Source organism: Lepidochelys kempii, chromosome 10 (assembly GCF_965140265.1).
Source record: "Lepidochelys kempii isolate rLepKem1 chromosome 10, rLepKem1.hap2, whole genome shotgun sequence".
Taxonomy (NCBI): domain Eukaryota; kingdom Metazoa; phylum Chordata; order Testudines; family Cheloniidae; genus Lepidochelys; species Lepidochelys kempii.
In genome coordinates this window covers 67,252,913-67,397,091 of record NC_133265.1, presented here as the reverse complement: position 1 = coordinate 67,397,091, position 144,179 = coordinate 67,252,913, and the positions used below count along the sequence as shown (strand labels likewise).

General features: G+C 41.3%; 1 protein-coding gene across 1 annotated transcript; it reads left to right on the top strand.

The window, feature by feature from the left end:
- The first annotated feature begins 31,026 nt into the window (after positions 1–31,026).
- On the top strand, positions 31,027–131,350 carry BNC1 (basonuclin zinc finger protein 1). Its single transcript, XM_073361478.1, has 5 exons — positions 31,027–31,136; positions 123,640–123,742; positions 123,899–124,134; positions 125,360–127,284; positions 129,851–131,350. The coding sequence occupies exons 1-5, from the start codon at positions 31,128–31,130 to the stop codon at positions 130,533–130,535; spliced, it is 2,958 nt and encodes a 985-aa protein (XP_073217579.1). The 5' UTR covers positions 31,027–31,127; the 3' UTR covers positions 130,536–131,350.
- Positions 131,351–144,179: the final 12,829 nt, after the last annotated feature.

Below are 144,179 nucleotides of genomic sequence, written 5' to 3'. Positions count from 1 at the left end.
TGAAGTCAGTGGAAGCTTTGAGTGAGCAAAGAATGAAGGATCGGGCTTTTGATTTAGAATGCAGTACTTAATTACATAGATATTTCCCATATTCTAAAAAATCTACTCTTTCAGAAATGAAGGGCTGCATTTAATACAGGCGAGGCTGTTGGGTGTGTGGTGTTGCTGTTGTTGAGTTGTGGGTTTGTTTGCTGTTGTTCTCACAACATATGTCTGAGAGATTCTGGGCCTGAACGTGTAAGCCTTCTATGTGTAGTATTCCCATTGAGCTATTGGCTGGAGTTCTGCCCAAGAAGGGTGTTCAGGGCTGAGCCCTTTAACTAAAAAAATACTTCAACTCTTTAAGAATATGCAACTCTCACTTTTAAAAAAAAATGCAGTCTCGGCTGTTTGCACTGTAGTGTTAGGAGTGTTTGGAATACAGGAGAAGGCTGATGTCTTGATGTGTGAGTATCCGGCAGTAGTGCTTCAGGTAGAAGTTCAGAAAAATGCACAAGGAGAACACAAAGTGAAACTACTTAATTTTTTTTAAACATCAGGGTCACAGATTTTAAAAAGGGGACAGGAATGATATTAGAATTAAAATGACCAGAATATATGTACTGCAGCTGTATTTTAATTTGTACATTGTACACATGCACATCTAAATTTGTTTTTATATTGCGACAGGCAGTTACACAATAACTCTTCTGTTATATTTCCAAACTAGTTAATTACAGTTATCCCACTTAAGATGTCAAAATGTGAGCGTTGTGTGGATTGCTCTTTGTTTCTTTTATAAGTAATTATTATTATAATTTTTTCCTCAATCACACAGGAAGTATGTGTGAATGAAGGAACTGTCATTCTGGATCTGACCCTTTACTCCAGTATCTTGCCTCTCACAGTGGCCAGTATCAGCTGAAGGTCTATGAATCAAACCTACTGATTTTCGTTTGTGAAATCCTCATGAACTAAAACTGGCAGATTTCACAGAGCCTTAGAGAAATGCTTATCCTCTTTTGCAGACTCAAGAGCGTGGGATGGTTTAGAGAAGTACCTCATTGTTTGGGTCCTTAGCCAAATGGACCCAAACCATTCATGATTTGCTTATTGATACTTCTCATTTTGTATGATTGTCCATGATATCTAGTTGGAAGAAAGAATAACTACTAAAGTCTGCCCACACACTAACTGCTAAGACTACTCGGACTGACTGCTAATGCTCATTACTCACTTACATGACAGCGCTGCCCTATGCATTGCAGTGAAAGAAAACCTTCCACATTATTTGTTTCTTGTTATGCAGGAACAAAAAATAAAATGACTGGGGGCCTGTAAATAAAATAATTATAAAAATTTAAATAATATTCCACGCTTTTTCTCTTCCTCCATAACCTCATACATTCCTTTCAAACATGAAATAACTTTTGAAAGAGGGATGGCTGTGGTGAAAATCAATACTTTTCCTCTAGCTGGGCCTACTTCAGAGAAAAGTCAGATCCTGCCCAGGCTCTGTGCTTGAATCTAAAAAGTCTAGGTTTCATTCCCTGTGGTAGCTATCATCACTATACAGCTACTTCATACCGTATATATTGACTTTGCTAAACTGTGGTTGTTCTCTGGTGCATGGATCAGTATTCTGGACTGAGCATCCAAGTGTGGAAACAGGAAAAGTCTGACATGTTATTAGATGCATCCTTACTCATGCTCTTTGTACAATTTCCTGCGTATCCCTGGATAGAAAATCAATGGTTACGTATGAAGTATCAGTAGTTACCTATTGGAAAATAGAGAGATGCTTCCCCCACTCTTGAAAGATGCTGGGATTTCTTATGTTCTCAGCAATGGTGATAAAAATGTAGTTGTAATATAGTAAGTCTTAGGGCTGCTATGCCAACCTGATAGTGGGAAGCACCAAGTTTGTAGTGAAGGGCTAAACACATTAAGAAAATCCTCTGCCATAACTCTAGCATACAATTTTGCCTTTGAGCAGAGCAGAACCTACTGGTATTACAGGGCAAGTCATAAAAAGAATGAAGTGTTTCAACTGAAGCAGACAAACAAGTACCTATAAGAAACAAAATAGGAAAGAGGAAAGAATTAAGGACAGAAAAGGAGCTTTAATACCAAAGCCATTGATAAGTCTCTTGGACCCTACCCTATACCAAATGCTTGGGGCCACTCCAGACTAAGACCTTATAGTACATTTAATTGTTATTAATTATTGTGGTAGAAGCTTGACGTCCTGATCAGAATTAGAGCCCCATTGTGCCGGGCACTATCTAAACACAGAATAAAGACGTGGTTCCTGCTCCAAAGAGCTTGCACTCTAAATATCAGTCAGACAAAAAAAGCAGCTCGCAACCAATTATAGTTGGTTATTTTTCCTATAGTTCTTTAGAAACCAGTCTATATTCTTATCCTCTAGAGATTATCACATATCAGCAATGAGCTCATATGTTTTTAAAGGGGCTAGCAGTTGCCGCTCTGAAAAGAGCAAGAGCCACTCTTCACTGCTTTTCAAATGTGGAAAACAAAGCAGAATAGACGCACACGTTGGCCTGCACTGTTTTTGGTTGAGGAACCATATCTTACTAAAAATGATAGGCCTGATTCTGCCCTTGGTTATGCCCCTGCGCCAACCCACTGATAACATTTAGATTGCAGATTAATATAAAGTGACACACAGATTAAGCATTTTCACAGCTCAGAGAGCGGCGAGCTCACCAAAGAACACCTAGATAGTCTAAGTTTAACTAGTAATATCTTGCAGCTGCTAAATGTGCTTACAACATAGAGTATATATATTACCTATCATGCAGGTGGCAGTCATATCCTATCACTATTGTAAAACAGTTTATTAGGCATACACAGTGTGACAAGGAAATGGAAGACAGCCAGGAATCTGATCTTACCTGGTGCTTTGTGCTGCTGCTTCACGGTCTCTTAACATGCTCTGAAGTCCTTTGCTTTGTATTTGCTTCAGGCCTACAGCGTCAAAGTGTATCAGTTCTTCTACAAAGCCACACAGCATCAGTATGACATGTGAAACTAGCCAGTTCTACAGCACTTTACCCTTCAAATGCTTTCATGATATTGAGCCTTACAAGAAAAATATCAACCAGGCCTGATCCTTAAGCCTTTCACAACTGAACCAACCCATGTCTGTCCCAGATATGTAATAGCAAACGTAGGGTTGGGTGAACCAATTTGGAAAAATTCCTGACCCAGCATGTGTCCGTTCTAAAAACCTTCTGAACCCTTTTTAAAAGCTTCGGTTCAGGGAGGGCTTTTTATTTCCCTTTGTTGCCCCTTGGCTACTTCCTGGTTGTCATCCCACCTCCTGGTGGTGTAGTTAAACCACCATTCAAAATCCTAGCCAAGCCCATTAGTTTGGGCAGTCCCTATCATGCGGTCACTAACCCCTACTAGGGCTCTAATCCACTGAGGGATTTAAGTATGTATCTTACATGAGGCATGTGAGTCATCCCACAAAAGTCAATGGGATAACTCATAGGCTTAAAGTTAGGCAAGTGCTTTAGTACCTTTCTGAACTTGGGTCCAGGCTTCTGTGCACTAGGAACCTGCATTACAGGGGACGGATTAAAACAAAAGGAGGCCAGAGCTGTTTGAAAGTGTAGCTCCCTCCTCAACATATTTGCTTAGTTTTGCCATCTCACTTTCTGTTCTCTTCCTCTCTCTTCTTCTCCAGCAACATTCCATCACCTTACAACTCCATCTTGCCTTGTCCCCACTTTGGTTCTCCACCTCTTTACCTTCCCTTTCACTGAGTTTTTGCTCAGACTCCACGCGGCATGAGGGATTTACTTGGTAGCTACAACTCTACTTAGTAGAGTATGTTGAGTAGGGTTTTTTTGTATAATGTAACATTCCAGCTAGTACATATGCATTCCACTGTCTGCCCAGAAGGAAACAGACTTGCCTGTTTGTAACTGTCTTGTCCCCTGCGGCTGGTACAATATAAGACTTGCCACTATTAATTGCTGACACAAGTGCCTTTTTTGACTTAAGTGGTAGCAGCCTGTGTTTTGAAGATGTCAGTCATGAGTTACATAGTCTTTTCCAGGCAGTACACATATGTTTTAGCTCAGGACTGCAGTGTCTGTGTCTGAAGCCCTGGACCGTTACACCAAGAGAGAGACCACCAGCTTATTTGACATAGGCCACCAAACAGCCATTAACTGGTAATGGCTCTCAGTCACTACTGACCTGGGTCAAATTCGTACTCATGACAGAAGTAAAGGGCTCCATATCTCACTACTAATACTCTGAGTCACCGAGTCCTACAGTTTTGTGCTCTCATAATGAAACAAATATTCATGTGGTTTAAATAAAATGTTGCAAGTCGTTAGTAAATAATAGGGAACTAAACCTGTTGGCATTTTAGCAAAATATATGACTTAGCAATCTCATGTTGAAAGCTGGTTAGTGCATACACAATTTTTTCAGTCAAAATTTCATAATGAGTTTTTAGCACATAGACTTTGTTCTCACACAGGGCAACTGAATAATCTATGGATATAAGTCTCTAAGTATTGGTATGCTAAAGAAGCAGTTACAGTCCGTTGCGTAAATAATAGGAATTTTAAGAAGTCCCTAAATACTTATTTATCTGATAGACCTTAACTTTTCTGGAGTCATTATGGTCTGTTGAATTCATACTAAGCCTCATAAAAGTCTCCGAAGTACATTTTAACACATGAATAGGCATTTGAAGGAGTTCCTAAATTCACATGCTATGAGCTGAAAAGCTTTCAAAAAATTAAATTACTTAAAATCCCAAATCATTAATAACATTTATTTGTAAACATAAAAATGGAAAATAATTATGTTTTAAAACCAAATAATTTCCTCCTTTCTGGTACCTGAGTCTTAACTGTGCCTTCCGTTCTGTGTCTGAAACATTGGGGTGCAAATAACTATTGCACACTTTAAGCCATTTAGACATGGAAGGCTCAATCCTGCAAGTGCTGAGCAGTCTGGCCCCAATCCAGCAAAGCACTTAAGCACATGCTTGACTTCAGAGGGACTGCTCATTAAAGATAACCATGTGTTTAAGCTCTTCCATGGATCTGGGCCACAGCGTTCAGCATCTTGCAGGATGAAGGCCCCAAGAGTCTGATTTGTGGGTGCATTTAGGTCCTCTGAGGTCTAAATTTTTCCAGCAGATAACTGTGGGTGCAAACTAGACAATGCATTCACAATCATGTGTGCCCACCAACTGCAAGTGCAAAAAGGGAGGGCAAGTTTAGCAAATCTGTCTCTCATTGTTTTTCCTGGCACAACTGATGGCAACAAAGTCCTAAACCAGATCATTTTCCTGTATTCCTGTCACTGCTATATAGCACCATAATGCAGTCTTAATACAAACAAGAAACCCATCCAAGTCAGGGGAATTTATAATCCTGTAAATTGCTGTGTGTCCTCAACCACTGCTGAAACATGGAACCATAAACTCAGACCTAGGCAGGTAAGTGAAGGGGAAACTAATTTTCAGTATTTTGTTTTAGACTAGAAATATGTTTGTAATGTTGAGTTTGCAGATAGCACATATTCTGTGACTGATTTGGGCCCTTATGGGTGTTTTATTTATTTATAGGAACTTTTCAGTCCGCCTTTCACATGAAAACGTTCCCCTAAATACTGTGGTCTAGATTCATTGTACTGCCTGGGGCAAGTGGGGATGGCCTAATGGCACTAAGGGTCACTGCAATTATATATCTGCAGCTGGCCTGTGCCAGCTGACCCAGGCTTGTGGACTCGGGCTAAGGAGCTGTTTAATTGCAGTGTAGACGTTCATGCTCATCTGCAGCCCAAGCTCTGCGACCCTCCCACCTCTCAGGGCCCTAGAGCAGGGGTGGGCAAACTTTTTGGCCCGAGGGTCACATCTGGGTGGGGAAATTGCATGCAGGGCCATGAATGTAGGGCTGAGGCAGGGGGTTGGGGGGTGGGAAGGAGTGCGGGGTATGGGAGGGGGTGCAGTGTACAAGAAGGGGCTCATGGCAAGGGGTTGGGGGGCAGGTGGCATGCAGGGGGAAGGAGGGGGCTCAGGGCAGGGGGTTGGGGTGCAGGAGGGGGTGTGGAGTGCAGCAGGGGGCTCAGGGCAGGGAATTGGGGTGCAGGGTGCAGGAGCGGTTCGGGGTGTGGGCTCCGGCCTGGCACTGCTTACCTTGAGCAGCTCCGGGGTGGCAGCAGCACGCAGCAGGGCTAAGGCAGGCTCCCTACCTGTCCTGGCCCCGCGCCACTCCCGGAAGCAGCCAGCATCACGTCCCTGCGGCCCCTGGGGGTGGGGGGAGAGGGAGCAGAGGGCTCTGTGGTACAGCCCTCACCTGTAGGTACCTCCCCTGAAGCTCCCATTGGCTGCAGTTCCCCATTCCTGGCCAATGGGAGCTGCGGGGGGTGGTGCCTGCAGGCAAGGGCAGCGTGTGGAGCCCTCTGTATCTCCCCTCTCCCCCAGGGGCCGCAGGGACGTGGTGCTGGCCACTTCTGGGAGTGGTACAGGGCCAGGGTAGGCACAGAGCCTGCCTTAGCCCCGCTGCGCCACAGGGCTGGCAATCCTGCAGGCCAGATCCAAAGCCCTGATGGGCCAAATTCGGCCCGCGGGCCATAGTTTGTCCACCCCGTCTTAGAGCCTGGGTGCCAGCCTGAGTCTGAAGGCCTACACCACAATTAAGCAACCTCTTAGCTGAGCTCTGTGAGCTCATATCAGCTGGTACAAGCCAGCTGCAGGTTTTTAATTGCAGTGGAGATATACCCAGAGGTCGCGTTGCAGCTCCACCGTCCCAGCACAAGATAGCAGCACAGGCACCCCCAAGTGCTCAAAATACACGAGTCAGGCTCCCCAAAGTCCCAAGGTTGTTTTAAAAAATCATGGATTTTTCTTTTAATTATAATTTTGGTTCTTTTTATTTGCCTTCTGGTTTCTGGGCCTTGATGGTACACTTGGGTCACATTTTCAAGTTTTTCTCTGCAATCATGAAGGTTAGAAACTTTTTATTTGGAAATGAAAGCTTAAATTCTCACCTACTCACAGGATTTCAGAAGCTGGGGCTTTGGAAAAACACCAAATATAATGAGACTTGCTATGAAACCATGAGAGTTGGAAATAACGTGATGGAGCAGCCTCAGGGCTGTTTAGTCTTGTAGCACCAGCCTATGGCCCCAAGGGGCCCTTCTGCCTGGCAGCTGGGAATCAGGTAGGCCACGGAGTTCCTTGGCCACACACTCTTTTGCCCAGCCACACCTCTTACACTGCAGCTAGAAGGTAGGGGATACAGAAGTCATTTCCTCAGCCCTGCACCACTTGGAGATGCTCCTACATCCAATGAATCCCTAGGTAGCCCATTAAACTGGCTTTCAGTCTGCTCTTTGCTGTGGAAGCAGACTTAATGAGCTTTCAATACAGGACCAAATTCATCTCCACATTCTCAGTAGCAATAATGAGCAAAACTTCTTGAATCTTAAAAATAAAAGCACGCGCTCCAAATGTCACTCAAAGCCCCACAGAAACTAATGTAAGTGCAGTGTCGCTCCCATTGCCGCTCAGCTCCAACAAAGCTTTTCTTTTCTAAGTCGTCAGCAGGACTGGCATGCCAGCTCTAAATGTCTCTTTCTGCAACATAGCACTCCAGATGCAGCACTTGTAGCACTGATCCCAGGATTTGGTTACTCTAAGGGTTTGAAGTGTAATACAAACAAACCCTGCTGTTGATACAGAAAGAGATTTCTAGGTTGGTGGCCTCCTATTTACGGTAAAGCAAACCAGATCCTGACACACACTGGTAACCATTTTGCATTTAAATCCAGCACATTATTCCTACCAAAGTGTGGGAGTTTTGGATCATCTTGAGAGTTTTGATTTGGTATATTCAATAGAGAGGACCATGCTATGAAGTCTGGATCTATATCTACCTTGTTAGAGAGTTCTTCGCAACTGTATAATCTAAGCAGAAGAAATGGATGCTCCTTGCTTGCCCCAGAGGCATTTTGCAATTCCAGTGTGTGCACCCTCATTTCTTCTATTTTCCTAGAGATTATCTCCAGTTTTTTCAATCAATGACTGATAGTCAAAGTATCCTAAGATAACATCAAGGCCTGAAATTCTTTTTCAGCAAGAGAAAAAAGCAGACACACTCATTGAACAATGAACTGCAAAAGGCTAAAGACCCACAGGCAAAGGAATGAATATGTGTACAGTCATTATACAAATTAAACAAACAAGCCAGTATGGACACCTAACTGGAACGTGGCTGATACTGTAATACAGATTACACTGATTTTTATAAATTTCAGTATGATAGCATGAGACTTTAATAACTCTGTTCATAACCAATCTAATTAATTACTAGTTTGAATCTTTTAAGCTAATAGCATTCTACCATTTCTGTTATAAACTGAAGCTCTTTTGTGATACTATGACAGACACGGTACAACCATGCAACAGCCAAAAAATATCAAATATTATATATTAATGAATTTAAAAGACAAATGTAGCAATTTGGGATTTATTGATGAATTCTTCCCTTCACTCAGTTTTTTAGGTGATATGAATAGTCATTTCATTAATTTTACTATCTCTAGTAAACACTGAAACAAAATTTGACTAGAGAAAATCTGAGCTATATTCAAAATAGTCGTGCATCAAAGCCACTGGACTCTAAGTAAACAGGCTATCGTTATATATTCTGAGAGTGATTGTGTTGGAGGTGTCAAGCAAACAACTCTGTTACCAGACAGATCCCATGGACATGACCATAGAACCAGCCTGTTTGGACTAAAAACCCAATAAATAAAGGAACTAGGATCAGGAAGAGAAATACCTCAGTATTGACCTCAGCCCCATTGAAGTAAATGAAGCTGCTTGCATTTTTAGCTGCTCATCAACGTAAGTGGTTCACAATCTAGATTTAAGTAATCTGCATCTTCTCAAGCTTTTTGGGATAAGGCTTTTCTTCAGTTATGGCTGTTCTTTTGATCCAAGAGATATTTAAGTAATAAAGGTTTTAAAAAAATTTTTTTTAATTAAAGGCTGTAAAGAGCCATTAAGATTATAGGCACAGTAGAATTCTCACCAGAAATCAGGTAACTTTACAGTATGGCTTCACTACAGCTAGTAAAAATTATGTACAATTAGCTCCAAACTTAATTTGTATTGAAGGAGATAAAAACATTGTTTACTTAGCCCTCTCGGTAGAAAAAATCCACAAGGGCATTGTAGTTCAGTGGGAAATGCTGTACTGTATATTGACTTTCAGACCCAAAAAATAAACTAAAGTAATAAGGACGAAGTGATGTAACTCACATATTGACTGGTAACTCCTATATTGGTGAAATAGTGCATCAAATACGAGTTACATAAGGAAATTCACAGCTGGACTCTTTCTTTGAATTGATTTACATAGCTGAATTAATTCAAGCTTGGAGTGTTACATTAGTGTATTGATACTGAAGAGAAGTTTAATGGGTACTTTCAAACTGTGGTTCAAAGAATGTATAGGATGCCAAAATAATGGCTGAAGATGAACCAAATTCATCCTTGGTTTAACTCCACTGATTGCGACAGATTTACAGCAGAGATTTATTTAACCCATTTTGTCCACATAGGTTTACTACTTTCCTGTTCACATAAGACTTCTGGATTTATAATAAATTAAGCTATTTGCTTTTTCTACTTGAAGGGTATACATCTATTAATTTGATCATAAACGGACAATGCTTCACACAACTGGTCCTGGTTCAACAATGAGTTAAGTGGAACAACTAACTCCAGTTATGGCAAATTTGGAATAATTCTGCTTCGTTTAGACACCAGGGGTGAAATCTTGGCACTACTGAAGAAAATTCTCATATAAATCCAGGATTTCACCCCAGATGCCAACATCAGCCTAGAAAAACAAAGGGTGCATAAGGCCAGTATTCTGCTTCTGCACCCAGAGTTTGTGCCATGATGCAAAACAGTGAAAGAGGTGTGGTGTGGGAGTGTGGTCATGAGTGGGTTTTCTTGTGCCCAATCCTGAAGCAGCATTATGTGCAGCATTTAGGAAACTATCCGATCCCTCAGAGTCTGTTTATTGGGTATCAGTGCACTATGAAAACATTGCTGCATTTTTCACTTGTTCACCTAGTCAAAGTGGAAATTTACATACTGACTTGGAGCCCTCAGGTTTGGACACAAAGAAGCTTTGCTAATAACATTAAAGTAAGCTTCTTGTGACCATTTCCATGATAAATGTCTCCTGTTCTATTGTGTATGTTGGGAAGGGATGGTGAAGAGGAGACCATGCTGTGATTGTTGTGATGCCTAAAGCCTCTGTTATTGTTTTGTTTTTTAAAAGAAGACAACCAGACCACAAAGTATACTCATCCTCTTTGATTTCTAGGGAAAGAAATGTATCCGTCTTTCAAAGTCGAGCTATACTGATTTACTAGTCAAGGATGGTGAGAGTGGAGATCGCTAAGAAGAGTTTCTTTACTGCAGCCTGTTTACAGTATAATATAGAAAGACAATATGCTATGATGCCGGTTACCGTGATAAATTCTGTCTTAGCTGCACCCTTGTCCACCCCATTAAAAACAGGGTGGTTGCATGTATCCAAGGGCAGAATTTGGCCCCAAAGTGTTTTGCACGTTCCCACTAGTCTTCACTGTTACTGAATACCATGTACACTGGTGATACAAGTTAACTGCTAAATTATATAGGTACCTGAGGTCACTGTTCATAACCTACCAGAGTAAGTTAATTGATTAACACTGGTGACACGGCATGATATTTGTGATATCCTATAGAAACCATGCAAGTCAAGTCTTGTCTAGCAATGTGCAACATGAGTTATACAGCATTTAGTTTATTTTAATAAACAAAACTAACCAACCTGCAGTGGTCATGGTCATGCAGAGAGAATTCCATTTAATATTCTCAACTGTTACAATATTCTGTACTTGGCATGTTATGCTTTGCGTATTCTCATCTTGACCTCAAGTGGCTCGTTTTCACAGCCTGCTGAACAATGCCGAAGAAAAATGTGCTACTTAAGATCACAAGTGTGAATGTACATTTTCAGTTCTCATCTTTTATTTCCATAATTATACAAAACTTTTATATCATATTTTCCCTTATGATAGGAAAAATGTAGAGTAGATTGTCTGATGTGCCCATTGCTCATTGGGGGCACACAGGGTGGGGCATGTTGGGAGCTACAAAGCAGCTGATACTGCTCTCACACAGGTTTTACTCTGGTGTAACTCCACTGACTTCAGCAGAGTTACTCCTGATTTACAGTGGGGTGGGTGAGATCAGAATTGAGCCCCATATCTTTCCAACACAGGCATGTGATGCAAAAGCCTTTCTTTGTGTTTATAGCAGTAAGAATAATCTAGGAAAGTAATCGACTTGAAAAATAGCTTTTGTAATGTATGCTTCACAATGTAGCAGACCCAACAGAACATTTGAGTAGACACCAGGGGCGCTTGACTTATGAAACCTTTTTTAAAATGTTATTGTTGTGTTCTCTCTGAAGCCAGGGAAATTTGTGACCATGCAAATAGTATAGTATGTGATAAGACAGAATACAAGCCTTGATCCTGATCCCTCAATCCTTATTCATGTGCATATTCTCATTGACCTCAGTGAGACTACTTACATGAGTAAGGAGTATTTGCATAAGGGTTACAGCATTGAGCCGTTAACCAGGAACAAGAGAAGAGCCTCAGTTCTCAGCTGTGCCCAGTAAGTACTGGGGTCAGCTGAGGGGGGAACCGAACCCAAGGACTCCCAGGGGCCATTTCATCCCTTGGCATAAATCAAAGCACCCTCAGGACTGCTCTAAATTATGTCTATCTGGCTATGGGCCCCAAGTTGCTGGTGCACCAGCTGGGGATCCCCAGAACACAGTGTGATCTATCCATACCCACTCATTGTACTGGCATACTCCTCTACTGGGGCAGTGAAAGGATTGTGTAGGAGGGTACCATAGTTTTTATTCAAGAGGAATCCCCAGGTGGGAAGATCTGCCAGGTTTATGGCCTCTTTAAGCCACCAGAGTGGCACATGAGCCAGAGCAGGTCTCAGGATTGAGTCCAAGAACAATCTATCTACCCATGTACCTGTGTATTTATACTGTGCTCATCACCATGATATCTTGTTCTAATGTGTTTCATGCTTATTTATTTTATTATGACATCAGCATTTCTTGGGGAACTTTCAGTGAATTTACAATTAACCAGTGTGCATTAAAGCTTGAATTCACATATTGTAGGCATATGCCAGTAGTAATGAGGGGGCGCTCTTCAGTTCCTACCCATCAGTGTGAAACGAAGATCACTACCCCAGCTGGTATCTTGCTGTAGCCACCCATACAGCAAATTCTGCTTCTTTTTCTTCCGCAGTATATTAAATTATGTCTAGTGTATCTCCCTGGAACAGATCAAAACTGGTAAAAGAAATACCTTGTAACATTTTCTTTAATGAAAAACTGTGCTCTAAATAGTCTCTACACAGAGACTTTGCCTCTGTATTGAATTCAAGAAAGAGACATCACACCGAAGCTTAAACACTGGAACCTGTCACTTAGGAACGGATTCTGCAATGTGTAGAATGACTCCCATTAGGGTTGGAGGATGTGCTTAGCACATTGGCAGGATTGGCCCCTTCCTAACATATTGTTTACTTGGGGCAGAAGATACATTATGTAATGTTCAACTAAGGAACGAAAAAAAGAAAAAAGATTAAATCTACATGCCCTACATTATCCTGTTTGGCAGTGAATATGACATCATAATGAGGAGTGTAGTGGCATATTGTTTATTGTTTTGTTTTTTAAAAGAAGAGAACCAGATCACAAAGTATACTCATCCTCTTTGATTTCTAGGGAAAGAAATTTATCTGTCTTTCAAAGTCGAGCTATACTGATTTACTAGTCAAGGATGGTGAGGATGGAGATCGCTAAGAAGAGTTTCTTTACTGCAGCCTGTTTACAGTATAATATAGAAAGACAATATGCTATGATGCCAGTTATCGTGACAAATTCTGTCTTAGCTGCACCCTTGTCCACCCCATTAAAAACTGGGTGGTTCCTAACCCTGACCAGTCCTTATTTGTGTAATAAGGGGCTGCTATGCTGGGGTTTATTGCTTAAATAAAGCCTACAACTATCTTGTATTTTGTACTTGTTTTCATAAAGAGTCCATTAGAAACAACCATCCTTGGGTTGCTTCTTTTCCATATAGTGTAGATTAGTTTTATGAAAACTACAATCATTTTTGCAATAGCACGAAAATAGATGATTTATGTCAATCTATACATTCCCAGCAGCAAGACACTTTGTCACAGAGCCATTAAAGCATTTGCATTCCCAGGGACAAATTCCTGTTCCCTAACAGATTTATCATTTGTTTAAGACTTCTGAAATCATGCAAAATTTATAAAATGGTTGTTAGGTCTTTCTCCAAATGACACTTAAAACCAACATGCAGCATTGCAAAAATGTCCCAGTTCACTTTTAGAATCAGATCTAGGGTTAATCTCAAGATTTTACCAATTGTATGTCTTAAATCCACTCATTCCATCTGACCTGCAAGTACACATCTGCTGCATGTTAGCCTGAGCCTGCCATCTGACAGTGGCACTCATTTGAATCCTCATCATTTTGATTAAAGACTTGGTTTTGTTAGGATGTCATACACAGTATATCAAAGGAGATCAGTAACCAGTCTGAAAGTCAGATGACAAAGAAAACAATCAGCACATGCACAGTTAAGCATAGTTTCATGAAGAGAAGGCTTAATGTAATGAGTCATCATTTGGAAAAAGTGTCCGTAAGTGGTCTCAGCACTCCAACTGCACGGTGGGCACTTTAGATTTTGGAAATAATTATAGCGTATAGAGATATAAGAGATGTGTTGTCTTAGGCTCTGCCCCAGTTTAAGTACAAATTGGTCATCTCAGATAATCAAATAGTATAAACATCCAGTCTGAATGCTCAGGACAGGCAGGACATAGTATATTTCAAAACATTTGGCAATAATTTATCTAAAAAGTATTGTGATTTGTCCAGCTGTTCATGGATCTAGATTAGGAAACTCGTTTTCCTTTAATCAATGGATAATGAGGAGCATTTGTTTCTGACTTGTAAGATTATCTGAAGTACTAACTCTCCCTTCCTTTAGTAAAAATATGCATCCCCACCCCTCAAACACATACATTGAAAAAAACAACAGCAAATTCCTTGTTGGCTTCTACTCTTCTGATTCATTTCTCTTTTCAGCATCTTAACCCATTAAGTTTTCTATTTTGTGTATATTAGTTCTAATTTGTGTGCATATGTGTGTATGGAAGGAGCATTAATCACAGCAATGGCAGGAAAATGAAAGAGAACTTCTAAGCCTGTTGAAACAGCAATGCCGTTCCAGTAAATTCAAGGTCTGCCAGGATTAACATTTGGCTGATCTGAGCCACCTGTTCCGCAAGTGAACACACAGAGATGGAGTACTATTCCTGAGGAAGAGAACATGGATTAGCCTGGGGAAAGGAGATAGCCAGACCTCTGTGTAGAAGTAAAAATGGTCTGGGTTATAGGTCTGCTGCAGATCACATCAAAATAAACTGCAGTGTCCATTTTTCACTGTTGCTATTCAGATGGTTACATCTCAACCTGTCTTTGTGGCATGATTATTTAGGAGGTAATAACCATTTGTATAGGATCTTCATGTATCTTCTGAGGAAACACTCTGGTTGATGCTTGAGATTTTCAGGGCTGATTAGGAAATTTAGTTAATTTAAAAATTAGTGTGTGACTAAATTCCCTGCACCGCTTCTAAAATTGCAACCAGTGCTCAAATGGTCCCTTACTCCTTTGAACAGTACTGTTTTCAGGCTGATCCTGCAAACTCTTAGCTATGTGAGTAATCCTTAATCATCTAAGTAGTCCTGTTGCAGGATCCTATTCTTCCACGGTATATAAATGGCCACGTCTCTCTTAAAACTTAGGGAGATCTGTAAAGAGTTGCAGGGAAGCAAAAAATGGTGGACTACCTATGATCAAAAACATGTTCATTACAGAACATCTCTGAAGAAAGAAAACAGTAGAACTGCAGGGTAAATTATGATTGCGCCAGGACAGTTACCTGCACCACTATGTTAAACTCATTTGGAAGGATAAAGAAAAGTTTCTTATACACTTACAAAGATATTACATTAACATTGCTATTTAATAGGAAATTATAATCTTGTACATTTGGCTGATGTATTTCCCAGGTTTTCTTTTAAAATAATTTGTGTTGTTTTATTATAGTTTGAGGATATCCTGTGTTGTATCTTCGACACTGGTATTTGCACAGAAATTTCCATGGTATTTTAGTATTTATGCATGATTTTCAGCAGAAAGGTATCATCTGGCCCTGTAAGTCCAGTGCCAACTATTATGGAGCAAGGATAACAAGTGGTATTTTCAAAAGTGATTATGTTACTTAGAAGCACAAGTTCTCATTGATTTTCAATGAAACTCGTGCTTCTAAGTCACTTAGGTGCTTTTGAGAATTTCACCTAGCAACTTTTAAACAAACTCAGGTTTTCTTCATCAAATCATCTTGATGATTTCACATATCACTCTGATTATGCTGTGAATTCAGCCAATTACCTCCTCATTAGTCATGGAACTAACGTAATCACTGTTGAAAATACCACTTGTTATCCTTGCTCTGTAATAGTTGGAAACATTTATCTTTCACCATGGACTTTAAGAAACTGAATCACTACATGTATTCATTCTCTTTTTGGTTCTCTTTGTAGGGATGCTTTTCTCTTTCTAGCTGTTAGATTCTAACTTGTTTACCACATTTCAAAAGTCCTGCAAGGTGGGACAGTCCCATAACCAAGGCTTCAGCCTGAGCCCAAACATTTACATTGTAATTAAAGAGCCCCACAGCCCAAGCCCCATGAACCCAAGTCAGCTAGCATGGCCCAGTTGCGGGTTTTTAACTGCAGTGTAGACATATCTTAAGAGGCTTTCTTCCTTCAAATTGAAATGCGCCTCCTGTTGGTTGGTTAGGAAATTAGCTCTTTCAGCGGCGTGCCTTTGCTAGTGGTGTCTCGTCCTCCATTACTTTCTTGGTCTCCACCGTCCTCACAGTCGGACCCACGTCACTCCCAGACTGCAGCGTCCCCTTCTGGACACAGCCCTCTCCCCCGTTCCGAGGGACCAGCAGCTTCTGGTTCTATGACTCGCCTCAGTGGTTCACTGCAGTCCTCAGTCTAGCCCCTTCCTCCCAGGGCAAACTGCAGTCTGGCTTAGCCACTCTCATCACTGGCTCCTCTCTGCCCTGCAGCTTTCTTATAGGGCCCAGCTCCTCCCTGCCCTGCAGCTTTCTTATAGGGCCCAGCCTGGTCCTGATAGGCTGCTTTCAAGCCTCCACTTAATTGGCTCCCTCTTTTCCCCCCACTTGTCCATGGTGTAAGATAAGTGTTTACAGGTTTATTAGTATCCTAGGTTAAATAAGTTTCACTACATCAATGGGTAAAATGTGTAAATAAAAGCTGGTTTTCAGAAAGGGCATGGATGCACAGACCAGGTCTTCACTCTACGAAGCATAATAGAACAGTACTTAGAATGGCAACAACAACTCTACATAAACTTCATAGACTTTGAGAAGGCTTTTGATAGCATTCACAGGACCAGCCTATGGAGCATTCTGCAGGCATATGGAATTCCTTTCCATATAATCAATGTCATCAAAAGCTTCTATTTCAACTTTATGTGCAGTATTGATCACAGTGAGCTCAGTTTTGAAGTCAAAACAGGAGTACATCAGGGGTGTCATGTCTGCAATCCTCTTCAATGTTGCCATCGACTGAGTAATGTGGCGTACAACAAGACATGTCCAGAGGCATTAAATGGACACTCTTCTCATCCCTTAAAGACCTGGACTTCGCAGATGATCTCACACTCCTATCGCATCCCAACACCATATACAAGAAAAAAACAACTCGACTCAATGCATTCAACCAGCAAACTGGACTGAAAATCAACCACAATAAGACAGATATCATGGCCTTTAATATTGCCTCACCATCACCAGTACAGATAGAAGATTATGTTCTCACCAATGTAGAAACATTCACATACTTGGGCAGCACCATCAGCCAGGAAGGTGGAACAAGCCAGGACATCCGTAACAAAATCAATAAAGCCAGGAACACCTTCAGGTGTTTAAATACAGTCTGGAAATCATCAAAATACAACACCAGAACCAAACTCAAGATTTATCAGAGCTGAGTACTTTCAACACTACGTTATAGTGCAGAATGCTGGGGAATGAGAGAGTCTGACATGTCCAGACTGTCTTCATTCCATACAACCTGCCTCTGAAAAATCCTCCGTATCTTTCAGCCCAGAAAAATCTCAAACCTAGATCTATTGACACAGTGCAGCCAAGAGGATCTGAGCACCATCGTTGCCAGGAGGCACTGGAGATGGATCGGTCGTGTGCTTCCGATGTAAACTGATTCCATCCCCAGAGTAGCAGTAAGATGGACACCTGAAGGCAAAGGAAAACAAGGCCACCCGAAAACAACATGGCAAAGAGCTGTGGAAGCTGAGCTGAAAAACCTGGGGCCCAGCTGGAGAACCACTGAACGACTTGCCAGAAACAGACAGGAGTGGAGGCACTTTGTCACTGCCCTGAACACCAGAAGCATAATAGGAACATGATGATGGTGAAATGTGTAGTGAAACGAATTAAAAAATGCATATTACTATCACTCATTTACATCATTCAGAGCAACCTCTAAAGGGAAAGCTCTGTAAAGACTTCCACCTATCTGCTTTTTCCTCTAAATATGAATTTATCAGCCACACTCACTAAACCAGCACATCTGCATTGCGACATGCTTAGCCAGGGGGATCTCTGCTGCAAATTGCATGCATGCAACTGACCTTGATGTCAACAATAATTATTTGTGTAGCACATGCCTTCCGGAAGGCTCCCAAAGCACTTGGTAAATTGGCCCTATCTTTCCTTCATTGGGCATCCTAAACAACCATTTAGACAACACTGAGACAAACCCCTACAGTTACAAAGAAGGCCACGTACCATTATCCTATGGGCACACTCAGAGTCTACGTGCATTTGTTGTTTGGATATCTTTGCATGCACAGTTGCTGAGCTCATGGACGCAAATTAGATATTTGTCTTACATATGCTTGTTCACAAACATTTGCAGGTGCAAATGGCCAGTTTGCATCCATAATTACATTGATTGCACATGCACAGATAGGTACACAAATATATAATAGATGTAAAAATGCAAGTGAACCCTATATATCACTTAATGAAAACCAGCCCCTTCATGTCCACCTGCAGACTACTGTTGTACTGGTGTCAACTGAAAAATCTAACACCCACCCACCCACCCCCGAGCATTCAGAGGAGAGTTCGATTTATTTCCTTGAAAGGATGATGGAGCAAGTCAACCCCATAACAATTTAAACCTGTGGTTTCTGGCTGTCTTTGGAGGTCTAGGCATGAAAGAAGGAAAGAATCTGCAATACAGAGTCTCAATGCAGATAACAGATTTGACCTGAAAGTAAAACTTTGTCCTATGCATTTCCAATTTATTTTCCAGAGGTCACTGCCAGCTACATTTAGTCTGAATTTCTGATTTCTGCGTTTTCATTACTTGAAATTGTCTTTTCTCCTTGAGTAGAAATTTGTGGAATGTTTTGGGAAGACGGCATCCCACAAAAACCCATTTTATACTTATCACTAAAAAGGCACCTTCCTTCTGACAATCTCAAAGCTCTTTACAAACCCAAAATAACTAAGCTCCACAACTTTGTGAGATAGGTATATCTGTCCATAGGTTGCAGTCCCCTGTTTTCACTTGCCATATCTATTTTATGTCTCACTCAGTGGGAAACCAAAACTCCTTCAGTAACAAGTTTAACAGAAACCTTGTTAAAACAGAGCCACTCAGAAGCATGTGCTAAGTCATTCCTGCTAGGTTAGCTATTAAAATTACATGAATGAAGTAGAAAAATACAGTCACTAGCAAAAATACTTTTTAAAAGTGTGTGTGTATTGGAGTGTGGTCTGAGATGAGCTGCATGTGTTAGAATATGTAAGGACTACTTTTATTCATTTGACTCATTCTCATCCATACAAACAGTCCATTTACTTCAATGTACTATTCGTCCAAATAAGGATTACTCATAAGAGTAAAAGTTTCATGATTGGGCACTAAGTACTAAACCAAATAATTCCAGTGTTCGGAAATGCCATGGGAATATCTTAGATTTCCATCAAGTTAAGTCTTGCATAGATAGTAATGCTCCTTTTTTCCTAATGTGACTATGGTCACTCCCTTCTCTGACTGTTGTTTGGGTGTAATTATAAGGTGCCTGCAGAAATCCCATTAAATATCTTTAGTTTTTGTTTGTAAATTATCTGGTTTGTATGGGTTATATAGTGATTTATGTGTTCAAAAGTCACAGCAAAATTCCATATCAAGAACTATGTCATCTTAGAACATCTTAGAACATTTTAAAATGAATCACAATACTGTAACTGCCATTTCAGTCTTTGAAATTGAACATTTAGGGTTTTTACTTTTTCCAGCTCAGTAGAATCTGTCTTTCAAATATTACCAAGGACACATGAACATTGCCTAAGAGGTGGCAGTTTGCCCGCAAAGCAGTCAGTGGGCAATTTATTTATTAAGGGTGCAAGAGATACAATATGCAACTGCACATCTTGCCCAGACCTAAAACCAAAAATATAGCTAAGGCCCTGAAGTTCTCATTCTCACTCTGGCCCTAGTTCTGAGTTGTATTTGGTGTACTGCAACTTTGTGGCCAAAACTGATGCACAGAGAGACAGGAGAAGGAACAAGACATTTTCCTAAAAAGAGTTTGAGTGTGCGAGGATCTGAATTGCTGAGGATGCTGCAGAGAACAAATGAAAGAGAACAACAAGCGAGGGACACGCTTTTCCTTATGAAAGAGGAGGTGAAAATGAAGTAGTGGGGTAAAAGTATGTGAAATTTCTTCACTTAGGTGGACTTGCTGAGGATTTATACTAATCGTCCTGTCTTAGCAATCTCTTCTGTTTCCTTATAACATTGTGAATGTATCTTATTTCTGCATATACCTTATGTTTGGAAGGGGAAGACGAGTACTGACTGCAAGGTAATATAGACCCCAAAACATTCAAACTGTGCCTCAGCCTGTGGCTGAGGTTCGGTTGATAGTTTGAATGCAGATTCAACTATAACCAAGATAGGGAATGGCATTAATCTTAACACAGTACACGGCATGCACTTTATACAGCATCTTGCCGTTCACAGCAGCGCAGAGTCTCCCTTTAGATCTTTTTCTACTATACTGCAGTAGTGTCAAGAGTCTCCAGTTGGGATGGGTGCCCTGCCAAGCAAGGTGCTGTACACATAAGAAGCCATGGTCCCTTGCCCTGAGTTTTTTACAGTCTGAGCTCTTGTAAATCTTCTCTTTTCTTATTTCGATTTTAAACTCTTCCGGGAAGGGAACATATCTATATGTGAACATTTACTTCATATTATCAGAATTGGGCCCAGTGACTAACAAAACTTTTAATACTGTCAGCTGACTATGGCTCTTAAGCACCTGTGTAGTCAATGAGACTATTCCCATGCTTAAATGTATGCATGTGCTTAAGCGCTTTTCTGGATCAGGGCCTAAGATTTTAGAAATTCCCCTAAAAGCTTGAATTAACAGATGTATTTGAACAAATCATCCATCACCTGCATAACAGAATACTGGATATAAACTATGGGTGACACATTATCGGTTCTATTTGTAACATGAAATAGAATTGGGAAAGGGTGTGTTTTTGCACGGAATCCCTCTCTATTACCTCTTCTTTGCAGTGATGATCAATGACACAGGATGTGATTAGAGGTGTCAGGAGTTCCTACATTCTGCACTTCTGGCAAGGTTTTAAACCTGGGCAGACTGAAAGCCACAGAATCCTCCACAAAAAGACCTTATAAGATTACTTTTGCCAATGACAGTGCTCTTGTTGCACACATTCCATTAGAACTCTAGTTATCATTGAAAAATCTGCTGAGGTAGCTAAAATCTATAGACTTTTACCATTAATCTGAAGACAACTGAGGCAGTGTAGCAACCCACCTCTTGGAAAATGCATCACACTGAGTATAGCAATCAGTAGTAATGAACTCTACGAGGCAACGAATTTCACCTCCCTGGGAGGACTTTTGTCAAAAACTGACTTAACCGATTAAAAATTGTTACTTGAATTTTAAAAAGGCAGGGTTTGAGTATGGCACATTGGAATGCCAGGTCTCCATCTCCTTTATACTAGTTTTAAACTAATGTAACTTCACTGACTTCTGTGAATTTATTCCTGATTAATATAGTTTTAACTGAGAAGGTCCACTGAGTCTGGAACCAGCATGGTATCACCCAAAGGACGAAAGACAAACTTTGCCATGCTCCACTGATTTCCAATTTGCTCTACAGCTGGAAAGCATGGAAATGGCAGAGCTGGCACATCAAAGCACTGGAAAAAACTTAATCAACGGCACCTTTGAGCTATTATGCATATCAAGTGGCAAGATAAAATCATTAATAAAAAAGTTCTGGAAAGAGGTTGCACAAACAGCATTGAAGCAATCTTATAAAAGCACAACTTTACTGGACTGGACATGTCCTTTGCATAGATGACAAAAGGCTCCCAAAGAAAAATATTCTGGAAACTCTTAATGTGTAAAAGATCAAGGGACTGATAGAAGCAGGAATACAAAGATACCCTGGAAAAAAGAACCTCACCCACTATGACACAGATAGCAACATGTGTGAAGCTGCAGTGGCAAACAAATCATTTTGGTGAGCCAAAATAAAATCTGGTGTAGAACACTTGGAAGCAAGACAAGTCAACAAAAAACGAGGGTAAATGGCAAGCAGGGAGAGTGCACAGGAGTTGCAGATGCAAGCAACAAAAATGAACTCTTATTCCTGCCCTACTTGTGGAAACTGAGGAGTCTTTTAGCAATCTGCGATTCCAGAAATGCTTCTGCTTAATCTGTTGTCTTCAGCATGAAAGACAACTGCTGATGTTGACAATTCCACCTCTGAGACTAACTGCCAACACTTAGCATTAACCACTGTCTGCTAAAATTCTCTGAGCTGTGCAGATTCCTCCTGATATCATCCGGTGCCTAAAATTAGATGTAAACTAAAAGAGCTATTTAAAAAATTAGTTTAAAAAAGCATTTAAAAAATCCAAAGGGAAGCTCCTTTCAAATTTCTAAAATGGAATTAGCAATGACAGATTGTTTTTACAAAAATAACTCTCTAAAAGTTGTTATGAACACCTCACGTTTCCGAATGATCAGTGTGTGTAACGGAAGTGGCTGATTTTTACATTTTGTCCTTTTCCCTAGTAGACCCAGTTCCACTTGTACACGTTACTCCATATATGAGTCTTACTTGCATAGGAGACATGAAAAAGGACATTAAGTTCACTTCCCTTCTGTGAACATGTTGCCATGTCAACAAGTAGTACTGTATGGCTTAATTATTGATTGACTCATGTTCCTTTAGGACATAGCACAAGCATTAACAGCACACTGAACAGCTTTGCTAGCTTAGATACTTATGCCCACGTAAAAGGTGTGGCACTCCTAACCTAAGGACAAATGCACCCTATATTAAAGTCTTCCTAGAAGACCCTAACGCAGTCAGCTTGCACAGAGAATAAGTTTCACTGTTTGGATTAAATCTCTGGGTCTGATTCTTCCCTCACTCCAGTGTAACTCCATTGACTTATTCCTGATTTACACGAATGTAAATGAATGATGAATCAGGCCCTCTCTTCTCTGGAGCACCAACTACAGTAATCCACTGTGTCTTCATCTGCTTTATAGTTGCCCCAATGTCAGCTACAACAGTGCTTGTTTGGGTGCTTCATCTGATATGTAACAAATCCCCGGTTTGCAGAAAACAGACACAATAAATACACAAATCGCAGTCACACACATAACTGAGATTAGAACCTTTGTACTTCAGCTCCAAAACATTGGGCTCTACTACTTGAGTTAAAGAAAAACTCCTTTGGCCGCTGCTTGTATCAGCTCACTAGCCTTTCTGTGATGCAGCCCTAGAGAACACCTCACATACTCATTCACATATTTCAGAGTAACAGCCATGTTAATCTGTATCCGTAAAAAGAAAAGGAGGACTTGTGGCACCTTAGAGACTAACCAATTTATTAGAGCACAAGCTTTCGTGAGCTACAGCTCACTTCATTCACATATGTGTGCACACGCAAAGCCAGTAATTTACAGATGGGCAAGTAGCAGAGCAGCAACTATCAATGATGTTGAATAAAGCACTGTCAGATAGCTGGCACAGCTGTCAGTAATAGGGGGGAAGACAAGCGTAATAGCAGAGAGGGTGGCAACTCTTCTGAACACAACAGACCTGAATCAGATCTAATAACATTGCAAATCAGGAATACCTCCACTGAAGTCACCTGAATGACATGAGTGTAAGAAGAGTCAGGTCCAACATCAGTAGTATAATCAGGCAGGGTTCATGGATGGGATACTTAAGGACAGGACAAGAGCAGGGTTAGATCAAAGGCATTGGCTTCAATTTTCAAAAGAAGTCACTTACACTGTCTCCAGTAAAAGACACTTAGGCATGCAAAATATGAGCCTAAACCATCCATTTGTGCATACAAATGCATGATTTATACACTTTATTTAAGCAGCCACTTTGAAAACTGGATCCCCAGTTTAGATTGTAAGCATAGTATGCTAGGAATTAGGCACAAGTAGGGAGAACAAAATTCTTGGAATATGTGTGCTGTCATGTTCACATCTTGCATAGTTTTATATTTCAGACCCAAGTTGTAAACATAGCAGTTCCCACACTTGCTCACTTTGTCAGTGCTGTTCTATCATTTGCATATCATGGGACAAAATAAGTAATGTGCACAGTTGGGTTCTTTTATTGTACAATGGTTACATAAACAGGCATGAAATTTAAGACAAGGCTTCAGGTTATAACTTAGTCATATATGATTCAAGCTAGATTTAATTAGGAATGTTGTATCATTTTTTGTAACATTGTTAACCCCACAGAGAGCTAACTACTGTACATATTTTAATGTGCTCTCACAGGTCACCCAATGTATTCAAAAGACTTTGCTGCAGCTGCATATTGGGGTGACGCTGCAAGATATCCTTTTACAATAAACCCCAGGTCTCTTTCCTGGTTAAAATGTTTCAAAATATCAGTGTGGAAATACATTTGACATCTGTCGAATTGGGGATATTTCCCTTTCAGTGCATGGCTCTGCCGGGGTGCTGGAACAATTTTTATTGGGGGGGTGCTGATGATGGAAACATGCATTTGGTGTTTGTTATTACTATTTCAAGCCAGGGGGTTCAGCAGCACCTCCAACCCCTCTAGTTCCAGCACCACTGGGCTGCTTTGTTGTTCCTCAGAATTTTCTGTTGTTCCCTATGAAATGTCATCCGCAAACTGTAACATCTGTGATTCAGAGAAGGGATGGTTTTGTGACTAAGGCACTGGACTGAGACTCAGGAAAGCTGGTTCAATTTCTGGCTCTGACCATTTTTCTGTGCAACTTTGGACAAGACACTTACTCTCTGCGCCTCAGAAACTCCTTTGTAAATGAGAGAAATAATACTTCCTTTCGCCTACTTGTGGTCTGTATTGTCTATTTAGATGCTAATCTCTTTGGAGTGTGGACAGTCTCTTAGGGTATTCCTGCACTTGGAGCTGGGGGGTAACTCCCAGCTCACACGGACATGCTCGTGCTCGCTCTCATCTAGAGCACTAAAAATAGTAGTGTAGCAAGGGTAGCATGGGCAGTGGAGAACGGTGGCCTAAGCTAGCCGTGCTGATTACAAGCCCACCTAAACCCTATGGGTATGGAGCTGGCATGGTTAGCCCATGCTGCTGCTTGCCACGGCCCGTGCTACCCCAGGTACACTACAATTTTTAGCATGCAAACTTGGTAAGAGCTAGTGCAAGTACGTCTATGCAAGCTGGTAATCACACCCCTAGTGAATACTGCAGATGTAGCCTAAGTATGTGAACGTACAATGCCTAGGACTCTGGGGCCACAATCTCATTTGGGGCTTCTAGGCACCACGAAGAAATAATCGTACCATTTCAGGTTCAATACTGTACCTCCATCCAGATAATTTAATTAAATAAGTTAACTCAGCATAGATATGTGTGGGGGCCTCACATATATATTTTTTCTAGCATATAAAAATTTTCATTTTCAGCTATCAATTGTTCTTGCCTTATAGCTACTTTTCAATTTAATGAGCCAAATGTTCTCCTGCTCCTTGACCCTCTTCTCCTTAAACATTAATCTCCTGTGTAAAACATTGTCAAATAGCTTCTGAAAATCTAACAATATAATGTCCACTGTATACCCTCTCTTGGCAGTGTTATCTTCAAAGAATTCCAAAAGGGTAGTGAAGCGTGACTTTCTCCTCCTAAAGTATGTTGTCTATCCTTAATCAGGCTGAAGGATGCCTTTACTAGGTACTCCTCCTCTTAATCTGTTAAAGTACTTTCTAATATCTTCCCTACATCTGAAATTAAGCTAACTGGTCTGTAATTCCAGATGCTAAGCGCTTTATTAAACAAGGTTCACAGTGAAAGAAAATAATGACTCAGAAGAACATATAATTTGTGAGGGTTTCACAGTTATGCTGCCATTGTGGCTGTAGCAGGGGCAGAAAAGTCCTGGTTTGCATAAGAAAAGATTAGATGAGTCAATATTTCACAGTGACTCAGACTTTCTGTTTGTTTTTAAACATTAGAATTATATTGACCATTGGCCAACCTTCAGGAATCCCTCCCAAACTGAGGCCAGATTCTGCTGGGCCCTTATGTGGGTGGGCAGAGAGGTGACCTTAAGAAGTCTTATTGCACCTTTTGCATAGCCTGCTGAAGGCACAATTCCAGATTTTTCTCTCCCTACTCCCACAGGAACATAGATCTCCGGGGGGGAAGGGAGGGAGACATACAGATCCCCTCCACACCATCCAGGCCACCCATGTGTGGGGTAGCATGCTCTACTCCATAAATAGAAGAGTAGAGGGAGCACAGAATGCCTCCTGGTGCTCCCTCTGGGACAGTGCAACTGGGCTCTGCCCACAACACAGGGCTATATCTACAAGACACAATCAAACCTTCAGTAAGTTTTGGCTAAAAACAACAATAGTGTTTTCCCTGTTTTCTACCCCTTTGCTATATGATTTGACCTGACAACCTACCTATGTGAACACCCATAGCTACCTTACAAGCTTTTTGTAACAAACCAAGAGTTTGAACACATAGGACCTGATTCTGCCACCACCACTCACATTCCAGGTCTCTCAGAATGAAGAACCACTCAGCCTGAGTAAGGGTGGCAGAGTCAAGCCTTTAGCTAGACTGGCATGAGTAACCATAAATTGAGTTGAGGGTCATCACAACCTTGCAAGTTTAGACCCATAATAAAGGTACAAGAAGAAACAAGAGTCAGAAGTGAAGCTGCACCATATCATTTTCAGAAGTATGATTAGACTGTTTGTCCTTCTGTGAATGGACATGTATCTTACTCATTTGCTGGCGGCAGGGTAAGCTAAAATACCAAAAGCAGAATATGTGGTCATGTGTGAGTTAAGTCACCATGGCACTGGATAAATTGCTTTTTATGCCCAAATGCCATTATCCTTTAAGCCATTTTTGATTCTAAGGAATTTACACACTGCTTTATGTTAAAACTTTACACACAAATTCTTTTACTGAAGACTCATGCAGTGGACTCTTTTATGATGATAGCAGGGGCTCAATAATTATATTCATCTGGTATGATCATCTGATCATTTCACAGTGCTTAGATCAGAAGCGATCACTTTTGTTCCAAGCTGCTTTACTCCAAATAGTTTTGAATATAAGTGATTTAGTAAATTTGTTTAAGAAGTACTCCAGGTAATATTTATTATGAAGTATTAAAAGTTATTATTATAGGACAAGGTTGGCTCTGGATTCCTTACACAGCTGCTACTGAATATGCAGTGTTTGTAAAACCTTTATAGCAATGTGTTTTTCTAACAAAATAACATGGCATCCCAAACAAATTATGGGCCAGATGTTGCTACCCACTACAGACCCTGTGTGATGCTGTGTCCACCTATTATTCAATGAAATTCTGACTGCTTACAGCAAGTCTGAATTTAGCAAGGTGAGATGGGGGAACCAAGAGGTATCCTTCAGAGATCTCAGAATGCCTCCCTGGGCTCTTGGGTTTGCATATTCCCTGGCGGGGGGAGGAGGGGGAATGGAGCTCAGTATTTCTCCAGGCAATTGGTTGGCTCTGTTGGCTAGTGCACTGGGTGGGGAGGAACAGAACCCTGGCCGCCTTCTCTCTACCCATTTTAGGGTGTCATGCTCCTCTGGAGGAGTAGCAAGAGACATCCTTCAAGCTTCCCCGAGTGCAGGGATTGCAACTGTGCCTAGCTCATACACAGGCTGCACAAGTGTGGGAAGGCTCAGCCCCTCCACTCACACATGCCTGCACAAAGCAGAATCCCAGCCTCCATTTGCAAATGGTGTTCAGGATGCACACATGCTCCCAAATCTTTCCACTTTGTTCCAGAACTCAGAAACCAGCATTCTAGGAAGCAAATGGAAAGGGGGAAAGAATGATGGACAAAATGAGCATATCAAACCATTTCATTTTGCTTTGGACTTCCCTTTTGTGGAAGATCTCACACAGCTGGTCATGGTCACGGTCACGAACTTAAACTCACTGCACTGAAAAGTGTTCAAGAGGCTGGCCTGGTAGACTGGAGTTAGTCCTGCAAGCTGCCAAGAAGGAGATCCTGATTCAGTTTCAAGTGCTTTGACCAAATTCAATGGGAACTGCACACTTCTATGAAGGAGCTGAATTCAACGGCTTCTCTCTAGTACTCTTTGATCTACCAGTCTAACAGTGCTTTCAGCCCTTCACTTTCATAAGCATCAATTCACCTTACAAAAGAAAATAAAAGGGTTTTAAATTCCTGTTTACAAAATTGTAGCAATACTCAAATTCTTAAAACTGCCATTCATATATTTATCCAATTCAGAATCATTATTTGTCTGTGTATTTAGATTTTTTCAAATCATTAGTATTTAGTGACTTTTAAAAATACATAGGTACTACAAGAACTTTGTTCTTTTATATAGAATAAAATTAAACTGATTACAAATTTTCCACTACCCTTGTAAATCCTTAAATGCACTATATTTGTACAAGACTTAATTTTCTAGACTTTCAAAGCAGAAGAAATTTCATGGCTTAGCTCATCCCAGTGTCCTGCTGATACTATCACAAATGTCAATTAAAAATTTGTCCTATCAAATGTCTTTGTGGTGGTGTTTAATTTCAAAATTCTTATTAAAGAAAGATATAATTAGTAATAATTCAGATTACGGTACTAAATTGCGGTGATATTTTTTACCAAAAAAGTTGCACCTCTTGTTCAATCATTATTACAATATACTGTATTTTTTTAAAACTTTGAGTATTAAGTATTCTTAACATATTCATTTTTTTTCTAAAATATATTCATTGTAGTAGCTCTGATAGAAATATGCAGCAAATACAAAAGGCACAAACTGAAAAGGTCTAATAGCTAAAGAAATTGCAGTGATATTTTTAAAGCAACAGCCATATATTACTCTGAGATTACCTGCTTTTAGTTTATTGCTTAATTTTTAGTTAATTAATTAGCTGAATATTTGTTTGTGTGTGATTAATACTCTGATGTTGCAGATACTCCCTCATGTGATTACCTTTACATACTTGAATATTCCCATCAGGAAGTCAATGGGATTACAATATGAATAAAGAAAAGGAGGACTTGTGGCACCTTAGAGACTAACCAATTTATTAGAGCATAAGCTTTCGTGAGCTACAGCTCACTTCCTCAGATGCATGCATCTGAGGAAGTGAGCTGTAGCTCACGAAAGCTTATGCTCTAATAAATTGGTTAGTCTCTAAGGTGCCACAAGTCCTCCTTTTCTTTTTGCGAATACAGACTAACACGGCTGCTACTCTGAAACCTGTCAATATGAATAAAGTTATTCATGTGTAAACGTTTTCAGTTTTGGACCTAGCAAGAGTACTTAATCATATTTGTCAGCTGCTGTGTAAAATATCATCTCTGTGATGTACAATATACCTGTTCCATATAAATTACAAAACATTTATGTTATAACTGTGTATTACTGAAATGGTAGTGCTGCACCTGTACAAGATTACCTCCCAAAATAGTACATTAGAATCTCGACACTCTCTTTACTAGTTATTACTTCCAGAAAGAGTTAATAGATTTTTTTCCATGTTCCCGCACACACAGTATGTAGGGTATCCTCAAAGAATAGGTAATATCCATGCTGTATTTATATTAATTTTGTCATGGATGTTTGTTGAAAGTTCCACTCTTAGACTCCTGTATTTCCACATATGTATGTCTGTTTGGGAAAAAAATATATAAATCATTCAGCAGTTTACATTTCAATCTGTGAGCACACCGGACTAAATCCTGGGCCCCTTGGGTAAGTGTAGAAGACCCAAAGATGAAGGGAAAACTCTGTGGGCCAGATTCTCCTCTCACTTACACTAGTTTTATAGTGGTGTAATTCCATTGATTTGAATGGAATTCCTCCTGATTTATATTGGTAAGATTCATAGACTTTAAGGCCTGAAGGGACCATCATGATAATCTAATTTGACCTCTTGCACATTGTAGGCCACAGAACCTCACCCACCCATTACTGTAATAGACCCACAATCTCTTGCTGAGTTATTGAAGTTCTCAAAGCATAATATAGAGACTTCAAGTGCCAGGAAATCCACCATTTACTCTAGTTTAAATCAGCAAGTGACCCATGCTGCAGAGGAAGCAAAACCAAACCAAACCAAAAATAATAAACCAAAAAACCTCCATGACCTCTATCAATCTGACCTGGGTGAATATTCCTTCCTGACCTCAAACATGGCAATCAGTTAGACTCTGAGAGTGTCAGCAAGGCCCACCAGCCACACTCTTTGGAAAGAATTCACTGTAGTAACTCAGAGTTCTCCCCATCTAGTGTCCCACCTCCGGCTGCTGGGGATATTTGCTACTAACATTGACAGATGGCCCCCGGAACAGAATTAGGCTCTGTGCTTCAGCTGGAAACTTCTAACGAGATACAGAGGACACAGTAACTGCATAGGTGGATAGATGGGTCTCTAAACCGTATCTTATAAAATGGGCATTGGGGGTCTGATCCTGAGAGGTGCAGTCTCCATAACTAGGGATAAGGAGACTATGCCACCGTCTAAGAGCCCAGCAGAAAGCCCAGCTCCTTAGCAGAGTTGAGGGCCATGCTGAAGAACTTTGTGGGCTGCCTGGAGATTAAATTGTAAAAATCCTTCAGGCCAGGAGCAGCACCCAACTTTCCAAACGTGGACACTACAGTTGGGTGCCCCAGCGGCCACTTGCCTTCGCCTTTTGGCTCAAGTGGCCCAGCACCAGCGGGTCCTTGGCACCCCCTGTGTGAGGACAGCTGAGGAGGAAGCTAGCAGTTGGGGCCAGAGCAGTTTAGTGCAGGGAGAGCCCCGGCCTGCTCCCTAAGAGAGCGGGGCTGCTAAACAGTCGTCGTTCTCCTGGAGCACACCCAGCTAACCCTTCCTGCCCCAGCGGGAGGATGTCTCACGCTCACCCCCAGTTCGGGACCCTCCCCGCCCGGGAGGGGCACTTGGCCGGGGTAGGGCTGAAACCCGCGCTCCAACCTCGTGTGAGCCTGGCGCTTAGTTGCCCCCCCCCCTCCCCTCCCGGGAAGGTTGGAGGCGGCAGCCCCCACGCAGCGCTCCCAGGTGTGGCTGGGCAGGTTCGCCCCCGCGCCGGGGGACATGCGGGGCAGGTGACAATCAGCATGTGTGTCCCCCACCCCCCCTCCTTCCCGCTGAGCAGGCAGGGCCATTAAACGGCGGGGCCGCTCAGCCGCCCTCCCCTCCCGCAACGACGGGGGGTGGCTGCTGGACTCCGAGCCGGGGCGCTGGAGATGGAGGCGGTAAGTACTTTCCAGACCGGCTCAGGCAGGCGGCTCTCGCAGCAGCAGCCCCAGCGCTCCGGCTGCGGGACCAGCTGGGTGACTCCGCAGGTGATGCAGAGATGCGTGCAGCGGAGCCGGGGAGGGCTGGGGTCCAGCCCCATTGCTCACAGAGCTAGGCAGGGGAAAGTGTAAAGTGCCTCCCTCCCCCTGGCCTGCAGCCCGGGGCAGGCTGAGGGCGGCCCCTGGCTGTGGGGCAGGGTGACCAGACAGCAAGTGTGAAAAACCAGGACAGGGCGTGGGGGGTAATAGGCACCTATATAAGACAAAGCCCCACATATCAGGACAGTCCCTAAAAAAAATCGGGGCATCTGGTCACCCTAGCTGGGGGCCACGGGGTGTCATGGGGACTGGAGGGGTTTGCCAGCCGCTTCTGCACCAGCGCCACCACTATGAGCCCCCTTCAGCGCAGACGCGCAGGGGGCTGCGGCGAGCCCGCGGAAGCGCCGCCCGGCTCCGCCCCAGCGGTGTCTGATTGCAGCGTGCTGCGGAGGCAGAGCCAGGTGGGGAGCCGAGCCCGCTGCGTGACCGGGTCCCAGCTGCCCCCTCGTGGGACATGCTGCCCCGCCGGGGAGTCCTGGGGAGAGGACTCCGGGGGGCCGCCCAGAGACACTGCAGTGTGCTCCGGCGAGGCTAGGACCCTGCCAGGAACTTTCTGCAGAGCCCCGCGGGGAAGCCTGGACGGGTGGGTGTCCCAGGCTCAGCTGCCCTCCAGTGAGGGGGGCGGCAGAGTCCAATGAGGAAGTTTCAGGGAGCAGGAGGTGAACAGCACAGGGGGGGGGGCAGTCACAGCGCTCAGCTGCTCCCCAGGGCGCAGGGGGCACAAGCAAAAACACAACACTTGAGGCTGCAGTTAAAGCCTTTGGCTTCTGCTGCTGTTGCTGCGACCGGCCTCCGGAGGACTCCCTCTTGGCGACTCGGTGTTTTAAACTTTTGTCCGATAGGCAAGCGTGGTGCAGCAGATCGCTCTCTGAGCAAATGGCACTTCCATGATTCTTGAATAGCTTGCATTTATCGATGGTAGGAAAGAATGAAAACTAAGGGGAAAATATCTAAACAAGCTGCAAAGGTACTGGGGGGATGCCGACTACAAAGGTCTCCTCTTGGAGCTTCTCCAAACCACTGTGTGTGGGGTGGGCTGTGTCCCCTCCCCCTCTGATACAAACAAAGGGGATGGGGAGGAATCTGTCAGTGAGATCTCTGGTGTGCTGACCACTTCAGGGACCATGGTCCCATACTGCTCTGAGAGGCCACATTTGTGTTGTCTGGCAAAGGCAATACGCTTTATTTAGACTGTGGAACTGTGTTCTCTGTCCCAGAATCATCTTGCGCTAGGGTTGTGAGGAAGAGGGGCACATATGGATGTAGCTCCTTAAAGAATTCACAGGCAGACTGGGGGAATATTACCCTTGGACAATGCAGATATTAGAGGGGCAGATTCCAACCCCAGGGCCCTCACAGAGTAGTTTGCTGGAATCTTTTTGACCTCAGGATCATTGAATTTTCTACTCTTACCCTCTTTGGTATTTATTGCAAGAGGGCATGATTTGGCCTCTGATGTTTAGACACACATGATGTGGTTAGATAATGGCTAATTGTTAACAGATGCAGAACACTCAGAAACAGACAAATGGAGTTTTTCTAGTGCACAAATTGAGAAGAGTTTAAAAATCCTTACAATGCTTTAAAATTTCAACAGTAATTGCTATAGATTTGCCAAAAGTAATAATCCACAGTGATCCTCCACATCATTTTAGTGACTGGCTGCTAGTCCAGCTATATCCTCAGGTTAGCCTTGAAAACTCAAATTCTAAGAAGTCATTGTCACAGCAAAGGTCTACGTGTTATGAGTTTAATTACTGTATTAAAACATTCCACCTCGCCTTGCTGGGAGTGTCCCCTGCAATTACAGGGAGTCTGGCACCAAGATGAGCTCTCACTTGCTAACAGACTTTCTGATTATATTTATTACTCAGAGATGAATATGACCTTTTCATGTACAAAAGTCTACAAACCAAAAACATGAAAGGCCTCTCTAAAGCAAGTGGATGTAGACATGGAAATGTGCTTTTATCCTTTTTGCTTTATATCCTAATGTATTTTCTCCTTGAAACCTTGCTATAACTCTTCTAACAGCCAAATCAGCACGTGTTAGGCTTCAAAAAGACTGAGAAGCTTATCTGTGGAATGGGATGTCCTAATTTCAGAATTTCATTTGATGTTGGCATCTGTTGATCACTTCTCCGATTGCTGTGTAACAGCTTTGAAGGGCAGTTTTGAATTATGCAAAGTTTTTTGTTTCATTTATTTATTAACTTCCATCCTCTGGATCTTTTATTGTATTTTCAAGGTATTTTCATAACACTCTGGGTTTATATTTGTTATCACTATTTTTGTGTTTTTCCCTCTCTTTTTTAAAATTGCTGTCATAAAACCGTTTTTTTTTTAATAACTCTAATTGGAGATGTCAAAACCAAAAAATCCACATGTGCTTGAGTTTTAGGAATGCTACTTTAATTCTCCAATCAGACTGAGACAGGACCAAGGTGTAGTAGAGGGTTGCAGGATTAGGGCCACATTCTGATCTTGAATCATTGGGTCTAAATTCAGAGAAAATAATTTTAAATCAATGAAGTTAGTCTGGATTTAGGCCTGTGTAGCCAAGATCAGGATCTGGCTCTACAGAGCAAACATAGCAAACCACAGGAGGATGGCCACAAAATATCATTGTTCAGAGTCAAAACCCCAAAAGATTGCTTCTTTGGCGGTCTGCAGAGAATCAGACTCTTAGACAAGTACCTGAAACGGGGGAAGAAGGCCAGGGTTTAACTATGTACAATGTAAGTCACTTGCAGTTTCCTGTGAAGGCTAAACATCCACGCTCTCGTCATGGCTGATGGGTGCTTGGAAATTTGCTACCATGTTTCTATAAAGCATACAAAAAATCCTGTGTTAAAAGAACATTAAGACTATGAAGCTAAGCACTCAAAAGTTAGGAAATGCCAGAATGCCTGTGCTGCCTTCATCCAGCCCCATTGTGCATGTAGATTATGATACAGTCTTTAATTACCTAATCATATATTAGTTTTTTCCAGAGGGCCCAGCTTCATTCAGTGCACATAATGGATAGCGTTCACTGAATGGGGAAACCATTTAATATTTATTTTTATCCTCATTCAGTGTGGCCTCATGCCTTATTTACTGCACACTATTTAAACTCTCACTAAATACAGTATTATTCATTTTCTCATTGGCTTTTCTAAAACACTCATCATAGTATCTGAATGCTTTGCAAACATGAATGAATTTAGCCTTGCAACTAGGGTTGCCAACTTTCTACTCTCACAAAACTGAACACCCTTGTCCCGCCCCTCGTCCGATGCCCAGCCCATGACCTGCCCCTTCACGCCATTTCCCACCCCCATCACTTGCTCTCCCAACCCTCACTCAACTTGCTCATTTTCACGTGGCTCTGGCTGTGGGCTCTGGGGTGGGGCCAGAAATGAGGAGTTCAGAGTGCGGGAGGGGGCTCCAGGCTGAGGCAGTGGGTTGGGATGCGAGAGGGGGTGAGGGGTTTGGGGTACAGCAGGGGGGGATCTGGGCTGTGGGGTGGAGCCAAGGGGTTTGGAGTATGGGAGGGGGCTATGGGCTGAGGCAGGGGGTTGGAGGAGGTACTGGTTCTGGGCTGGGGGTGTGGGTTCCAGGGTGGGGCCAGAAATGAGGGGTTCAGGGTGCAGGAGGGGGCTCTGGGCTAGGGCAAGGGGTGTGAGGGCTCTGGATGAGGGTGCAGACTCTGGGGTGAGGCTGGGGATGAGGGGTTCAGGATGTGGGAGGGGGCTTCAGGCTGGGGCAGGGGTTTGGGATGCAGGGTAGGGTGTGGGCTCCAGCTGGGGTACGGGCTCTGATGTGGGGATGAGGGATTTGGGGTGCAGGAGGGTGCTCCAGTCTGGATGGAGCACAGTCTGGGACTCCAGTTTGGAGTGTGGGAGGGGGCTCTGGGTTGGCGCAGGGGGTGCGAGGATGTGTGAGGGCTCTGGCTGGGGCTGCAGACTCTGGGGTGGGGCTGGGGGTGAGGGTTTTGGGGTGCAGTGGAGTGAGCCAGCGCTTGTGGTTCCAGCCCTGTGGGGCGGGCATCAAGACTCAGGGCTTCTGCCCCCTGCAACAAGGTGAGCTGGCACGGAGGGGAGAGGGCCCCGTGGGCCAGATGAAATGAACTACGGGGCCAGATCCGGTTCATGGGCTGTAGGTTCCCCACCCCTGCCCTAGGCATAGGAGCTGGAGGGGGGACAAATATGCCGGCTACTTCCTGGAAGCTGCACAGTGCGGAGGCTAGGAGGGAACCTGCCAGCCCCCCTGCGCTGCCAACCAGACAGTCAACGGCCCACCGGGATCCTTTTTCGACCGGATGTTCCAGTTGAAAACCAGATACCTGGTCACCCTACTTGCAACCCCCCTATGAGGTATAATGGTATTGTCTCTGTTTTACATCTAAGAGTCTGATAGGATTATGGCTGAAAAATTGAGATGGGCCTGACTTTTTCACAGTACTTAGCATATTTATGGCTCTTTGTACGTTCACACAGCTCTTACTGACCAGTTGACCGAGTGCTCAGCAGTTCTGCAAATCAGTTCCCAGGTGTCTCAAGTTAGGCACTGAGAAAACAAGGAAGCCACAGGGGACACCTGTGAAAAGATTTATTTAGTGATTTACCCAGCATTACACAGATGCTTTTTGGGAGAGGCAAGGATAGAATCCAAATCTCCAGAGTGATATTCAGTTGCCTTAAGCACAAGGCCATCTTTTCTCTTCCCTTGCCTCATTCACTGTACATCTCCTAGTTTCTGCAACAAATGAGGCAAGATCATACAGGCCATAACTTCACCCAGCACTGTCCATCCTGTGCACTGAATGAAGCAGGGGTCCTATGGAGAAAAAAAACAAAAAGTGTGACCATGTAATCAAAGACTATCATAATACAGGTATAAAAGGAGGCCTAATTAAGGTTGCACAGACAACCTTCATTCTGGCATTTCTTAACTTTGGAGTGCTCAGTGTTGCAACTTTAATTTTGTTTAACATAATGTTAATGTTCTTTCCTAAAGTGTTTTTTAACCAAAATGAAAAACCATCTTGACCACCCACAGCTGGGTCATCAGCGAGGTTGGAAACTTAGTTTAGAACCTTATACAGTACAGACCTGTAACTTGGGGTTAGTGGTGGCAGTAGCTGACTATAATCCTATGTATAGATCAGCTATTTGAGGGGGATTAGACATGCATTTTCCTATTCAGTTTCACAGCTATTTGGTAGCAGCAGAGAAGTGTTGGTAATCAGGAAGACTGGGTTCTACCTATGGGTTTCTCTCCCCACCCCACTTCTATTTCCCCCACCTACATATACAGATATATATATATATATATATACAGCCTATCCCTGTCCTCCTCTGCTCCTTTCTCCCTTGACCTGCACCCCCTTCAGTCTGCTGCTATCCTCACCTCTCTACATTCAAGCAAGTCAAGATGCTTCCTCCTTTTCCTTCACGCTGCTTGGATACCAACAGGGGGAGTATTGAGAGCATAGGAGAGAGAGTCTCCCTGCTCTCAGTTCAGTACATGGTGCTAAACTTTCACAGTTGCATGAAATTGGGAGGGGCAGAGAGTCAGACAATTATTTTACAACAGTAGACACTGAGATTTGGAAAATTAAAGCTTTATAACCATTAAAACACAAATTGTCAACATCACATGTCAAAATATACAAAGCAAATATCCTTAAATCAACTAATCATATCGGTTTTTACTATTATTTGGTAGTCCATTTGTAACCAGCCAAATTCAAAGTCTAAATCACTGGATTTTGTCTCTAAATTCTCAGGCAGCATTTTTCTTACTTTGCTTATTTGTAAATTTCAGTTATTATGGGAGGAAATATTTTTGTCTCCAGTTTGTGTGTGTGGACAACGAAATCAACATTTACTGATTAACATTTAATCCTTCCAAGCCTACCTGTAATCCAGGGATTTTGCACATCTGTAGCACCTTCTGCCTAAGAGTGCTCTATAAACAGTGGTGAATTGACCTTTGCAACACCCCTGTGATGTAGGGAAGTATTAGTTGTCTTTATCCATAAAATAGGAGATAAGTCACACGAGGTTGAGGGTCTGATTTTTTTTTCAGTTACTAAGCACTGGCAACTCCAATGGGAGCTATAAGTGTTCTGTGCTTCTGAACAGCATGCCCTTATGAGTGACTTGCGTAACACCACACACAGGTGTTAGAGCCTGGAGCAGAACCTACAGCTCCTAAATGCAACTCCTGTGCCTTAGCCACATGATCTTCCCTGATAGCTAGTGTCTGGGATTTTTAAAATTACATCTGTTATCCTATTTTTCTCTCTCTGGGTCTCAAGTCCCAGGAGCATATGTGACTGTCCTGCACAGGAGAAAACTCATGGAATTTCAGACCTGCCTAGCTGAATCTACCCTTTGTATTTTGAATAACTTTATAGGTGGATATTTACATCCTGGAGCATGTAGCTGCAAAAGAAAGTAATGCGATTACATAAATATCTATGAAGTGCATTAGCATAACTCATGTTTTCCTGTGCGCCTTGTCTTATGTAGAATTTAACCTTCAAATACTGTTATGTCAATATTTTCAAAATACAAACTAATGAATACATACATTTATAAAAAAGGTTTACACTTTAGGAACAGCTTGTTTAGCAGACACTAAAAGAGTTTAATTTTCTGGCACATTCCTTATTGCTTCACATCACCAAGGCCAGGTCTTATACCATGACTGGAACCAAATGTTACTTCCTAATGAAAAGTAATGCATGATGCATGAAGTGTCAGGCAATTCATCAGGAACAAGGAGGAGATGGCCCTAAGGCGCAAACAGTGTGCTCTTTAGAATATTATAGCTACTTAACCCTTTAGCATGAAATGGAAGATGTGTAAAGAGACAACTTTTTAAAATACATTTGCCTCTCAAAAATATCAACTTAATGCAGAACATGCAATGAAATACAGCTTCTGCAACTTAAAATGTACAATAGCCAGTCAGATGTTAAAAGTTAGTCCTGAATCCACCAGTGTTAGTGTGTGTTGGAGTGGTAGGGGTGGGGGTGGTTTAAACAATTGTAATGAATCTCAGCTGAAGTTTTCTTCTTTTTGTAGATGAAATTATATTTAGTGTTTTAGCACAGTCAACGGCATGTTACTGAGATTAAAAATAGTTACAGGAAATATTAAACTTAATTTTTGTGACCAACGTTAATTTTTGAGTCCAACACTAATGATTGCCATGTTGCTGAAAGCAAAACTATTTACACTAAAAGTTTTGAAAGAGTTCTCTCTCTCTCAGTATAACTTCAGTCACAAATGGCAGAAAATTGAAATGGGATAATTTATAATCATTTAAAGGGATACTGTCAGCTTGAAATCTAGTCAATCTAAGAAGTGAATAAGAAGCAGTTCCATGAAGTATGTTGCTCATGAGTTCCCTTTCCAATATTGCTGTTTGTACCACATTTTCCTTTGAATTATATTTTTCTCTCTATTGCTGTAAAAAAGAACCACACAAACTGGGGAGACTAACAAATGAAATGCAGGAGAGACAGTGAAATGAACTAGACAAAGTGCTGTCAAATGCACAAAGTAAGCTAAATGAAACAGAGGGACCACTTTTTTTTCTGATACTTAAGTCATTGTAGGTGTTACCTGTATCTGTAGTCACATTTATCTACAATACTAAGTGAAGCAATTTCAGAGGACATTTGATTTTTTTTTTAAAGTTGACTCTGCCCTTTTAAGTCAAACAACACACATTAATGTTTATGGTTTCTTGGTTACTGTTTACCTCGTGAATAGCTGCTGTACAATTTAAGATGCAGAATTTATATTTTGTTGGATATTTTGCATTAAGATGCTATTTCAGAAGGAAAATGCTTTTTTTAAAAAGCTCATTCTTTACACAACCTCCATTTCATTCCAGAGTTAAGTAGCAGTCCCAGGCCCTCATTCAACAAAGAACTTAAGCATGTGCATAACTTTAAGCCAATGGGGCTATTCACATGATTAAAGTTATGCATATGCTTAAGAACCTTGGGGCCTGATCCAAAGCCCAGAGAAGTCAATGTGAGTGCTTTCATTGACTTCAAAGGGCACTGGATCAAAAACCTTATGAAGTGGGGCCCTAAAGAGCTCACTGTTTGGCTTAAGGCCAATTAATGGAAGTTCTGTGTGCACAATGAATGCGGAATTGGATCCCAAATGTAATAATCCTAACGTATTACTCTGGTTTTTTTTATTGTCTTATAGTTGAGTAAACTACATAAACTATGTTTTGGTAATCAAGTCAGACCATGGAATGTAAAAGATGTAACAAACACCCAAGCCTTTGCATTTGTCTAAGGAAAACTTATTCAGGTATTTCATATATTTACATAAAGTTTAAATGACTTAGATTTAATTGTTCATTATCATTATTAGCCCATACCTATTCTTTCAGTTAGCTTAGTTGTGCTGAATTAACTTGTGTCAAAACAGTTATTCTTATTTTTTTTTAAAAACTACTCTGCTTAGTAAGAATTCAGCATAAGAACGCTACTTCTTCCTGAAGGGGTTAATACCATAAAACAAAGACATCTGGCAGAAGCTGTGGGTGTTGGCTGTGGCAGATCCAGGTCCGTACCAGTCTCTACAAGGGAGCTGTCATGCTTGTTGATTTATCCTTCCCTAATGTCACGGAGTATGGGATGTTGAAACTGTGGCTAGAATGTGAAATACTAAATCATAATCGTCATTTTTTGTGTGTGTCTGGGGAGGCTCATTTTTGGCCTCTGCTCACAACTTGTAAGAATTGGAGGCAATTCCACATATTTACAAAATCTGGTATATAGCACAAAAAGGCTACGGTATTTTGGCTTTCAAAACTGCATATATTAGTGCACAACAGAGAATGATGGCAACAATTTAAATCAAGGCATACACTGATGAGATATTACAATAGACAATATGGAAATACATGGAAAGTACTTGTAAATGCCATATTAAATGAAATGTATTCTGTGGTGTTGCAGTGGAAACCACATATAACTCTCACAATTTCTACACAGTAAATTAATTTTCCTCCTTCAACACAGTTTGGCTAATTAATTAAGCTTAGCTATAAGCATATTATGTTCGTTGCTCAACATCTTCTTGAAAGCATAACAGGTTTTCATGTAAAATTTATGTGAACCTAAGTTTCTGCATTGTAGATAGCAGAAAATATGCTATGCTAGCTTGCATTAAACTTTGCCTATAAGCCTTAATTTTTGCCCCATTTTCTGTCACTGTGAGGCATACCATAAATGGCTGGTTATGCTACTGAGCAGAAAATGAGTGTCATGATTTTTCATCAATAGATCCATATAATAAGAAACTATCGAGCAAGGTAAACTTAACAATTCATGTTCTTCTGACAGAGTAGATTAAATGACATTTTTTCTTATACTCAATGAATTGTTTTATTTTTTGGTTTCCCAATATCTTTAGCTACTTCTCAGGACTAAAATAGTAAAGAAGGCATAGCCCTGGACTAGCAAAAGTTTAATGCAAAAGATAATATTTATGTTCTATTCCTACCTAATACACAGTTGCAGCATAATTAGTTTCCTTCTGCTGCTTTCTTAAATCATGATGGTGATTGTGCACTCACAATGGTAGAATGAATGTACAGTGATAGAAACTTATAATGCTTACAGAGGTCAATATTATGTGTAACAGCTGCATCTTTCTTCTATGTCATCATACATAAGTTTTACACATTGGGCTGTGTTCTCTCCTGCATGCATTACTTTCATAAGTCTTAATAGATGCCTTGCATGTTAACCAGATGAACATATGCACTTAACTGTAACATTTGGAATCCAATGTCTAAAACGTTGCTTGTTTTATGAATATTTTCCAAGTTAAGAAGTAAATAATGTTTTTCACTTCTGCCAGAATAAATCCAAATTTACACCGGTATAACTGAGATCAGAGTCTGACCTGGAATGAGCAAGTTCCAAATAAGCGGTCTGCTTGAATGTATTCAAATATAAATTAAAGGTCAAACTCTACATCAGTACAAATCAAAGGTACTTGCATTTAAGTTAAGGGTTATTCTATGTTTGGACCAGTGTAACCGGAAGCAGAAATTGGACCTAAGCAACCAATCCTACTTCACTTAACTCTATAATAAAACTGCTATTGATGTCAACAAGAGCAACAACGGGCTCTAAATCCTTATTTAGGAAAAAATGTAAAATGATTTTTCTAAATATGACTCTTTGAGATTCCAAATGCTGTGTGTTCACTTATTCCCATATCGAATTTGCTCAGTTCACAAATAAAATTTGTATCCCCATACTTAGTAGACCCACAAACTCAACATGAGCTCTGACAGCCAAACTGGGTTCTTTCCATTTCATGCATCTGTATGAATCAAAGATTCTGCTGGCCAATTTATACCCTTAGCTATACCTGTGCAACCTGTTGTCCTTAGTGATAATCCTTTTCCACATTTAGAGTGAATGGGATTGCATAGCCATTACTGAGAATATAATCTGAAGACAACAGAATTGCACAGGCATAGCTGTGGCTACATTTTAAGGTAGAACTGCCCTTTAAAACATGGCTGACTGTCTTGTTTCATGAGATACTGTACATTCTTCTTTCATATGACAACTTAAAAAGCAACACAAAAGGTTAATGTTCCAGTTTGCCATCCACTCTATGGCTTCCAGTGACATAGAATGAATCACTCACAGCTAACCCTCTGGAGAAGAATCTTAGAGGGCAGAGGTTTACTCGATATTCCATGGTTTGGCTATCTTCTTTACACTCACATATCTGGCTGTCCTTCATTTTCTATTTGTGTAATAGGTCATTGCAACACCCTTGTGAAGTTCTGTTGCAATTTGCTGTGATCCAGATCTTAAGTGGCATGGTGAAGATGGGTGGTTGGTCTGTGGGATCCGTGATCTTGATCCCTCTGTTTTTCCATAGTTTCCACTTCTTATCTTTTGACTACTGTCTTAAAATTGTCAGAGCTTTGGCCACTAGCCAGATGGGTTTCCTGGACTTATGGCAGCATCTGGGGCTGACTAAGGGGTTGGAGATCTTCATAGACTGACAAGTCTGGGTTCATTATCATGCAGTCGTATTCACATATTATTGCTGCTCCTCTTTGGAGGGACAGTGTTAAGATATGTACAAGGATAGGGAGCCAGATTTTCGGTATTGACCTCAGCACTCCTGAGACGGTTCTCATAGCAGTGTTTAACTGCCTGTTGACAAGTTGACATAGGTATGAGTTTGTTTCTCTTTTGATGTTTGCCCTCAAAAGGCTATTTTGCTTGAAATCCTTGCTTTTTAGACTGTGGAGCCATCTATCTGTATTCAGCCGCCACGTTGTGGCATTGGTCATGCCAAAGAATGTAACAACTAGAACCATGTGGATATTGCCATCTTCCTCCCCTCTGAATTGAGGACCACATTTTAATTCTACTTTAGGCAAGGTCAAATAGTTAAGAATCAGCAACTTTCCTAATACTTTTTTTCTTGTGAACCCAATCTTTGTTACAAGTTTCATTCTGAAGATCAACAATGGAATGTTAAGTATGGAAACAAAGAATTTCTCACCGGGAGGTCCTGATTCTTCTCTGCCTTCCACCTTCAATCATCACTGATGCTTACTCATGAGGAAGGAGAAAGTAAAATGCTACTGTTTGATTTGGAAGCATTTTACATCCGCTCTACGGATGTTGGTGACAACACAAGCTGCAAGGCAGTGAAGAATCAGGCACCACATGTTTATTCAGTGTGTTGTCTTTCTGATGCTTACTGCTTTCAAGTCTGAATCACAGCGTCCAGATTACTAGCTATTCATTTGAATTTTGTTGTTATATTACCTGGGATCATAGTATCTACCCAATCTAATCTTTGTCTCTCCAGGTTCTTGTACTGTGCCCATAGTAGTGGTATCTGAGTAGATACAGTAAAATTGTTTCTAGCAACGATGTTTAGATCCCACAGAATGTCATTTAAGCAACACCTAAATAGTAAGAAGAGAATGTACAGTGTTGTGGACATTCTCTCTCAAAGCCATGTAAGCCAGGACAAGTCAGGACATTTGGAAGTAGCCTAAAGCCAAGGGATATGGCTTGGCTGTATGAGCCCAAAAGTGGAGCTACAGAAATTTAGGAAGTTAATGAAGTGTAAAGTGTATAAGCTCTCACAGTGATGTGCCAATAGATAACGTCAGCATAGCCTCTCTGTCTTGGCATGGCTTATCTTTCATAAACACAAAGCCAAGCCAGACACACTAACTTCCCCACCTCTGTTATTCTGTTGCCTCCCCATGTACATACAGGAAAATGGGTTTGGAAGGCATGTACAAGAAGGGTTCTCTTTTGCTTATTCTGGTGCCTTCTCAGTTCTGTATGTGACTTGAAATGCCACACATTACTGTTCTTCTGAATTGTGTTGATCAGGCTATGTCCCTTTTTAATATCCAAAGAGTGTTTCCCCTGTAAGTATTGTATGGGCACCTAACAATCCGATTGTGCCCTTCTGCATCACACCTGCCTGCAAAAATGAGATCAGCTTCTCTTGCATTTAAAGAAGGTAGAAGTTTTTATTTGGGAGATATGCTGAACCAAGCTCTAAAAGTTATTATCAAGCAGAAGGTTCATTCTTCTCTTTGCTCTAGAAAGCCTGGGGATGGAGGGATGGTCATGATTTTTAAGGCCAGATATCTATAGTAAGGGGTCTAGGCACTCATCTAGAATCAGAGGTGTTTGTGGTCGACATTTTACAAATCATTTCTTTCATCCTCCATTTGGTAGAGGTAGAACCACAGAAAGTGCCCCTACCTCAGATATCTTACTATGTGAGGGCATTAGTCTGCTCCATTGAAATTAATGAATGCAGGATCAAGTCATTACTTTAAGAGGAGACACAGCAGCTGAGTGAAACAAACAAAGGAAAGGAGCAAGGGTCCGGTAATAGTAATACACACATTTGTGCAGACTGCTACTTGCCCTGCTTTCAGGGACAAAGTTTTAATTTGTTAATGGAGACAAATAAGTAGATCAGAAGCACTATTTTACTATCTGGGAATGGTAATGTTAGAATTATTCAGAGCTCAAGACTTGTGTTTGCTATTCTTAGTACAGGAGCATGAATGATTTCCTTCATAGTCAGTCTTTCTATTTCCATTGAATCTGATTTTTCAGAGAGTTACAGCCTAGGTTGACTAACGAAAAAAAGGGACAGATTCTGGGACATGAGGGACACAAGTGTAAACTGGATGCCATTAGACCTATTATGTATTTATATCATAAATAAGATCATCATCTAACCCAAAGTGTAAAATTTCATAAACTCAATTATATCAGAATAAAATTTCATAAAAAGAAATGTATGTTCGTGAATAGAAAATCAACTAGCAAAGAGATCTGTAAAGTATGGTTTCTGAGTTATATCTCCATTGAGATTCTTCATTAATTTCTAATAAATTTTGATATTTGTTTGTACATTCAGAAAATAGCTTTTTTGAATGTAAAATTTATTCAGCTTTTGAAGATGGTTTCTGTCCAAAGTTCTTTATATGTAGACTTCAAACCTGAATTTTAAAAATATTTGGAGGAAAGTGCACCACTTCAAGATTTCAGTGTAAATTGCATTTTTTCAGCACTAAAATAGTTTGTTAAAAAGTTATGTCAAAAAGAGTGATGTTTGGGAGCAAATTTTCCCACTGCCTTCACTGGATCTCAGTTATTGTGGGTGCAAATAACCATGGGTCAAATTTAGTATATACAGTTATTTGTTCCCAGACTTTGGTTCACTTAGGCTACTAAATCTCTGTGCCTGGAAATGAGGGGCTTAAGCATTTAAGAGGTCTAAATTGAAGGTTCAAATAATTACACTATTATTTGCACCAAGTAAAATGGAGGCCAGTGCAGAAAATCTATATCTTTTAAGGATCTAGGGCATGGTGATGGGGATGGAGAATGCACCTGGGGGTAAGAAGAGACATGGTTTAAATGGCAAAAATTGCCCTTGTCCTAAATCTTGTCCACATGCAGTTTTGCACATGGAGTATCTGGTTTATTTGTATATGACAAAATGATCAAACCCTGGTAGAATATCACTCTGGGTCTGATCCAAAACCCATTCCAGTCAATGGGATTCTTTCTGTGATTCTTGAAGGCTTTGGATCAAACCTTCTCATAAAAGTTTTTATCACAAATTAAGTCTGTTTAACTTTATTTGCTGTGTTGAGCCTTTAAAAAGAGATGAACTGTCTGAGTCACATGATTATTTTTCAATGCCTGAAGTCTTTTCTTTTATAATAATGCTGAAGACAAGTTGTTTTTGTTGTTGTTGTTGATTAGATTAAATCTGTGGGGAAAATACACAGGGAAATGTGATACATAGCCGACTTCAAGTCTTGACATGATTGTCAACCTCTGTACAATTAAAGGTAACACCACTGAGATTTAAATTTGACCTGTCAGTTGGTTGCCACATTGTGCTAATTTTAAAAAAATCTCTGTCCCCTCCTCAGGCTAATTACTACTAATGCTCTGTAGTTTGATGTGAAATTAAGTTTGGGGTAAGATATAAAATTTGATACTTTAACTTAATTAGCTATACTTTTCTTAATAAGAGTGACACAGTTCCTGTTATAGTCCAACATACTTGGGTGAATTAGTACTTTTTAATCACAAAATACAGGCTTTGGGGAACCCCAGTGATCCAACACATTCTTGACTGTTGTGATAAGGGTTAGATTGTGAACCCCTTACTCACACTGGTGAGCATTTACTCCCTGCAGTAGTCCCATTAAAGTTCAAGGGAACTGTTTCTGTGAGTAATTGCTCAGCAGTCTGTCCCTAAAGAACCACTGCTACCTTTTGCAAGAGTAAGGGATATTGGCTTCAGTTCTCTGGCCAAATTCTGCTCAAGCAATTACATTCTGTCTACCTACATCTCGCTGTAGTTTAAGTTGATTATTACCTTCTTTGCTCTCTGCCCTCAGCTGTTGTGTAGGGGTGCTGTCAGCTGTTAAATAGATATCACTCTCCATCCAAACTTCAGTTGCATTTCACTGAAGAGTGAAGTGATTTCTATAGATCTCTTTCCTCACTTACCTTGCAGGGGTGCTGCAGCTTAATTAATTGGCTGCAAAGGATTTCAGGTCAGAGGAGAGGTATTAGAGGTACAAAGAGTTATTTACTTATAAATGAATAGATGCTTAAATTATTCAAACAGTCTGACTAATATACAGGGCTTGTATATTATCGTATAACAAATGCACTGTACTGATGAAACCACCTAGTCTTTCCCTCCATTTTCAATTTACAGCAATAATAATTCTCAGGAAAAGCCTTTGCGGAGTTTAAGAACCAGCTAGGGTAAACGGACCTCAAACTGTCCTCCTAACTAGTCATTTGTTTTCAGGGAAGGACTTGGGCTTTGATCGTTATTCCTAAAATGGCCAAGTGCAGCCTGATCTCAAATGCCAGTAAAAGCTGGACAATACACAACTACATTCTTTTCTTTTTGAACGGCACCATACACTAGATCCACTCTTTGTGTGTGTGGTTACAGTGGGTCAGATTCTGCACTCCGAATTACACCAGTATAAATGAATGAAGATCTGACCAAGTATCTTTGTATGTCTCAACTCATTATCTAGTTTGGGTGCATCTTAAAACGTGAAAAGGTGGATCAGGCATCTTTGCTTTAGCAAATCAGTAAGAAAAAATTTACTTCTAGATGTGGGGGCTGCTTTAAATTATGCCATCTGCTGTGATCTCACAGAAACCACTGTGCCAACCAGATATCAGGCAAAATGCCAGGAACTCCACCCCGGAATGCTTTCTACACAGCTGGATGCGGAAAAGAGCAGGTAGTACAGAGCTGGCTATATGCCGTCCCCGCGTCCCTCTCTGATGCGGAAAGTTGCAGAGTAGGGCTGAAAATCCGTTTATGATCCCTATAAAAAGGGTTTTGGACTATTTTTGTCAGTTTGTTTCATGATAATATTTCTATTTAACAATTTATTGCATTTTTAAAATGTAAAGTAAGACTAAAGAGTGGTCACTTTGGCTGGGCTATCACCAGCAGGAGAGTGAATTTGTGTGTGGGGGGGTGGAGGGTGAGAAAACCTGGATTTGTGCTGGAAATGGCCCACCTGATGATCACTTTAGATAAGCTATTACCAGCAGGACAGTGGGGTGGGAGGAGGTATTGTTTCATATTCTCTGTGTATATATAAAGTCTGCTGCAGTTTCCACAGTATGCATCCGATGAAGTGAGCTGTAGCTCACGAAAGCTCATGCTCAAATAAATTGGTTAGTCTCTAAGGTGCCACAAGTACTCCTTTTCTTTTTACATTTCTAAGTGTAATCATTTATTTGATTGTATTGCCTTTGAAAACATGTTTACAATGAGTGCATATAGAATGTGTCAAAACACAGTACTAATTGCAGATACACATTAATACCCCTCAGGCTTGTAGCTTAACATTATCATCAATTCTGTATTCAAAATCAAAATCAAATTTGGTACTTGATCTGCACTTCTAGGTGCACAACATACAGAAGCAATACGTGGCAAGAGGAGGAAATGACTGCTGTGTTCTCCTGCTTGCTGTCACCAGCAGCATTATCCCTAATTCCGTTAAGAGTGAGCACCATGCAGAGGGTGGGAGGGGGAGACACAAATCCTGCAGATCCCTGAGGCTGCCTCCTTATCAAACACACTGAACAAGGACTAAGGGGGTGGGTGTGAACCTTCTGGCCACCCCTGAAAGCACCAGAGGGAAGTTACCAATCAATCAGGCCTCGCTGTGAGAAAATAGGAAGTAGTAGGAGCCAAAAACTGCTGTAGATAAGGGGCCATATGTAACATATTCCTATATAGTATGATGGGCACATATAAAGCCTCTCCTCTAGTACAGTCTTTTTACTGATGTCCGTATTTTTACTTCCCAAGTGGTCTATGGCTGCAAATCTGATTTGTATCTGCAAATCAAGATGTAAGCTGATAGTCTCTTATTTGCAATAACAAGGTTTTTTATACATGTCCGATTGGGGCATATTATGATTAACTTCAATGGGCAGGATCAGGCCCTACAGTTTAATTAAGGCTCATTACTATCAAGTCCCTGCATTGCCATATAAACAAGTTGTTTACAAGATAATGCTGACTATAATTTTATGAGTTTTCTACCAATCTTTGTTCCTTTTGTGTTGTGTGAAACCCATGACGCTCAGAAACAGCTAGGCCCACAGCCAGGTAGATTTCTAACTAATTTAGCAAGTAAGGACAGGTTTTTTGACTTCCCCAACCCTATAGCAACCACAGTCCCAACTCTCCCATTTATTGGAGCACCTTTAGTGCTACATATTTCTAATTATCCTGCAGTTTGGTTTCAGTCTCCTCTACCAGGAAAATTCTGCCTTTGGGTTCTGTCAGCAGTTTACACAATAAGATGTGCTAGATATGGAGTATCTTTTTGAAGTGTACTACCAGTATTGCCCTCAATAGATTTTTATTGTACTTCTCTATCACCATTTATCACTCATCATCCTGAGTTGAGATGCATCCTTCCCACTTCCAAACCTCACTTCCTCTGTATAGCTGGTACACTCAATAACCCAGTGCTTAACCATCTCTGCTGCCTTTGTTGGAATGTCAGCTGCTCAGTAAGTACGTCAAGGTGCCCTTTTGAAATTCATTCCAGAAGCAACATCTTTGAGGCATGAACAATCAGTATCCTCCTTCTTTACCTCACTCCATCGTTCCCAACCTTGCAGTTATATTCTTTTCATTTTAATTTGCATATCCTGCCTGGAAATCTGTTTGAGAATTTCCGCCTGCTTCCTGTACTACAGGAAAGTTGCCTATATGTGTCTCAGAACCAGTGCCAGCATTTTCTTCTTGCTTCCTAGCAACTTCCAGAGTGGCATAAACATGTGTGCTGGAATGTGAACTTCAGTGTGTGCCAATGCCACAGGAATGAGGAACTGCGTGTACGGCATTAATGGGTCCACTTCAGAGTGAACAGACATCCACATCACCAAAGCACAAGCATGCTTGGAAATTTCGGTAGAGATTTTCTCTGGGTAACTTGTGGATTTGGTTCTCCTGTACTAGCAATCTTGCCCTCCTAGACTGCCAACCCTAACTTTTATTGCTTTGGTGGGCTCTGTCCACCAATTCTAGTGATCAGACAGACTTGCACTTGTAAAAAGGAGTAAATTCAAAAGTTTTGCACTTTAACACAAAAAACAACCAACAAAAATCACACATTTTCTACAGCTGAATTTCTCCATAGTTTTGTGGCAAGAAATCAACAAGCAGCCTTCTCTGCACTGAAGATTTAGAACTATAAAACATTTTTAAATGTTTCATTTCTAGAAGCACAAAACTCAGAGTCTAACATAAGAAATGGCCCATTCATTTTCTTTTAAAATCTTGGGTATATGTTTGTTCCCTAGCTGAGAACTTCTATAAGACATTTCAGACTGCGACAAGTTTTTTTTTTATAAACACTGAACAATAGGACTTATGATTGAAGTGACAGCACACCTTTAATTGTAACACCACTGGCCTACCCCTGTATTCAAAAGCACATTTGCTGCAGTTTTTAAGACTAAAAGGTTGATATCTAAAAGTTGATATCTCCTGTGCTAAGCAGTGACTTTTATGCTTTCTGATGGTTTCTCAATTTAAAATGTTTTCCTATTCAAATGTGTAAAGAATAACCCTAGCCCTAAAGAATATTATTTGAGTAGGATGAGCTATCTTCTCAGCTGGAGTAGGTCAGCATAATATGGACTTCAGTGCAGCTATGTTGATTTGCATAAAGCATGATGACTTTAAGGAGCAGCTAGAGTTTGCAGTGCACAGGAAACTGGGGTTCTCCAAAAGATAAATTATGTTGATTTCTGTAACTTATTTGATTGAGTGCCACATAAGTGAACAATATTGAGTGTGGCTGAAATTCACAAATCCCACTTAATCCCTATTTTGAGTGCTTAGCTGGGCCTTTAAGAACTGCCTAGGCCTTGTACTGTCCCTCAGCATATGCGTGTGCAGAGGGCCAGTTCAGCTTACATGAACTATCCTAATGGGCAAAGCAAGGCAGCTCCCATAACGACATTTGATTGTCAGGCAAAGGTCCATTCTCTCTAAGGTAAAGTATCTAGTCCTGGGAAACTGAAATTGGTGACTTGAGAATTTGAGACCCTGATCCTGCATTGGGATCCACTAAATATTGTACTCTATCTGTTTCATAATACTCTGTGTGAGAGCACCCAGTAGCATGGAAACTGCCAACAGCTGAGAGCAATTACTGCCATGCCTCTCTGAGACAGTTCTCAGGCCGGAATGTGGCTAGCTGGTCGGAATGTGGCTAGCTGGTCAGAATGTGGCTAGTTGGGGGACAGTAGTGCATTGTAGATTTACTCCCAAGCTTGCTGCATACTAACTTTGTGTCTAGATAAGCCCTCTCAATGTGGGTTAAGATAATTTGGAATAAGGCATTCTTATTTGAGAATAAGAAGTCCACACAGGAAGTTATTCTGGAATAACTATTCCAGAATAACTCCCAATGTAGACAAGCCCTTAGCTACCTGAAATTTTCTCTCATGGTGTAACATCTTTCTGAGATTGACAACAGCCACAAAACCTAACAAGCAAAACACAAAATACCTAGAATTGGCTCAGGTGTAACCTGATGATCAAAGATTGTTACCATTGATGGCTGTTTGGTGAGCTATGTGAAATGGGCTGACTTTCTCAGTACAGTTCTCTGAGGTCATGCTCGTAACACAGAACACAACATACTGTTGGCAGTCTGAGAAGAAAAACCAAGGATTGAACGGGCATGGAAACTGAACAATAGTGCTGCCCTCACAAAGGTTTCTTCTCATCAAGATCGAGATCCGCAAGTATGGGGAGAAACTTGTATTGCGTATACTATTGTCTGTGCTGTATCTGGTATGTGGATTGATAGCTATCTTGCCTCTAAAGGGATGTCAATCTGGCACACTTCACAAGCATTATGACAGGTTTCAGAGTAACAGCCATGTTAGTGGCCACAAGTACTCCTTTTCTTTTTTCACAAGCATTAAATTCCCTTTAAAATGTAAATAGATGAGTCTGAAATAATAACATGTCTGGCACTAGAGTCATGCTGACATGTGTTTGGAGTACTTCTACTGGATAACTGTTAATTTATTATTATGCTGCTTAATGTTCCTTGGTAGCTATTGGTCTACTGTCAGTTCTATCCCCCAGAATTAATAGTACCATACTGCCCATGTGGTCACTGTGCAAGCTGTTTAAAATCACTTGTTTTTGCAGAAGACTGTAATGTCTCATCTCCCTTTAAGAGTAGGTTTAAAAAAAAAGTAAATATATCCATAAACATTTCAGTCTGCATCATTTCTAGGAGCAGTACTCAGTGGTGTTCTCTGATTCTTGGACTATCTTTTGGTAACCGTGTAACATCATGAGTAATAATCTGTTGTTAACATACTGTCCATCAAAAATGTTTACTCTTAGAGTGACAGTTAACACATCTGGACTATGTACGGTGTTTGATCTGAAATACCAGATGCCATCTACTAGTAACAATGACAAAACCATGCTCTGCCTGAGCAGTTCAAAGCAAAAAAAAAAAAAAATCTAAGGACCATTCTGATACTCAGTTAGACTTTTCTTTTTACGTAAACTGCATTTGAAAGCAACAATAGTCTCTAGTGATGTACTTCCCTAGCAGTTATTTTAATGCCCAACTTTAAAGCAATAATGAGAATATTTCAAAGTTAAGCCAGGAAAATTATTCTTCTGAAGGATCTACATTGTATTTTTGTACTGGAGGAGGCATTATTTAGTGCATATAGTGTTTATCTTTACAGAGTAGAAAATTAAATATATATATGTTCAGTTAATATTGGCAGAGAGGTTGGGTAGAAGGATGGTCCATTTTTAATTCAGAGTAACTCTGGTGGCATCTGTGCAGTATATCGGTGTAAATCTAGCATAACCGATGGCCTGATCATATCTTTCTGATCCGAAAGATCCTCTCACAGCAAGGACCCTCTGTGAGTGGATCACACCCTCCCAATATGTAAAGGAGACTCTGCCTCCTCCATGGCAAATATCACCTCACTCACCTCCCATGGACCTCACAGAGGGTGTTATGTGGGCCCACACAATAGGGAAAGGAACTAGACCTGTAAAAGACACCATTTCTCCATTTCTCCTCCACACACACCTTGCCTTTGGAGATCAAGAAGGAAAGATAATTTAGCCCCCAACCTGTATTATCTTTCCAATGGGCCCCTTCACAGTGGAGATCCTCCCTTTAAGTGCAATTCCTGGGGCAGCCACTAATGGTAGAATCCCTGATAGCAAGGCTCCAATGGAGTTGCATTCCAGGTGGATGTAGGGATTACCAGATGCACAGAGCTCCGTGTGGATGACCATGATGTGCTGCTAATGCTTGTGGGTCTGCAGAGTTTGTGGGCCATCTCCTGTGAGCTGTTCTTTGGTTGGGGCAAACATCATTTCCTCACCCCCACACTTGCTCCCAACCAAACAAGGTAAATCTGTGAGGAAAAAACTATGGATTTCCTCCCCTTCATCCACTGCCGGTGACTTTTCTAGCAGGAGATGATGGTCAGGCCTAGAGCAGGAACAGGATTTAGGCCCCCATCCAGAGTACCCTGGTCCAATAGCTGGATGCTTACCCTTTTAACTTCAATTCAACAAAACACTAAGTTATAAAATGTGAAATCTTTAACAGCAAAATGTGATGTCCATAGAAACAATCTTGAAATTTCAGATTAACATGCCCAATAAATTGTTGCCCAGGGACTTTTTTTCTCTCCCCACTCATTTAAAAAAAATACAACTATAGACACTTCAAGCTGAGAGTTTATGTAACTAATCCCTTACAGAGCCTAATGGTTGTAACCATGGCTTTATTACTCATAGTTGCCACGGCTATTTCATTTTTCTATTAATGTTTCCATCTCTAGTTGACCTATTCATCTTTGGCTACAAAAGTGCCATAATTTCCACACACAATATATAGATTCTCCCTCTAAGGAAGATCCTACACTCCCAGTCTTTGAAGTGTGGTCATATGAGTGAGAAAGACATAAGAAGGGGATAAGTTCAAAGATCACCTGAGTGAAGACATTTACCCAGTCTATAAGGTCAGCTTTAGCAAATGTGCCACGTAATGAATTCTGTGTGCATTGGAATAGTGTCGATGATGCATACATTTCTTGTTTAAAGTGCTGAGCGTCTAAAATAGTGCTGGATATTCATTGTGCCTGGTGCTAAAAGGCAAGAAAGAGTACCCTCACATGCCCCATGAAAAATGATCAAATAGATACTGCATGATAGAAAAATGTGTAAGAAGGTGTGTTGTAAGACAAGAAAAGAAATTACAGATGCTGTTTTGTTCTTGAGTCCACGCTGAATGATCATCCAGGTTGGACAAACACCTGTCAGGGAGGTCTAGGTTTACTTGGTTCTGTCTCAGTGCAAGGCACTGGACTCAATGACCACTCAAGGGTCCCTTGCAGCCCTGTGTTTCCATGATTTTCTCCTCTTCCCTAGAAGAACTCCACCTTTAGACAAAAATAATCATCCAAAAGATATTTAATTAATAGATTTGTATGTTTGTCCTTTCAAAGCATGAATCTTTGGGAGCCATAAAGTGGGTTGTTGTTGTAATTATTTGGGAGGAGGGGGCACGTAAAGTTGCAGGGATTTTTTTTTAATTGGATCTCTTATCTATTTTAGGTTTGTTGACAGCGTAAGGTGGCTATATAAGGTAGAAAGAAAGACCCAAAGAGAAAAAAATACTAATCTTAAAAGCAATTCTGGCATGACTTTTTTTTTTGTTTAAAAAAAGCACCATTTCAGAATTAGTATTGAACTAAAACTGTGCAGTAATTAAAGACTGCAAACAGAAGTAATTTGCATAGGTTCTCCTGAAAACAGCTGGAGTAAGCCCCCGTGTTGTAAATAGAGGCCATTGCAAAACTGTGGGCCTAACTGAATTCCTCAGAGGTATAATTTGCTTGCTTTCCCTGAATACAGCTGTAGTCCTGGGACTGTTCTCTCAATCCTGGGATCACAACCAGGTGTCAGGGTTTATGGCAACCCTGCCCTTCCCTGATTGTTGTAAAAGATCTGAGACCCACTGCACTGGGACATAGTTTTGTGGTCTTATTGACCCACTAGAGGATTTGGGGTGGTACATACTGGAGGAAGCGTCGTTACATTACTGAGTGTAGCCATGGCCATTCCTGTATGCTCTCCTCCATGCATTCTGCCTACTCTTTGTTCTCTGGAGGCAGCACATCTCCAGGAATTACAGTGTCTCTTCATGCAATCGCTTACACAGTATGACTTTAAAACTACAGTCTGGCCCTATATCTTCTTTCTAGTTTCAGAAAGCAGATATTTATGGGGAAGGAGAGAATATTGCAAATCTTATGAGCCTGAATCTCTACTGCCTGGCACCTTCTGTAGTCATTTACAGGACATGTGCAAACTGAGTAAGAAGCAATGCCATTCTGTTTTCATAAAGTCTTATGCTCACTGTGCACAGGTAGTAATGATAGACCTACTGTAGAGCATGGAGAAACAGGCCTATGATCTTGCTTCTTTTTCCTGCATAAAAATAACTCCCTCCATTTTGTAAAAGGGAATGATTGGGTTCAGACTAGCTGAACTTCATACTAGTTAATATAATATACCTGATAAATATAGCTGATGGTTAGAAATGGCATTGGGAGAGTTACTATTACAGTGTGTACCTGGACCCTGAGCTAACAAACAGTCACCTTTTTGGTGGCTTTACTTGATTTATATAAAAAAATATATAGTAACTTTTTATACTAAACTAGACTGTCACAGCTTGTTGTTTCACAGTCTTTGCTGTGGCTGGAACCTGCACATGGTCTGGCATCTGTCACCTATGCAATCTCATTTCAAACAAATGTAACATCAAGATATGCCAAGTGTGGCCAGCCACATTTGACACCAGCATTTGCTAACTGGATCTGATAGGTCATTCAGCAGTGTACCAGTGTTGTAAGAGGGTCTACCACTTCTTGAGCATCCCCTTGTGGTCAGCTGTGCCCTTCTAGCAAAAGGCCTTCTTAAACACCACACAGCCTTTCCTTGTCTATTGGCCACCCCTTCTCAGGGGTCCAAGTTTATTCACATAAATAAAGCTCCAAAATAAAACTAAGTACCAAAACAGTCCATCAGTTTTACCCTCTTCTCAGGTCATTCCCAGGCTTTTCCTGCCTGTAGTCTCAGCAGGAAAACCTCTAATTCTAGGTCTTTCTGCTGGTCCCTGTGCACTCTCAGCAGTCTCCAGTTCAACCTACTCCAAGGTGTTCCTGCTTGGAGCCTTTCCTGCTTTGGCAGGCTAATCCCACATGACCCTACCTGTCTGGACTCTGTGTTTTCCAGACCCCCTGGTAACAGGGTCTTCCTTCCAGCAGCCTTTCCTGCTTTCTGCTGTTTCCCTCTTCACTGTAACTACCTGTTGCCCTTTATAGGGAAATACCTGATCCAACCTAGATGTGCCTCTTGAGTAACCAGGCAAGGACAAGCCATCCTGTTACAAGTGTTAACTATTGTGGCATCTTGGTAGTCATAATTAGGCTTCAGAGTTCACAGCTCATTAATGTAAATGGAAAACATTTGTTGCTAGTATGGCAGTTTGTCTGGCTGCGCGATCGACATGACTGTGGGACATTAGATTGTGGGAATGGGATTGTGAAGATTATTTCCATCATCATAACGTCTAGAATGAAAAATCAGTCTTTTACAGGGAAAGCTCTGCTTCTTGAGAATACTACAGAATACTTGAGAATGCACAGAACATCACTGAAATATGGATTGGCCTGCCACTGAGTTCTGTATTGTCTTTGGTAATTGCACATTGCTAAATAATTGCCCAGTTGGCAAGAGCTGAGCTGGAAAGCACTGTGGTGATTAGTTCCCAAACCTCAGGATCAGATTCTGCTTGGACTTTATACAGGTACAGTGTGTGCTGAGGGGGAGTTAGCAGCATAAAGACCAGGTGGAATTGCGCTGCACACCATGGCATAGAAGAACTGCTTCATCCCAGGGTTTACATTGCCCCAAAGGGTTAGGGAGGAGGCAGGGCCATGTCTTTGCTACCCCCGATACCCTGGCTCACTGAGTCTGCTGGCCACATGGGTGGGGAGGGGTAATCCTGTACCGTGAAACAAAGGGGTTTAATAGCAGGTGTGCTGACTCTGCAGTTTGAAGAGATCCAGAGGCAGAATGCTTTCCAGGCCTTCCCCGGTGCAGAGCTTCTCAGGTGCAGAGCTATACCTACAACACACAGTCACACCCGCATACACAGAATACTACATTTACTCACAATCACTAGTGCCTTGAAATGTCTCTATGTGAGTAAGGATCTAATGCCAAAAGCTTTGTATCTCATGAGTCATTACTCAGTCCTTGCACAGGCCAAACAATTGCTGTCTGAGAGTATTGCAGGATTGATTTTTAGTAAAAATTCATTTAGGGCCAGGTCTTGAAACCTTTACTTATATTAATTATTCTGAACTCTTTGAGAGCAGCCTCATTGAAATCAATAGGACAAGTCACAAAATAAGGTACTTATTACTCAATGTATTTGGGGGTTGGGCAGAAGCAAGTGTTTGATGAAAAATCTTTAAAATAACAAACGTACATAAAACACATACAAATGCACATCTTTGCTTGAAAGGAGCAATTCAGTAATGCTTTATGGTCAAAGTATCAGTACCCCCTGATACTTGACACCATGCAAGGCACTAAATTTAGCTGTATGGAGTGGAAATCCATCAACCTCAACAAAAAACTCACACAGATATCGACAGACATCATTTTCCTCTTCAAGTGCAAACAGATGGACATCATACCAAATGGACTGAAGGTAAAAAATCCATTGCAATTGACATACTACACTGACTAGGGTGAGAGACTGTGCCACGCACTCTCAAAGAAACTGAGGAACCACCTGATCAGCATCCTGTACAGCAGACAGGAGAAGATCAAGAATGAGCTCTCAAAACTGGAGACTCTCATACAAAACCAACCTTCCACAAAAACTTCCACATGGCTGGACTTTACAAAAATGAGACAAACCATTTACAACGTACACTTCACTTCTCTACAGAGGAAAATGGACAGTAAACTATCTAAACTCCTATATGCCACAGGGGGCTACAACAGTGGTACCCTCAATTCACCTAACAATACTGTTAAATTATCCAACCACATACTTAGCCCGGCGGAAGAGTCTGTCTTATCTCGGGGACTCACTTTCTGCCCCCCCCCCCCCCCCCTCCACGAACATGATACAGTTCTGCGGTGATCTGGAAGCGTACTTTCGTCATCTCCGACTCAAGGAATATTTTCAACACACCACTGAACAACGCACTGACCCACAGGAACCCTCCAACCAACACTACAAAAAGAAGAATTCTGCATGGACTCCTCCTGATGGTCGAAATGACAGACTGGACTTCTACATAGAGTACTTCCGCAGATGTGCACAGGCTGAAATTGTGAGCAAACAGCAACTCTTGCCCCATAACCTCAGCTGTACAGAATGCAACGCCATCCACAGCCTCAGAAACAACTTTGATGTTGTAATCAAAGGGGCTGACAAAGGAGGTGCTGTAGTCATAATGAACAGGTTGGATTATGAACAGGAGGATGCCAGGCAACTCTCTAACACCACATTCTAGAGGCCACTATTCTTTGATCCCACTGAGGAGTACCAAAAAAACTACACCATCTGCTCAAGAAACTCCCTGCTATAGCATGGGAACAAATCATAGAAACATAGAATATCAGGGTTGGAAGGGACCCCTGAAGGTCATCTAGTCCAACCCCCTGCTCGAAGCAGGACCAATTCCCAGTTAAATCATCCCAGCCAGGGCTTTGTCAAGACTGACCTTAAAAACCTCTAAGGAAGGAGATTCTACCACCTCCCTAGGTAACGCATTCCAGTGTTTCACCACCCTCTTAGTGAAAAAGTTTTTCCTAATATCCAATCTAAACCTCCCCCACTGCAACTTGAGACCATTACTCCTTGTTCTGTCATCTGCTACCATTGAGAACAGTCTAGAGCCATCCTCTTTGGAACCCCCTTTCAGGTAGTTGAAAGCAGCTATCAAGTCCCCCCTCATTCTTCTCTTCTGCAGGCTAAACAATCCCAGCTCCCTCAGCCTCTCCTCATAAGTCATGTGTTCTAGACCCCTAATCATTTTTGTTGCCCTTCGCTGGACTCTCTCCAATTTATCCACATCTTTCTTGTAGTGTGGGGCCCAAAACTGGACACAGTACTCCGGATGAGGCCTCACCAATGTCGAATAGAGGGGAACGATCACGTCCCTCGATTTGCTCGCTATGCCCCTACTTATACATCCCAAAATGCCATTGTCCTTCTTGGCAACAAGGGCACACTGCTGACTCATATCCAGCTTCTCGTCCACTGTCACCCCTAGGTCCTTTTCCGCAGAACTGCTGCCTAGCCATTCGGTCCCTAGTCTGTAGCGGTGCATTGGATTCTTCCATCCTAAGTGCAGGGCCCTGCACTTATCCTTATTGAACCTCATCAGATTTCTTTTGGCCCAATCCTCCAATTTGTCTAGGTCCTTCTGTATCTTATCCCTCCCCTCCAGCGTATCTACCACTCCTCCCAGTTTAGTATCATCCGCAAGTTTGCTGAGAGTGCAATCCACACCATCCTCCAGATCATTTATGAAGATATTGAACAAAACCAGCCCCAGGACCGACCCTTGGGGCACTCCACTTGATACCGGCTGCCAACTAGACATGGAGCCATTGATCACTACCCGTTGAGCCCGACAATCTAGCCAGACACACCCCTGGAGCCCCGATCGGGGTATTCTACCTGCTACCCAAGATTCATAAACCTGGACGCCCCATCATCTCAGGCATTGGCACTCCTACAGCAGGTTTATCTGGCTATTTGGACTCTCTCCTCAGACCCTACGCTACCAGCACTCCTAGCTATCTTCGAGACACCACCGACTTCCTGAGGAAACTACAGTGCATTGGTGATCTTCCTGAAAACACCATCCTGGCCACCATGGATGTAGAAGCTCTTTACACCAATATTCCACACAAGGATGGATTACAAGCTGTCAGGAACAGTATCCCTGATGAGGCCATGGCATACCTGGTGGCTGAGCTTTGTGACTTTGTCCTTGCCCACAACCATTTCAGATTTGGGGACGACTTATACCTTCAAGTCAGTGGCACTGGTATGGGTACCTGCATGGCCCCACATTATGCTAACATTTTTATGGCTGCCTTAGAACAACGCTTCCTCAGCTCTTGTCCCCTAGCGCCCCTCCTCTACTTGTGCTACATTGATGACATCTTCATCATATGGACCCATGGAAAGGAGGCCCTTTAAGAATTCCACCTGGATTTCAACAATTTCTACCCCACCATCAACCTCAGCCTGGACCAGTCTACACAAGAGATCCACTTCCTGAATACTACAGTGCAAATAAGTGATGGTCACATAAACACCACCCTATACCAGAAACCTACTGACTGCTATACTTACCTACACGCCTCCAGCTTCCATCCAGGACACATCACACGATCAATTGTCTACAGCCAAGCCCTAAGATACAACCGAATTTGCTCCAATCCCTCAGACAGAGACAAACACCTACAAGATCTTTATCAAGCATTCTTAAAACTACAATACCCACCTGGGGAAGTGAGGAAACAGATTGACAGAGCGAGACAGGTACTCAGAAATCACCTACTACAGGACAGCACCAACAAGGAAAATAACAGAACGCCACTGGCCATCACGTACAGCCTCCAGCTAAAACCTCTCCAGCACATTATCAATGATCTACAACCTATCCTGGAAAATGATCCCTCACTCTCCCAGACCTTGGGAGGCAGGCCAGTCCTTGCTTACAGACAGCCCCACAACCTGAAGCAAATACTCACCAGCAACTACCCACCACACCACAGAAACACTAACCCAGGAACCAATCCCTGTAGCAAACCTTGTTGCCTATTCTGTCCCTGTATCTACTCTAGCAACACCATCAGAGGACCCAACCACATTAGCCACACCATCAGAGGCTCGTTCACCTGCACATCCACCAATGTGATATGTGCCAGCAATGCCCCTCTGCCATGTACATTGGCCAAACCGAACAGTCCCTAAGTAAAACAATAAATGGACACAAATTGGATATCAGGAATGGTAACATACAAAAGCCAGTAGGAGAACACTTCAACCTTCCTGGACATTCTATAACAGATGTAAAAGTAGCTCTACGTGGACAAAAAAACTTCAGAAACAGACTTCAAAGAAAAACAGCAGAACTAAAATTCATTTTCAAATTTAACGCCATTAATTTGGGCTTAAATAGGGACTGGGAGTGGCTGACTCATTACAAAAGCAGCTTTGCCTCTCCTGGAATCAACACCTCCTCATCTGTTATTGGTAGTGGACTACATCCACCCTGATCGAATTGGCCCTGTCAACACTGGTTCTCCACTTGTGAGGTAACTCCCTTCCCTTCATGTGTCATTATATAATGCCTGCATCTGTAATTTTCACTCCATGCATCTGAAGAAGTGGGGTTTTACCCACGGAAGCTTATGCCCAAATAAATCTGTTAGTCTTTCAGGGGCCACCAGACTCCTTGTTTTTATGGTCAAAGATTGTATTTAATTATTTTTATTTGTTTAGTTTTAAAATAATTAAAGGACTCCTATGTAAGGCTCTGGGAACTGTTGCATCAGTAATAATACAATATTTTAATGCTCCTATGAATTTAGAGATAAAATCCCAGCAGTATGAAAGATAATACAGTAATATACACAACTTGCCATATATGTCCTTGCGTTCGCCATTAGAATTCCAACTTGCTGGAATGACAGTATCCCACAACCAATACTAGAAAAGAAGTTGTATACATGCCGACTCATAGAATTGCATATTTTGGGTGGGTGTCTGACCTTTTTTTAATTATCTCTAAACATGAAAATAAGACATTTGGGTTAGTAGAACTAATAAAGATTTTGGGGGAGCTGGTTCTCCAAGGTACAAAGTTGAGCAAGAGTGTGTTTCTGAGTGTATGAGGCCATTCTGTACTAAGGAGCAGAAAAAGAGCATCTACGACTAATTATTTTTGAATATGCATAGGTGTAAGCTCCAGCTATGAATCATATGATCAGTTCCTCTGTGGGCAAAAGGGGCATTTTGTCCTGTTTGTTTAGATGTGATTTCTACATGCAGCCATGTATTTTCATAAGTTCAAATGAACATACTTTTCTAAGGGGAGGTCTTTAATTTTCCATCTGGGTTTCAGCAATTTGCACTCAAAAGATCTATAGCAACAAAAAAAATAAGTTGGTATTTTTATTAAGAAGGTTTACAAAGACCTGCATCTACACACTTCATTTCAGAAGATCAACATCGCCCTTCAGATCTGTTGTAGATAACAATTATGGAAAGCAGTTCGCCCACACATATACAGTAGCTTAACTCTCTCAGTACAGCTTGTTTGAATAAAAACAAATGTTTCCCAATTGCTTAAATACATTACATATTTAATTAAATTAACAATATATTGTTGTCCTCACAAAATTTCTGTTTCCTTAAAATCACTGGGAGTGTGCTCATGCTATTGTATCCTGATAGCACCAACAACATGCTAAGTACTGTCCAAACATGCAGCAAGACACATCTCTTCCCCTGAATTTCTTCACAATTTTTTCACTTTATAGAGTAAAGGAATATATTTTGGTTTCAGTGGGGTGTGTAATTCAACAGGAAGCTGGTTGTGATCTTCTAAGCGAGGAATAATTGGAATGTATGCTGCCTTTTAAAAACAAATGAACACGTACATAAAACTGTAAACCTCAATGTTACAGTGTCCGGTTACTATGACATCTAGACAGTATGATGCTTGATGCCACATTAGAACCTAAACTAGAACAGAAAATCATTTAATTTTCTCCTCCTTTTTGACTGTGGTTGTTTCACTGTTATTTTGTCCCCACCTCTGTCTGCAATGTTGGCAACTCTCTCGTGAATTTATTGCTATTTTGACCTCTGCTGGGGCCAGTCTTGCCATGATGCAAGAAGCTCCAGCCTAGGAGCAAAATTGGAATGCCCTCTCAATTGGCTGCCTTCCCTACTCCCCACCTCCTGGGGAAGAACAGCCAATTACAGCTGTTGCAGGTGGTAAACAGCATGCTCCTCTCCCTACTTTCAGAAGTAGAGACAAGGTTTAGGGTGGAGACTTAGGAAGCAGCCAACACTATTCTCAAAATAGTGGCAGAGAGATCTCAGGATGACTCTGTACACTCCTTTTCCAGTCCCCTCCTGTGAAAAATGGGTCAGTCTGTTCCCTGCTACCCCCGCCCCCCGCCAAGTCCCTGTGCTGCAAAACCAGGTCTGGGAAGGGGGAGAGGAGCTCCCTTCGGCCTGGGAGAGGTGAAACAACTCCGCTGCTGCAGGAGAAACAGAGGTTTGCTTGGGCAAGAGGCAAATGTGAGGTTGGGCAGTTTATGGGAGTGCAGAATGGTTGTGTGGCTGAGGATGCAGAGTAGATGTGGGGCTAGTGATAGAAAGAATATAGATTTGTCCAGTGAGTTTCCTATGTAAACCAACAGATCTTTATTTTCTTAAATCTGATATTGTTTTATCTGCTCAGGAGTTAACTTTTAAATATCCAGGTATTCCTTCCAAAGAACCTATTGCAAGACTGATGCTTCCCAAGGCAGAAAAGTCCTGTTTATTATTTTGAGTTTAAACACTGATATAGGTAAATCTGCCTTTTGTGGTCTTTTGGGCATAAATGGAACAGGTGTGTGACTGCCACAGACACAGGGGAGGCATGTCAAAGCACAATGAAATCATTGTGAAACATCAGTGTTCTTCCAAAGGTCTGGGTATTTACAGATAGAAACATTTTAAGAAAGCTTTTTCTGGACTGGACTCCAGGTGATCCATAGAGAAGACTCTCTTTTAAAAAAAGGCTTTCCATCAGCCTAATTGTGTTTGCCCAGTGAGAGCTACATCTTATCACTTATGTCTGGACAACCTGTTTGAAATGACTGCTGCTAACTGTTGAAGTGGCGCTCTGCACTTTGTTATGTTGGTCCTTGGATGCTATGAAGTTTTGATTTCTTTAAACCAGTCCCTCTGTGTGGACAAGGCAGATAGTTCAGTGCTAAATTGTTGTGCGTGTGCCAGGAAACACAGTACCCCACTAAAAGATTATTAAATGGAAAAGAGGGAGGAGCTCCCAGGCAGCACGGAGCCAGCTGCTGCTGCTGGACTCCTTGCTGACACTAACAGTACTGGCTGGGAGTGAAAGAATAGCCTGTATAATTCACTGGTTCTACCAAGTACATGGTGGTACACTGCAAATAAACTTTCTGTTCAGGTATTTTTGGAGTTCTGCCTCAAACCAAGTGGATAAGGAGCATTTATGGCTCTAGCAATAAAATTCTGCAGATGTTCATTTTGTGTGTGCCATGCTTAAAAGGAAAGCCAGGTTATGCCTTGATCAGATTGACTCTGAATACATACAAGTGTAACTCTGGGTTGGGGTTTGTACTTTCAAAGCTATGTATGTTGTTTTTTTTTTTAAGCACAAATACTGAAAACCTTGAAGTCCCACATTAAGCCTTCCAAGTGACAACAAGATGGTTTTCTTTGTAGGATTTTAATATCTGGATTAGGTCACTTAGCTCTTGTATAGCTGTAACCAGCCTCAGCTTGTACTGTGGTGACACACATCTGCTGACTCGATGGATCAGCGCATTAAGCTTCAGGCTGACTGGTGGGCCATGCTTGAAAGACTTTTGGCATGTGCTGGTGCCTGTATTTTCCACCCTTGACTGAAAGCATATGCTTCATACAATTGAGACTGTGTTAGCATGTGGGTCTCAGGCAGCTTCCTACACATCTGGCAGAGCCTGGCCCTCCTTCCAGGTGAATCATCTCTCCTGGGAGGGTGGCTTGCAGCATTGTGGGATCTGCAGAGTGGCAGGAAGTATCTGAATTCATCTGAGAGTGATTTTTATCTCCACATGCTTTTCCAATTTCATCAGACCCCTCATGCTACATTCCAAGTGACATGATTAAACCTGCCAAAGACAAAAAGAGGCTGATTGATAAAAATTATCTTTGACCCTTCACAATCTGTCATGGTTTAAGACAGCAGTTGTAATAACTGTCTGAAATAAGTGTTATGTAAAGAGAACCTGTGAATTCCTTGAATAATATTCTCTACCGCTGTTTGTGTTTAACCTCTTTGAATCAAGATTATTCCCTTGCTTTTTGTTTCCATTTTATCACCCACATTAACTTGTCATCAGAGAAACAGAAGAATGCATTGCACTTGATGTATAAACTTTACACTGAAGTTTAAAGTGGCACTTTAGATACTGATTTCCATCACCTTGGTTTATTATTTTTAATATGCAAGCTTAAGGTACAGTAAATCCACAGACCAACAGTAAATCCACAGACCAACAGCTAAGGATCAGTGTTCACAAAGAAGTTTAGGTATTTTACAGGGTAGTTGCATTTTAACAAGGAGCATGTGGATCTATTTCTCAGTCTGAAATGAAAATCCTTAAAAGAAGGCTCTAAACATGCCAGGTATTGCACAGTGAACAGGACATTTTATAAGCATAGTGTATAAAAATATTTTCATTATTCAATATGCTGTACTAGTCCAGGTGCTTGGGTTACATTTCCTCCCAACCAAACATCTGGTCTGGTATAGAAAACTACAAGAAAGGAAATTAACTCCTTCATATCTTCAGATGTATGATGGGTTGCAGCTTGCCTTTGGGGAGGGGGGCTGGGCTAACAGCAGTGATGCCAGTGATAGAAATGAAAGTTTTGATGAAAATATATTTGAAATATCTCCCTTTCTTTTGCATCTTCCACAGTTTTCATCCAGCTCAGAACAGAGACATCCTTTTCTCAAAGGAAAAAAAAATAGATAGACAATGAAACGTTTGGAAGACTAAAAAAGTACAAGTGCCACATCTGTAAGGGTAACAGGCTATAGTGGAAAAACAAGTGGAGTAAATTCTGTTCTTGGTTACACCAGTGTAAATCTAGAGTAACTCTGTTAACTTCCTTGGAATTACTCTGTACTAACAGTACTGTAGCGAGGGCAAAATCTGACTCACTACATTTTAAAGTGCACTTGGGATCCTTCTGCTGTCAGTAACTGCTAAGCTCTTTTGAGATCCTTGGTTGAAATGATGTACATATTCTTCTGATGCACAAGATTATTAAAAAGATCAAGATGACCAAGCCTGAGCCATTCACATAGCTCCAGACTGGCCCAGACAGCTGCAGTTTGCCTGTTGGGTGTACTTGGGGATGGACTCTCTGTGAACTTTCCCTCAAAGGCTAGCTGTGCGTGGGAGCATTCTGTATCCTGACCGGTGCCAAATCTCACCCTGATGGCTGGACGTGTGACAGGCAGAGATTACAAGTTATAGCTTTTTTTTTTTTTTAAACAAAGTGGTAGATTCCCTTCTACCTAGGAGGAAATCCACACTGGGAGACACTTGCATTGCTGTTCCAGGAGAGTCAAGGCAACAAATAAATATTTGCTTGGCATATTGTTCCTAAAGGCTTGGTGGTTAGTATTCTCTAGAGCACTGTTGGCATCTCAAATATACTTGGCCAAGTTCAACAGTTCTACAGTTTGTTCATTTTGTGTATTATGTGTTTGTAATTTAAAATGTTTATAAGAAATACACCTACCTACTCTACTTGTATGTGCATTCAAAAAACAACAACAAAAACCTTTATGCTAATTGTTCATTGTGCTACTGTGTCATTCCAAAGAAAGTTCAGTTGGGCCCAATGTGGCTCAAAGTATTAGAACACGTTACATGAAAGTTGAATTCAAGTTTTACTTTGCTTTTAAGATTTAAAATTGCATGGAGTGTTCTAACAAATTACAAATTTGGGGTCTGCTCTTAGTTGAATGCTGTTTACAAGTATCCATTTTTCCACAGACCTTGATGGAGGAGGGGTGTAACATATATTGGTGCCATTTGACCTTCTTGGTAACCCTCTTTCATTAGGGAGTTGCTGATAGGAACTGTCATTCGACAGCTATAAAGCCCACAGCTCATAGATAGGCCATCTGGAAAGACTACAGCCTAAGCTAAATCTGAAGTCCACTGAGTTGTGGAGGGAAGGCAGGTGTGGGGAAGGAAAAAACTGGAGACGCAGCTCTGAGGAGTATTTTGTCAAGGCTTTACAGTGCAGTAAGCAAATTAATAATACATCAGGATGAGCTGGTAGAAAATGTCCAATCCACACCCCGATCGATACAACTGTTCCTGATCTTTAGAAATGTTACAGTAACTAACATATATTGGAATTCATGCATAAGGTGATTAACATCTAATTTTTTAATAGTGCCTGTTAGTAACAGAGGTTTCTATGTACTGACAATACTTCTTGTCATTCAGTGTGTATCACAGTATTTCTTATATATACACAATATTTCCTATATATGAAGGAATCCTCTAAGTAGTCAAGGACATAAACAGAGGATATACTTACCAGAATTTTCACCTAAAAGCAATGAAGCAAGTGTAGCTACAAGAATCTGTCTCCTTCATTTTTTCCATTAAATAGTCTTCTGCTAACACAGCTGTAGCTAAGGTTATGTCAGCATTTCCACTTTCAGTATTTCTAACCCAGCCATAAAAGTTAACTCTGGGCTGAAACTTGGCTTACATATTAGTTCGGCAATGTTCAATAGGTGGGGGAAGGAACAAAAGATGAGAAACCCTATACAAATGCAACCTTAAGATTGCACAGTTAAAAGTATTAAGGTCAAGAAATGCTAAGGTTTAAGTCTGTACATCACTATCATCCCACACGTGCTGCACATATGTAGTAGTTCCTAGCTAAAGTCATAGGTTGACAGGTTACTGATTTTGAGTAAAAATGAATATCATAAAAAATACAAGCTGTGCAATCAGGGCAAGTTAATGCTGCTGTAGGAAAGTTGAATTTTGCATTTCCTGAGAAGTAATTTTAACTAACCGTAAGCCTGCATAATGTAGGGGGGGAGTTGTACTTAATTTCTTTGATTTTTTTTTTTTTTTTTTTTTAAGGAAGAAGTGAAAAATATTGCTTCTGCAAAGTAATGTCAGCATTGAAACACTCAGCAGGAAGTTTTGTAGTACACATTTAATTTATGAGATGTGTGAGGGTGTAGTGGGGTCTTCTGCAGCCTGTGTGCTCACTCAAGGCCAGGGGTACCTCTGTACTGATAACAATTGATCCTTCTTCGAGTAATTGCTCATGTGTATTCCACAGTAGGTGTGCGTGCTTGCCACGTGCACCGGTGCCGGAAGTTTTTCCCCTAGTAGCACCCATAGGGGGAGCACCGCTGCACCCCCTGGAGTGGCACCTCCATGGCGCGGTATAAAGGGAGCTGCGCACTCCCCCACACCCTCCATTCCTTCTTGCCGCCAGTGAAGGTGCGTTGGAACTACTCTGCTCCAGCTAATCTGTAGCTTGTCCCCAGAACTTTTTCCGTTCGCTTAGTGCTAGTACCTGTTGTTAGTCAGTTCTTTCAGTTGGTTCAGTTAGCTAGAATTCCCGGGCCAGGGCATGCCCCTGGCTTCAAGGCGTGCGACACTTGCAGGCGTTCTATGCCAAGAAGTGACCCGCACGTGGACTGCCTGTGCTGTTTGGGTGAGAGTCACATCAGCGACCGCTGTAAGATTTGTAGATCTTTTAAACCCTGAACAAAAAGGGAAAGAGACATTAGACTCCCAGCCGTTCTCCCCAGCTCGGGCATGCTGCGCCGATTCAGCTCCGATCACCGCGACTTCGGTGCGTGGCAACCCTTTGGTGCCTTCCACTAGCCGGCACCGCTCCCCATCTACGGGACACAAGAAGCCGAGGAAAGGCCCATCTTCACAGCAGCATTGAGAGAAAGTAGGGGCAGAGGCTAGACCTATGTCGGGAAGCCCTCGTTCCCCTCCGGCCCCTAGACCTCCGACTCACGTTGAGTGGAGTAGCTCGGCTGCGTCAGGTCAGGCCTCTCCGGATGTCCGGATGCGTTCGACGCCGGAGGCCTTGCAAGCGGCTCGAGACGTCATGACCATGCCGGTAACGGGGGCGCCGCCGGTGTCGGGCCCCCGCTCTAGCAGCAAACCATCACTGGGCTCCCCACAATCGCCCCCAGCTCGGCGCAGGTCTTGGTCAGGAGACTGCTCCCGACCCTGCTTGCCACCCAGCAATCGTTCGGGACGCAGTCCTCGTGCATCGCCGTCAACGCCCGCTAGACTGTCTGGTTGGGTGCTGTCCGAACGGGGCTCCCGGCACCATTCCACACCGCGGAGTGATTACCAACGTGACCAAGAAAGACGTCGCAGACAGTCACCGAGTTGTTGGGGCTACCACAGTCAGTCACGGCACGGGCGCCATTGCCGCTCCCAGTCAGACTCCTGCTCCCGCTCCCTGCCGAGACACCGCCTCCTCAGCTCAAGGCATAGATCTCCGGCAGCGCGCCATCGAAGGTCTGCGTGTCAGAGTAGATCACGGAGCAGAAGCTATGAGTGGTACCGCTCCTTTCCGTCAGGGTCATGCTTCCGTGGACGCCATCGCTCCCAGCACCACTGTTCCTCCCACGATAGCGCCAGGTCACTTTTCAGCCCAACCTCCACTCGCAGCCGCCCCTCCTTGGGTCAACCTAGTCAAGCCAACCAGCTGGTGCCGCAGCAAAGGCAATGGCACGGGGCCCCATGGCAAGGGCAGTGGTACCAGTGGGCACCGTGGCCTCCGACGTAGCCCCAGGTAGCGGCTCACTTGGTAACTGGAGCTTCAGAGGCGCTGTTGTCCTTGCTCTTTAGGCCCCCAGGAGCTAAATCGGTGGGACATGCGTCCTCAGCGCCACGCCCGGAGTCTGACCAAGGGCTGGACCCTCCGGTGCCAGCAGACATTCAGAGCTCTGTGCCGGCCTTCTCCCCCACTCCGGATGACACAGTTGAGACCTCTCCGCCCAGCAGGAGGACTTCAGAGCACACCAGGAGCTCCTCAAAAGGGTAGCATCAAGCCTTAACCTCCAAGCAGAGGAGATGGAGGGGCCCTCGGACTCCCTTTTTAATATTCTGTCCTCCCCGGTGCTGGGCAGGGTGGCTTTGCCCCTCCACAAGGGGGTGGCAAACATTTTGAATGTCTTGTGGCAAACGCCGGCTTCTCTGGCCCCCACTTCAAAGAAGGCAGAGCGCAAATATTTTGTACCTGCCAAAGGGCATGAATACCTTTATACCCACCTGGAGCCCAACTCCCTGGTGGCCAAATCTGTCAATCACAGAGAGAGACAGGGCCAACCAGCTCCCACGCCCAAAAAATAAAGATTTAAGGAGACTGGACTCTCCTGGTTGGAAGCTGTATTCATCTTCAAGTTTCTAGCTGCGGGTGGCTAACCACCAAGCTCTCCTGAACAGATAAGAATTTAACTTATGGTGCACACTGCCAAAATTTGAGGTTTCCCTCCCACAGCGAGACAAGAAAGAGTTCAAGGTGCTGCTGGAGGAGGGTGTAACTGCCGCCAAAGCTGCCCTACAGGCAGCATCGGATGCGGCGGACACGGCTGCTCGATCCATGGCCTTAGCAGTATCCATGCGGAGGGCATCATGGCTTCTGCTGTCCGGGCTATCCACAGAGTCCCAGTCAATTATACAGGATCTTCCGTTTGATTGTAAGGCCCTGTTCACAGAACAAATGGATGCCAGGCTGCATGGCATGAAGGATTCCCGCACGACCTTGCAGACCCTGGGGCTTTACATACCGCCGGCCAAAGCCAACTTCAAGCCGCAGCAGGCCCCTGTTCAGGCTTCTCAGCCTAGATATGAGCCCGCCTATAACAAGTCTAAGGACTGGAAGGGGCGCCCTCAACGGCGGTCACATCCTGCCCTGCAACCTGGGCCCTCTAAGGGCAAGCAGGCGGGAAAAAGGCGCTTTTGATGGGCGCCAGGGGGTACCCAGGCAACTCCCAAGGGGATTCCCCCTTCAATAAAGCTTCCCTTCCACAGTTGCTTGTGTGCTTTCCTCTCGGAATGGTCATGACTAACCTCAGACCAATGGGTCCTCAACACCTTCTCTCTGGGCTACACGCTGCAGTTTGTCTCGCCTCTGCCCAACCACCCCCATCCCTCGCTCTTCTGGGGGACCCATCACATGTGGACCTGTTAGAGCAGGAGGTGTGCTGGCTCCTCAGTCTGGGAGCTGTGGAAATGGTGCCCAGGAAGTTCAAGGGCAGGGGGTTTTACTCCTGTTATTTCCTTATCCCCAAGGTGAAAGAGGGTCTAAGGCCTATCCTGGATCTGCAGGACCTGAACCAGTTCATGGTCAAGCTCAAGTTCCGCATGGTCTCCCTGGCCTTTATCATACCCTCCCTGGACCCCAGGGATTGGTACGTGGCTCTGGACCGGCAGGATGCGTATTTCCATGCTCATATATTCGAGGGGCACAGGCGTTTCCTCCAGTCCCTAGTGGAGCAGAACCACTATCAGTTCACGGTCCTCCCATTTGGCCTATCCACTGCCCCCAGGGTGTTCTCTAAGTGTATGTTGGTGGTGGTGGCCTACCTCAGGCACCGGGGGGATCCAGATCTTCCCCTACCTGGATGACTGGCTGGTCAAGGGCAGCTCCTGGTCGCAGGTGCTGGACCACGTGGTGCTCCCTTTGTCCACTTGTTCCAACCTGGGTCTGTTAGTAAACAAGGCCAAGTCAACATTAGTTCCAGTCCAGCACATAGAGTTCATCGGGGCGCTCCTGGATGCCTCGATGGCCATGGCCTCCCTCCCACTGGGCAGGTTCGAGACCCTGAAAAGGCCAATCGCCTCAGTCTCGAAATTCCCTGTGACAATGGCTAGGGTGTGCCTACAGCTCCTGGGTCACATGTCGGCGTGCACGTACGTAGTATGCCACACCAGACTCCGGATGAGGCCCCTCCAACTTTGGTTGGCCTCACAGTTCTCCCAAGCCCAGAACAGTATGGACAAAGTCCTCACGGTGCCCGACCCAGTGATCGCCTCCCTGAGTTGGTAGCCCTCCCTGAGCAACATGCTCCAAGGGGTATCCTTCCAGGACTCGGCCCTGTCGCTGGAGCTAGTGTCTGATGCATCAGACCTGGGTTGGGGGGCCCATATGGGGACAGTTCAGACCTAAGGTCCGCTATGGTTGACCACGGAGTTGTCCCTCCACATGAACGTCAGAGAGCTCAGGGCGGTACGCCTGGCATGTGTGGCTTTCCGCTCACACTTAGAGGGCAAGATAATCAGGGTCCTCACGGGCAGCACAGCCTCGATTGTTTTACATCAACAGGCAAGGCGGGACCCAGTCCTTGGCCCTCTGCCAAGAAGCCTTCAAGCTGTGGGACTTCTGTATAGCCCACAACATCTCCCTGAGGGCCTCCCACCTGTTGGGAGCCCGCAACACGCGGGACGATGGTTTGAGCAGGGATTTCTCCTCCCAGCATGAGTGGTCTCTCCACTCAGAGGTGGCTCACCAGACCTTCCGAGCGTGGGGAATTCCCCAGGTGGACCTGTTCACGATGAGGCAGAATAGGCGTTGCCCCCGGTTCTGCTCCGGGGGGGGGGCGCTTGGGATGGGGTGCTATCTCAGATGCCTTCCTCCTGCCATGATCAGGCCAGCTTCTTTATGCCTTCCCCCTTTCCCCCTCATCAGCAAGGTCCTAGAGAAGGTGAAGTTAGACAAGGCATGGGTCATTTTAATCACCCCGGCTTGGCTCCGGCAGCATTGGTACGGGACCCTCATGAGCCTAGTGGTGGCCCCGCCACAGCCATTGCCTCTCTGCCCAGACTTGCTCTCCCAGAACTGAGGCCGTCTCCTCCACCCCAACTTTAAGGCTCTCCACCTCATGGTGTGGCTGCTCAATGGCTAGGCGAGGAGGAGCAGGTGTGTTCGGAAGGAGTCCAGCGCGTCCTCCTGGAAAGTCGGTCGCCGCCCACACGCCAAGCCTACTTGGCAAAGTGGTCCAGGTTCTCCAGGTGGGCTGTCAAGCAGGGTGTTTCCCCGACAGCCACCCCGATTCAGCTTATCCTGGATTTCCTCCTCCTCCTTAGGACCCAGGGCCTGGACCCCACCTCGGTCAGGGTGCACCTGGCAGCCATATCTGCCTTCCATCCACCGGTGCAGGGTCTACGGTGTTCTCCCATACTTTGACCAGATGGTTCCTCAAGGGATTGAACTGTCTTTTCCCATATGCTAGGCCCCCTGTCCCACAGTGGGATCTGATCTTGGTGGTGTCCCATCTCACGGGACCCCCTTTGAACCTTTGGCCATGTGCTCCTGGTCTCATCTTTCATGGAAGGTGGCCTTCCTGGTTGCCATTGCGTCGGCCAGGAAGGTACTGGAGCTCAGGGCTCTGACCTCTGACCCCCGTACATGGTTTTTCACAAGGATAAGGTCCAGCTCCGCCCACACCCCGTGTTCCGCCCTAAAGTGGTCTCCACCTTTCACATGGGCCAGGACATCTTCCTGCCTGTCCTCTGCCCCAAGCCTCACGTGCCCAATGAGGAACGCCGCCTCCACACGTTCGATGTGCGAAGCCGTTCAGGAAGTCTTCGCAACTGTTTATTGCTTCGGCTGAGCGCATGAAGGGGCGGTCGATTTCCACCCAGCACCTCTCTTGCTGGATCACCTTGTGCATCTGTACCTGTTACAATCTGGCAGGAGTTCCCGCATCACCGATCATGAAGGCACACTTGACATGGGCACAGGTCTCGTCAGCTGCCTTCGTGGCCCACATCCCAATTCAGGACATCTGTAGGGCTGCTGCCTTGTCCTCTGTTCACACGTTCACCTTGCACTATGTGATTGTCTCCCAAACCAGGGACAACGCTGGGTTCGGTAGGGCTGTACTCCATCCGGGAATCTGTGAACTCCTACCCACCTCCAACAGATATAGCTTGGAATCACCTACTGTGGAATACACATGAGCAATCACTCGAAGAAGAAAAGACAGTTACCTTTTTCCATAACTGGTGTTCTTTGAGATGTGTTGCTCATGTCCATTCCACATCCCGCCCTCCTTCCCCTCTGTCGGAGTTGTCCGGCAAGAAGGAACTGAGGGTGGGGGGAGCGTGCAGCTCCCCTTATACTGCGCCATGGGGGTGCTACTCCAGCCGGGCGCAGCGGTGCTCTCCCTACAGGTTCCCCTAGGAGAAAAACTTTTGGCACCGCTGCATGTGGCGAGCACACACACCTACTGTGGAATACACATGAGCAACACATCTCGAAGAACACCATTTACGGAAAAAGGTAACTGTCTTTTCAAAGGACTTCTTAAACGCCACAGAGGCTTTTCTTGTCCGTTTGCCCCTTTTTTCAGGGCTCTGAGCTTATTCACCTAAATAAAGCTCCAAAATGAAACTCAAGGTCCAAAAACACAGTCCATCAGCTTTACCCTCTTGTCAGGTCACTCCCACTCCCTGTAGTCTCACTGCACATGTTCCAGGTCTTTTTGCTGAAGCCTGCTCATTCCAAGCAGTCTCCATTCACTCTGCTCCCAGGCCTTCCTGCTTTGGCAGGCCACTCCCAGCCCCTGGCTGGAGCGTTCGCTTTCTGGCTTTTGCCTCCAAACCCCCCGCTGTCAGGGTCTTCCCTACAGAAACCTTTCTTGCTTCCCCCTTCACTGCAGCCCTCTGCTGCCCTTTATGGGGAATTATCCTGCTCTTGCCCCGATGTGGCTCATTCTGTAATCTGGGTTGGCTAGCTCCAGGGCCGGCTCCAGGCACCGGCTTCCCAGCTTTTGCAGCTTTTGCGCGGCAGCTCCGCTGCTCTTTTGTTGCGGCTGCGGCAATTCGGCGGCTACCGTTTGGGGCGGCAAAGTTGGTGGCGCCGCCCCTGGCTAGCCCCATCCTTAATGGGTGAGCCACTTGATTATAGAGGGGATAGCGGCAATTCACACCTCATGGGGTTGGGGTTGAGTAGTGTGGATCAGGGGTAAATGACAGCCTTTGCTACAAGTTCATTTTTTTCTGGAATTTTTTTCTACAAGATTCTCTACCTCTTCAAATTGCCCTATCTCTTCAAGTTGAGTTTAGTCCTTCTGCCATTGAAGTCAATGTCAAAAATCCCATTGATGTGAATGAGGGCAGGACTGAGCCCACTGTTTTGGCTGTATCTGAGCATTAAAAAGGTGTGTGCTTTTTAAATACTAGAGAGCCTGGAATTAATGGGATTTTGCAGAATAAAACAAATATTGTAGAGATACCCTAACCTTCTTGATCTGCCATTTTTTTTTCTTGTCCTCGACGTTAAGGCAGTGGTTTTATGGAGAACTTTGCTGACACACAGTATCTTGCAAAATATCACTTCAGCATCCTGGCATCAGCGGTCAGTTTTAATACCTGCCTGAACCCCCCTGGGAGGGCCAGGAATGGAGAATGCATAGTGTGATCTTACACATTGGGCAGGGCTTTGTTAGATTAATTAAAAACTCCTACCCGAGCATACCAAGGGGTGTTTTTTCAGTCACTTTGATAACTTTAACCATCACATTAATTTTTATAACCAATTCCCAGATGTACCTCCTCCTTTTTGACAACTATTCTACATGCCACATCCCAAAGTTCCACTATTTTTTGAGTAAGTTCAGACTTTTTTAAAAGGTGATTTTTTTCACCGTTGCGGAACAAATCCTCCAACTTTTTAAAAACAACATTACTCACCTTTGGACGCTGACCAGGCATGAAAAATTTCAATACAAAAGGTTAGGTTTTTTGGCCAGGGTGAAAACAGATGGTTTTAACTGAAACTGTTATGCAGCCTCAACTGCAGCGGTCACTACCAGATTATGTTCTCTCTCTCTCAATATTTTGAACAAATCATAGCCAAAAAAATTACTTGGCAAAATATGTAAAATGACAGTATGAGCTGTTATTAAAAAGAGTGAGGATATTTGTGCATTGAAATACACTTAGTAATAAGTATTTTATTGTGGTCGGGCTCAAAGCCCCAATCTTTTACATTACCTATATCCTGATTAAACTCTCACAGCTACACATTTTAAATTATTTTTAATTCTGTTACAGCTGCACTATAGAGTCCCTAATAACATCAAACACCTGTTCACAATTCACAATGTTTTGCCAACTTCTTTCCCTTCCCTCAACTATTCTCCCTCCCACAACCACCCCTACACACAGTCTGCAGGGTGTGAGACCAGTTTGCTTTAGGGTGAGGAGGCCTGGGAGATAGATAAGATTGTGTGTGCATGAGGCGGTGGGGGCTTGGCTCTATGGTGACCAGATTAAACGGAGAAAATATCGGGACACCTGGGGGAAGCGCAAAAAAAAAAAAGCGGCCCGAGTTGCCAAAGCAAAAAAATAACCAAAAGAACGCTGGAGCTGCCAATATCAGGACAAATGGCGATGCCTGGTCAGGACATGGGACAAAGACCTAAAAATCAGGACAGTCCCGATTTTATCCGGATGTCTGGTCACCCTACTTGGCTCCCTTTTGGAGCCATTAGAACTTGATCCCTCATTTCCCATTGGCTTAACTAGGAGCACCTTGCAGAAGGCATGTGGTCCCTCACAGGATCAGACCATCATATGGTAAAGGAAAGGGTGCAGAATCACATGACCTTAAGCACTAACTACATACATCTTTATTTCCATCTGTTGAGCATGTTACTCCCACAAAATTCTTGGCACTTACTGCCTAGTGTAACGCGTTGGGGGAGTGTGTGTATATGTACCACCTGTTTTCAGGTGTTTCAGCTTGTTAACAACCTTAGCCTGTAGAATGTGGTTAGATGTGAGAGTCTCCATCAGCTCAAGCATCCGAATTCACGTGACTCTGTTACACACAACCACACAATGGCATTTATGTGGCTATGGATAGTTAAAGTGAAACTGGGAATTGTGTCTAGTCCTTTTGCTCTTGATAAAAACAGGTTTACTAATGTTAAAATTGTGATACAACCTAAATGAATTTCCCTCTCCCTCATTTTCTATTCTTAACTCTTCTTGTGTGCCAGTGGGCTCTCAGATCAGCACGTGAAATTTATATTTAATTTTAGGAAATTTATAACCATCACAAATTTGAGTCAAATACACAAAAGCACAGGGCAGACATTAGGCAGAATGAACATCCCAAAAATATTTCTATTTAATTTTTCACTTCTTGAGCACAATTATCTTGCTGATATGGAATGATGTAAGGAATATACATATCTGGCTAATGCCAGTTGTAACTTTGAAATTCTTTGCTTTAAAGCATTTCTCAAAACCTATTTTTTTAAAAAGCTTGAGCATGAATTTGAAGTTCATGCAAGTAAGAGTATAATAACAGTAGCCTCACTTGATCCCTGTCCAAACTTTCCCTACAGAGCTTGGGAAGAACTCCTCTGGGCTGGATTTGTGTTTCATCAGGTACTGCTTTAATTGAGACAAGGGACACAGTTTCAGAGTAAACCAACAGAAGGTATTAACAGAGCCTTTTGGGTAACATGAAAGAGTGCCTCAGTCCTTCTGTCTCTTGAGAGTCTAAACACCAACTGAATTGTCTCACTTCATTTTCCCTTGCGGAAATGCTTAGCCTTACCAAACACTGCTTAGTCTTACAGGTATATTCCCACCAATTAAAGAGGAGAGGTTCCTCACAAGTTCTGCCAGTGCACCCAGCTAGCTTCAACAGAGGTTGCCAAACGTAATAAACAGTGTCAAAGTGTGTGGTGGTTTTGGGATCTGTTCCAATGGGGACCAAGGTGAGATGATCACACCCATACTCACAATCTTAACTATCCATAAAACTAGATCCTTGTGTATTTCTACAGAATAAACTTGGGGCCATATTCATCAAATTAGTGGAGTTGCACCAGGGATGCTTTTGGCTTGATGTTTTATAGACTACTTTTCCCACTGGCACAGTACTACCTACAGAGTGACCTACAAGGCAACGTTGAGATCTGAATTAGGTTTAGTTTAGGTCTTGGGCCTGAGGTATGAAGCCAAATCAGATTTTGGGTTCAGATTTGACATCACTAAAACTTCACAAAGTCTTCTTGTTATGTTTGAGCTGCAGATGGCAGAAATTTTATAAGGTTCCAAGACGTCTCTGCATCTGAACCAAAAAATAGGTGCCTTCGAATCTTGGATCCAGTCAAGTACTGAAGCCAGAGGTTCGGATTTGGAGGGAGAATTGAATCCAAAATCCCCTTAAATTTGAAGGGAGTTAGCCCAAAATCAGAATTCTGAATCTATCTTTAGTAATCTACAACTGTGCTAAGAGCACATTAAAGCCTAATTACTATTAGCATATTTACTAAGCTCCTTTTCATATCTTGCCAAATGGGAGCTTCTGCACAGCGATAATACATTTGGCATAGTGGATATGCATTGCTGTTTTTGTTGCTCTGTGACCACTGAGAAATGAGGAACACTAGTTGTAAAACACTGCTCTACTCCACCTCCAAAGCATTTGAGTGATTCAGCTATTTTCTATTCGAAAAACAGGTACCCTGCTTAATCTGATCATACATTAAGCACTACAATAGAACAAAAGACACAACCACAGATAATGCCATAAACGGGAAAGACAACATCTAGGATGGATTCCATCCAGTTAGCTGGAGTCATCGCTACTCCTGCAAAAGACCTGTCCATGCTTGAACAAAGCCCCTTGCATTGCTGGGGGGGATCTGCCATCATTCTCCCCTGTGGAAGATTTTGCCACGGACAGCTTTAAAATCTAGAACAACCCTGTCAGTAGAGGCTGCAGAAAGCGATGCATTGATCAGGGCATCTTGGGCTGCCATGGGAATGAACCTTCTCTGGCCAAGTGTTATATTAGTCTTATTTTGGTACAAAAGGAAGGCAGTGGGTCCTTTCTGCTGGTGTGACCTCTTCTCTCCCTGGCAGAAGTCCTGTGCCTTGCTTGGATTGACAGAAGCCAACATAGTAGCCCCAGGGTGAATTTAGCCCATTGGCTCTCTGTGGGGAGCTGACTCCGAGTTGCATGAAAACTACAAGCTGGTTCTCCGATTACTTTAAACTCTCCCAAATGTTTAAAATTTCAAATTTTATTTTTCTGTGAAACAATGTTCAAGGTGAGTACTCAGTCCCCTAGCATGGGCTAGAGCTGTAATTCAAGAGGAATAATAATAATTTACACTGTCAGCACCGTTCACCTGAGGATCTCAAGATAATTTAGAAAAAATAAGGTCTTACAACAGCCCTATGAGATGGGTAAGATTGTTGTATTCATCTCACCTGTGGGGACACTAAAGCACAGAAAGGCTTAGGTGACTTGCCCAAGGTCACATGGTGACTCCAGATTTTGTCATGGACTTTAGTTTCCCACTGTGACAATGAGAGAATACTGTTGGCAAAAGAGCCCACCCTGCCACTGTGTCCCAAAATTATTGTTTTTCAGCCACTGGACAACATTGGGGCTGTCCGGATTGGATTAAGGCATAGACCCAGTGGACATAGACCCAATGCTTAAGGCCCAGCTCCTGGAATCATGCAATTACCTCAGAATGGCAGCCCTTTCTCCCTCTTATTTTTTAAGAAAATTTTTAACTTTCGTGGTTATGAAGAAAAGCTTGAAAACATGACTGGAGTGAAACTGATGCAGGTATATCTGCCTGAGACTCAGGGCACGTCTACACTACAGGGCTAAGTCAACCTACATTATGCAACTCCAGCTATGTGATTAACGTAGCTGGAGTCAATGTACCTTAGGTCAACTTATTGTGGTGTCCATGCTGGGTCGATGGGAGACACTCTCCCATTAACTTACCTTACGCATCTCGTTCTGGTGGAATACCAGAATCGACGGGAGAGCAATCGGCAGTTGATTTAGCAGGTCTAGATCTGCTAAATCGACCCCTGGTGGATTGATTGCTGTGCATCAATCCCCCAGTAAGTGAAGACAAGCCCTGAGACAATAGTTCTGAGAGGAGTGATAGTACCCATGCAACTCAATGGGGTGTTAACTCCAAGACTCATTGCTCTGTGAGGCCCTGTCAGTCCCAGCAGAGGACTGTGCGTGTCACAGGAGTAGAACTGTGTAACAGGCTTAGCCAACCCACCTAAGCAGATGCATCTGGGCTTCTGGGGCATGTACTGGGAGCTACTGCTGCTGTCCCTGCCTCTCAGCAGAGGGCAGAGGAGAAAGGGACCACTGCTGCCACTCTGGGAGAAGAAGGGAAGCGCTATACCACTGCCCTGCCTCTCTGGGAGGGGCAGAGGGATCCTCTATCACTGCCACTCAAAGTAGGAGGCAAGGCCACATGTCCTGGGATCCTTAATCTGGCTCTGGGGATGGTAAGGATGCATGTTGCCACCTGGAATCACCTGCACACCTGGCCGTGATGGAGTCCAGCCCCTCCACAGGGGTACAAGAAGGGGAAGGCTCCCATCCACTTGCCCATCTGCAGTAGGCTGTGTGCTCTCTGGCCCTGTGTATCCACCAGTGTTTGGAAGTTAGAAATAGGGACATCTGAGTAGAAAAATAGAGACACACCTTTTCTCACCATTGAAATGCATTGGCTTAGCAGAGAGCTTTTGAGAAGGACAGAGAGGAAACAAGGAAAATATTTTGCTTTTAAAAAACAATTGCACTCTCTTTCTTAAAAAGGGCTGGCTGGCTCACGCTTACTTACTGCATCCTTGCTAACTGCCTGGGAAACCGTTTCCTGCAACTCTGTGCCTGACATAATTTATGTCAGAAGCACAATTGGTTGGGGCAAGTTTGTGATTGTAGCTGGCATTTCTGCCATCCCTCATGCTGACTGCAGTCTCTCCCTGCATCCCTGGTGTCTGAACACATTATATACTTTGCATGAGGAGAGCCTCAGAAGTCAGTCCTAGGGAGGAGAGCCACAGGGCAGACAACTGCACAAGCTGAATGAAAACTGAGTTATAATCCGTTCTAGGCTTATTAGAAAAGAGTGGGGGATAGACTTGCTACATCATGTAGAAACTGCAATGTAAATGCTGCCTAGCAGAGAAACCGTTTGATCAGAGGGAACATTAGCAAAATATAACCGCTGATGGATGGTTCCTGCAGAACTAGAATACAGATCATTATACTGATGGTGCTATTAACACACATTTTGTTATAATAGGCTAACCTATTTAAAGGACTATAGGGAAATGAAATGGCTGTTGCAATTTGCAGTGGGATTATATTAATTCCATTAATAATATTTGGCTGAAGTGCTATCCAACGACTGTATATTGTCATTTTTTTCATTTAACCATGTCATGACTGGCCTTTCAGAATTCTTCTCCCTGCCCCCTCCCTGCCATGCAGGCACAGTGGAACTGTTCTTTATTATTACAGACAACATGAAAGTGAATGAGGCAGCCTCTACTCAAGTTAGGAGGGAGTTACACCAGTAAAGATTTCCTGGGCCTAATCCTCCTCCTGTTTGAAGTCAATGGGAGTTTGGTATTGACTTCATTGGCAGCAGGTTGAAGTCCACTATTGGGCCTCTTCTCAGTGGATACACAACAAATTCAGATATAGAGCAGAGTGGAACTGGAATGTCTGTTCTGTGGGAAATTCCAGAACTTCAGAACTTGTTCTGAATGGGAATGAAAAAAGCAAAATTTTGAAACTTCCTGCAAAAGAAAATAATGGTCATTCAGGACCATCAAATCATTTCGCTTTGATAGTGTTGAATTATTTCAATAATGTCAATATGTTTCATTTTGACTTCTATATTACACTATAAAATTTAATTTAAGATTTATATATATATATATATTATAACATTTAGTTTTGACTTCATTATTTCATATAGTTTTAGACTTATTTTAAACTAAATTTTAATGTTAATATTATATATAATTCGACCTTATCAAAATGAAACATTTTGACATTATTGAAATGATTCATTTAGATAATGCAATTCTAGGGTGCATCAGGCAAGGTATTTCCGGTAGAGAGGGAGAAGTATTAATGACATTGTATAAACCACTGATAAGACCTCATTTGGAATACTGTGTACAATTCTGGCAGCCCGTGTTCAAGAAGGATGAACTGTGTTTGGAACAGGTGTAGAGAAGAGCTGTTAGGATGATCGGAGTATGGCGATCCTGTCTTATGAGAGGAAACTGGAAGAGCTGGTCCTTTTTTTTTGTCTAGCAAAAAGAATGCTGAGAGGAGATATGCTTGCTCTCTATAAATATATTGGCGGTTTAATACCAGAGAAAGCTAAGAGCTGTTTAAACTGAAAGACCACCCTGGCACAAGAACAAATGGGTATAAACTGACAGAGAACAAATTCAGGCAGGAAATTAGAAGAAGGTTCCTAACCATCAGAGGGGTGAGATCTGGAACAGCCGTCCACAGGAGTTGTGGGAACAAACAACTTAATTAGTTTCAAGAGAGAGGTGGATAAATTATTAATGTGATTGTAGGATGGAGTTGCTTGTAATTGTAGGGGGCAGGGCTCGACAGCCCTAGGGCTCACCTTTGGTTCGTGTCTGAGTTTGTTCCTAAAAGCTCATCCTTTAAGGTTTCAGCCAGACTTCTGCAGGAGTCATGAAAGGATTTTTTCCCTCCCAATGTATTCTGGGATTTTTTAAAAAGTGTTCCTTCCTTTGAAGCGTTAGGAATGGCCACAGCTGGAGATGGGGCATAGGATGGGATGGACTAGGGCTCTGGGGTGCTACTGAGTATTCTCTCTCGGCTGCTTGGCTGACTGGTTCTTCCTCACATGCTCAAGGTCTTACTGATCGTCATATGTGGGGTCAGGAAGCAATTTTGCCCCAGGTCAGATTGGCAGTGATGTTGGGGGAGTTTTGCCTTCCTCTGCAGCTTGTAGGTACAGGTCACCTTGCCATGATTATCTGGATATATCTCACTTAATCCTTTCCTTCCCATTGTGGGGACCTCAGGCATGGGTGTACCTTAGTCCCTCCTATTCTCTGCCTATGGCACATAAGTCTAGTGTTCTGTGGGCTTTAATACTTATGTCTAATTTTGGTTGTTGGGTTCAGTGTGGGGGAGTTGGGTGATGCTGGTGGCCTGTGATATACAGGAAATCAGACTAGAAGACATAGTGGTCCATTCTGGCCTTAAACGCTGTGCCTGTCTGACTCTTTCACGCTGAAATAGACGTGTTCCTACAAAATGATTTGATCTCTGACTAAATTGCATTTTTTGAAGGAAAACTATTCTGTAGAAAATTGGTTTTGGTCAGCTCTAGCCAGATACTTTAAAATACATAAATGCTTTGACTGAATTTTATTGCTCATGAAAATGAGAAGAAATGATAGTAGCTAGGTTCAAGTCAAAACGCTGCCAGACTGTGCAAAGATTTCCACACAGTTCTTTTAAGTCTTCATCCAGAGACCATTCAGTTCAGTAGAAAGACTCTCATGACTGAAGTGGGCTTTGGCTCAGGCTCTCAATGTCTCAGTCTAGCCTGGCAGCAGTCGTGCTGTCCTATGACTGGGCTTATTTAAACAAGACTGCTCAGTTTGAAATTGCCTCAGACACTGGTGATTTTGTGATGTAGACAAATGCCCACTAGGAACTAAAGGGAGTTAATCAAACTCACTTCACATTTGACCCAAGATTTCAAAGAGGGAAAGGCTGGTGTATTAATCCATTAGGCCACCAGCCCCTCACTACAAGCATATGTATGCTACTGTATTAAATATCTACAATATGATGTTGCTGTGCAGTATTTTTGTAGAACTAGTACAAAGTCGCATAGTGAATTCACATGAAAATTAGAGGGGAGTTAGATGGTCAAACAATTACACAATTGAGAATTGGAGCCCTGGTCTGAATTTAAAGCCAGGTCCTGTCTTTTTAATTGACCGACCCAAAACTCGAGATCTGACTCGCTCAGGACTTTGGGAATAGGAAGGAAAGTGGTGGAACGTGGCTCTGAATTTTGCACTCTAGTCCCTTCTCTGCTTTAGACTATAAAGTTATATTTCTTTGTCAGAAACCAAAGTCCTTTTGAGAAATCCAGTTTGTAAACATGCATGTAGCTTCTTGAAGTGGGTTGTTAACAAGGAAACTTCAAAATTCTATCAAGGGTTTTGGACTGTGAGGGTATTACTCTGTGTGTGTGTGTATAGATAGATAGATTGTTTATGGTTTGTGTTTTTTTATTTTTGGTTTTCTGGATATCCTTTGAAGTATATGGGAATGGGGAGCTCAATAGGAAAATCTAGTGACTGGCATAATTCTAAATCTAAACTGAAAAGCAGAATTCAACTATAGGCAGATGTTTTTTATACTGCAGGATTTTTGCTGCGTTTATGCTAAATGAGACTTCCTGAGATAAGACAACAGAGGTTACATTCTGACATTAGTAACCTCATTGAAAGGAGATTGGGTGGAGGGGGAAAGTTTAGGGAGCTCTCAAGTATAACTTGCAACTTCAGGCACTTCTCTGCTCCTTTTATCTTGGAGAACTGAAGAGCACAAATGGCAACAAAAAATGGCACATCTTACAGCTATGAGGGCAGGAACTATGAAGGGAGCTTTAAAAAATCATTGATTTAACATGTTACTTCATATAAACATTTATATTCTAAAATTTTGTTTGGCATCCCAAAACTTGGCATTTTGATAAGGAGAAGAAGCAGATTTGGGTGTTAGATGAGTGAATCAGGTCATTGGGCCACAGAATTCCTGTAATTTCATCCTCTGAAAATAAATTAATATTTTAGAGGGCATTAGGAGAGAGAGGTTTTTTAAAGTGAGTAAATCTGACTTCTGTAACAAGACTTTTATTTCACGTCACCTGTCTGTTTTTATTATATCTTTCACTTTGCAAGAAGCATAACAAAAATCTGAAGAGGACCCTTGCCTGTAGCAGGAAGCATAATCTCTGTCTCATTATTATATGCTGGCATCAGCACACTGACATTGCTAATTGCCTCCACATTATACTGGCTGAATTCCAACCATAGTGGCATAAAAATTAATGAACAACACACAGCTCACACATAAGGAACATATGGTGCAATACTGGTCAATTACATTTTAGTTTAAAATAATGTCTTGAGGGAGTCCTGATCAAAGCATTTTCACAAAATGACAAAGGGCCCAGTTCAGCTTGCCTTACTTATACAAGCATTCCCATTGTCCTGACTGAGACTGCTCATGTGAGCAAGGCTGGTACAATATTGCCCAAAATTGTAAACAGAGTGCCAAAAAAGTTGTTTCAGTGTAGCAGCCGTGTTAGTCTGTATTTGCAAAAAGAACAGGAGGACTTGTGGCACCTTAGAGACTAACCAATTTATTTGAGCATAAGCTTTCGTGAGCTACAGCTCACTTCATCGGATGCATTCAGTTGTTGGGTTTTTTAAAATATCCTTTTGTGCCACTTTATTGGGAGAAATGTTTTGTTTTAATTTACTTCAGTGAAGCATGTTACAGGAAATAATTGTTGACTTCTTTGAAATATGTAGTGAATTCTTTAAAGATTTTATCTTTGTCTACAGTAGACTGCATAACTTGCTCTGTGAATGCATTGTTGCAGAAAGATAACACACAATTATTTCCCATCAGAAAATGCATAACCCAAAGTTTAACTGCATTGTTTTTATCTATGTAGATGCTGCATACAAAATCCAGATTTAGAATTAAGATTTTAATACAAGGCTCTTTTAAAGTTTCCTTCAAACTGAAAAGCTTACTCAAGATTAATGGTAGACTTTGGGTTCTGCTTTCTTACTAAAGCACATGCTGGGTAACCCCTTGTTAATGTTATTAGGAGTTAAATATTTGCAGTGAGCGAATTGTGACAGGGTTTTACAGCAATTATACAAATGTATAATGTAAGAACACTGCTCACTTAATACTCTCTGCTGCCCTAATCTGAAGTAAATAGATCCCATAATACTGCGAGGACTGCCTATTCAATAGAAATTGTTGACTTTGTCATGCTGGCGATTTCCTATTGTTACAAATACAAGACCTGTTCTTGACCTAACAGGCACTGAGCATCAAAAATTCCCATTAACTAATACAGGCCCTATCCCATACGACTGAAATCAGCAGCCTAAATTAATTCCTGGGCAAGAGCTGAGCTCTATGCAGGGCTCCAGGGCAGATGAAGCTGACTTTCAGTAACCTTTGTGCTTCTTGTGTCGTGGGCCAGACAGGTGCCAGCTTGGTCCCTGCTGGAGGTTAGAATAGCCTGAGGGTTTCCCAAACCAAAGTTTGGCTTCTGATGGCCCCTTTGGGCCATTACAGCAGCTGGAAAGAGCTGGGTATAAAAATGCTCAAGCTGTACCCCCAAAATATTGCCGTCTGTGGGAATTCTCTGGGGACAGTATCAAGCTGCTTTATAGTCCTTTCTATGCTGGTTCTGACAGCGTAAAGAATCCATGAGACAAACATGAATTGGGACCAACGGGAATTTAGTGTGGCAACTCTTCACCTATTTTGCTGAATATTTTACTATTTTTAACCTACTACAGAGGAATAAATCTTTCTTCTTGAAAAGACCCTTAAAATACCCTTTCTGAAATATTTTATAATCTGGATTTTCTCTTCAGTATATGCTGACATAAAGCACTTCAAGTATGCATTTGTTTACTTGTTCTGGAACTGTAGGAAATAATTGTATAAGGTGCTGTTTTTCAATTTTTAAAAGCAAGTTAAGATTTTTTTCCTTTTTTTAGAAAAAGATAAACACTAATGTCTTAAGAGGAAAAAGTAAAGCAGTAAATAGTTGAGAACACAGTACAGGGAATGCAGTATAATGGCACTGATACAATGCTTTTTGATTGGAATGCAATTAGACATGTTATTCTATTGCAGTCAACAGACCAAATGCCACTGTAAGTATTGCACTTGTATAAATCTCAAATAACTCTATTAGCTTCAATTGAGTTTCAGTATTTGTTTTTTACCACTGCTGTAACTATGAGTAGAAGGAATCATAGAATATCAGGGTTGGAAGGGACCTCAGGAGGTCATCTAGTCCAACCCCCTGCTCAAAGTAGGACCAATCCCCAACTAAATCATCCCAGCCAGGGCTTTGTCAAGCCTGACCTTAAAAAGCTCTAAGGAAGGAGATTCCACCACCTCCCCAGGTAACGCATTCCAGTGCTTCACCACCCTCCTAGTGAAAAAGTTTTTCCTAATATCCAACCTAAACCTCCCCCACTGCAACTTGAGACCATTACTCCTTGTTCTGTCATCTGCCACCACTGAGAACAGTCTAGATCCATCCTCTTTGGAACCCCCTTTCAGGTAGTTGAAAGCAGCTATCAAATCCCCCCTCATTCTTCTCTTCTGCAGACTGAATATTCCCAGTTCCCTCAGCCTCTCCTCATAAGTCATGTGTTCCAGTCCTCTAATCATTTTTGTTGCCCTCTGCTGGACTCTTTTCAGTTTTTCCACATCCTTCTTGTAGTGTGGGGCCCAAAACTAGACACAGTACTCCAGATGAGGCCTCACCAATGTCAAATAGAGAGGAACGATCACGTCCCTCGATCTGCTGGCAATGCCCCTACATATACATCCCAAAATGCCATTGGCCTTCTTGGCAACAAGGGCACACTGTTGACTCATATCCAGCTTCTCGTCCACTGTAACCCCTAGGACCTTTTCCGCAGAACTGCTGCCTAGCCACTCGGTCCCTAGTCTGTAGCAGTGCATGGGATTCTTCTGCCCTAAGTGCAGGACTCTGCACTTGTCCTTGTTGAACCTCATCAGATTTCTTTTGGCCCAATCCTCTAATTTGTCTAGGGCCCTCTGTATCCTATCCCTACCCTCCACGGTATCTACCTCTCCTCCCAGTTTAGTGTCATCTGCAAACTTGCTGAGGGTGCAATCCACACCATCCTCCAGATCATTTATGAAGATATTGAACAAAACCAGCCCCAGGACCGACCCTCGGGGCACTCCACTTGATACCAGCTGCCAACTAGACATGGAGTCATTGATCACTACCCGTTGAGCCCAACAATCTAGCCAACTTTCTATCCACTTTATAGTCCATTCATCTAGCCCATACTTCTTTAACTTGCTGGCAAGAATACTGTGGGAGACCGTGTCAAAAGCTTTGCTAAAGTCAAGGAACAACAAGTTCACTGCTTTCCCCTCATCCACAGAGCCAGTTATCTCGTCATAGAAGGCAATTAGATTAGTCAGGCATGGCTTGCCCTTGGCGAATCCATGCTGACTGTTCCTGATCACTTTCCTCCCCTATAAGTGCTTCAGAATTGAGGACCTGTTCCATGATTTTTCCAGGGACTGAGGTGAGGCTGCCTGGCCTGTAGTTCCCAGGATCCTCCTTCTTCCCTTTTTTAAAGATGGGCACTACATTAGCCTTTTTCCAGTCGTCCGGGACTTCCCCAGATCGCCATGAGTTTTCAAAGATAATGGCCAATGGCTCTGCAATCACATCTGCCAACTCCTTTAGCACTCTCGGATACAGCACATCTGGCCCCACGGACTTGTGCTCATCCAGCTTTTCTAAATAGTCCCAAACCACTTCTTTCTTCACAGAGGGCTGGTCACCTCCTCCCCATGCTGTGCTGCCTAGTGCTGTAGTCTGGGAGCTGACCTTTTCGTGAAGACAGAGGCAACAAAAGCATTGAGTACATTAGCTTTTTCCACATCCTCTGTCACTAGGTTGCCTCCCTCATTCAGTAAGGGGCCCACACTTTCCTTGACTTTCTTCTTGTTGCTAACATACCTGAAGAAACCCTTCTTACCATCTCTTGCTAGCTGCAACTCCAGGTGTGATTTGGCCTTCCTGATTTCACTCCTGCATGCCCGAGCAATATTCTAGCCCCTGCAGGACTGTCCCTCGCTAACTAGCAGCCTTTGTTTCGTATTGGCCCCGTTCCTCCAACCCCACTCACAATTCCAGCTTTACGCACCCATCTGTCAGGGTCTCAGACAAACATCTTCCAGGCCACCCTCTGCTGGGACCGAGCATTCCAGTCCCTCCTGAAAATTCCTTTGTGTCAAGGCACTTCTTAACTGACCAGGTCACCCCTGGTACCATGTACCTATCGCACATATTGGGGGGGCAGAGCCCTTTACAATGAAGACACTAAGATCATGCGGTGTAAAAATTCTTAGTTTGTTTTTTCCCCAGGAGTTCTAGTATCTCCACGGTTTGCAGCAGGACTCTGAACTCTGGCTGCAAGACAGCCCTGAGGTCAGGGAAGTACCTTTTGCAAGCCTGCTAAAAAGGTATGCAGGTTTGACAGAGCTATTGCAACTTACCATTTCCTGGCCGTGGATCACATCATGCCATGGCTGTTGGCAACACACCCAGCATGCTAACCATTCCATAGCACTGCATACTCATACACAAGGAGCCCACAATTTCAGGGTGTTCTGTACCCTCTTTGGAATTATTCTGAGTTTACACCATTGCTACTGACAGCAGTATTTGGCCCATTGAGTCTAGATCTAAATATGTAGAAGCAGTCTTTCAGCAGTAAGAAGGCCAGGGGACCAGCTGGCATCTGGTAGTTTTCCTTCTAGCATAGAATTTATTTCCAAGATGTAGAATTGTGAGGATTCCTTAAGTCATCCCCCTAGAGTCACAAGTTTGGTATCTTGCCAATGGCATGTAATACACTTCCTGGCACAGTAAGAGAAGTAAAATTAGTTCAGAACTTTAGAATTGAGTTTTGTTTACTATATTCTTTGAACAGGCCTGGTAAAGGACCAGTAGTTAGGTTTTCATTAACCATTTTACTTCTGAGTTATTTACACCCGAACACCATGGTTGCAGGTTTGGACAATTCCAAAAATATATAAACAATTGAATCTTTAGCATTTTGACACCATCAGCAAATATCATCCACCATTTAGCCAGTTCCTGGTACATAGCAAAGCATGTGAGTAAAGGGGGGAAATGGGAGATGTGGTATTTTGGAAAAACCTAGATTACTATTCTTACAGAAAATATTGCTGTTAGAATGTTTTCAGGAATTGCAGTTTCCAGCTGAACTTTTATAGATGTTTTTGCAGATGTGGGGAAAGAAAGATAGGTAAATCCGAGTGATTGATTACTCTAGGCTATTTCTTTTAAGTAAAAATTTTATTGGTTTAAAGATATGGGAAGAAAATCCTTTCTAAAAGTTGTTGAAGCCCAGTGATTAATTTGTAAAATGGCTATTTCTTTGTTTTACAGATTTCAGTGAAACTTTAACAACTGATTGAAAGTCAGGAGAAAGTTTCTCTCAATGGGATCATGAAATAACTTCACTACATTTAGCCATTGGATGTAGAAATACTTGCCATGAAGGCATTGTGCTTGAATATTTCCCTATAACAGGGATACTTGAGAGTGATGACCAATACCCAGTGCTGTTTTAATTTCTCTGCAGATTTAAATGAAGAGTTTAATTACAATGTCATGTGCTTTTCTGCCTGTTGAATCTGCTGGGAACCTGAACAGTAGGTGTTTTTTAAGTTTAAATTGTTTGTTTTTAAATTGCATTTGCCTCTATGAAAATGTTGGCTTATTTCTTTTAGAGAGATAATTCTGAGTCATTTTGCATGCAGCTGAGTCCCCCTCCCGTTTTTTATTTGGTGCTGTGGAGATGAAGTACTTCCTATATTGGTTTTCTATTTTCCCCTTGTAAATCATCTCAGAGTGCAAGTATTCAGGCTCATCACTCTTCACACATGTAGATGTGTTAGCTCAGTGCATATTTATGCATCTTTAAATAAGTTTGTTTCTGTATATTTAGACTTGCTCTAATCCACATTTCTTCAATGTCTGTAATTGTTTTGAACTCCAAAACCAAATGACAGCTAGAGGAAAATGAACTTTCAGCTCTGTCCTTCTGTGACAGATTCCAGAACATCTCTACCTTGAGGCAAGTTTGGTCACCATTTTGCCTGTGTGACCCTTCCTAACCTGTACCAGTCAGCAGGCTAGCACTAATGTCAGTACTGTTTACTTGGACAAGACTGATAGCATCCAGGTGGGGTTTCCAGTCCTTTTATTTTTTTTTAAATAAAGCCATGGAATTCAAATGCTAACCTAAAAGTTAAGCAGCAAACTTCTTAGCAGATCAGCCAGGTCTTTACTTTCCAAGCTAACGCTCTGTGATGACTTTCCTTCACAAAAGCATAGTGCCAAGTCCTCCGTTGGTGTAAACTGGCATAGTTCCATGGACGTCAGTGGAGCTACACCATTTTCCACCCACTGAGGAGCTGGCTCAAAATTTCTGAATTTTCCGCTTATTTTACCTGTTTCTAGTATGTTTTTTATTTTTTATTTTTTTTTGCGCTTTGCAATGTGTTTACAATGCTTCAGTAAGCAGCTGGAGCCAATGACAATGCCACGGGTCTTTACGGTATTATGCAACCTTAGAGTTGATTCCATCATCTGTATGCTGATTTAATGATAAAGGATTGCTCCTATGTCTTTTCTCTGTTTTTTTTTTCTTTCATTTTTCACAACTTTTTCTCCTTGGTGAACAGAGCTGTGCAAATTAGCATAAATCCGTCCACTTACGACTTCTGACTTTTATGATCTAGCTACTGAGCTACAGCCCTTGATAACTAAGGATTGTGCAGTTTTACTCCCTTCTAAATTTTAGAATGTAATTCCTATCAATTAATAATAGATCATTAGAGTCACTCTGAAAATACCATGGCTTTGAATTGTGGAAACACGTTGCCAGAGAAGGGACATAGGCTGCAGTGGGTATATACCCACCACTGCTAGATTAACTCCCCTGGCCATCATGAAAGGGGAGAGGGACCAGCACTCAGTCATGTTTTTGAGAACCACTCCTTCAAAGAGTTGGGTGATAATTCAGCATGGTAAACTGTGCTTAGCACATGGCAGGATTAGACCCAGGAACCCCACTGTTCAGTGTATGCTACACATCCCCCTTTCTGTGTTTGATCCATAGAGGCTATAAGTCTGTTATAGCTGCCAAGCAAGGGATTTAGACCTCCAGTTCAAGTTGTGGAGGCTCACGTCCTTAGCTATGGAGAATGTATTCATTTCCTGGTGACAGTTATGCAAACACTGGGTTGAGGCTGGTCCCTACTCAGACTCCTTTGCCCTCACCTGCATGACCTGACAGAACTAGCCGGTGTGGCCTTATACCATTAGGGGTACTTAACTGAATGGACCATTTGATCTTTCAAACAAAATGGCCATTGTCAACAAGTGAGAATCCCTAGTGTGTTTTGTTACATATGACACTGAAACTGTCTTCTCTTCCTGTTTTGTGGGTGGCAGCAATTCCTCCTGCTTCCTTCTGGTCAGGGCTAGGGCACCTTTCTTAACCTGGCATTAAAGATTCCTGCATGGTGAGCTGAGGTTAGGATGAAAAAATAAACCCTGTAGGTGTCAGCATGTCTGCAATTCAGAAATAAGCCACAGAACAGCCAGAACTGTCCTAGAACAGCAACTATTATAAATGCTAGTGCCTTTCATTTTGGACAGAATTAGAAGGAGGTGCTCTTTTGATACTTTGGAAGCTGAGGATAGGAGTGTCTGTGACTGCATAATCTGTACTTTAGGTGATCCCTGACTACTTCTTCCCGGTGACTGTGACATTTAAGAGTTAACTCTTATGAAACATGACCTGAAGAAGAGCTCTGTGTAGCTCACAAACTTCTCCCTTTCACCCACAGAAGTTGATCCAATAAAAGATATTACCTCACCCACCTTGTCTCTCTCATATCCTGGGAGCAGCATAGCTACAACAACTTGCAAACTTGTTTATTGTCGCTCCTGTTTTCCTATGCCTAAGTGAGGCACATTTGGTTTCATTGTGTTCAAGTCCCATCTCTCATGACAGTTGCAGATCCAGTTGTAGTCATGTTTCAGAGGAGCAGCCGTATTAGTCTGTATTCGCAAAAAGAAAAGAAGTACTAAGACTTAGAGACTAAGTCTTTTATAGATGTTCACAGAATAATTATCTGATATGGCTCTATCTTCACTTGAAAAGTTTTCAGGAAGAAACAGTGAGTTTGTTGTAAAGTGCCAGTTCCTAGAAATGGACAATTTTTTTAAAATATCTCTTCATCTGGACCTGAAATTGAAGTACAATATAATGGCAAATGAATTCATCCTTGTTTACATTTTTGCCTTGTGGCAAACGTGGTGTGTTTTTGTGCAGCAGCATTAAGTTGCTTTATTTGTAATTGTTTCTCTCACAGATAACGTACTGGGGCCCGGTTTTAATTATATTTGGGAGAAAATTTAAATTGGTAATCAGACTGAAGAAAACACTGCCAACTCAATACTTGTCAGGGTATTGCGAAAGAATTATAGAATACATGGAAATTCACTGAACTATCAAGACAAGAAGTTAGGAAACAGCTTAGAAGCCTTTTAAACTCATCTGCTATTTCATTTGAAGAATCATTTACTGGTTAACATGAAAATTAAATAGGAGAAGAAAAATAATTCCTAGCTCTGATATAGTGCGTCTTCATCAGTAGATCCCAAAGTGCTTTACATAAAAGGTTGGTATCGTTATCCACATTTTACAGATGAAGAAAGTGAGGTTACAGGGAAGTGATCTTTCCCAAGGTCACCCAGCAGGCCAGTGGCAGAGCTGGAATGGCTTCCGCTCTCCCAACTCCCAGTCTAGTGCTCTATCCATTAGGCCACACTGCTTGGAAAACTATGATCAAGAAGATATAGCCGTGCAAACCAAAAGTATTTGGGCCAAACTGGTGTCCTCGGGGTTGCTATACCTTGTATAAAGAATTGTTCAGAAAAGTTAGCTTATTGTTGGACAATATGGTGTGTATTTGATATCTAGTATTTGGCAGAGAAATTATTTCCTTAACAGGTAAATGCTTATTTACAACATTAAAGTTGCTACTTTGAAAGCTGTGAAACACCCGTCACCAACACCACCAGAAAAGACAATCAAACAGAAACAAAACCAAATAAATAAGTTGTGCACCATGCACTCAGGTCACTAGACTCGTGCTCTGGCAAACTGCCAAGGGGAGCAAATTCCAAAGGCTGGGGCCATCAGTTGAGAGAATCTTACTGCCAGCCCCAAGGGATTTTACCTTAAAACCTGACAGCGAGAGCTTCCTAGTTGATCTTAATTGCTGTGACTGAGGGTTTATGGTCAGAGGCTGTCTCTGATCATTTGGTCCAGGGCCATTCAAGGCTTGAAAGAATTTTACAGCCCCTTGGATGGCTCCAGGAAGTAAACAGAAAGCCAGTAATAGACCTGAGCCATTGTGTTATATGCTCACAGAGGCTACAAGCTACAAACAGAGCCCTTTGGAGGCCAGTGTTGACTCTAATCTGATATTCACCCTTGCAGTGGTAACGTGTGATACAATGATTAAGATGGTTTGATGCCTATGGTTTCCCTTGCAGATGGTGATGTAAGGTACTGTAAACATCTGATGTATTGTTATATGCCAAATCCTGTCCTATACTCATGCAAATCCCTTCTCATGCTTTCCCAGCCTACCTGTAATGGCACAGACCTAGCATGCATTTGGACATGAAAGGGGCCTCCAGGTATCGAACTATGGCCATGTTTGATAAAAGTGTGTGTAGACAAACCACTCCCAGAGCTGTATCTGCATGCTAAGAAACACAAAACAGTGAGATTAGAAATCTGTATGTGTGTTGCTGCAGATGATGAGATATAATGCATCTTTCACAAACACGAACCGCCACAGAGAGAGAATATGGCCATTAGTGCTTAACCACCTGTGGCTCATTATTATTCTACATGAGATCCTTACATGACAAAATTAAATTTCACTAGTCTTAATACGTTTAATTTGAATACAGTGTGTTTTCTTTCTTTCTTTCTTTCTTTCTTTCTTTCTTTCTTTCTTTCTTTCTTTCTTTCTTTCTTTCTTTCTTTCTTTCTTTCTCTTCATAATATTCTCCTAAATCCAGTCCACATCACTGGTGACAGGAAATTGTTCTGATGTACAGAAGTGATAATGGTGGGGTCTCAGGCTAATTCCCTCCAGACAGGAGTTCACATCACAGAAATCACCACCACAATTTTTAATAAAGACACCATGTTTGGCAGTCCCAGGAAAAGCCCGTATTTGGATGAATCATGGAGCGGGAACTACCCTTTCATGTGTTCCATGAATTGTCCCTTCAGAACTGGATTTAAGTGCATAAGTAAGGCAACATGGGAAAGTGTAGACTGTCACTGCTCACGCTGTACATGTTCTGTGATAAACCGGGCACCTCAGTTTCCAGGGCTGTCCATTTGGTGCATTTCACATACACTAAATTCAGACTAAAATAAAATCTTAAAGAAATACTTCTTTACCCTTTCTGCAGTCAGCCTGTGGATGTCACTGCTGTAGGAGCTCAGAGAATCCAATTTTTTAAAAGAACTTCATAATTTTTTGAAACATTTGAAAATTAAGTTATTTTTAAAAAATGCACTGATATAAATTTTTTAAAAGGGTAACAAATTCTTATATTTCATGGCATAAATGGATCAGTGCAAGAGTCACTCACACATGCATGCATACACCATGTGGCATTGCACAACTAGCTATGTACATTATGGGTGGGAGTAGGATTTATCTTCTTCCGCATCAGAGGCAGCTTAATGACTTAGTATTCCTGTTGTCCGAGATCCCTTTTAGTCATTCTCAAAGTCCTTAGTAAAGAAACCTTGTGATTTTAGCATGTGAGCAATTTTTTTTAATATGCATGTGTGTCTTTTCCCAAGATGACTGTTATTTTATCAGATCGTTTATATTTTTTCAACCACATTTCAAAGTTAGCTGAGCATTCAGAGCTTGTAATAGATGGTATAAGGCCAATTGATAATTTAAAACCCTGTATACAATTATCAATCACTTAGGGGATTACAACACAGAATTCACACTGTGCTTATTTACTAGTGATGTAATCAGGCAGGCTTCTGATATACACTCTTGCTCACAACTGCTCACTGTGGCAGTTTTTCCAATTGTGACTGGCTAGTCATGGTGTAACATTTTAATTGGTAAGTAAAACTAGCAGCATGTTCGACTGCTGCTAGCTGGGGCTCTGCAGAGCAGCTTCTAATTAGACTAAAGTAGTGCCAAATATTGGCATTTTCACAGTCTGGCTTTGCAACAGTTTATTTACACCACAAAAATTCTATATAAAAACATTTTGCATCCCTCCTCCCTTGCAAACATCCCTTAAGCACTTGGTGGTGATGATGCTCCCAAGTGAATGGTGCCCAAATAAGGTAGTTTGGAATACAGAGGAAACACTTTGATAACTTCAGTTCTCTCCTTAGAAAATTGTATATATTGGGTTTTTTAGAGCTTTTTCTAAAGAATTTTTTAAGAAGATAGGTGAATACATTTCAGAGGAAATAGTATTTCTGTTTACTGGTTCATATAATAGGGTGGTTCTGCAGAAATGTGATTTTTATGTTTAAAGAACATACTGTTGTAAGTCTACACAGAGAAAGAGTCTATATGAGCAAAGATTGTATTCCAACTCTGCTATTTACAGAAATAAAGACAAATCGGTGTGAAAAGTGCTACACTTAGCAAGGTGGCTGGAGTACAATATTGATAGATTGACTGTTTGGGTTCTATTCTTAGCTCTGTCACTGACCTGCCGTGTAAATCACCAGACTTCTCTGGGACTCCATTTATCAATCTGTAAAATGGAGATATCGTGATTTATGCCAGCTGAGGATCTGGCCCCCTGTATTTTCTAACAGGCACTTTTTTCTCCAGTTATAACTTTTTAACTATAGAAAAAAGTAAAATCTAGCCTAAATATTAGTTTAATGCCTATTTTTAAAACCCTCAAATGCACTTAAATAAAGATGGTTCTGACTAAATCTGAAGTTGATTAACTTCATTATGGATATTCAAAAAGGAAGAAAGCACAAAATAATGATTATGTACAGTATAATGTTTTAATCCTATTCAGATTTTTGTGATCTGTTGGGTAAATGAGGATAGAAGCATATCCTGGTGTGTAGTTAATGTAGGAAAATTTGACCAGTCAAGGGCTTTGGAATAAGTCATAGAGTAAGGTGAATAAAAATGTCTCATGGTTATGCTCTAGGGTTTGATCCTACTCTTCTTAAAGTCAGTGGCAAAATTCCCATTGGCCTATATGGAAGCAGAACTGGTTCTTTAGTTTGTGGAGACTCTTTGCTACAGGGGGGCTTTGTCTGAGTCAATGAAGAAAGCACTATAAAAGTAGCCTTGAGTTCCCATTAACCTCTTTGGAGCTGCCGTGTCTGTCAAGTTATATTCTTGTTTGTATTCCATGGTGTGGAGATTATTGGTTATGAAGAGGAGAAGCAGATGGTGAGAACCTAGAATAAGTTAGAATGTCAATGAAGTATTAAGTATTCATGGAGAACGATATTGCCGATTTGTGCCCGGTGAAGTAGCAGCACATGGGTCATGAGAGGAAAGCAGGAATGGACAGGTGAGGGGAAAGATGAAGAGAGGTTGCTGAGAGACAAGATTAAGATGCCATTTTATGATGGATCAAAAAAGAGACAAAAGGAGAAGGCTCAGAAAAGGGATGGGGGAGATAGGCCAGCAACAGCAACCAACAAAAAACAGAAAAGTGAAACAAAGTATCATGGGCCACAGGGTTGCATGTGTCCATAAAAGACTATGTAACCCTTCTGGGGGCACAAACTTCTCTGCACACATACCTGAAGGTGCCTATCGTACTTATGGACTTTATGTAAATCATAATATGCTGCACAGTTCCATAATGAGAAGAAGCTGACAGTGGCCGAGGAACAAATTTTGCCGTGTTACATAAGTGAAACCTAATTCAACCCAATAACCAGGGCTGCATACAGGTAACTTGGGGGGAGGAGGGGAGATTTGGCCCAGGCTGTGAAGAAGAGGGCCAGAGCTACAGACAACACACAATGTTTTTATTGCCTCCAAATAGGTAAGACTGGAGAAGGGAAGATGGAAACTGAGGTAGTGATTGTAAGCAAAGAATTGTAACTGTGTTAATAGATTGGCAACATGAGTTGAAATCTGAGTATGTGAACTGGAAATATGTATGTCTTCCAGCAAGCACTGGAAGAGTACAACAGAAAGATCACCCTTGAAAGTAGATTAAAGCAGTACAATCAGCATGTCTTTTTAATCACTTTCTACACACTACTTGTAGAGGATGTACTTCCCTCATTTACAGACCCACATAAAAAACATAGTTAAACTATGACATGGTTACAGAGCTAACTGCACCTCTGTCCCTTTTGTCTCTGAGTAGACCTCCTCAAGTGTCATGCCCTCATGCCTTTACCTGTCCTGGGTGGTATTCCACGATTAACCCACTCTTAGACTCTGTATCATCCATGATTCCCCACCAAGTCTGACTGAGTTCAGATCCCAGTCGTTGTTCTCTTTGGGAGTCTGTGACCAATGGCATTCATCCACAAAACAGCTGTCTTAAACACCTACCTATTGCTTATTTTAAGGGTAAGAACAAGCATAAGAGGAAAAATGGACTGTAAAACAGATGGTCTACATGCATGTCTATCTTACCTAAATGTTTACCATTCCTGATGGTTACCTAAGCAGACTTAACTTCTTCAGATATCCCAGCGAGTGCCTGTCTCTCAGTCTAGTTGCCCAATTCCCCTGATCCACTGCCTCTTGAGAGAGTCTTCATTTTTACACCAGCCATATTTCTGTTGATCTTTTAGTTCCCAGGCCTCTTCCAGATCTGGCATTATCTCTTAACAGTTTGCAAGTGTTTGATGAGAAGTGACTTTTCTTTGGGCCATTCTTTCCTTTCTTGCTTGCTTTTCATTACAGACACCCATTAAATTAAACCAATATATGCATACAGAGAGCATCCCAATGGCTAGGTCAACATACAGTATTAATCAGTTTTTATAGTGCAACTTCACTTCCATCACAAACTCCAGTTAAGTTTGCTCAAGTAGATTTTTTTTGATCAACACAGTCACTAAAAATCAAGGGACGCAATAGTTAAGGCAACATTACAGTTCACCACTTCATTGTACATGTGTTACCACCCACACAGCACGATTTCCAAACCCTCTCACTGGCTCCTTTGCTCCAGAACAAACTAACTGTCAATTCCAACATTCAATGAGCCATTATGCATAAAATCCAGTTCCTCAAAATCATACTCAAATACATGAGTTTAATGCCAGCCTCAGCAAGTTTAAGATATCTAACCAATAGACGTGCAGTATAAAAATCTAGAATGGGTGACCAGAGAGGTTGAAGTGTTCTCCTACTGGTTTTTGAATGTTACGATTCCTGACATCAGATTTGTGTCCATTTATTCTTTTGCGTAGAAACTGTCCGGTTTGGCCAATGTACATGGCAGAGGGGCATTGCTGGCACATGATGGCATATATCACATTGGTATATGTGCAGGTGAATGAGCTATGATGGTGTCACTGATGGTGTGGCTAATGTGATTAGGTCCTATGATGGTGTCACTTGAATAAATATGTGGACAGAGTTGGCAGCGGGCTTTGTTGCAAGGATGGGCCATCTTGATTATCACTACAAAAGTTTTTTTCTCCTGTTGATAATAGCTCATCTTCACTAATTAGCCTCTCACAGTTTGTATGACAACTTCCACCTTCTTTGTATGTATATATATATCTTCTTACTATATGTTCCATTCTATGTATCCGATGAAGTGGGCTGTAGCTCATGAAAGCTTATGCTCTAAAAAAATTTGTTAGTCTCTAAGGTGCCACAAGTACTCCTGTTCTTTTTGTGGATACAGACTAACATGGCTGCTACTCTGAAACCTATGAGGAGTAGAGAGAGTTTAGGAGGCGAGATCTGGAATTCAGTTTTGACCACGTGGAGTCTGTGATGACTATCACCATTTTTGATCAGTGCATTGTTCATAACTTGCTGCTGGGATTCCAAATTTGTACAACATGGTAATAAAATAAACTCAGTTATGTGCACTAGAATTTTTGAAAAACATTCTGAATTTTGACATATAAAGCGAGTGGGTGGGCTTAAGTCATTTTGGCTGGGATTCGCCAGGATTCCAGCCCAATACAGCATGCTAACACTACTTGCATTGTCTAGGTATGTTCAGGGATGTCACCAGCTTACCATACAACTTTATCACTGCAAATTTTCTCATATAGTATCTTTCTGTGCTCTTATCTCCATTGCCCATTGCCAAAAGCTCCTAGCTTGGAACAAAGTGCAATCAAATCTCAAACATAATGAAAAAGGAGAAATCACAAAAGGTGGAGTTATGGCTGTAGCTGCAGCTGTGGATCCTATTGCCACAGGCTCTGGACAATCTGGAAAATTAATCAAAGTTCAGTCAAGGATGTATATACAGCAGGATTTTATACTGCAGCAATGTCAAGTGGCACCTGGGAACTGTCCATTTTAAAAAAAAAAAAATAACAGCTCCCTGAAAAGAATCGTAATACTGACATTTGACTCCCAGTTGAAGGGTAAAGTATGATAGTATACCAAGAGAGCACGGTGCCTTCTTCCTTCACCACTGAATAAACTTAAAAGATCCACGTGTATTTTAGAGGTAAACAGAAATGGACAACTAGCAGGAGGTGTTTAATGTGGAATTAGTGACTTGGGAGTTTTCAAAGGAGTCTGTTCAGTGGGAGTCAGGCACCTAACTCCCTTACACTCCTTTGAAAATCAGTCCGAATGTCATTGTGCTGTGGGTACGTGTAAAACTCCATCAAAAACATCTGCTGCCCAACCAGGGAGAAGGGTTATGAAACTGGACAGAGACTTGCTCTGGAGAGGGAAAGCAAGACCTGTAGCCCTGGCGCAAGCACAAAGCCTGATCTGAAAGCAGATTGGTGTTCATTGTGTGTGGGAGTTGGTAATGCCCATCCATAATAAATGTTGATTTAAAAAAATTTAAATGGCTGATAGGCTTGTCCAGTCAGGAAATCAGAACTATGTGATCACTGCAACCAACTCAGATTAAAATGCGAAAAGGCTTGCAAAAATCTGCTGCAATTGTTGTTAGTTCTTCTCATATTAACACTTTTCCACCAAAATTTTTCATTTTAAAAAGGAATGTTTAACGGTTTGCTTCCTTTTTGCTACCTACATAACAAACGCTTAACCTGTCGCTAAAAGAAAACCTACATGACTTTATGACTAAATTCTGGCAACGCTTTAGGCAGGCAAAATACTTGTCTCATTCATTTTATCAGTCTGCCACTGAGACACATCATAGTCATCTGTGTAATATTCTAACACTCCCAGGAAACAAAGCAAAATTGCCACCATTGGCATTGCTGGCATGTTACTCACTGGCTATTATACTCCATGCTTTAAACACGTAATAAAACCACTAACTGGTACTAAACAGAGTGAAAATCCCAGTGAAACACTGGAAGCTGTGAAAATGAATGAGGCTTGTTTCTGTAGGCAAGGTGTCTGCCGTTATGAGATATATTGATTTGGGCTTGCATCACCTTTACTGGTGCAATATCAGTGTTAAGGTTTCAGGGTACCATACTACCTACCCTTCTTTTTTTAATTATCTGTACCTTGATTTTTCCCAGTTTTGTGACAAGTCTTCTGCCCAGACTTTGGCACACCCATTAGCCCAGTGTCACACCTTTTAGCCCAGAGATAAAAACAGGGTTGGTGACTCTTCCTTTTATGACAATGCAGTGTCTCTGGCATTCTGTCTAGGATGCTTTTAATTAGATACTGCAAAAAGAATCACCAAGCTAGTGTCTGTTCCAATTGTATGCCTGGTTTAGTGTAACTTCACTTACTGGTATTTTTGATAGGCCATTAGAATTAAGAGTTTTTTTGTTAATTACTAAACTCTTACTGACAGACAAATCCTGCCTGTTAAAACTTGTGTTGTAATTTGAGGATTAAATGCCGCACCTCTGGGAAATGTCAGTATCAAAACTGATTTGTTGTAGGAGACATATGTTGTTGGAAGCTGCAACTCAACAAAGTAGATTCTTCTGTAATGCTGTTAGTAATTAAATTTTGTAAATTGTTAAGTTACAAGATTTGTGAGAAGGCAGTTCTTAAAAGTGCACATTAAAGGGAAATGCATAAAGATAAGTTTAGTTTACTCTTCCTATCCTCCCCAAAAATGCCATTATGTAACTTCTGCTCTCCTGCCTTTTTTGAAAGTACTTTTAATTGTTGAGGGGCTAGTGGAGAAGAATGGAAAATGATGTGTTTCAATTGACAGTGGAGCCGAGTAGATTTTTCAGACAAATAGTTGACTTGCTGAAAAACGCAGTTTGGGTGACCTGAAACGAGTCACAGATTTGACCCAAATTGGTTAAACAGTTTTCGCCAAAAACATTTTTGGGGAGTTAGGCGCCATCACAAACCAGCTGGAGGAGTAGGTGGTATATTTCTTATATCCTTTAGTACATTGGTCATGGCATTCACCTGGGATGTGGGAAACCTGTGTTCAATTCCCTACTCTGTCGGATGTGGAGCAGGGATTTGAACTTAAGCCTCCAGCACTGCAGGAGAGTACCCTATCCATTGAGCTATCCTGTGGCAAGGCTCTCCTGATGAAATTGTTCCACTTTGTATAAAGTACTTGACTAGTCACTGAGCCAGAGAGCGTGAGAATCACACGCTAGCCTGCTTTTTTTTTTCCTTTCAAAACTACCAGTGAACTGAACAATCACTTATTACCCAGCTCTAATTGATAGGACTTTTTCATATTAGCCAAAAGACTGTGGGTTCAAATCCTATACTAGCCCTTCATTGGGCACCAGATCTGAATCTTCTTTAAATACCATAATGGCTAACTCACACTTTATTACTTTAAATACAAATTAGCAGTGAAGATAACTAATGTACCAAACACTTGCCTGAAAATCATAGCCTTGGAGGGTGTGCCAGAGTGACTAAATGTTAAACAAGCTCCCTACCTTATCATGTTCTTGAGCCCCATGGACACATGGCTTTAAAGCAAGATAGGGATCAGTTTATATGTGGTTCAAGCTACAACAGCTGTGAACTCAGTTTGACTGGTCGCTGTGACTATGGAGCCAAACAACATTAGAGGCAAAATTTTCAAACACATGTAAAATGACTTAGGAAACCAAGTCCCATTGTCAAAAGTGATGTTGGGACTTAGGAGCCTGTATCTCATTGAAAGTCTTCTAAGTGCCTAAGACACTTTTTAGAATAGGATTTGGGCTCCTAAATCAATTTGGTGCTTTAGAAAATTGTAACATAAAACTGGAGATGGAGCTGAGGAGGAGAACCCTCCTCACTTTTGAGACAGTTAGGAGCTATCGGCATAAGTTGTGACACAAATGAGCCCATCTCTAGTTAAAACAGTGGTTTTAAAAGTGTGTTCTTTGAGGCTAGCATGTTAGTCCTTGTCCCAGTGCATGCAAACTAGTCTGATTGCTAGAAACGATTGTGTTTGGAACCCTATTTAAACTTGGGTCCCTAACTGGATTTAAAATCAAGCTGTTTGAATAAATGACTTTTTCATTTGCTAGCAGTTCACACCAAAAAAGAAATCCTTATGGGTAGAACAAAATATTTTGTTTGACCTGAAACTAAACATTTCATTTCAATTTTGAGTATTTTGTAACTTAAACCAAAAAAAAAAACAATAAAGTTGAAGGAAAGTTTGAAACAAAAAATTTCTTCAAATCAAAAAATTGAAACATTTTGACATTTTTGGAATTTTGTTTTGTTTTTGTGTGCCGTCCACCCATCCACCCCGAAAATCAAACAGTTCATTGGAAACAAGATGAACTAATGAACTATTTCAGAGTCAACAAATCTGCAGAAAAAAAATTTTAGCAAAAAAAGTTTCAGCCAAAAATTTTACGCAACTCTTGTTTAAAGCTAAGGGCCTAAATTCTCATCAGTGCAGAAAAAAAAAGAGTTTTTTCATTATTGGGCCTTCACTCACCTTTCACTCTCTCTTCTTCAGTATTCCAGTATGGTGAATGTGTTTTCTTTGTTTCAAGGTTCAAAGCCCCCTCACACCTTCTCTCCTATTCTGTCTCTTGCAGATTACTTCACTGACTTCCCCCTACCTGAAAAACAAACCCATCCCAGCCTCATTCAGACTGACCCCAGGGCACAGAGTTCACAGTTTGAGTAATACTATGCAAAAGGGCTGAGACACTTTACATAAAATGTAGCTTGAAAATTGTCGCCATTTTGTTTTGGGTGAGGTTTGTACCCCTGACATTTCACCTGTCTGCCACATTTCAGAGAAGCAGTTCAGTTTTGCTCTTTGCTAAAATCTGTGTGGGCACGTGCGTGCGTGCACATGAATGAAAGGGAAATAATTTTCACTTGAAATTTCACAAAATCTCAAGCAAAAGTGATACCACGGCCATCTGTGAAATGTTCCTTTTGTGTACTGTTGGTGAGGAGGGAGGGTTAGAGAGGCAGACAAATTTATTATGCAGCAGATTGTTGCTACTGATCCCTGTCACAGAAGAAACTCTCCGCTGCCTTTGCTCCTGTATCCTTCACTGCACAATGTTATAACTCCTCTTCACCAACTTCTTGTGTTCCCTCAGTATTGAACCACACTGTAGTGTGACAACTCTCTTATCCTTGTCATACTTCCCTCACCTAAAAGTGACCCATTGCTCTGCAGACTGACCACTCTCTTCTCATGGCTGTTGTGAGGTGAAATGTCTAACCCACACAACTCCCCAAGGCAACGAGTCAGCAGACGATAAGGTAAGTGCCAGGATCTTTGCCAGCATTGAGTTAAATAAGAGGGACACCGGGCATGTGATGGAATTTAGGTCAAGCAGGCATGACGCAAAGGTCAACATCACTGCAGCAAACTCCAGCAATAGGTATGAGAGACAGGCAGCGCTCAGATGAGAAAATAGGTGCTCATTGGAATACAAAAAGCAGCTGCAGCAGTTAGACCAGTTCTGTCCTCTCAGTGTAATCAAAGCATTAGTGGGGGTGGGGGGGTTCTATCAGTAAGATGAAGCCACAAACTTCAGATCTGGATCTGGATCTCAAACACCTACAAGTTCCACAGTGTTGGGGTCTGGGGGTTCCGTGCTGGGTCTGTCTTTGTGTTGCACCTACACAATCCCAAAAGCAATGATGATGTCCTTAAAAAAACAACCAAACTGGAGCAAAAGCAACAGCCTTCCAGCCAGCTCCCCAATAGGAGCTCTTCTCTTTGCTATAAATAAGTAATTGAAGCACTTCACCTTCTGACCTACATACTCATAAACACTCCTGTGCTGCACTGAATGTACAGGCTGAGCCATGGGATGGGGAAGAGGGTAGGGTAAAGGGGGAAATAGGCTGGGGCAGAGACTCAAAGAGACTATACTGGAAAGAAAGGAGCTCCCCTTGAACCTCCATTATGCCTTGATTCCACATACCTATTATCACTGCTTGGTATTATGTTAGCACCTAAAGACCTCAACCCACTGGACTGAGCTTTGTGCACACAAATAGACAACCCCTGCCTCAAAGAGCTCACAGTTCAAATAGACAAGTCAAAATGGGAGAAGGGGAAAGAGGTGAAATAACTTCCCCAAGGCTAAACAGCAGGTCAGGAGCAGAGCCAAGATTAGAATGAAGGCCTCCTGACTCTGAGTCCTGTAGTCTACCCCCTAGACCACACTTCCTTATACCCCCACTTTTTCCCTCCACAGCTGTATCCCCTTTAATCTCTGTTCTTCAGCGGAGCTTTGCAAGACTTTCCCCAGTTTCCATTTGTCTTAGTTTTTACATAGGTGGATAATCGCTGCACAAAAACAAGCTTGTCCATCTCACTGAAACATATGATGAAAAAGCTATTATAAATGTGTTATGTGTAACATAAATATGTTAATATTCTATCATTTCAATAGACATTGATATCAAGATGGATATTGTCACTAGCACATGTGAAGGTGCAGCCAGAGCTCATTTGCTTAGACTGCAATGGGGCCAGACAGTAACAAGTTGGAGAACCACTGACCTAGTCATAGTTGATAGTTTGCAAAGAACAGGGCCAGAATATGTTCACACAAAGTGTTCATTGAACAATTCTGAATAATGAAAAAAAGTGTAAAAAATCAAAATCTGATTGTGGATAATACATGAACAGAGAAAGCTAAATTAGTCAAATAAATGGTTCACTATAGCTAGTTTGCCAATTCTGTAATGAGAATTAAATCTCTTCCAGGTGAGTGGCAAATAGTTAAGAAAGAGTTTCTTCCTCTGAGCTGACTAGAGAGGAGAACAGCTTGCCACAGATCTAAATTTTAATCACTTATCATTTTTGAAGTAAATTCAGGCCACCTGGCAGTTTATATAATCTTAAACCACTCTTCTTGCTTTTGTTGAAGAATTGTCAATGAGGTAGACGCATCCCTGGTATGACATTCTGCATTGCTGCTTATTAAATTAAGAATGAAATATGGTCTTACTAATAAGGAAGGCCATTGGCTTTACAAAGACTCATACAATAGTGAACATGTGGTTAGACTTTGTCTTCATAACAGAATTGTATCATGTTAGAAGACAGCTGTTGAAGAGTCAGGTTAGCTAACAGTATGCTGATCACAACTTTATGATTGCTGTTTTGTGTTGGTTAAGAAACTATTTTTCCACACAGCTTACAAGCTGAAAGACATTGACAGTAACTATCAAAGGGCATTCTCTGAGGGGCTGACGTTCCAGTGCAATCTCTATGTAGACCCATGGCAATTCAAGACTAATTATTATTATTTATTGTTTGTATAACCATAGTACCTAGGAGCCCTCAGACAGATGGGGGAGTACAAAATAACAATGGGTATGTCTACACTGCAGTTAAACACCCATGGCTGGCCTGCATCAGCTGACTTGAGCTCATGGGGCTCAGGCTGCCAGGCTATAAAACTGCAACATAGACAGCTGGGCTTGGGCTGCGGAGCCTGGTCTCTGGGATAGCCCCCCACTGTAGGGTCAGATGTTTACACTGTAGTTTTATAGCCTTGTAGCCCAAATCAACTTACATAGACCTGCCGCGGGTATTTCATTGCAGTGTAGACATAGCCAATGAAACAATACTGGTCAGCTTGACAGGCAATGGTATCAGCATTGGTAATAGAAGCCTAACTATTGTCAAGTTTTTTATAAACATCAAGGTAAAGGAGAGCTTTGAGGAGAGTTGTGAAGGAAGATAATGTGTATGTTTTGATGTTTATGAGGAGCTTCTCCTGAGGGTGAGGGGCAGCTTGGGAGAAAACATGAAGGTTCTTGTTTGAAAATATAACAAGTGGGTGATGGAGAATGGCATCATGGGACAAGCAGAGGCAGAAGTCTAAATCTCACTGGTGAATGAGAGAAAATAGGTAGAGGGGGATAGATCATTAAGTGCCCTGAAATTGAAGACAAGCAGTCTATGTACCTATGTAGCCCTAAGCAGTTGACTGTTCAGACACAGATACTCTTTGTCAAAAATGACCAGCAGGCAGTGGTGGAAGCTAAATCTCCCTCACTGTTTTCTGTTCTTGTTAAAGTTCGGTGTGAGAAACATCATGGGGTGTTGGAAAGCAGAGACTTAGAGGAACATGTGCACCTCACTGTGAGATCTTGGGGCTGATTCTGATCTCACACTGGTTTTATGCTGGTATACTCCATGGACTCCAATGGGGTTATGCTGCATTTATACCAGTAGTAAGTGAGATCCGAATCAGGTTCTGTCTGTAAAACATCATACACACCTATAGCAAATAACAAATACAATTAAAGGAAGAAAATCCTGTCAGTAATTGTTACCTAAGCTGACTTCTCTCCCCAACCATCCTACTTCCCGCTGCCTCTAGTATGGGGGTACAAATCTCCTCCTCAGCAAATATTATCCTCAGATGCTCATAAAAAAATTCCCCTTGAGTTCAGTGTGAGTTGTCCAGGTATATCACAATTTGTCTCTATAGGAAATACTACATAATATAAAGGAGGCAGAACAGGCACTCAGAGAATGGGATTGACAATGTATTTATTTTATTTAATTTTCATTTATTTTTGCTTCCTGTTTCTTGGCAGTTGGAATCCTAACAGCTCAAGGAATAAAATTTATCAGATGAGGGATGACTAGGAGACCAAAATTCTGTTCTATGTCACCTGCGTACAACCCCACATGTGGGTAACTGAGAACAGATTTTGGCCCAATTATGGTAATTAATTCTCTGCTCCTCTTTATTGCTCATATTTTTACCCACTGGAAATCTCCAATTAGTATATTTTTATCAAAGTCTTTCAAACCTTTATGTTCTGTTCATAAAAAGAAATAAAACTCAATTAATCTTCCTGAAAAGTAAGCTGATGGGGAAATTTTAATCAATATAGCTTTTTTTAAAAGAAAACAGATTCCAGTTAAAATGAATTAACATTTAAGACCTGCAAATGCTAAATAAATAAATAAATAATCCACACGTCCAAGTCTGGGGAAAAAAACCCTACTATGTAATGTCAGTGCTAAAAATAAGTAATTTAAAGAATAAATACCTCATAGCTTATTTGCAGATAGTTGTACATTTTTAGAGGAAAATGGTAATAGGCCTTAGGTCAGCTGCATTGATTTAATGCATTTACTTAGGCTGCCAGAGCAGAGTAGAATCTCCTCACACTGCATTAGGAGTGCCTCAAGCCTCTGTGACTCCTTTTGATCAAATCTCTGTGAAAGATGAGTGTCATGGCCTCTTCAAGCCAGCTGTGAGGGGGCTGCCCTGTGACTGGAGGGACATGCTGGAACACACCACTCTGGGGCATTGAGGTGAGAGCTCACTGCAGAGGTGAGATGCAGACACAACTTAGTACTGTAGGTCTGGAGAACACCAAGAGGGAGGATCTTATTTCACTCCCCTGTGCACAGTCTGAGCATACATCAGACCTGGAGGTGCTCAGATTCAGACAAGAGTAAAGAGGCGTGTGATGATTCTGCCTTAGTACTTGTACAGACAGGAGTGTTTCCAGCACTTCTTTGTACAACTCGCTGAGGGAATGGGAACCTGTTTTTTATAGCTCTGGAAACATATGCACAGTAAGAATGTCTGAGGTAAGGAAAGTTCTTTGCAGTTGTATATGAATGTATATTTTCACTGTACAACTTCTACTTGTGGCTATGTACTGTGGAAACATGAAAATCTAAGGTGGTGTTGATTTGGATAATACCTTTAGTGATTCTTGAACCACAGCTCTCCATTTCTGCCTTAATTACTAAAAGAAACTGTGGAAGCGTTAGGCTAGTTTATTTACAAAAGCCTGTTATTCTACCTGAAATACATAGTGAACAGCTCTATGGTTCTATGAAAATAAATAATGCAAAATCTTAAGAAGGCTGTAATAAAACAACCGTTGCTTGGATAATTGTTTTCCTATTGAAGTAGTGACATCCGTAAATCATAAATACTTAAGAATGTTTAATTGTACAAGTCCTGAATATACATTAATAGCAATAAAATCTGTGATTTGCGACTTAAATGTATTCTGAGCCAAGTGCTTTAAGCAAATACATTATCATTATTGTGATGTATATATGCACTGGAGACCAGACAACAATATCACTTCACTATGAAGTTATAGTGGAATTAGCACAAATTGGAGCCTAATGTATGCCCTTTATATACAATTCACTGCTCACTATTCAGCATCCAGAAAAATAAGGCAGTAGTCTTTTTCTTAGAGATCCAGTCTGCATGTCTGTATTTCAGTTTTTACTTTGAAGTAATTAGGAGGCTTAAGTAGTGAATCAGAATTTAAGACATTCATTTTATTTCTTATGATTTTTTGCCACGAAGAAAAATAAATATGGCATTAACTGTCAACTTAACCCAGTGCTATTTTGGTAGATGTGTTTAAAGAAAAAGCATTTTACTTTCTGCTCTATTAATTGGTCAAGTACCCTAGCCTCCAGTTTCAGAAATGCTTGTTTTAAAAATGAAGAGTCGGCGTATTGCAAACCCATGGAGAGGGTTTCTGATATATACATACTATGGTTAATCGTGTTTTAAAATGCTATGGGTAATAAATGACAGCTGCTTTAAAAAATGTTTCTTTTACATTGGATAATTTAGGAACTCATGGGTGACTGTGATTTCGCGGTTTGAAAGGAAGAGGGAAAGGGAAAATAAAAGTCACTCTTTTTCATTGTTTTAATTTAAAACTCCTCGTTATTTGAAAGGCAACTAGCACTTAAATTGCACAGCTGATCTGGAGTGGTAGACTGTGCTGGGTTCATTTGGTTGAGTTTGCTATTAAAGCGTTTTATAAATCCCTTTTAAAAAAAATCATGTAACTACTTGGCTTCTTGAACCTCAGGAGCTGATTGTTTGTCTTATCTTTTGGTGAGCTAGCTCTGTGTTATGTTGCAAAACCTTCAGGCATGTTGTGTTTCTTCGTGTTCCTGCAGTCTGCAAGTGAAGTCAGCTTCATTAGTTTCATGATGGCACATCAGTGCATGGCTGGTGTTGCCGCTTCCTTCAAGCTAGTCCTGGAGCATGATCTGGGTTGCCTTGGTTTGGATAAGCTTGTAAGGATTTGTCAGCCAGATGTGACAAGATTGTCAAGAGGCAAGTAAAGAAGGAGATCTGATATTAATCAGTGCATAGCTTGGAGCCAAACTTTCTCAAATGCAGTGTAGTAACATGTTCTTCTCATTTACTGCTTCTCTTTGTGGCTATGGAACTGCCACTGTCTGAATTTGACGGTTAAAGGGGATGCCAGCTAATAGCCTTTAATTGTAAGGATAAAATTCTAGGTGGAAAAAAGATCATACGTTTTTATTTTTTTAACGTCTTTTCAAAAATATAGTTCAGCATACTGAAAAATACATAGGCACTTGATTCAGGTAAGAGTCTCAATATTTCTATAGTCAGATTTTTAAAATACTAAAACTGGGGTTCAGTTCCAAACATTCAGGGAACATGACTTGGAACATGACTCGGGGAGCCCCAGTGTTCTTTCTGGTTCCAGGCTGATGAAGGATGCCAGGGATATTTTCAATTGCTGAGAATAATGTGGGTTGTTTTTCTTATTTTGGTGATGGTGACAGAAAGAGACCAGTATATGCTGAAGAATGCTCCCCCTCCCCCTGTTTTTTTTTTCAGCTGAAAAGGATCATTAGTATATTTAATTGACTTTCAAAGAGCATACCCCCAAATTATTACGTTGTCTGTATACCATTAGGTTTATCATGCCACTAAGTTTTTCCTAACTGTGCATTTTGGTGAGAATTAATCTTTGGTATTAGTGAACAGACACAGTATTTCATAAACAGAGTTATATTTTAGCAATAGGTGAACAAATGTGAAAGACATTTCTAACCCTATACATGAGGAAATTTATTTTTTCCTCTGAAGACTCCAAATAAAACTCCTAGAAACACTAACTGTAACAAGAATGTTTAATTGTTTTCCATATTCTTTAATCTTTCGCACCTTTCCTTCTTGTACTTTTCCTTCATATCTTAACAAGAATGATAAATGCAAACACATACATACTCACCGGAAATGTGCATCTTTAAAATAACAGAAAAGTTTTCTCCAAGTTTTCTGCACTCACTGAAAATTGAGGTGAAATCTTACCTGACTGCAGCAAGAACAGGTTTGGGCCTTTTGGTACCAAATGTCCTGAATAAAGCAGACTTGTACCCTCAGTAACATTGAAAAATATTATAAAAATCTGTTCATATGAATGTATAGTTTCATTTCCAATCAGATAATCCACAAATTAAGATATTTTCAGCAATAAAGTAGCAATAGTTCATCTAAATAATATTAAGAGTGCATCATATGCAAGCAGATCTCAGTTCTTTTTATTTTAAAACATGGTTTCTGCAGCATGCTTTATTTTTTTAAAAGCAGTTTTTATATATTGTGGTATATGGTAAATGTTACCATGCAGTTAAGCTGAAATTCAGGACTGAATCTTGAAGTCCTTACTCAGGCAAAACACCTAGTGAGTAAGGACTACAGTTTGGTCCTTTGGGCCTTATCCTGTTGTAATTGGCTTCTTGGTGCAGATTCAGGCCCTCTATTTTTGTTATGTTCTCTCTCTGCAGTCACCATTTCTGTCTTAGCAAGTGCTAGGGGTAAGATGGTAAAACAACTTTCATTGCAGCCCCCTCTGTTTTTAATTGCCCATAACTGCCTCCAAAAAATTTTCTCATTGGACTAAAACTTTCCATGCTCACGCTCTGCCCATAGATGAATTTTTTTTGGGGGGCGGGGGGGAGGGAAGAAATCTCCATAGACATTTTAGAGTTATGAACAGTGAATATCCATTTCATGCCTTAAAATCACTTTAAGATTTTTTTAAACAAACACATAGATAATGAAAAAATGCTCACACTTTAATGCTTCAAATTTCACATGTGGCTAGCCCACAATGAGAAATAGTCACTGTGTGTATTTGAAAATAGGTATTAAATTACAGTGTTAGAAGTCATTTTAAAATTGGTCTCATTCATGCTGAGGGAAAAATTACTTATTTTTAAATTGTGTATCTGCCTGCAGTGCTGTGGATTTGCACAAAATATTATGTAAATTTGTAGCATCACAGACAGTATCGTGTGTGTGTACACACAGTGTGACTGAGTTTAAAATTTATGGAATTGTGTAAAGCAAAATTGTGCAAAGCAAAAAAAGTCTATTGCAGAGCATGGTTAGTGTTTGTTCCTTTTTAAAAATATAAATATTTAAAAGTATGAGAGAAAAATTAAATGAAAAAAATTAAGTCCATACAACATTATGGCTGCAGACTTAAACAGCGAAGTGAAGAAAGGAAAAAGTTAAGATTATCTTTGCAACATTAACTCACCTACATTGCTCATCTATAGAACTTTTTAATACTAGTAAGACTGTTACTGTACGTTTTCAAGTGTGCATTTATGTGCAATGTGGGTAACTTAATATTTGTATTTTTTTCGTTTCCTAACTATTGTGTGTAAATTTGACACATTAAATTTGTGTTAACCTAGAATTTTGGTTTTTTAATTAAACTTTAGTGGTTCTCTAGCTTCAATGTGTAACATGGTGTTGTATATGTAGGTATGCAGGGTACACATAAATATGTGCAAACTGTATGTATGCAACATCCTATGTATAAGATTAAATGAGAAGCAATCAGGTTTATTTTAATAACTTTCACATTGTTCAAATTCAATGACCTGTCCCTACCTCTCAATCCTTAACTAAAAACTTTACTGTTAAACAGCTGTGGTTTGTCAAATGAGTATGCAGTGATCTATTATTCATTGTTGAATATATATATATATAGTGGGAAATTTTCCTATGCTACCAGAAATAGGTTGCCTTATAAATTTACTTTAAAAGAAACTTCTCTGCTTCATGTAAGGGGTATTACATAATCCCTTAAATTTTGCAGGGTATTACAGTCTATACATTCCAGTATTGTGGGCAGTTATGTAATGTGCATTGTAACATTGTTACTGATTCAGTATGTATGAAAATAATTTCAGTTTGGTTGTAGGGTCAAGCTTAAATAATACCCATGAGATGATGACACTGAGACAGTTTCTAGCCCTAATTCCCACTTCTCTTTGTTCTGTGCTAATTGGATAATAAAAAAGTATATGAATCTTTTTCATGGTTTGAGAAAACAATCGTTCAGTGCACACCTGTTATTTATAAATATGTAATATTAATTGCAAAGATCATGTATCTATAAATGTGTTGTCTAACAGCAAATTTGGGCTTTACTGTCCAATGTGCTTTGCTTTAAAAAGTACCAGTTGTGTGTATGTCCACGTGCGTGTGTGTGTGCTTTCTTTTGTCTTAGTAATTATTTTGACAGTAGCCATTAATAGAGGTTGCCTTGAGGGGCCCTGGAGGGTAAATGGCTTGCATGAGGAGTGTTTTTCATCCCACAAGTTATGTTATCATTAAGGTCTGGCCTTCTGGTATGTTACCTTTTTGAGAAACTCCTCCATTCACTTTCTCTCCCAGTTGCACTATCTGAGGCTCTCAGTTCTAGACACCTAGCCATCAGTTACTAACGTTGCTGTTAAGCAAAACTGAATGCTTGCATTAAATTTTGAAAAAGTCTTTACTTTGTACAATCCTCTATTGCAGACATTTGCTTTCAATGCAATATTTTATCAGGAGAAGTTTTTAACAAAGAGACTGTGTATGTGTATGCATTTATAGGCCCATAAGTCTGAGGTCCATTCCAACCCTTGAAGTTAATGCATACGGGTGGTTTGACTGAGTAGAGTCATCAATATTGGGCTCATATATAGAAAACATACGTAGACAGTACTAATTCCATCTTGCACCGGACTTCCTTTGCATCTTCAATTTTATGGGCACAAAATATTGCAGAGACAATTTAAGCATTTCAGTATCTGAGCATCAATTTTTACCCACAAGTGAGATACTTGGGGTTAAATTCAGCACTGACGTATATCTTGTTCAAGTCAACAAAAGGCAATGGGATAGCATCAGATGTAAATCTGAACTTAGTTTGTAGACATTCAAATTATATAAATTGTACCTCCATATACTTGTATCCTCAAATTGTGGGTGTATAAAGGGAAGTCAGGTTTGATTATCTGGCTCAAAATACAAAATATTGTCCATAATTGAATGCATACACTCGGGATCCAGATAATTAACTGTGTTTTCTGCAGTCTTCTTTTATAAAATATACTCAGAACTAGTAAACATTGTGAATGAAAGGTGTATGCCTACGGGGTGTAATCTCCCAAAAATGCACATTTATGCTGAGTTTAGCGATGTCACAAGACTGGCCAAAATTTTCAAACTTGAATGCCTTAAATTAGACTCCCAAATCCATAGTTAGCTTCCTACGTGAAAGCTTTTTTGCTCAGATTTTCAAAGGTGCTGAGCATCTGCCGCTCCTTTTGACTTTAGTGAGAGCTTGGCTGCTCAGCACTTCTGAAATCGCGGTCATTTATTTAGGAGCCTAATCATGGATTTAGGAGCCTAATCATGGATTCAGTACTCAGGCATGACAATATTTGTGTGTAGGTGGGATTTTCAAAGGCAGTCTGCTGTCATTGAAGTCAGGGGTTGAAGTTGCATGTGCATCATGGCCTGCCTCCAGTTTGGGGAAGAGGAGTCTATCCCATCCCTGTCCTACATGCTGGTCTCTTGCATAAAGCCCTTTGTGCAGGGGACCAGAATTTCACTGAACCCTTTTGCTACTGAAGAAATAGGTTGCCTTATAAATTTACTTTAAAAGAAACTTCTCTGCTTCATGTAAGGGGTATTACATAATCGCTTAAATTTTGCAGGGTATTACAGTCTGTACATTTCAGTATTGTGGGCAGTTATGTAATGTGCATTGTAACATTGTTACTGATTTGCTACTGAAGAATGTGCAGAAATTATCTGCGTCAGCTGGAACTGATATTCATAGAAGTTCAATATGGAATAAAGCTCTTGGGTCATGCAGTCCATCCTAGTGTCCTTGTAGAAACATTTTCCTACCATAAAGACTGTTACTCAAAAGTTGTATATGTTCAAAATATCCATGTGTATCTTCTCAGGTCAAAACACTATAAAACTTGTTCACTGGAGATTCATGAGAGAATTTATATTACGCTGTCTTCTTTTCATAAAAAGAAAAGTACTCATTTTGCATTGATGATACATTTTTTGTGGGCTCTTAAAGGATCCATGCTTGAGATGTACTCTCAGTTTATCATAATATCTTCTCGAGAGAGATTTTGTTTATAAAACAAAAAGATAATGTGTCAAATCCTGCAGGGCTTTAGAACCTCAGTATTTGGACCAATAGAAATAGAAATCTTAAGGATTCTTCCCCCCCCCCCCCCAATGAAAATAGCTTCATTTATTTTAGTCTAAATATTCTTCAGTATAGTGGTGAACCTAAATACAACAACATGATACTAGTGCATGAATGTTAGAATCTGAAATGGACAAGTATACTTGTGTTGGATATAAACACACCATGAACTGAAAACTGATTTAAGTGCAGAGATTTTCAGAGGAGTTTAGAAGATTATCATTAAGGGAAGATATGGGGGAGGGATAGCTCAGTGGTTTGAGCATTGGCTTGCTAAACACACGGTTGTGAGTTCAGTCCTTGAGGGGGCCATTTAGGGATCTGGGGCAAAAATTGAGGATTGGTCCCCCTTTGAGTAGGGGGTGGGACTAGATGTCCTCTTGAGGTCCCTTCCAACCCTGATATTCTGTGTGGCTAAATTTGAGGCATTGTTCTGAACAATCTCAACCAAGAACCCAAAAAAAGAAGTATAATAAACACTGAGTGTCCAGAGGAGGACCGTAGAGCAATATATGAAGCCTGGTCTTAATTAATAGACCAGATCCTCAGCTAATGTAAATCAGCATAACACCATGGACTTTCTGGAGATATGCTAGTTTACATCAGCTGAGGATCTGGCCCATTCCTTTAATTCCTGCAGCCACCTCAAAATCCTTTAATGATCTAGAAGAGGGATTCAAAATCTTTTTGATTCTTTCCCCTGTATAGAAAGGTTTCAGCCATCCAGTCTGGGAGAAACAAGAATACCATGTGACTTAGGTGACCAGTCACACACTATAAATAGTATATGGTCAATGACATATATTGAGCAAATATTTCACAAACAACCCCTGGGCTGCAATTAAAGGTAAAATTCACCACTGTGGAGAGGACCAGCACAAGACCTATATACCACTACAGTGTACCCGAGAACATACATGGTCCTCATTTTGGCCTTCTTCACAGAGGTCAGCCTCACACAAAGTGTTGACTGAATAATATGCAATAAGTTGAATTACTAAAGTCTGTTCTCAGATGGTTAACAAATAGAAAATGGGTGAATTTTATCTATTCACATTACGCCCTAAAAATAGTTTGTCCAATTCTAGGCATAAGTTTACAATGTGATATGGCAGCCAAAAATGACAGTGCAGTTTTGGGCTCTGTAGAAAAATCATCATGTAAGAAAGCAGGGAAATCCTAGTCCTGGCTTTTTTGTGTCAATATCTGGTCTATTGCGGTCAGTTATGATAAAATGTAGGAAGCTTAGCAGAGCAACAAAAATTAAGTGCTGGAGGAAAGATTGCAAAAGTTGAATATATACAGCTTGAATAAGAGAAGATAAGATAGAACTCTACAAATATGAGGATATTAATTATCGGGGAGGAAGCAATATTATTAGGTAAGACAAGGAAAACGGAGGCTGAGTATTTGTAAAGCTTTCTGACAGTGAGACCTATCAATCTGTGAAATAATTACCTAGGGGAAGTGGTGGAAGCCTCATTGCTTATCAAAATTAAAATGTGCTGTAGGGCACTGTCCTGCACTGACAAGAAGATGGGCTAAATAACTTAATAGGGCTGTGCTTGCCTCTAATTTCAATGATTGTCCAAAGTGAGTGAAATGTAAAAGTAAATGGCCATAAACAGGGGAAGAAATCAGATTTTTTAACTTTTCAGTGGTAATAACCTGAGTTATTAGCAATACAGGACAAGAAAATTAGATAGGAGGCCCAATTTTGGCCTCAGATCCCCATGTGTAGCTCTCATTTAAATCCGTGAGAGAGAGAGAGACATCAGATCTGAATCAAACTTTGATTTTGCATTTTACAGTGTTACTTTAAAAGCACACTAGGATGTGTACATCCTTTAATGTTGTAAATTGTTTAACAGATATAAGCAGGAAAATATTTCCTGGTAACCAGGCACACATCCTACTTTTTGTGTTATTTTTACCAACCAGAAAAGGGAACTGAATCTCCATGGATCCTTATTATCCAGTTTCTTATATGAAGGTATAAAATCCTTCACATTCTAGCCGGGGGAGAACAAAAAGATGATAATTTACCAAATGATCAGCCCATGTCTTTGCTGTAAATACCAACCCCTCCTCCACAGGTGCAGAGGTCTCTCTTACACAGGAACTGGTGAGATTCTATTGCACAGAAGTTGGGCAAGTTTCAGTTCGCTCCCACATATGATGCGCATCTCCTGTACTCTATGGAGCCCAGCTCCACAGGGGGGGCTACGTGGATCCAGTGGGATTTTTTCTCAGGGTTTGTGTCCAGTGGCTGGAAGACCTTCCACAGGGTGCACATTTCACATGCAGTATTGAAAGTTTCTTTCAGATTAGGTGTAGTTCATACAGAAACCACAAGGACACCTCCCTTTAGACCAAGGAGGGAAGCTACTAATCTATGGCAGCAAGAGACACTGACGGCATGCAAGCTTTGGCACTTCATCTGTAACACCATTTTGTTAGTGATCTGGGTGACAAAATAGTGATGAGACAGAGCCAAAGTCTAGAGCACCCCAAGCATTGGCAAAAAGCCCCAAAGTGGCTTTGCAAGGTGAAGCTTTATACCATAGAGAAGATCTCTTTGGTGGATGTCTACAGCTTCCCTAAGAGGGGAGTAAACCAACGTGTTGTCTGTGCATCATAGAGATGAACTAGGCTAAACTGCATGGGAGAATGAGCGACCTCATTCTGCTATTTCTCCCTATGCCTGCACTAGCAGCTATGACCCAGTGCAGATATCCTGGCTGGTTGAGCTGGGAATCTGTCCCTCAACCATTAGAGTTTTTGCACATATTAAATTCCTTTTACTCCAAATCTGAACCTCGTTGAATTAGATTCCTTTTAGATTTTAATTCTGAATGTGCAATCAGACTTGAGACAGATGAAAAGTCTCCTCTTAGCTACACGCACATACACACTGGTATGTTTTGTATTCCTATTATTTTTGTGCCATTCTCATTTTAAAGTCGCCACTGTTGCAAGGTGAACTTATAGCCCACAAACACCTAGTATTAACTTCAGGAAACAAATGTTAGATGTATGCCAAGTATCAGGATGAACTTGTTATCTTGTGCCTCACTTTAGCTACAGAGGCTGAAGACTGGGATATGAAAAGAGATCTTCAGTGTAACCTCACAAAGCATAAGCCATGTCAATATCGCAAGAGAGAAAAGTCAGAGGTCATTACATTTAGGTAACATGTTTTGGCAATGATCTCTGCCTTTCCAATGATTAGTTGTTAGCTTTTGAGTATTCATTTTGATAATAAACGTATACCTCTTGTGACAATGGCTAAGATGCATTCTTACTAAAAAGTTGTGGGCCAGATTCTTGTCTCAGTTGTGCTGATGTAACCAAGATACAAATTTGGCCCCAGATCTTCAGTACTAGTTTTAAAAGTATCTGTCTGTGTGGTGATAGTTCTGGAAAGGGCACGTTTAGGAAAGAGGGAATAACTGGAAAGCAATGATAATATCCTTGATAAGATCAGAAGATTTTAAACATCTGCTGTATGTTTCAAGAAAATGAAACAAAGTATTAAAGATCTGAGTGAAAGGATTACACTTAATTTTTTTTTTCATTTTAATTTCCATCTGTACTTCCAATCCTTTAATTAGGCATCTGAATTTTTACATGTATTAAATGTGGAAAATTATTCTTTTCTTCTACAGAAAGAAATTCTGTGTACATTCTAGTTGGTGGGATAACAAAGCACATCAAGCAATTATATATCAAAAATATTCTAAAGCCCAGTAATTATGTGTTTCTTTATAAAAGAATAGCATATTATTCTAGATGCTTGATAAGTTTTTTGGTCATTAAACCTTGTTAACATTAGTTAATTTCGAACTAATCTGAACACAGCTTCCACAAATTTCTTTACTAGATTGAATAATGAATGAAAACTTTTGAGATCTTGAATCTCAGTTGAATCATGTTAAAATCTAGCGGACCACATTACATTTTGCTCTTCTCTGTACAACTTGAAAAATCACCTCTCTGAAAATGCTGTACCTAGTGTATTTACAAATAATCCAAAGATGACTATAACTGAAAAAAAGTATGTGGTATTTTTCTCTTTTTCATGGGGGTTGTTTGTATGTAATTTTTTTTAACATTGATGCATTTCCCAGCACGCTGAGCATTTATGCACATGGAAGATTGGGGCCTGTCACTGTTCCTTCTCATGGACGTAGGCCTCCTGGTATCAGGGCATGGCACTGCATTGATCTGCACCTCTAGTATCCCCTTTGGCCACTTACTCTGCCCTACACCAGCTTGCCTTTTATCTTTGTGTCCTTTAGCCTAGCCTGCTCACTTCTCCAAAGACCCGTGTAATAAGTTCCAATCAACCATAAACAGAAAGGTCCTTCTGGCCCTCCTGAGGTACAAGATTGCCAGCTTCCCTCTCAGTCCTCCCATCTGAACTTCCCTCACGAGCCCTTCTTGTCCCTCATGATTCTCTCCTTGCAGGAGAGTGCTGCCTTGTCTGCAGTTCCTCCCCTTACTGAGGTCCTTCAGTCTACTTATAATGTCCAGATGTCCAGTGAATCCTCATCTAGCTGTGCCCTCTCTGGCCAGAAGGCAATCAGCCAAAGCACCCCAGAGATGTTGAACATGCATTCTAATTGGCAGTTTTCTCCCTTCTCTAGCCGGTGATGGGAGAACCCCATCACAGGGCCATAATCAGATTCCTTGCTGGAAAAACCCCTTGTAAACTTCACTTAGAATGGATAAAAGACCTTTATAAACATGTTTAAAGAAATGTTTTAAAACAAATTTCAGGCCTTGCTATTCAGTGAGTGCACTGTCAGTAACTGGAATGTTAAAAATGTAGCCAGTTTAGAAAAATTTGATTTAAGAGTTGTTTTTTGATGAGAGACCAATTCATGAGCTAGCCACATCTAAGCATGCTTCCAATAAGCATCAATATCTGGATTTTTTTTTAAATACAGTTTTTATTTTGAGGGGGGACTTATATTTGCCCTTCTAATAGCTACTTACATGCATGTAAAAGTCCCTCTTTCTTTTTCCAGTTTTTTTTTAATCGAAGAAATTTTACATATCATATATACACAATAAAGATAAGAGGTCAAGCGAAACAGATACATGCATCATACAGGAAAGGTGTATACAAACCTCTGAAGTGCAAAATTAAATGCACTTTAACTATCTTAGTTAACTACTAGAAAAAGAATTAAAAACAGGTTTAGAGGTCAGTAGCATACAGAATGCAACGGAGGAAAAAAGAATGTGAAAGCTTGTGAAATAACCTCAATTAACTTACTATAATGATAGCAATTTTTATTGTACATCTTTCTATTATTCCTCACAGCGAAAGAAAGTTCCTCTTTTTAACATTGCTTGGAGGGGCTGTTAAAGAGACATTTGTGAAATTCTGATCTAGTTTATGGGACTAACAGAATAGCCTTATGGAAGAAGGTGCAATCTATGCACGTTATAGTATATTATGGCACAGGGAGGTAGCAGAATTGAACTACACTTTATAGTTTGACATCTTGTGATGTAACTGAATCATCTGCCTCGCACAAAATGCTTTTTTTAGCCTTATAAAAGAAATTTATGGCTTTTTACTGTTCTATTAAAAGATTTCAGCATCCAAGCTACAATATATCCTGCACTAAAGTGAAGCAATTCACGGTGCCTCATGTGTATTTTATGACTTTATACGGCTCTCAAAACTTTTCTCAAGAATTTAGCATTTTGCGATGGCTTTTTTAAGGGATTAAGCAAAAAATGGTTCCGTTGGCTGAATGGCCATGTTGCCACTTGTTCCTTCAAATAAGAATGAATCTCAGCTTGTAGTCTTTAGAACCTAGTCATTTGTGTGCACACTAATATTCATCATATTTCAGGGTAAGTACTGTAGATACTCAAGCAGCTGAGATTTAAAATTCTAAATCTAGCGACAAAAGGCACTGTATGCTGGAGTGCCATGGACGTGAACTTCTAAGGTAGGGTTCTCCCCTGCCCTCAGTGAGGATCAATGGCTGAAGAAATGCTCATGGCAAAGAGCCCCATCTCATGTGTGACATACTGAGGTATTTGGTCTTTCCGTCCTCTCAGTCTGATGGCCATTTACGACCATTTATTAATAAATACAGCAAATTCCAACTTTGCCTAAAGTTTGAAGAAACTGGAACAGTCCCTGAGACCTGCTGAATGGCAGATAATAGCAAAGCTGTTTGGGAGTAGCTCCTGGCTGTTGAAACCATGCAGGTTGGGAGAGTGGCCCCAAATAGCTCCTCCGTGATGAAGTACATCCAAGGCCCCAGTCCTGCAAAGAGTTTTGTACATGAGTAGCTTTACTTACATGTCTTTACAGGATTGGGGCTTCAGGTGGAGATGGTGTGTGAAACAGAAGGCCCCATGAAAGTGGTTGCTTTTCAGTTTGTATATTTTCTTAGGTGTGGGTCTCCTGAAGAGCGGAAGAGGAAAGGAGAAATGTTTAGAAAGTTCAGCTACTGAAAGCCAAACTTATTTGAAGTTCAGTATGTTGAAGGAAAACTGCTTTGAATTTTTACCACTGCTTTAGAGGGGTACAGAAAAATCCATTCTAAAAGAAGCATTTTCAACTATGAAACTCTGAAAATGTTTCAAAATCTCCATTAATATGAATTGGACAGCTGTGGAATCCCTGGGGATGCCTTTTATGAGAACTGCAACAGGAAATGCAGCCTGATAGCATTACATACATACAGGAGGGCTAGAATTGGAGTGAGAGACAGGGAACAAGAGATTTCCATAACGCTTTGTAAGTAAGATCTCCATTTTTCTGGTTTGGAGGGAAAAGGCTGTTTGTTTTATGATTTGGTGTTAAAGAAGCCCCTCCCCCCCCCCCCCCCGCAAAATCAGAACATACTTTAAAAGAGCTGCAGAAATTTCGTAAATCTCGTCCTGTTTCCTGTGTCTCTTGCTGCAGCTCTTAATGTCCTGTTTTGGTGCACATCACTGGGATGACTGTTTTCCTTCTTCATTATTTCATATTAACATTTTTTGTTTTAATATGTATACCCTGTATTTACTGTACAAGGTGCTTTAAAAATAGAGTAATCCAGACATGTTTTAGATCAGATCCAGTCACTATGAAGTGTGTTATATTCCAATGCGCTTTCTGATGCATGAATTCCTTCACGTTAACTCCTCCTTAATAAATATTTCATTTATGTAAAAGGTATATTCAGGACACTAAGTGCTGTACTGAGAATAACAAAGATAAGAAATATTTGATTGTGCAAATGCTGTACTCTGTAGCAATCCCTGTGGAGATTTAACCAGGACCTCAAAGTTGTCTGTCCACTTCCTGCACAAGATGGGTCTGTAAAGAGGGAAGTATGTATTCCAGGAAACACAGCTACATTGGCCTGTTGCAAATGAGCATCTGAATGCTAATTTGGATTTGTATTATAGATGACCCCAGTGAAAGCAAAGTGGTACACCCATTAAACGATGCAACAGGTTGCTAATCTATCTGTACTTTGTGTTTCATCTATAACCCCTCAAGAATTTCTCTTATATTACCTAATATTAAACATGGCTACCCGATGTATTGAATACATGGAATAAACATTAATGAGGATTTGTAGTACTTATTCTGAACTACAGTGTTGCTACTGAGAATGGGGCGACGGACTTCTTTTGCCGCTGGGAGAGTACATCCACCATGTGGACACTGCTAAATAATCCCTGCCAGGGATAACTTTTAGCCCTGGATCTTAACGATGCTCTGTTGAGCAAATATGTTGTTTATACGATGCACTAGATTGCACTAAATGTCGTTACCTCTCACCTAGAACTGGGTGAAAAGTTTTAGCTGAAACTTTTTTTTTTTCAAAAGATGTAATTACCATAACACTGAAACTGTTCTTGAATTCACTTTAGTTTCACTGAATTGTTGTGGTTAAAATAAAAAAAAAATCCAAAAAACCCCAATGTTTTGTTTTGACATTTTAAAAATAAAATATTTCAATTTGGTTTGAAATAAATTTTCATTTTAAAATTTCCTTTAATTATATAAAACAATCAAAAATATTTTTAAATGGTCTAAACTAAATGTTTCATTTGCCCTAAATGATCAGGGAATGGAACTTTTATCTCTCTGTGCTCATTTCTCTTTTTAAACTCTGCTGGAAAATGGATTTAAAGCTGCATGTAAGCATAGCATAATTTTCTAACGGATAACAGCAATTTATTTTAATGGTTATTTAAGTTATTTATTTGACACACATCTAGGGACAGCACTAGCAGTTCTACTGCTGCTCACCAACCAGCCCCAAACCACCCACAAAAGTGTTGCTGAATATTTTGCTGCCCATAATATTCTGCTGCTCTAGAGGGTGACCTGTAATGGCAGTTCATAGCGGCAGCCCTGTTGACTTTCACAGCTCAGGTGGTAACTGGGCTGTCCACCTGGCTAAATCTATATGTGTATTCATATGTGATCTATATGCATTATCCATATGTATTTTTATACTTCATTAAAAAGTCTGTATGAATATATAAATTTAGTGTGCATGCTCCAGATGTTGCTTGTTACCAGTAAACCTGTTTTGTTAATTTCCAGGCTATCCGATGCACTCTGGTGAACTGTAGTTGTCTGTGTTTCAAACCTGGAAAAATAAACCAACGACAATGTGACCAGTGCCGACATGGATGGGTAGTGCATGGTAATATTGCTTTTGTAAATCTATCTATCTAGGTTCTTGTATGGACCTCCTCAACACAGTATCTCAGCTCTTGGATTTTTTAATATACATCACACTCAGTTGTGTATAACTCTTGCCATTCATGTCTTTTCTACTTTGTTTTAATTTTAATTTCAGCCCTAAGCAAATTAAGGATCCCCAACCTGTATCCAACAAGCCAGGTAGAGATAGTACAATCCAATGTGGTCTTCGATATCAGTAGCCTCATGCTGTATGGAACCCAAGCCATTCCTGTCCGCCTTAAAATCCTGCTAGATCGTCTCTTCAGTGTCCTGAAGCAAGAAGAGGTGATACAGATTCTCCATGCACTGGATTGGACACTGCAGGATTATATACGTGGATATGTGCTACAGGTATTGTAGTGAAAGCCTAGTCAATACCGAAAAAATAGTTGACCAAAGTAATAATTTAAAATGTCTTTCAGTTGAATCTTGGTATCCATGGATCACATTGAGCCATCTATTTTTAATTGAATTCAGTGAAGAATTCTGCTTAAAAAGTTGATCGCATGAGATGACTTAAAGTCAGCTATACACTTGTACAAATTATGTGGGCCTGACTCAGTTTTTATTTAGTTTTTACTCAGATAAATATCTACTGACATTGACCAGCCTAAGGGGAAAGAAGTCAATAGCAGTCTGTCTAAGTAAAGGCCTCAGGAATTGACCCAAAGTCTTGTTTAACAATTTTATTTTGTTTTTGTATGGTGGGATAATACATTTACAAGTTAACCTGTCAACATTTAAACATTATGGCCTATATTCATCTCCAATGTAACTCCACTGACTTCAGCGGAGCTACACTAAAGATGAATCTGGCCCCCTGTGCTTACACAGATGCTACTAGCTGGAAATTACCTTTTATGTAAAGTAGCATTATGATCTTATATTATGACACAAATCAATGTTTAATGGTCTTGATAATCTTGCTTTTTAGTGTTAGGATTAAAAATATGGAATCAATTACCTTGAACCTCTATCAGATAAAAAATTTATGATGTTACGTTCATCATCTTAGAAACTCTTACATGCACTGTGAAAAATCTCAGTAGGCCATCAAATACATGTTCTGTGATAAAATATTTATTGTAGTTATTGGGAAAAGTTAGGCATAGCTAGAGTTTGAAAGAACTCCAACACTCTAGTGTAATTACAGCTATGCTCTGTGAACACTGGCGATAGATGAATACAGGTTCATTTGTTCTCTGATCTTAGTTACTTGGAAGATTATTAAACTTGCAGTGAAAGAATACTTGACTTAAATGTGGAGCTAAATATTGGTCTGATTGCTCCATCTCTGCTCTTTGTACTTACATGTTGCTAACTGTTCAGATTATACGTGTCTTAATTTTTGTGAAAAAAATTTACAAAATAGCTTGTTAGACAGTATTACTATTAGTTCAGAAAGAAATAAGATCACCACCGTGTTGAAACTCAAAAGACAATATCACAAAATTGCCATCAAACTGTCTGTAAGTAGAGTAATTTTACAGACTTGCTGGAGAAGGATTTCTGAAAAAGGGGATTCTGAAATATGTTTAAATGAACATATCACTCTTTTAAATATGTTCTGTTTTAGGATGCTTCAGGAAAGGTGCTGGATCACTGGAGCATAATGACTAATGAAGAAGAACTGGCTACTTTGCAGCAGTTTCTTCGCTTTGGAGAGACTAAATCTATTGTAGAGCTAATGGCAATTCAAGAGAAAGAAGGTCAGTCAATTATAATACCTACAACAACGACTAATTTGGATATTAGGGCATTTATAGAAAGTTGCAATCAGAGAAGTTCTAGTCTTTCTTCTTCCATGGACAAAATGAGCCCCGCCAACATTCATCACTTTGAGAACATTGTAAATAATATGGCTTTCATGCTGCCTTTTCAGTTTTTCAGTCCAGTGCCTCCACCTTTGATAGGTTCACCACCTGAAAGACATTTGCTTGAGCAAGGTCAAGACCACAGTAATGAAACTAAACAAGATGTTCCGATACCATTTTCTGAAAGCAGCTTCTTGACTTCCAGTTCTACTTCATTTCAAGTTGAAAATGAGAGGAGCATAAACAGCCCAGATGTCACTACTAAAACAGAGGATGATGCCCCTTTAAGTGATTCTAGCTCACATCATACAGTAACAAAGCTTGAAAGGACGCAGTTATCTCCAGAAAATAAAATGAAATCTGAAAAAAATGGCATTGGGCCAAGAAAAGGGCGCGTTTTCTGCACGGCCTGTGAAAAGACATTTTATGACAAAGGAACTCTGAAGATCCACTATAATGCTGTTCATCTGAAGATCAAACACAAATGCACAATTGAAGGCTGCAATATGGTGTTTAGTTCTTTGCGAAGTCGAAATCGCCATAGCGCAAACCCCAACCCAAGACTCCATATGCCAATGAACAGAAACAACAGAGATAAAGACCTGAGGAACAGTTTGACTATCTCTGGACCTGAAGAAACTAAAAGGACGGACTTTACCATTTTAACCCCAGATAGTAGACCTATTACCAACTATGTCAGCTCTTGCACAGATTCAAAGGTGCAATCCAGTTTTCCCAGTATTGGACAGAATGGTGTTCTCTTTCCAAACTTAAAGACTGTTCAGCCAGTTCTTCCTTTTTATCGCAGTCCAGTCACACCAGCTGAGCTTGCTAATACCCCAGGCATACTCCCTTCTCTACCTCTCATTTCTTCATCAATACCTGAGCAGCTGGTTGCTAACGGATTGCAATTTGATGCACTACCCAAGAAAAAATCTCGTAAATCGAGCATGCCCATCAAAATAGAGAAAGAAGCTGTTGAGACAGCTAATGAAAACAGCAACCTTGCCAGCTCGGAAGATGATACACCTCTGCAGGTGGTAAGCGATGGAGAGCTGGAGACCTGTGAGCATAGGATTGAAAAGCAGATGAGCGACAGGGTGGAAAAGCACCCCATTTCAGGTAATTCATGGAAATCTCTCTCTGGGGTAGAGGGTCCAAAATATTTTGATTCTGTCATTGAGCCAAATAACACATACATCAAGGAAACCTCTGAGAATGAATTAGATTACTCTAAGAGAGAGGTTATGCCAGAAGACAACCAACCATTAAAAATAGCTTCTCGTGAAATCATGTATGAAGATCCAGAACAACACCACAGTGATGTTATAAAACCAGTGACTACATCCTCTCTTTATATTAAAGAGCAGTCAAAGCACCGGATTCCTAATAACGATTGCACTGAATTGCACCACCACTTGCTAACTGGGGGCCTTTTCAGTGCTTTGTCAAACAAGGGTGCTGCCATTCCTTGTTTAGAAGACCCTAAAGATATGGATCATATCAGTCAACATGCACTAGGGATTCAGAAGGCAGAAAGCCGCTTTCATTGTGACATCTGTAAGAAGACCTTTAAAAACCCTTACAGTGTAAAAATGCATTATAAAAATGTACATCTGAAAGAAATGCATATTTGCACAGTTGAGGGCTGTAATGCTGCTTTCCCTTCTCGTAGAAGTCGAGACAGGTAAGAAAATTACAAACAAAATTATATTTATTTTACATTCACAATGGGGGCCTAATTTGAAATGTAAATAAGTGTTTGAGGAGTATGGAGCTGCAAAGATTTTCTGTGTATCCACCTATAACAGGTACGATAACTTATCAGAATGTTCATAAAATGAAAATCCATTGAAAGAAACATTTTCTTTCCATTAGACTACAAGGTTTTAAATAAAGCCTTGAAAATTTCATAACTGATAAAGATTGCAATAGTTGAAAGAATACTTTAGAATATCAATGAAAAGGCATAAGGTGTGACTTCAACACTTTTCCAGCATATGCACATGTGGGTTCGTGAGTCTAATATGTACTTGTATGTATCTTAATGTTTTTTTTAAAATGCAAAAACTATGGGGCAAGCTCATAATAGCTTCACTCCGTTTTCATTCTTTCCTTGCTTTATGCAAGTAAAGTCCCACTGAAGGATTTTAAACCAAGTGGAGAGAAAAAATAGATAAGGACAACAGGATTTTTCCCTTGAGGTACTGCAAAGTTAATATTGCACGGTACAAGATCAGCATATGCAAACATTAAAGGTGAACATGCAGCATTAACTACCCCTTGTGTGTGTATGTGTCATGATACTGTCTTTAATAACAAGTTCATATAATACTTCATAGATAATGAAATACCATGGGCCCAAGTTACTGCTGGTACTTCTGTTTTATGCCACTGTAAATCCATTGATTTCACTGATTTCAGGTCTGATATGCGTAAGTTAATAGAGAAACAAAAACTTAAAATGCTCCATATGTGCAACTTTATGTTGAAACCCTCAATTTTGTATATTTTATTGGGAAATGGTGGTAACATTGTTAAAGATTATGAACTTGACTCATTGCATTGATTCCACTGTGTAACACCACTGTAACTCAGACTGCAGGCCCTGGTTGTAGAAAGTCTGCCTGGATGGAGCTCACAGTGACACAAGGTACCAGGACTACATATTCTACTGGGAGACCTGAAGCCAGTTGATGCAGTACAGGAAGTGGGCAGAGACAGTCAGGGAGAGGTGTGGCCATTACAGCCAGGAGATGCGCTGAATTAATCTGCTGCTGGCAGGGCTTCTGTGATGTCCTGATTAGAAATGAAATCTACTCCACAGTGGCAGAGTCCCAAGGGAGGGCAGTGACAGGGCTGCTTCTTCTCTTTTCCCTGCAGTGAATTCCCTTCCAGTGTAGCTGTGACAACAGATGGGTGAATGAAGCCCCATGCTGCAGTTCGTACACCTGTACTGCAAATGCTTTTCCACACCACTGTGTTGTTTTAACTTTAATTCTGCTACCCTCAAGCACCTAGTTTAAAAAGAGAAACAAAATGATCCCACAAGAAAGTTCCTGAACTCTACATAGGACAAGAATTAACTGCAATGCTGTTCTAGCCTATAGTTACAGGGCAGAAAGTTTTCAGCGATAACCCCCTGTTTTCATGTGCTGATGATGTTCTGAATAATCCATCCTTTTGGATGAAACTGTCTGTTGAAAGAAATTTTTTTTCTTGTTAAAGTCTGGATTACACCCTTGCAGCCATTTTTGGAGTTAGATAAGGGTAGAAGTAAAAAAAAACAAAAAAACAAAAAAAAACCCTCTTCTTTTTATATCAAAAATGGCTGAGGTCTGGAAGTTAGCTATCAGAGATGAGCAACAACTGCCCATGTGTGAAGAAAATTGGTTTAGCTTGAGCAAAGTGATGCCTGTTTGAAAATTGCATTGTGGATATAGCAAAACATTCTGTCGAGTGCAGAAGTGAGCTCTTCAGTGAGACACACCAGACAGATGGGTGCAGCTGCAGCAGGACACATGTTTCATGGTATCAGGCAAAAGTCTTCAGTGACTTGAGCCCTCTATTTTCTGGCTATGGAGCAGGTCCAGGGGCCAGTCTCTTTCACTTCTTTGTCCTGGGGGGAGATAGGTTCAAAGTCCACTGTCTGGCTCATCTAACCTCACTCAATCCACTCCTTGATATCTGAGTCCTGCTAGAAGAGGTTATCTAGTCTAAGCAATTTATTTGAGCATAAGCTTTCGTGAGCTACAGCTCACTTCATCGGTTGCATACTGTGATGAATACATCCGATGAGGTGAGCTGTAGCTCACGAAAGCTTATGCTCAAATAAATTGCTTAGTCTCTAAGGTGCCACAAGTCCTCCTTTTCTTTTTGCGAATACAGACTAACACGGCTGTTACTCTGAAACCTGTTATCTAGTCTGTTCACTAACCCCTCTCGGCCAGCAGTAGGTCTAGTGTGTGAGTGAAGCATGAAATAGCCACACCACAGGAGAGTATCTGGGCTGATGACTTCCATGGAGTTATTCTTGATTCACACAGGTACAAGTGAGATCCGAGGCAAGCCAAATACCTGTACAGATGTTTGAATTTTCTCCTTTAATCTTATAGTGGCACTTGATTAAACATACACAGTTCACGCAGACTACCAAATATTGGTTACTATTTCTTTATTAATAGTTTTCAAACAATTGATGTTAGGTATTGATGAAAAAATCATTTTTGCTAAGCTTCTCTTTGTTCTTCTAGACATAGTTCAAATTTAAATCTTCATCATAAGCTTCTGACCAAAGATACACTGGAATTCAAGGACAACTATTTCAATGCAACATACCTCTTGAAAGACATGGCTAAGGAGGTTTGTCAAGATGTGTCTTTAAAACAACATGTTGGACAGACTTCTGTAATCTTCAAAGGAATGAACAGAACAGGCAGCTTGGTTTTTCCACTGAGCAAAATCAGAGAACCCTGTTCTGAGAATTTTGGATATGATCCAGTGAATGATGGTGCTGTTCTGGATTTAAGCACTACTTCCAGCATTAAGTCTGAGAGCAGTGCACGTTCCTCTTGGGATTCTGATGGAGGAAGCGAAGAATGCATCATGCCTTTGGATGACAGTGATGAAAGCTGTGAAGGACCAAGCCTAATACCCAATGAAGAGCTCTACCCGGGCTGTACTGTAATTGAGAAGGCTAATCAAAGCTTTACAAATTTACCTTCCAGTTTGCCAATAACTTGTCATATATGCCAAAAAAATTACAGTAATAAAGGAACCTTCAGGGCCCATTACAAAACTGTGCATCTCCGCCAGCTCCACAAATGTAAAGTCCCAGGTTGCAACACAATGTTTTCATCTGTTCGCAGTCGAAACAGGCATAGTCAGAATCCCAACCTGCACAGAAGTCTGACCAGATCACCAAATAGCCTCCAGTAACAATATACTAATCCCAATTGACTTTTTGCTAAGTGTAAATCATTTCAGATAAGAAAGAGTTAGAATGATTTTTAAACAAAACAAAAAAAACAACCTCATTTGATGCTGGGCCCATTGAACATACGGGGTCAAATTCTGCTCTCACTTATATGGATGCTCTTTCGCAGCTTCACTGAGCAAAATGTGGTGCCATCATTTTTAAACCATTATTTTGTTTGACATTAAATAATAGAAACTTCTTTAAGGAAAAGAAAGCAGTACTGGCATTGGGATGAATGTGGCACCATTAACTGAAGTTTTTTTGACAGTTTGCAAAGTATTATTCACTTATAGTACGAAGTTCAAAGGAGAAACCTCCATCCCATTGGATCCTGTTATGTTTACATGTTAAATGGGAGTAGTATTCTAGGGTGTCAATAAAGATGGGGGGGAGTACTTTGGTTGTGTTGGGGCTTTGGGGACTGTCATTTTATTCCTGAGGCCTTTGTCAGAGGCTCACTTGCAGTATTAAATATATTATGGTGTTTTCAGTTTAGTTTTCACTGCATTTCAAAAGCCAAAATACAAATTTAGGAGAATGTGGGATGAGATGCAAATTCTCTACAATTTCTGCAGTCCTTACTCCTTGATTTCAATGGGAATTTTACTTGGATAAAGATTGCAGGATTCTGGCCTTTGAGAATAGACCAGAACTAGATTTAAAACAGGAAATATTTCTTTCCATGCAAGAGGGTCTCTTCGTTAAATCTGAGAGATCATGACATGTATCAGCAGAAGAAAGCTAAGCATGTTGGTTCCAGAACCACAGCAAATATCCTGGAAGTAGAAAAAAGTAAATCCTATATTTTTATTGCATTTTTTTACCTCTACTTTCACAAAAAGTGGAATATTGGGGGGGAAATCCCCCTAATTATTCATAATTTTAAAGGTATAGTTTCAAACCTGTGGGAGCTATGGAAAAAGAAACAGTTTAAAAAAACCTGCAGTAGGTGTCCTTCATGATCTGTTGATTTTCCTCATCTGTGGGAAGAACACACTGATCTGTGTAGTAATAAGAAAAAGAGTGCATTTATTCTGATTCACACACTTTTCTTGATATTAGAACCTTGCTTGAGATCTGTTAAAATGTTTAATATCCCTGTACTTGTCACTGTAATTAACAGTATTCTGCATTATGTTCTATGCACTTAAAAAAGACTGGTTTGCATTGTATTTAAAAAAAACCACTTGGATAATATTTAATTTGTAGTTATGTCATACCAATGCTGTGTGTGTATATGTGGTGCAACAGTGTGCTTGACTGAATCATTTTTCAATAGCAGAAAGAAATGCTAAAAATCAGGCTTTATAAAACCACTTTTTAAAAAAGTTTAGTAAACTTTTACATTTTGAATCAAGTGTTCATGAGTTGTAGTGGGCAAGCATGATAATGACAGCACAATTTGTACATATTATACCAAAGTGCTTAGAGTATTTGTGGTTCCTAGGACTAGTCTGGGTTTCCAGTGTAACTGGATCTTCATCTTTATGCATCTTTGTGACTGAACAAGATTAGACTGAATTTCTGATTTAGGTTTTAGGAAGACTAGTACAAAGCTATTGCCATATGTCTTGATGTTTAACTTATTCTAAAATATACTACAGTATTGTAACCATTTTATATTGTATAAAGGAAGCTGAAGTGGACTAAATATTTCATTAATTCTTTTGAAAATCTGGGTGTGTGTGTGTGCACAAGAAAAAACTATGACATTTGCAGTGTTGTAAATTTTTGTGCTTACTAGAAATGTGTTTCATATGTTGTGTACAGTAATTTTATTTTATTTCTACAGTAGGTCTCTGTGGTATTGAAACACTCACTAAAACAATTTGGGCTTGAAGCGGTTAAAAATGTTGTTAGGCTAGAACCAGATTGTGTCCTCACTTTTTAAGCAGGAATTAATATCGATGGGGATTTTAGCTTAAAAACCAATGGTATAATCTTGGATGCTACAAGGTCTTCTGGTGGCACAAACAAATGACTTGTTACCAAGGATTTGGTGTGCTTTTTACATATATATGTGCTGGCTTAATCATTAAGGGTCTGTTTGAAACCAAGTGTGATGTAAACAAATACTGTAATGCCCAGTTATTTCGTTTTTCACTGTTTCCAAAAAGGTAACACAATTTGTATACCCTACAAATTTTGTATGTGTTAATAAAAACATATGATGATGTCTTTGATTCAAAGCAAAGAGGTTTCTATAACTGGAAAATTATCATTCTGCCATTTTATTTTTAAATAATCCTTTAAGCACATTCTCTCTACTAAAAGAACCTTGGTTTGACAGTTGTAGTAACTGCTGCCACAAAAAGGAAGCATAATTACTTTAACGAGCTATTATAAATTAGGAGGTAATTGTTACCAGATCATGTATTGATTCTTCACCCTGTAATGTGCAGTTCATTTAAATATAGTTGCACACAGTACACAGAGGTAAATCACTCAGCATTGAATATTGATTGAGTTAAATATTTTGGCCTTACCTTAAGTATTTATACTTGAGAAAGTTTTATCTTTCTTGAGACTTTGTTGTTTACTCTCACAGTTTTGAAAAGATGCAAGATCCCCTAAGATTCTTAAACTCACTTAGTCTCCACACTGCTAGCCTTGGGGGCATGGATCAGTGTTCATGTTGCACTCCCTGTCAGTACCCAGTGGGGGAAGCTAATGATCCAACCCGTAGACCAACTTCGGTGATGAATCCTGGTCACGTGCCACCTGTGGCACATTGGACCTGTGCTGAGAAGACTGCCTTCCTGTAGTTTTGGAAATATATGGTGCTTAGAACTGCCTGCATCCCCTATCCAGCATGGAAGTCAGGGAAATAACATCATGGCAGAGCGATAGCCCTGGTACTTTTGGGGCATGTTACACAGATGCATAAAAGTTATATATTGATATTGCTCTTTTGGGGTCTGACCCAAGAGTAACCCTGCAGTCAATGAAAATCCTTCCATTGAACTAGGGCTCAATCAATCCTGCAAATATTTACAAACATGCTTAAATGGATGCACAAGTGGTCCCCTTGATTTTAATGAGACTGCTCATGGGAAAAGATAAGCGTGTTGTAAACATTTTCAGGATGAAGGCCTTACATGGGAGTTGAAATGGGCCTGTACATGCTAGCCCTAATAAAACAAATATTGTTTCCTCTGTATCTGTTTCCACTGTGCGCTGCCTTTAATTTTTTTATTTAAGCTGGATCCTGTCACTACTTTGGGATTCCCCAGGAGATAGCATTCAGGAAAACTACAGTATAGCCAAGCTTTAAGTTTGAACAGCTTATCTGCTCAGAGGACAGCGTTGTTGGTTTTTTGTTTTTTTGTTTTTTTTTTTGGGGGGGGGAGGACTAAATAGTGTCTGATGTCTAGTAGGTGTAGTTGTGACAAAGTGTGCACTCTAATATACACAGGAGTATACTGCAAAAGGCCTTTCTGGAGTAAGTGGGCCTGATCCCCTGTTGGTGTAGACTGATGTAGTTCCACTGAAGTTACCCCAAGGATTCAGCCCAGCCGTACTACTTTATGTACTATGACAAGAACTGCAGCAAACCTCAGGCCACTGAGGATGGATTTATGGTGGATTTATCTTTCCTGAGTCTTCAATGCAGTTACAGTGATGTAAAACTGGTTGCGTGGTGTGGAGTGGAGAAGCGGGCCCTGAAGCAGGGGCATACCGAGAACTTTCCTAAGGAGGAGACCCAGATTCAGGGGACCTGGAACAATGTGTATGGGGGAAAGGTGCTGAGAGCCATTGAACCAAACTGTAAGCCCTGCATATGATGGAAACCACTTCAAGACGGGATTTGGCAGCACCCCCAGTTCCAGCACCTATGCCCAGATTACCTGCCAAATAGCAGAGGTGTATGAGGAGATTAGTCCCAGCTGAAGTGGTGACCTGGGGGTAGTAGGGGAGCTGGAAGGAAAATAAGTGCAGTGGAGGAGCTAGGTTCTCTGCCTCCCCCCATCATGCCCCTGCCTATTAGCCTCCTTGCATTGATGTAAGAGCCTAAAAAACACTTAAAATTGCATCAGCAGGGCCATGTAAATGTACTAAGAGACCTTCAAAATCTGGGTTGGTTCACAGTTAACTCCTGTCCCACCAGTAGGAATGGCCTGAATTGCAAAATTAGTTTCAACGCAGCCTACCCCCATTTGAGGTGTACACATTCAGAGTTGTAATTTGATCTACTAAAGAGGGAAGCACTGTTTGCAACAATCAAATGTGGGTTTGGGTCTGAAAATCAGAGAGAAGCCAACAGTTTAAGAGGGGAAGGGAGGCTGGATCAAGGAGTTTGTGGAGAAAAGCAAGACAAAGGCTATGTTTGGAGGCATACTAGGGGAAGAGTCCGTTTGGGAGGGAGAGTTCGCAGGTATGATTATGGAGGTTGGGGGATGGGGCAGTGATGTAAAGTGTGGTGACTTTCAGTTCCGTTAGTCCCAGCTTTAGTCTTTGAAGATACTGTAAACTCTTTCAAATGGTCCATTGTTGCACTCAGGTTTCTCTAACCTAATGGCAGTCCAATGGCAGACTTCGGCTTTTAATTCTTCTTTTGCCATTTCCTTTTCCTTAGACTAGTAGATTTGCTAACTTGCAGAAGTGCCTTTAAAACCCCATCTTTGTTGAGCTCTAAGCGTGTCAGCCCAGTAAAGTCCTTACAAGTTTGTTTGTTCTTTAAAGCCGATGGCTTGTTTAAAACAATCTGTATTCCTGGCGGGCAATGCTGATTCAGTAAAGATCTTAGCTAACTAATTCTGCATCAATTTATGGCCCTGGAGATGCACACAGACAGGTGAGAATTGGTTACAGTGTGCCTCAGTAGACAAACAGACTGTGGTCTGAATGATACCGCTTTCTGAAGAAGCGTGTATGCTCTTCAGCTGCTGCAGGCAGCTACATAGGTGTGTGTCACTTGCATAGTACTTGATCCTGTCCCCAGGGCTGGCCCTAAGTGTTTTATTGCAAAGGGCACAGGGGGAACAATATAGCTCCTCCCAAGATGTTGATTTGGCACCAGTGGCTGCCACCCAGATCGCTGGCCCTGCCTGCCCCCCACTGATACATTAATAACAAAATTCTCTTACTGGCTTCAGTGGGAGCAGGTTGGTCCATACTATGCCATTAATATCTGTCCGCAATTCTTATTTAGCTTCTCATTTGTAATAAATTAAGTCCCCATCCTGCTTCTACTCACATCATGTCAAATGGGAGCAAGGTCTTTAGATGGGAACTCTTAAATGTTAAGTCAGTTATCTCCTCATTTTATGGCTTCTACTTTTGTCTCCTGTGTAGTTTCTGTTACTATTGCTCCCAGCCCTCATTATCATCCTTTATTTTTAACTTCACAAATGTAGGTACATTTTTTAAATGTCCAATTGAGCAACATAGAGCAACAGTCCAATGGCCGTACAAAGTGTCAGGGCGGGGTTACAGCACTGAGTCACAACTCTGAGTAAATAATTGCATGTTAGTACATTGCCTGAGCAGGAAACCCAGGAGGCATTGTGCTTTAGAGAGAACTCCTCAGGGCAGTGGGGGGAGGGAGTAAATTACTTCAGGCCGAATCTAAAGTACATTTGAGTCAATAGGAGTCTTTGACTATAGTGAGCTATGGAGGCCTTACATCCTTTTTGGGGTGGACCATGCTTCCTGCCCTTATCTCAACATCTAGTCAGCCATATCCCTTCCAAATCACTTCCAGGCCTTTGCTCTCCCTCCTGTGCTCAGAGTCACAATCCAGGTAACAGTAATGCTACCGTGTTGGGGGGTGGGAGACTTAGCCCCCTTCCCCCACTTCTCTATGCAGCCACTTTGGATCAGGGCACAAGCTAGTCCAAACTAATTAATTAACCTACAGAATTGCTGGGCAGTAGGTATTAGCCTAACTTTCCATACGAGACAGAGGTTCATAAGCTGTACCTGGAGTACGGTATGGCTAGTGCCTACCAAACAGCCCATATTGTACACCTTCACTTCCTGTGGGTTAGTAAAACTCTGCTTAGCATTCTGGCTGTGACTTGCCACCTATATCTCAAAATGATGATGATGATTTTTAAATGATAGCTATTCAAATAAAACAATTAAAGCTTTATAATTTTTTTTCCTTTTTTCTGTTCCTTTGGGACCAAAGTTATTTTGTTAGGGTTTTAACTGAAATTGTCAGCTTTTATAAATGATAGCATTGTTCCACACTAGAAATTAGTTTCATGTTTATGCCCAGTATCTATATATGTGCATATATTACACAAATATTCACAAGATTTTTAGCACATAGATTTACTACAGATATGAATGGCTGGTTACACACATTGAGCTCCATTCTGCTCTCTGTTACACTGGTGTAAATTAAGAGTAACTATTCTGAAGTCAGTAGAGTCATACTTGTGTTTTTGTTTGTTTTTGTTTTTTAAACAAAGGGCAAATGTGATCAGAAGCAGGCCTCTGGGGATTGTTTAGTTTCTCACTCTAAATAGAAGAATGTTCATACTAGCCCAAAACACTAGCCCAGTCAAGCGGGTGACAAATAACATTTTGAAAGTGCAATTAAGTTCTACCGTGATATCTTTTTTTCCCACATATAAAAGCTGGTTTAGGGCTAGATCTTCCCATGGCCCATGCACTAAAATGCCTAGCAACTGCCACTACTACAAGAAATGGCTTGAGATCCTGAACAAAAGCCAAAACCACCCTTCTGACAGGATGTCATGGGGTAGATTAGGTATTAGTGGGCATAGCGGCTGTGAATTCAACAAAGCTGTGCCAGTTTACACCAGCTAGAGATCTGGCCCCATTTTTCTTATATTAAAATGGTCTCCAGCCAAAGATCTTCAAAACAATCCTCACAGAGTACAAGCCTGAGAGTGTAGGGCCTGTGGAAATATAGGAGAATTGGCAGCTGCCAAAATGACTTCAGAGGAGACTGTAGGAAAACAACATAACTTACTAGAGAAGAGACAAGTTATTGCTGCTCTGGGAAGCAGACATCTGCTTGGCAAGGGATGATCTAAACCTTACCATGGATTCCTGAGCATAGAGGGGTCATCTGCAAACAACGGGTGTGTATAGACCTGTCATACAGCAAGCAGCTTGGATGAGCCCTCTCCAGTGTTACAGGTATCCTTGCCCCTACATAGCCTGGCGCAGGACTCCATAACTGTGTCCGCAAACTTTCTTCTCTCTCCTCAGTGGATGCTTAAACCAGGCTGACAACTCTAGGGGGTTTCCTATATTGTGGTTTTCACACCCTACTATAGGTCTGAGGGAAGAACCTGTGGAAATCACCCTCCAGTTCACTCCCTTCCCCACTCCCCAGCCTCCTGGCAAGGGGCAGCCAGTCAGAGCTGCTCCATATGCTGAAGGCATTTCTTCCTCTTTCAGCATACGAAGCAGGCCGAGCTGCTTCTCCTAAAGGCTACTAGAGCTACAGGAGTAGTTCAGCCCTGTTCCTCTGTTGGCTCTGCAGCTCCTCCTCTCCTGCAGCTCCCAGCACTGGGCCTCCTGACTCCTCCCAGGAGCATGTGTTTGAAGAGACTCCAGACTGGCCCCACTTCTCCTCAGCCTAGTCCAGTACCAGCAGGGGAGTGAGGAAGAGGAGCCACAGCTGGAGATGAAGTTGAGGCCCAGCATTCTGGGGAACAGCAGCAGTTGAAGGCTTGTGTGGGGCACACAGGTATTAATAGGGGAGTGGGATCTGTGTGGGAATCTGTGTGAGAGTGGCACCAGCAAAACTGGGTGGGGGGGGGATTTGTGTGTGCAGGGGTAGTATTAATTAGTCAGTCATAGCATATCAGGGTTGTAAGGGACCTCAGGAGGTCATCTAGTCCAACCCCCTGCTCAAAGCAGGACTAATCCCCAATTTTTGCCCCAGATCCCTAAATGTGGTGCTTTCAGGGGAAATTACTCTACTGGGAAAACTAAAAGCAAGAGTGAATGTTTGATCTTAGCTTCCCATCCCATCCCATCCCACCATAGAGTGATTGGGGGGCAAAGCAATCATTGTTAAACTTACATTTAAATAGTTTTGTCATGTCACATTTTTACTAGCCAGGAATTGGTACAGTTTGTTAATCTTTCTTCTGTGTCTACAATAGTGTAATGATCTGGGCACGTGTGTGTTTGTGCACGTGCTGCCCTCTATTGGGTAGGATCAGAGCTGGCCACATCAGGCTGTACATTGCTTAACTAATAGAGATTCTCTTTTCCATGACCGTGTTCTTGGAGAAGAAAGATCTAAATTCTATTACCATGTTGAGGTGAAGTTCATATGAAAGACCCCTGTGTAGTGCCTACACGGCTATGGATTTGTTACAGTACAGTGTGTTTTCTGTTACTGGATTTGTTGGTCATTTTTAAACAAACCAACCCAAACATGCAGCACAGATGAATGTAGCTTAGAGCTGCATCAGGAAAAATAAATAAATAAATGTGCAATGTACTGATTAGCAGTGTGTTACAGAGTTCAAGTATTGCACATCTGGTACAACCCAGACAAAGACAATACTCATACAAGATAAAGGAAAGTGGAATCATTTCCAGGTCAGTAATAACAACTGTTAACAACACCCAGGGGCAATCAGGCATGTGCGTTTGCATTCAAATACATACTGCAAACCTCAAGCAGTCTGCATAGCCTTTTACTAAAACATGCCAAAGTCAATTTGAAATGCTGTGTTTTAATAACATTGTAAATACGTATTGAAGATAGCTGCTAAGGGTAAAAGCTCACGAGCACATACACCATTAACAACTTGTGCCTTCTCTAACATAGAACCAGTGTGCGTACAAGTGCCCATCTGAACCTTTACAGCACATGCCTGAGCAGAACAGACCATTACAATTGTCTAGTCTGGTATCCAGCTGATAATCACAGATTCTTTAAAGGAAAATCAAACACCCTACAATGCACCTGGCCATTGCACAGGGGGAGAGCAAGAGAATCCTATTCTGATCTTCAGTCAGCTTCCCCTTTTGTACTTACAATCTAAATTCTAATAGTCAATAAATTGCAGTCATTAGCCACAGGTATTTCTCAAGTGCAAAAATTATTTGTATTGCAGCTGCTGTCATTCCTCTAAAAAAATTAGCTCCACAAACTTATAAAGAGAGTGAGCAAGAGTGCACTCATGACAACATGAAAGGAGAGTCTCAAGGCATTTCAAATAAAGATAAAAGTGTTTAATCCAATATACAAAAAGTATCCTCAAGTGAAACAAGCATACTAAAGAGAAAACTCCCCAATGTTCCGGCCCAGCAGCCTCTCAAAGGCCAGAGTGCTGAGCACTAGGTCACAAATAGAATTGATAGTACCTTCTTGAATCTTATTTTACTGGTCCAAAATGATTGTCTGCTGCCCTGTTAAGTGGGAACATTACTGTATGGAAGACACACCCAGAGATAGTCAGATATACAAGGCACGTGAATGTTTCAATACATGAATCAACACTCATTATTAGATCAGAAGAAATGTTCAGATCAGTATGTTTCCCTCTAAATAATAAAATGACTGACTCCTATACTCCTTCTTTCTCCTCTTCACCAGCCCTCTCTAGCTACAGTCAGTATAAGTGACCTCACATGAACACGCATGAACAAAGCAAGACGGATACATTTCAGGCCTTAATTCCAAATGGTGGAAGAGAGTTTTCCCAGAGCATTGCGCCCTGGGCAGTTATCTTCCTTTGCCTCATCTTTGTTTTTCTATACATAAGTACATTCTTATCTGTTACAAATGGCCGTATTTTAGACTCCCTTTATTACTGTATTTTGCAATCAGATACCATAGTGATGAGCGTGGTATGAAAATCAGATAGATAATAATATAATTCATTGTGATTATATGGTCCCATTACCATGGTATCTGATCCCTCTTGCAGAGAATCCCAGACATTTACCTTCATCATAAAGGTTTACACTGCCCTGAAAATCTCTGTATTTCCTATCCACGACCTCTGTAATCTTCAGTAAATTCGACGCTCTTCAGGAGGAAGCTCCAGCTTTTCTCTCAAAGCTGAAAAAATAATGTCTCACAGCAATGGTGATTAATTTTGGACTGAATTCTCTGAAAAGAAATACTTTTAAGTCCGAATAAAGGTGCTGCCATTGTCTGTGGAAAAATACCTACCAGTTAGGCACAGCTCTCCAGCTTGTGTCACGTCACAGTTCCATTGACTTCTGATGATTTACACCAGAGGAGGATCTGCCCCAAACACTTTTAATAAAATAGCATGTCTTATTCCAGGGTCTCAGAGTACTTTACAAAGGTGGGGAGCCTGAGGAATAAATTTCTGGGTATTCATATATGAAAGTGGAGTCTGCACAATGAGTATAAACAAACACATAAAGTAAGAGTCAAAGGCAAAGTAAGAAACGGAACTCGGGTCTTATGACTTCCGGAGGCCTACCTGAACCATCGTAAATAGAAATTTTATCTTAAACTCCAGACTCTTTTTTTCAGGGGATCCCCACATTTTTCTCCATTTGTTTACTATCCCTTTTTATTTTGATTTACTTATTGCTGTAAAGAGCAACAGAAATCCACCTAATGACCCCGTGCTGGTGACCCTGGGAGCAGCCCGCGTGAATAAACATTTACAGGCAAATCCTGCCCTGTCTTCCCTGCACCAGCTAGTGAAGTTGAGCACATTTTCCCTGCAGATTAGGGAGTACCTCGAAGCATTGTGTCTCTCAGAGCACTCCCACTAGGGTGTTGTGGGGTGGCTCAGCATTACACACACACACACACCCCGGTTGTACCTAAAGGTAAGATCTGTCCTAAATAAGGCAGCCACTACTGATGCTAAGTTTCAGAGTAACAGCCGTGTTAGTCTGTATTCGCAAAAAGAAAAAGGAGTACTTGTGGCACCTTAGAGACTAACCAATTTATTTGAGCATAAGCTTTCGTGAGCTACAGCTCACTTCATGAAGTGAGCTGTAGCTCACGAAAGCTTATGCTCAAATAAATTGGTTAGTCTCTAAGGTGCCACAAGTACTCCTTTTTCTTTTTACTAATGCTAAGGGATCGTGTTGATTCCCAATAAGACAAAGTGGGCAAATGAGAGGATACTTTGGTTTCTCCAGGGCTGTGTGGCGTTTAGTGGCCTGTGATATACAGGAAGTCAAACAAGATGATCCAGTGGTTTCTTCTGGCCATAAACTTTCTCACTCTAATGCCCACATTCCCCAGAGCATATACTATGTATTCATAGGGCTGTCTGAGTGTCACTTTATGGAGGGATGATGCAGTCATGTGACACCCATATGGTTTGAATTAGCTGGCTTTTTTTCAGTTTGCATCTCAGCTTTTAAAGGTATCAACAAATAGGCTAATCCTATTGGATCGTACCGTGGAAACTATCAGGGTAGATATATTCATTCAGGAAAATGTTTTATGAATTGTTCTATTGTGTAAAGAAATTATCTATCTATAGATATATCTGGGGATTTTTAAAGTGTGTATCTTCTCAATTTGCTGTATATGACCATTGCAAACAGGTATTGTCTCTTAAATTAATCCTGCTCTCATGCACATGCACCAAATTAGCAAGCAAAAAATTTTTCAGCAGGAAAACGGTTTCTTTTTTTTTTTCCTCATTCTGTGTTGCAGATTTTCAGTTTAAAAGAAAAATTGCTGGCCAGAGGTTTTAGAAGTAGATAAAAGCATTTAAACCCGAAATTGGAGTTGCAGCCACTTACACTGGGTATCATCTTAGATCTGCTTTAGCATGTGTATAGCACCTTAGCACCTTTTATTTAAGAATCACAAAGTACTCAAACATTAATAGGAAGCAATATAACTATCTTTATACTTATTTTCTAGCTAGGTCAACTAAAGAAGCGAGAGGCTGGATGAGTTGTCCAAGGTCACAAAGAGAGTACACAGAATAGAACCCAGGAGTCCGGGGGCATGATTTTTAAAGAGATTTAAATGTTTAAAGTTGCAGATAAGCACCTAATGGGCTTTTCAAAAGCAGCCTAAATCAATGGGAGTTAGGCATCTGGACATCTTGAAAACCCCATTGGGCGTTTATCTGCATCTTTAGGCACCTAAATCTGATCCCTGTAACTAGTCCTATGTTCTAATTAGTAGCCATTACTACCTCTCTACCCCAATGTGTATTTTCTGAACTATAATTTGCTTAAAAGGAAAGAGAAAATTATCCTGCTCTTCGTATGTCACATTTCAAAGGTTCGTAGGTTCCAAGCCAGAAGGGACCATTGTGATCATCCAGTCTGATCTCTATAGCACAGACTAGTGAACTTCCCCAAAATAATTTTGTGAGCGGAGCTTTTACAAAACATCCAATCTTGATTTAAAACTGGCCAGTATTGAGAATCCACCACAACCCTTGGTAAATTGTTCCAAAGGTTAATTACTCTCAATGTTAAAAATGTACACATTATTTCTGGTCTCAATTTATCTAGCTTCAACTTCCAGCCATGGTATACCTTTGTCTGGTAGACTGAAGAGCCCATTATTAAATATTTGTTCCCCAAGTAAGTACTTAGAGACTGAAATCAAGTTTCCCCTTAGCCTTCTCTTTTTTAGGCTGAATAAATTGCACTACTTGTGTTTATCACTATAGGACATGTTTTCTAACCCTTTACTCATTCTTGTGGCTCTTCTCTGAAATCTCTCCACTTTATTCCTCTTGAAGCGTGGACCTCAGAAGTGGACACAGTATTCCAGCAGTGGTCGCACCAGTGAAAGTATGAGAACTTTTCCAGAGCCTGCTGTAAAGGGGGATTCAAAGTGAGGAAACTGACACACCCAAAGCAATGTTAGTGTGACTGGCACCCTCGCAATATTTACAGTGCAGAGTGTTACCATATCACATACATAATTTAAGCAAATAGGCTTGCAAGGACTACAATATGCCGCGTAATATTCCTCCACCCCAAAATTTGATTACACTGAAAAATTCAAATAATTATCATTACATTTGCTATTAATGTTGTTTAGAAACTATTGACTTTGACCAAGCATTCATAGTGCCAAAACCTGGCCAGGTGTGGCAAACTCTTCCCGATGCATGGGATCCTTAGTCAAGCCAAGTAGACTACGGTATGGATAAAGATACTCACAAGTGCAGGATCAAGCCCTATAAATTTTCCATAAGCCCCTTGCTCTGAAAATCTAACTGTCCTATTTTTAAAGTATTAATTTTGAGTAGCTTTAGAGACATAAAAATAAAACTATCTGTGCAACTTTATCCATGCACAAAATTACAGTGACTGCTGGTATGATACCATCTAATCTGTTGCAAACCATGAATACACACCTGCATGTAACTGAATTAATCTCACTCACAGATTTGTAAAACAGCTAAGTAATAGCAGGATTACAACAAATCTGTGACAGGTGCAATACAGAAAGGCCTTCTTTCCCTACAAGTTTTGAAGTACTGAAAAGCTTTAATGTCCATAGCTCTAAAAATTCTGACCAGGGGATTATCTTGACTCATGACTTACCCCTTTCTCCACATTGGTCGGCAACGTTCCTCTGAGAGTTTGGCTTTTTGTAATGTACAGTTTAATATTCAGGATCACATTCCAAACTCAAAAGTCAGGATCCTGTATGACTGGGAATTTCTGCTTCTGAATCC

Excerpts from the sequence above, each read along its gene's own strand:
- BNC1 (XM_073361478.1), top strand. Across the intron at positions 123,743-123,898 it reads ACATGGATGGGTAGTGCATG|CCCTAAGCAAATTAAGGATC; the intron begins GTAATATTGCTT and ends TTTTAATTTCAG. Across the intron at positions 127,285-129,850 it reads TCTCGTAGAAGTCGAGACAG|ACATAGTTCAAATTTAAATC; the intron begins GTAAGAAAATTA and ends TTGTTCTTCTAG.